The sequence below is a fragment of the Varroa jacobsoni genome, unplaced genomic scaffold, assembly GCF_002532875.2.
Source record: "Varroa jacobsoni isolate VJ856 unplaced genomic scaffold, vjacob_1.0 contig00534, whole genome shotgun sequence".
Lineage (NCBI taxonomy): Eukaryota > Metazoa > Arthropoda > Arachnida > Mesostigmata > Varroidae > Varroa > Varroa jacobsoni.
The window spans coordinates 1-142,844 of NW_019214481.1; the positions used below are offsets into that span (position 1 = coordinate 1).

At 40.0% G+C, this 142,844-nt stretch overlaps 10 protein-coding genes and 1 long non-coding RNA gene across 24 annotated transcripts in view; 7 read left to right on the forward strand and 4 right to left on the reverse strand.

Annotated features, from left to right (window-relative positions):
- Positions 1-333: 333 nt before the first annotated feature.
- On the forward strand, positions 334-6,283 carry unc-119 (unc-119 lipid binding chaperone). Of its 7 annotated transcripts, XR_015315279.1 has the most exons (6): positions 334-729; positions 1,449-1,699; positions 3,050-3,163; positions 3,798-3,939; positions 4,376-4,719; positions 4,976-6,283. XR_015315279.1 is itself a non-coding variant. In XM_086972866.1 (5 exons), the coding sequence occupies exons 2-5, from the start codon at positions 1,519-1,521 to the stop codon at positions 4,662-4,664; spliced, it is 726 nt and encodes a 241-aa protein (XP_086828992.1). In that variant the 5' UTR covers positions 334-518; positions 1,449-1,518; the 3' UTR covers positions 4,665-6,283. The 7 variants fall into 7 exon arrangements, 6 of the variants coding, with proteins under 6 accessions (XP_086828992.1, XP_022707788.1, XP_086828991.1 ...); XM_086972866.1 differs by having other exon boundaries at positions 334-518; positions 4,376-6,283; XM_022852053.2 differs by having other exon boundaries at positions 335-729; positions 4,376-6,283.
- Positions 6,284-6,897: 614 nt separating this feature from the next.
- LOC111271323 (uncharacterized) lies at positions 6,898-12,875 on the reverse strand. Of its 2 annotated transcripts, XM_022852051.2 has the most exons (7): positions 12,770-12,875; positions 10,943-11,003; positions 10,396-10,533; positions 10,043-10,263; positions 9,131-9,437; positions 8,534-8,877; positions 6,898-8,286 (listed from the first exon to the last, which is right to left on the reverse strand). In XM_022852051.2, the coding sequence occupies exons 3-7, from the start codon at positions 10,511-10,513 to the stop codon at positions 8,011-8,013; spliced, it is 1,266 nt and encodes a 421-aa protein (XP_022707786.1). In that variant the 5' UTR covers positions 10,514-10,533; positions 10,943-11,003; positions 12,770-12,875; the 3' UTR covers positions 6,898-8,010. The 2 variants fall into 2 exon arrangements, with proteins under 2 accessions (XP_022707786.1, XP_022707787.1); XM_022852052.2 differs by lacking the exons at positions 10,943-11,003; positions 12,770-12,875 and adding an exon at positions 10,728-10,848.
- A 122-nt stretch (positions 12,876-12,997) lies between these two features.
- bisc (TM2 domain-containing protein 1 biscotti) lies at positions 12,998-17,847 on the forward strand. The gene is made up of 4 exons (XM_022852050.2): positions 12,998-14,288; positions 14,761-14,868; positions 15,303-15,485; positions 16,388-17,847. The coding sequence occupies exons 1-4, from the start codon at positions 13,344-13,346 to the stop codon at positions 16,496-16,498; spliced, it is 1,347 nt and encodes a 448-aa protein (XP_022707785.1). The 5' UTR covers positions 12,998-13,343; the 3' UTR covers positions 16,499-17,847.
- Positions 17,848-20,592: 2,745 nt separating this feature from the next.
- On the forward strand, positions 20,593-33,115 carry LOC111271320 (uncharacterized). The gene is made up of 9 exons (XM_022852048.2): positions 20,593-20,985; positions 21,805-22,001; positions 23,422-23,631; positions 26,214-26,278; positions 26,753-26,863; positions 27,515-27,717; positions 28,240-28,690; positions 28,916-29,043; positions 31,893-33,115. Exons 1-9 carry the CDS (start codon positions 20,756-20,758, stop codon positions 32,116-32,118), a joined length of 1,821 nt encoding a protein of 606 aa, XP_022707783.1. The 5' UTR covers positions 20,593-20,755; the 3' UTR covers positions 32,119-33,115.
- Positions 33,116-34,654: 1,539 nt separating this feature from the next.
- Positions 34,655-59,499, reverse strand: LOC111271319 (uncharacterized). Its single transcript, XM_022852046.2, has 19 exons — positions 58,548-59,499; positions 51,638-52,775; positions 51,359-51,464; positions 50,738-50,984; positions 50,222-50,610; positions 49,699-49,990; positions 49,374-49,482; positions 48,054-48,801; positions 46,404-47,546; positions 45,944-46,157; positions 45,365-45,656; positions 44,430-44,668; positions 43,065-43,973; positions 42,649-42,778; positions 42,146-42,451; positions 41,482-41,882; positions 40,742-41,330; positions 40,310-40,486; positions 34,655-39,500 (listed from the first exon to the last, which is right to left on the reverse strand). The coding sequence occupies exons 2-19, from the start codon at positions 51,683-51,685 to the stop codon at positions 39,123-39,125; spliced, it is 6,717 nt and encodes a 2,238-aa protein (XP_022707781.1). The 5' UTR covers positions 51,686-52,775; positions 58,548-59,499; the 3' UTR covers positions 34,655-39,122.
- A 9,924-nt stretch (positions 59,500-69,423) lies between these two features.
- Positions 69,424-71,722, forward strand: LOC111271325 (uncharacterized). 2 transcript variants are annotated; one of them, XR_015315280.1, is made up of 2 exons: positions 69,424-70,741; positions 71,470-71,722. It is a non-coding gene; the product is annotated as an uncharacterized LOC111271325 (long non-coding RNA). The 2 variants fall into 2 exon arrangements; XR_002686803.2 differs by lacking the exon at positions 69,424-70,741 and adding an exon at positions 70,778-71,015.
- A 5,255-nt stretch (positions 71,723-76,977) lies between these two features.
- LOC111271317 (cysteine-rich hydrophobic domain-containing protein 2) lies at positions 76,978-85,936 on the reverse strand. 2 transcript variants are annotated; one of them, XM_022852044.2, is made up of 8 exons: positions 84,957-85,936; positions 84,294-84,758; positions 80,087-80,141; positions 79,759-79,824; positions 79,204-79,410; positions 78,617-78,699; positions 77,920-78,131; positions 76,978-77,728 (listed from the first exon to the last, which is right to left on the reverse strand). In XM_022852044.2, exons 2-6 carry the CDS (start codon positions 84,692-84,694, stop codon positions 78,649-78,651), a joined length of 780 nt encoding a protein of 259 aa, XP_022707779.1. In that variant the 5' UTR covers positions 84,695-84,758; positions 84,957-85,936; the 3' UTR covers positions 76,978-77,728; positions 77,920-78,131; positions 78,617-78,648. The 2 variants fall into 2 exon arrangements, with proteins under 2 accessions (XP_022707779.1, XP_022707778.1); XM_022852043.2 differs by having other exon boundaries at positions 84,294-85,936.
- A 1,421-nt stretch (positions 85,937-87,357) lies between these two features.
- LOC111271318 (protein LSM12) lies at positions 87,358-93,920 on the forward strand. Its single transcript, XM_022852045.2, has 7 exons — positions 87,358-87,650; positions 90,768-90,976; positions 91,357-91,459; positions 92,141-92,286; positions 92,725-92,834; positions 93,292-93,454; positions 93,579-93,920. Exons 2-7 carry the CDS (start codon positions 90,770-90,772, stop codon positions 93,636-93,638), a joined length of 789 nt encoding a protein of 262 aa, XP_022707780.1. The 5' UTR covers positions 87,358-87,650; positions 90,768-90,769; the 3' UTR covers positions 93,639-93,920.
- Positions 93,921-95,354: 1,434 nt separating this feature from the next.
- Positions 95,355-115,298, forward strand: nmo (serine/threonine-protein kinase nemo). The gene is given in 11 exon segments (XM_022852041.2): positions 95,355-97,094; positions 107,663-107,848; positions 108,045-108,126; positions 108,477-108,650; positions 109,693-109,818; positions 110,169-110,342; positions 110,634-110,901; positions 111,138-111,234; positions 111,521-111,549; positions 111,552-111,755; positions 111,917-115,298. Coding segments are annotated over 10 exon segments (1,608 nt in total). The 5' UTR covers positions 95,355-96,699; the 3' UTR covers positions 111,629-111,755; positions 111,917-115,298.
- Positions 115,299-116,762: 1,464 nt separating this feature from the next.
- LOC111271313 (uncharacterized) lies at positions 116,763-127,114 on the reverse strand. Of its 2 annotated transcripts, none has more exons than XM_022852037.2 (14): positions 127,009-127,114; positions 125,892-126,099; positions 125,210-125,334; positions 124,280-124,485; positions 123,547-123,735; positions 122,777-123,404; positions 122,365-122,584; positions 121,758-122,098; positions 120,800-121,383; positions 119,983-120,466; positions 119,097-119,630; positions 118,778-118,864; positions 117,565-118,508; positions 116,763-117,268 (listed from the first exon to the last, which is right to left on the reverse strand). In XM_022852037.2, exons 2-14 carry the CDS (start codon positions 126,093-126,095, stop codon positions 117,012-117,014), a joined length of 4,803 nt encoding a protein of 1,600 aa, XP_022707772.1. In that variant the 5' UTR covers positions 126,096-126,099; positions 127,009-127,114; the 3' UTR covers positions 116,763-117,011. The 2 variants fall into 2 exon arrangements, with proteins under 2 accessions (XP_022707772.1, XP_022707771.1); XM_022852036.2 differs by having other exon boundaries at positions 122,365-122,587.
- Positions 127,115-127,262: 148 nt separating this feature from the next.
- LOC111271315 (tyrosine-protein phosphatase non-receptor type 9) overlaps positions 127,263-142,844 on the forward strand; it is a 17,413-nt gene continuing 1,831 nt past the window's right edge. The window contains exons 1-6 of one of the 4 annotated variants that reach the window (XM_086972870.1): positions 127,263-127,339; positions 136,709-136,933; positions 140,996-141,156; positions 141,358-141,520; positions 141,712-141,858; positions 142,081-142,844. The exon at positions 142,081-142,844 is cut by the window's right edge and continues 580 nt beyond it. In XM_086972870.1, coding sequence (XP_086828996.1) covers positions 141,011-141,156; positions 141,358-141,520; positions 141,712-141,858; positions 142,081-142,844 — 1,220 coding nt within the window. In that variant the 5' untranslated portion in view covers positions 127,263-127,339; positions 136,709-136,933; positions 140,996-141,010. Of the gene's footprint in view, positions 127,340-130,559; positions 134,764-136,708; positions 136,934-140,640; positions 140,777-140,995; positions 141,157-141,357; positions 141,521-141,711; positions 141,859-142,080 lie in introns of those variants that run through there. The other 3 variants (XM_022852038.2, XM_022852039.2, XM_022852040.2) reach the window with 3 other exon arrangements.

Below are 142,844 nucleotides of genomic sequence, written 5' to 3' on the forward strand. Positions count from 1 at the left end.
CATGTATAGACGGGCTTTGTACACATCGTTGCATCTGTCTAAGTTACTGCTGCGCAGTAAACTAGCGCCCTCTATCGGCTAAACTCTTAGTTAGCACTATCGTATGACTAAATTTGTAATGCTAGTTAAGTTGAACGTGACTTAGTCATAAAGATAGACGTAATTAAGAAATGGGTTGAACTTGAAAACTGTGAGAATGATTTCTGTTCTTCTCTGATGCATTGCCGTCGTATCCAGGCACGAGCAAAAAAGAGCAGTGCGTAAAGTGGAGAGTTCTAACGGAAAGGAGGAAGAGGCAACATTGAGTGAGAGCGAGAGAGAGGCCGATAGTTTATTGTCAGGTCGCTTAGTGGTCGGAAAACAGTGTTGTTGTTCAGAGGGGTGACAGTGATGGTGATGATATTAACGGTGAGAGAGGTTCGCAGCTTTCGGCTCGGTCAGCCGCGGCAGCATCAGCAGCAGTAGCAGCAGCTTAGCTCTATACATCTATTTGTCTCGCTCCGTTAGCCTACCAAAAGGTTTGGGTCCAACTCCGTCTGGGTGCTGACCGTGCAACGACATAGCGCTAAGTGTCCAACTCACGGCGTCAGGTGTGGATGTCCAGCCATTCAGTCAAGCAGGCGAATGATCGTGTGAAAACTCTTTACGATTACTGCTGCTGAAATTAAAGCGAATCAAGAGACCCCCGATCGTTTGCTACTAATACAAAAGAAGCAAATTTTTAGAAAGGTCATGTGATTCATGAGTCTAAATAATGTTCCTGTAGTTCCATATCAACTAGTTATCAGTTACGGCACTGGCGCTGGAACGCTTTAGTGAAGCTATAGGTGACTGATAATAAATTTATCGTGACTTCGATAACGTCGACCAGGCCCAGTTGCCAAATCAACTCAGTGTCCCTATTGCTATAAAGTTATGAAGTCTCTGTGAAGCATTGGAGTTATTGTTCTATTCGTTTTATTTTTAGCGCGAATATCACGAAATAATATAAAGTAGAACACCAACTAGTAAAAAACGATTTGTATTTATATTGACCGGTTACAACCACTAAATCATTGTAAAACGTTTTTCCGACGGACGTTGAAAATCTTGGTCATTTAAAATTATGCTATACAAATGAACGGTTCTTTTCACTTCTGGTGGACAACGGAACAAACCAATATGCAGTGAACCTTCAATGTAACGACAGTCAGGTTAGGGAGAACAATTGCTACAACATTTAGTAATGTTGAACAGTGTTAAATCCCAGCAGCTGACGAAGGGTACAACAAATCGCCATCAACAGAAAAACCTTAACTTCTGTGATAATTTTAATAACTTCGGTTAATTTGGTACGGAGCGGTCCTATTGAATCTTGACTTGATAGAACCAAGCTTGATTTTAAGCTATCGTTACAATCTATAGGACAAACTATAATCACAAGTATTTTTTATCTGTACGAAACGCAGAATACGAACAGAAGCAGAATATTAGGCCAATTTCACGCTCCACGCGAGCGCTTGTTCGAACAACACGATAATGTCAAGCAGCAGTGTGTCAAGTACCGCTGGAGACGTCACTTCAACTTCAGGCGGATCACCAATCGTTGCTGTAAATACTGGTATTTCGTCCGCGTTGCGCCCTCTCACAGAAGAGGAACTGCTCGCAAAAGATACCATAACGCCCGATGACGTTTTAAGGCTCAACCGGTTTACTAGAGGTATACAACATATTTGAATTATCCTCACTAATAAATAGACTCGAATAAGCGTTCAGAGTCAAATTGGCTCTGAACTAGAGTTACGATGTTTAGGTTAGGTTAAATTTTCGTGATAGTTTAATGAGTAGCGTATTTTCCTGCTGATCTCAGGGATGCGTTGTAGTCTGGCCTCAAACCTGCCTAGAACACATTTCGTTCTGTGCTGGAAGCCAGCCGTCTAACGAAATGCCTACCGGACGTAGAATTTGAAACAGGGTCATAGGCCTTAGCGTAGGTTGCGACCAAGCATCTTGGTCGCTACTAACAGTATCGTCATAGATCTGAATACAGGACGACCTGTCTACATGTATGCACTTATTTATAGATAGATCTATGTAACATTACAATTTGGCCACTCATACCCAAGCAACGACCTAGCTTTTACCGCTTAGCGACTTAACGTAGTGCTGTCCAGATTTCCTCGAAATCCCTTCCGGCTCGTGTTGTGCGGAATTCTTATGTTCCCAAAGTCGACTAGAGGCTTGCACAGTTGACCCGTTAGGAGAGTCTTTCACGAGCCCGTGGCAACAGGCTTACACAACAAGTGCTTCCGTCGTCTTGAAGCACATCCCACTATCGTGACAGTATTTCTTAATAGCGCTCTGTGCGCTACGCCCAGTGAGGTCGAATTTTACCAGTGGACCCTTAGTTACAGACTACAAACAACTACGACGTGTTATTGCGATATCTGCCGGCCTTCGACAAAAAGTCGATACATATTGCAGTCGCGTAGCGTCTAATATTCCTATTCCATAATTCCCGCTCCCGGATTAACACGCTATCAACCAGCATACAGTTTTACTCAGCTCTCTAGAATTGCTGCTGGCATGTTTGTAACGGAGACCTGGGCCTATCCTCGTAGGTCCCTTCCGAACTGGTCCGACATGAATTGGTCGTGATCCCTTTCAGACTGGTCATATATGGACTAGTTCTCATCTCTTCCGTTCTCCTGTTTTCGTTGAAACATCCATCAGTCTACTATTTATTTTGCAAATTCCTATCCTATAAATATCGATGCGTCCGCCATACGTAATCCGATGGCCAATTCCATTACTCCGGTAACAGTTGATGCTTTTCAATCTCTTTGTCATTGTGAAGGATCACTTCTAATTCGTTTGAACTGCAATTCCTACCATGTCGACAGCCATGACACCAAAATAAGCATACTAGCTAAGCTTTGCCATTAGCTGGCAGTAACGGATACTTCACAATCACTCGTCCTGATCTTTTATAACTGCACACGTGAATTGTATCCCAGATTAGTATTATAATATTTGAGAATTGCCTTAATTTTAGTTCTATTCATTTCAGAGTATCTGTGCGAACCTGAGGCGAACCTGTTCAACATTGATTTCACCCGTTTCACAATTCGGGACATGGAGAGTGGGGTTGTACTTTTTGAGATCGCCAAACCGCAACTGCCAGGTTAGTTTACATGCAGGATCCGAACGTCTCCTTCTAAGCTGTGAGTTTTTTTTTAAGATAACGACCGTAACACACGTGTTATAACTCCTGAGCCACTGTGTGGCTGATTCACGCTCATTTAAAGAGATTTGACAGGAGGACTTTTCAATGCATGCACTTTGCAAAGTACAAAAATAAATGCACGTCGCTTTTGTTCTCCTATCACTGAGCCATATTAAACGATTTGGCAAACGTTCTGTCTCGTTAAAGCTATTGTTTTGTAGTCGTTATGGTGTATAATATCAATAATAATGACAACCGTGGAACCAATCAGGCGCACTGTTGTGTAATACTGAAGAAAAGCTAGGGTTTTAAGTCTTCTATACAAATATTAGTAGTTATTTTTGTAACACCACTTCCTTAGTTTAAAAAAAAAATAGATCTAGACAAGTGAGGCAGTCAACTAATGCGACTATGCATCAGTACGCAAATGAAACGTAGGCTAGTGTAGCTCTTCAGTAGATACTCAGTCGTATCGTGCCGATAATCGAGGTACAGCGCTCTATTACGACACCTGAAGTTTATGAGTTTATTTTAGAGATTACTGGTTAAAATCTAATTAGTTGATCGTTGCGTTTTGCATTTCGTGCTATAGAACGCGAAGATCTCGTGACCAATGTTGAACAGGAAGGCCAGGACCAAGATGGTCCTGCTGAGATTACAGACACGAACGCGGGGCGTTTTGTGCGCTATCAATTCACTCCACAGTTTTTGAGACTCAAAACCATCGGTGCTACGTAAGTATAGGTCCGTTCCGCATGGTGGGGCCTGCGACCGCTCTAATTGCGAATTGTCTGTCTCTCTGATATATGTAGAAGTTTCTAATTTTTCTTACAAAACTACGCGTCGTTAGCAGACGAATTTTAACTGCTAACTACTACAATCTTCTATAAACTTTTAAAAACCAATCGAGTATATTCCAGGAGCACTTTTGTATTCAGTGGTAATCACCGGCGGATTTCGCGTACTTGAAACTGTTCGAATTTCCATTCATGCTCGTACGCAACATGTCAGTAACACAGGATAGCGAAACATGCAGTCAAAGGTTATTCTTTGTGATTTATCGAAGAGTCTATTAAGATGGCAAGTTTAGTTGCACACAAGTTAGCTCTCATCCGTAGCAATTAGTATATAATAAATATAAGTGAATGTGTCGATTTGATCTGTTTTCAGAGTCGAATTTACTGTGGGCGACAGACCTGTCTCACGGTTCCGAATGATCGAGCGTCACTTCTTTCGCGATCAACTGCTGAAGACATTTGATTTTGAGTTTGGATTCTGCATCCCTAATTCGCGTAACACCTGCGAGCACATTTATGAGCTTCCGCTACTTAGCGCTCAGTTGCGACAACAAATGACAGCTTGTCCCTATGAAACAAGATCAGACTCGTTTTACTTTGTCGAAGATAAACTGGTGATGCATAACAAAGCTGATTATGCTTACACCGGCGGAAGACATTAGAAACTCAAGCGTCTATATCTTACCAGCTGCCTACAGAACAGAAAGAGAAGACTAGGTAGGAAACTGCTTTACCGTACCAGCCGCTTTCCGAGCATCACCAGTTTTTAGCATAGTCATAATATCTTATAACTACGCTTCTGGTTTCCAGATGCCGTAAGCATCGCATTTCAAAGAAAATCCTACACATGCCCATAAAATATTTACGGCCTAACAAAGTTATTTGCAGTGGCAGCAATTTAGACCGCTACTAGCCAGTATCAAACAATAAGACGTTAATTTTTTTCTTTGGTTTATACTCTCGAACGTCAAAGGCAATACATGATTCATCATTAGGCTGCAACAAAACAGCACTGATTGATTTAATAGGAGGGTGTCCAGGTAGTTGCTGAAGCAGACCTAAACCAAGTGATAAGGACTTCTATTAACGATTACTGTCATTGGACAATAATCGTGTGAGAACGACGGTGACTGACTTCCAGCAAGCTCTATTTCGAGAAAATCGCCCTCGTCCGATGGTGAATGACGCGGAGCGGGTTAATACCATTATACTACTACGAGAAGAAGCACGATAATCGGTTGTGATTAGGACTTTCGCAGACACTGAACAAATACAGTTATTGACAGCTAATAATCAGTTGTGCCCTGGCACGAGTAAAGTACATGTAATAATGGAAACGCTGTGCACTATGTTATTTATTGTCGAGGTATCCAGGAAATATAAGCAGACGCACTTAATTAGAAAAATTTTAATTCTACTTGACTTTACTCAGACCTGTTGTCCAGTCTAAGTAGCCTAGTAAGTCTAAGTGAAGTTTAAAAAGCAGAAAAACTCTCGTATAGCCGTGTAAACAAATATAGTCGATAATCTACGCTTCCTCCTTCATTTGCGTTGAACAGTTTTCCTGAACCCTAAAGGGATGTTTCTACTCTTTTCACTAGATTCTCAATTCACTGAGTCATACACACCTAGAACACGCTGTATCACTAAAAAAAATAACATTCAACTCGAAGATTATTTTTGGGTTGTATGCTTCGAGTCGAAGTAGTTGAATGGTGATAAATATTGATACACTGCTCGTAGTTGTGATCATAAAAATGCCTATAGAGTAACCCAAACGATGTTTCAGCTAGAAGCAATAAACAATCGTACAAATCACAGGAATAAGGTAATAATTGTAATAAGTCTTCGGAATCATTATGATCATTCTTCAACTGAAGACCTAACGGCAAATTAATGTGGTCGTAGAGATAAGAGTTTGCAAACGGTATTTCAATATTTCGCTCCAGGCCAAGTAAACAAGAACTGAACAACGTTTTCATTAGGAGCGATTTTAGGAGGGAGACTTCAACAGCTCAAACCGCAGTCACCTCAGTACGAAAGATGCGCTTCAGGACAACTGGAGTAATGAGCAAGAAGTATTTCATACTATGGCACGAATGTCGAAGTGGCATTTATTTGTAGAAAATGCGTTACTCTCAATAGTGGATAATGAATGAATGAAGGCCGACAAAATCTACATCGTGAACTGTCAGAGAAGCAAAAGTGACACACAATAAAATAGCACTAAGTTAATAAACGTTAATATGATAAAGTGTTCCTTAAAGATTTACATAATAAATCATTTCGTGTTTTGCTTACATTTTCTGTGAGAGTCTCGTGCCGATAATGAGGTAAAAAAATAGTAAAAATATGGGCGCTCTTTCTATCTCTATAGATAACAAGTTTTTTCTTACGTGAACGACAAAATCTCTAATCCAATAAAAAACCTTGTCCAAATAAATTACCTTGTCCGCTTACAGTACAGCACGGCGACTTCAAAATCGTATTTAGTAGGTTATGGCAGTATTTCGTCACTATCACAAAATGTAAAGAATCTAGCTGTTTAGAGAGCAGAAGGATAACCCGTAATCTACTGGACATGTAGTCTCAAAAAGTGCCCTAAATAACATTCATGACGTGTCTGTGGGGTGTTGATTTTCCAGCACCCTTCATTACTACGCGATGTACCCTGAAACGCGGGCCTTGAAAAAAGGCTTTGAATGTTGTGCCTGACATTGTCGTATTTGCAGCCCTTCATTAGTAAGCTTTGGTTTATTTTAGTCTAAGTCGACTATGGACATCACCAGCAAATTCAGTGCGTTAAAAAGTCCAGCTGCTACGGCGATGAATGTCTAACACTAGTAATGCGATCTACGACATTTTCTGACTGGAAAAGAAAGCGTCCATGGCATGTACAGTTGACAATTTCAATTATTTATTTATCTATATACAATTGTGTTATGTCTGCTTACTACGACGGAGATTTGCTGCCATAGAACATCTCATCTTGCAGAACTGAAACTCTCGTCCAACACTTTCGTATAGGCATTATACCAAAACATTCTCCATGACAAATATTTATAACAAGACTAAAGGCAACACAACGAAGCAGAAATAAATAGCCCCTGAATCATGCAAGTTCGCGATACAGAAAGCGACAATTTTTAGGGAGATCAAGAAGCGATCATGCTTATTGTTTTCAAAAGGGCTCAAAATTTATTAAAGCTCGGAAAAGTACTAATTGGAATATTGTAACGTCATCAAAAATTAGTTGGCAGGTTTCCCATGTACGGTGTTTTCTAGTTTTCATCTCTTTAGTTAGCAAATAACATATTCGAGTCTATTTACTGCGACAAGTTGACCGATACATAGGGACATTCGACCGATTTTGTTGAAATTTTATTATGGTTACGAACCAAATACTAATAAACTGAAGTTAAGAGAAAAATCGGTCCCAATGGCCATCTAAATTAATGGGTACTAGCTAAGTGAACAGTCTTACAGTAATAACGACTATTTGGCTGTACGAGACCTCCGAATCGATATTCTAAACCACTTCCAATCGGTCGATATTTTCTCCTTATCTCTTTAGTTTCTCTTTAGGAAATTGTTTTCGATCTACAAAAGTACAATCAATGGGATTTCACGTACAGAGTAAAGCAAGGCCAATATATTTGGCCATATCTATCCTATTTATTATTTTTTCAACTATAAATGTTTCCGTGGTCCTTCGTTCATCGCTCTTGATCCAAACAATATTGACCACTCGTGCAGTTTATCTTTTCTTACAAATTTGTCATAAGTGCGACATATTATAGCCAAGTAAGTCATATCGCAGTTAAGTGGGCAACCTGTAAATAATATGAGTCGGCACAATGCGACCTGAGGCATTTAACTAACCCGTAGATTCCAGTGTACAACATCGTCGCACACTCTGTCCGTTGTTAAGAGTAGACAGAGTTTAGTGGACCTTGTAGTTTTTCAATATAATGCTCGTCTTTGATATCCTTTATAAAAATGAATACTTCATACCCTAAAATCGGAATAGCTCACGAAGCGATCCACATATTTTTGATCCATATCAAGACAGTAGACGGCCGACGCATATCGCGTACAAATCTTGTACAGTGTGTTATGTATACGATCGTGAAGAGCTAGCGGACCTCCAACTTGCGTAACGGTTGCTTCGAGCGCAAACAGCGTATCCATGATCTCTCGAAAGTGCACCTGAGTGACACCGTTCTTATTTTCAGTGTAAGCGTAGTACACAAGCGTCCCAACAGTATCCAAGCTCCACGACACCTGGAGCATTAACATTCGCAAGCAGTAACATTCAAACAATACGTAAGAATATCCATTGAATAAACGCGGCAGACACCTTAAATTCACGCGCGCACTAATGAATGATTGCAACCTAATTTTACACAATCAATCTTGTCTCAAGAGATAAGAGTAATTCTAATATACATCCTGTACACAAAATATAATATTTACCCAAATAGAAAAAAATAAATCGGTTATGAGGTCGACTTGCGAAATCTCAGATCACCTGCTCGAGATCCCCAAGTTGTACGGTCTGCGGTTTTCGCCAGCTGCTTAGTCTAAACTGAGTATTGTTGTCACCGCCTCCAAACTGGCCGGAACCCATAGCATGTTGTCCATGGCTTCTGCTTGTGGCTCCAGTCTGTCTGTGTGTTCCCGAAGCAGAATCGCCTTGTTCAAGCTGGTGAGTTGTAGCACGCAGACAGTTCAAAGCAGGATCGACCATAGCACGCCAGTTAAGCACTCGTCCACCAATCGGACTGATCGCCCAGACCCATTCACGGCTTGCTCGTCCCGAATTGACGAACAAAGTACTTTCCCACCACGCTATCCGTTGCCCTGATGCTAGACCTGAAAGGTATCAGCATCAGCAAAAACCAGATAAATGCAATATGATTCTACACCGCCTATGGAGGATATCTTGACCCTAATTAGAGACCGTCTTTCGCTGAACCTATCTCAATAAAATATAGCTTTATTATAATAACTATAGCCAGCTAAGGTTCGAACCTGGTCAAAGAACATTAAGGTATCGTTTTCTGAATCTCCTCATACTGCGGTCCATTTTACTGGATTTTGATTCCTACTATTTTTCTTGCCATACCTTGGCAGATGTTCTTCCCATTAAGTCGAAGTGGGGGCAGTGTGCTGAACAGCCTTGTTGTAGCTAGGCATGTATCATAGAAAACGCTCATAAGTATGGCGACACTGGACAAGTCTTTGGCAAGGCCCAATACGCTCAACGAAGACATATTCGTTGACAGGGGCAGGGTAAGGATAGCCGAGGCAAAAAGTAACATCAATAGCGAGGAAGCTCTTGCCACCAAAACTGATGGAGACAGTAACACAAGAAGTTGGGAAGACACCGTATGGGCCACACGTCGACGCGTGGACACGCACACCGCTGGTACCTAGAGTTGATAGCAGATGTTGTAAAGTCATCATTCATGTCCTCTCGTGTGACTTGAAGGGCTTTTCCTTAAAATTCAACTTGTGGATTTCATTTAGATGAACTTGCTAGGTAAAAAATAGAAATAGTCTTTAAGCATCCAACACTCCAAAAGCTTGTATAAGAAACAAAAGTGAAGAAAAATATTACTTAAGTACATAAAAATGAATAATGGGATACTGTTTCAAATTCCAGCTAAAATTATATTAAGTTTTTAAGTCGCACCAATTAGCTCGACAAAGTTCTAAATTATTTTAGCATTGACGTCAACTAACGAAGCAAAATAAACTATTTCATTGACGGTTCGAGTACCAAAAAAACTGAGAAAGCATGAGATCTCGTTCAGTAATTGCAGCATACACAAAATAAATTTCCGTAAATTGTTTTTTGTAGACTCATGTTTTTATGGACCCACTAGGCGCGGTGACAGGTGTAAGGTCTACCTAAATTCATACCTAATCTTCCATTTATTTGTGCAATGAGGAGGTCAGGCATACTATTCTATTACTGTGTTTCTAGCAATCATTGTTTCAGCATAAAAGCATAACATAGTTGCTATTGCAGTACCTTAAGCGGTGCACTTGAGACTGATAAGACACTACGAACTCCAAGAAGTGTCGAAAAAATGATGACGAATAGAAAAGGGAAGTTCCAACCGAAGGACTCTTCATTCGTGGGGCATAGAATATACGCCAGGGGAATACAGAGCGGGACTAATAGGCTATATCGTGCTATACGAGAAATGCCTTTTCCTTTCAGCGAGACACTCATGAAGGCACAGCATGGCACTGGAATAATATCAAATTTGAAAGATCTATTATTGTTATTATTTAATTGTAATCAACAACTCATTGAATCATTTTCCAACTGTTTAAGATTACAAATTCGCAAGTCTTACAAAGAAAAAAAATTTAACTTACAAGTGAACAGACATGCAAATACGCTGACTATAAAGCTGTAGGATCCTCCGAACACATACGCATAGGGAAATATCACGGGGGCAGCAGCTAATGAAGCTAAAAACACAGTTTCGTCCATTGTACGGAAAGCACGTTTGTCTGAAACATTTGGATCACCATTGTTAAAAGACCAAATTTAATATAATTACACAAATATTATTGACGCAATGTACAATAAATAGCTGCTATGTCATGAGTCGGTTATAGTGCTGAGAGCAGAATGCTTCGTGATGACCTCCCAGAATACAAGGAGCTGTTTTCGTACGCATTTTTTAGCTAATAAACTGATCTACTTTTTATATACTGCAGACTTTCTTCCAATTTTCAAACCCTATGCCTTTGCGAAAGCGATAGCATAGAATTTAATCCACGCGTACAATATCGTTGTTGTTACATTATCATCACTATACAGGTCAACAATTTAGTGATAATAAGATCGCTCTGCATAGACACAACGAAGCGGCTGTCTATTTATGAAACTACAAAGTAATAAAATACGCGTACTTACAAAGTTTGCAGCTATTCCTTCAATGCTTTGAGAATGGTGGTAGTTTTTTTTTGACGCCCTTCTGCTTGAATAGTCCGAAATAAAAAAAAAAACCGCCTTACATATATTTCACTAGTTTTAGAAACAAACTTGTGCAGGTGTTCTTCGCGGCGCCGCGCCTCACACCGGGATCGCCAGTAGTTACGACACTGTTTTGGACACTAGACAGACGAATTTGACCGCTAATCCGTGATTTTGAATAGAAGCTTCATTGACACAAATCAAAAAAATATGATACCGATTTCATAAAGACTACGATGGCTAAGCCCCGAATGAGTGTAGTGTACACGGGCTGGAATAGATTGACAGGAACGCTAGTTGATTTCTGCTTCATAACGGTATTGAATTACAATTTTCTTTTTGAAGTACGGTAAGGTAGCCTCCAATGTTGCGAACTGCGTAAAAATTATATCAGGAGGCTTGCCCCTGCGGACAGAAACTAACGGGTTTATTGCCGGGTTCACACATATTACATACATTCCGTACTCCGGTCAGCTTTAAACTTTGTATTGCACAACAGCGTTTGTGTACTGGGTGCAAAACGTGCCAGGAATAAACAGTTTTGTCCTCAAAATTTTCAAAAGTAGTACAACATTCGCTTAGGTTATAGCAACCTGTTAACGTGAGTCTATGCTGCTGCGAAGCGTACTGTGTGATAATAAAAAAAAAAAAAGCTTTTGCTAATTGTTGTACCCTTTACCTGTTTGTTTAAAAATGTTAAACTCGTATTTTATACTCTCTTACGTGCTGCAAGAATTGACATGTCTCAGCATTATTAGAATCACTAAAGGTCTTGCTAGCAATGTAGTAAGAACCATTTAAAATGCATAATAAGTACAACTTGTAACTGAACACTGTACATGTCTCCATATTTAGAGTTTAGTAAAATAATTACTAATGTTTTCGAATACAATTCATTTTGTGTTGCTCAGGTATCATAATTGACACAAATTCATATACATAAATTCCCTAAATTTTAAGCAAAGATGGAACGAACATGGTCCCTGAATGAAGAAGTGGTATAAATACACCTTTTGTGAAACCGAAAAGAAGCAAAGGGTGCTATTTATTATGTAACCGGTGTTCGAGTCTCTCCGTTTCGGGATCTACAAATTCACATTACTGAGAACACAGTGGTTTTTATAGCTACGTCCTCATTTTCAGTGCTGGACCTTGAATGAGGTAATTGACGTTGTATACTCCTGATGAAATGAAACCAAGGTCTAGTATGCGCCCTTCGGAGGCATACTTGAATCGAGAAACCAACTTGCTATTTTACCACATACACCTGCTGTAACCGAGGGACACATTACAAACGGCTATAAGTTATGAACGTATAACATACCACTGTTCGAATAAATGACGTTTTCTCTCAAGACCAAAACTATCATCGTCACAAATATTCGCATACTTATGGAACTGATTAATATGATTCTTCAGTCACTAACACTAAATTGTCATCGTAATAATAATGATAATACAACAGTAATTCGAATGTAAAATGTTTTATGCAATGTATTAAGCTCTATTTTTATGATTATAAAAGCAACTTTAACACTGCAGTTGCGTGACTGAACCAAAAAGATGTTATATAGGGCCGTAAAGATGTTCATTAGCACTCTATGAGACGAAGGCCTATCGCTATTCGTTCCGTAAGAGAATATACTTTGTGAATCAGAACAGTTCGAAACTGCCCTGAAACTCCTGGAATAACTAGAGATACCACTGCAGATTGCATAAACATGAAGGAATCATGAAATTAAACTATACGATGAATTTTCAGCGTACGATTGTAAGCTCACGATTCATTAAGCACGAAATCAGCATCAGAAAAGCTTGATCCTGTTTTAGGATCGGAGACCGCACTTGGGAATCATCACCAAAGTGATTCCATGGAACAATTGTAAATAATTTAATCATCGCGCCGCTTTTTTTTAAAGCAGACGCATGTGTAAGTTATGTTTGTAGTTGGAACTTTTTGTTTGATTACAAACTACACAGCAGACGACGTCATGCAGCAAGTCCTTTAGCCAGTAAACTAGTTAGTCTCATAGCAGTGTGTGCGGGTGTTTGCGATAGATGATATATTGGGTAGGTGCTGGGCGGCTGTCAATGAACAAAGCGTGAAGTGGAGTAGTAAAATCGTGCCGCGGTGGTGCTATTGTCAGCGTATTGAAGACACAAAGGCAGCTAGAAGTACTTTTGACTAACGGTAGGCCGCTGACGTCGGCTCAGGTTCAGCGGCCATCGTTGTGCTCAACCAGTTTTTCTGTTGCATTTGGTGAAGTGTAAGAGGAAAGCTGGGGGTAACGAAGTTGGGTAATCAACGGCACTAGGCTATGTGATCAAAGCGGAGGTGCCCATGTTGTGGCGAACGCGCGGGCCCCACAGGCTGCCGGAGCCTCATAAGGACATCCTACCACCGCTACAAGTATCACCTTTCTTCGGCAGAAGCAGATACAGGCTTAAAGGCGACGAATGGATGGGACGAGAAGCTGGTGCCAGTGATACTGTTACTAATAGGTCCAGTTATAACTGCAGCAGCAGTTACTCAACGTGGTGTTGTCCAACAGCAGATCGCATTGTACTAGTCAACAACAACAACAATAATAATAATCATAGCCTCGACGTGGTGCCAACATCACATGGCATTCGCGATGCTGATGCTACGAAAGAGGATGTACAGGGCTTCCAACGGTTCACCGATCATTCCTCACACTCAGGTATAAGTGACTTTAGGCAAAAATCAATAGTCTCTTCAGGCCACACGCAAGCGGTTAAAGATCGTCTTTTGCCTACCATAACGGAAGTGTCGTCCTTAGTCGGCGTTTTGCCAAAGAAGACCGACTGGATCTCGACGCGGTCATTAGCTGTAATTAAGAAGACGATCTCAAGAATAACTGGAGGAGGCTTTAGTGAACACCGGTACTGTCACAAGAGGTTTCAAACTAACGAGAATAAGAATCTTGTTCATATCGATCGTGTTAACGATTACAAAGGCGAACTGAATACATATACTACTTTGTCAGCTGTCTTGACAATTGTCCGACCATCGCCGGATCAAGCGTCGCTGGTCTCTACCTGCAGTTCATCAGCATCAAAGCATCCTTGCCAACACGCATCCAGAAGTCGGCAACACGGATCCATTTGTCGCTTCACGTCACTTAACGTCGTTGTAATCAGTGTATTGTTTCTATTGGTGTTTCTGGCAGGTCCCGCTCATTGCGGCCATTATGTCCATTGCGGGAAATTGCTCATTGGTCAATATAGATGCCCGGAACCCGAAATCGATGTGATTACACAACAGGTACAGACAGACAAGCTGACCTCTAACGTCTTATACAACACCCAACAATACGCTAAAGGCAGATCAAAAGAGTTTAGCGATAATAATGATAAGTCGCCTATTATAACTGATACAAGAGTGTGCGGGCTTTATGGCTGTTCCGTTTTTATAGCAGCCAACATGTTCGAATATGCCGGCCTACGTTTGTATAATTGAAAAAGAAGCTTTCAAGAAGCTTTTACAGTTCAGTTAATAGTTTCGCGGTTGTTGTTGTTATGGCCGTATGTAATAATGGCAGATTATAATACATGTTAGTACAGTAGAATGGCATACAGATAAGCATCTTCTATTTGGATAGCATGCCTTCATTGGGTGCTGTACCTTATTACATGTATACGATACACCTTTTGTTTACAAATTAAAAAATTACAATATATATATAAATATATATATATGTATGTATTATGTTATTTTGCCTTTGGCTGGTGATCAGGTTTCGGGTTGTTATTCGAACAATTCTGCTCCAGTCGTCTGTACATTAGCACCAGAAATCTTCTGCCTGGGTGGAACGGGAATTAACGATACACATTTCATCAGTGAGGTATGGACTGAATCATTTCGCTGCTTAAGACTGCTTTATATACACAAATCATTCGTCTAATTTAGCTTATGTCAAGAAAGTGTGCATCTTCAAAGTGATGTGCAAACATACAATCGACGTTCTTTTACGATCTTTTTGCCGCCGGACAAGGCACCTTGGAAGTGACAAAATTAATAGTTTTACACATTTTTTTTGTATGCTCTTCGATTTTTATTCTTAGTTAATTGTCCTCAAAAAATGGGTTCTTTTTATATACTACTCGGATGTGCTATTCTTCGATTTAGCGAATTTTCTCCATAATTAAAGTGTTATCTTAGTTCATTGCAAATTTTCCCTTCCTTGAAATGCAGTTTATCTCGTATACTCAGTGAACATTGTAGCTGATCTCTGTTGATTTTTGGTGCCTGGTCGGCTTGATATCTTGGCCATTTCAGGTGCCGTGTGAATGGACAAATGGGTATTCTTTCGAATTCTCTCTACTTCTCTCGGTGTTTTTAGGCTGGCTCGGATTAGACCGCCTTTACCTCGGCTACCCCGGCCTCGCCTTGGCAAAGTTTTGCACACTTGGTGGTATATTCCTTTGGCAACTCATCGACATCGTCCTTATTGCTATGCAGGTGAGAAGATTTGTTAGTAAAACCACATAGATTTGCTTATATGTAAAAACACATATATACAATATACAAACTTTTCAAAATATACAATTATTTGTGTTATATTATATGTGTCAGAGGATAAAGTAATGTAACGGCAGTACTAGACTCAAAACTCGAAACACTGGAAAGACTCAGTAATTCCTCAAAATCTTGATTATCCTTAATTTTTTTGTCTTATATGTGAAATAATTTTGTATATTTTGGCTTGTGGACGCAGTCCTCATAGGTGATGTCATATGTTTGTAACACGTATTCAAACAGTCTTTGTGTGCTTTATTTTGACCATGGTCTTGGAAGAATAACATCTTAGCAGAAAATGCCTATAATAATAGTAATGATTAGAATAAAAATAGGCAGATTAGGCGTACCTGTGGTAGGCTTCCGAAAGGTGCTTATGACGCTGGAACCAATGCTAAGCCCCAGTGTGTTTAATAAGATATCTAAGCCTAGACCAGGCCTCGGACGGGAGACCTCTCGTTTTGCAAGTTGCCAAATATGTTTGAATGAAATGTCTTATGGATAGATCAGTTTACACAAATAGAGATTTAGAGTATTTAGACAATGCCTAACTATTGCCCAATCAGCGACATCGCCCGGATGCCATTTAATTTGGACTGGTGAAGTAATAGTTCTCATCATGCTACGGACAATATTCCTTCAGCGAATGCATCAGTCTTGAGAGGTTTTAATTTTCTGCGTAAATATGCTGTGCCATTCGTTTAAGCTTTGCCGGGACAAGAAGCGTACTTTGAGAGCTACTACTCCAGCGTGTTTTGATTTTCAACAGGTAAAGGGTTGTTTTTTTATATGGTTAAATAAAGTATAAAACTAACACGCATGTTTTAATGACATGTCCTTTTCAGGTTGTTCGTCCAGCCGACGGCTCACAATACGTGGTATCGTATTTTGGACCAAGGCTGACTCGACTCTCACTTAACAATGAAACACAAATTCTACCTCAGGACGATTGGTAACTTCAAGCGTAACGTCAGGAGAATTAGTCATACTTGACTGACATGGACTACCCTATAGACTACAAAAGCCGGCTTTGTTACGACCTAATAGAAATGGCCTCAAATAAATTTATCTCGCGTGGATCCCGAAACATTCGAGATGGTTAAACATACTAACAGCAGCGAATTAATAATAAGAATTGGTAGGTGCTTCTGGTCGTAAGAACCAGTAACCGTTGTTGTCTTGCGCGATACTTGGTATCCTAGGTGCGTATCGTAAACATGGTTGCAGTAGTTCACTATTGAAATAAAATTATACAACCGTATAAAGAGAATTTGCCAATATTTTATAGTACCATGGGTACGAACAGCCGGTTCTTCACTAGCGTCGGCGCTTAACCACTAAATACAGCCGTACCTGTTCAGTCGAGCATTAATTTGTGTCGTTCCCTTGGCAGTAGATCTTTATATCTATTAATGACTAATAGTTACCTGCTTGTTGGAACGGATGATAAGGCGAGCTATTATCAATCAATCTCTTGTTGTAATGAGTTTAGATATGGCTTGTCAACCAAAATATACAGCAAAGAATATCACTCTAATAGCCGTTGGTATTTGTTATACCTGAAGATTTATCTACGAGCACTGACAGTAGCCAGGCCACCATACAACATGTGATGCATGAAGTCGCAACAAAACGTTCAGCGATTGTTAATATACGAATGTTCATTAGTTCTGATCTAATTTTTAGCCAAAGATAGGATTCTGTAAGTTTAATTCAACCAGCACATCATATCAGTGTAGGTAGTAAAAACAGTTTTGCTCTTATAAAATCAGTTGCCTTCAACTATGATGCGAAAAGAATAATAAATGCACCATTTAATAATAATGGATGTGAATAAATCTAACCGTTTAAAACGTCATTATTCTATCTTTGTCCGGAACCCACCATGAATAAGCAAAGTTGGCTCCGAATTCATGAGTAACGATGAAGTTATTTTTTGGGCAAATTTGACCTCATATAGAAATTTCATTTTTCATATACTCTTTTGTATTAAATTGACCACTGCAGTAGCTGCTTGTTGTCTTAGTAATATCAATTACACTTTAGGCAATTGGATTGGTATAGTTTGAACTGATATGATAGGCTGATAATACTCTTAGTTAAGGGAGCGACTAAACTTTCAGAGTATAGAGAAGGGGCAGGCGTGCAACGTCAGCGACAGAGGCAGATGGTTGTTTTGTATACATATGTATATAACAAAGGATACAAATTCAGCGATTGTACATATAGTTTGTGGCAACAACATTAAGCGATTAAAAGAGGCATTTTAATAATAATAATAATAATAATAAAAAAGGAATCAGAATGCTTGGCTGTGTTTAGTATTACGGTAGGTACAAGAAACTCGATTTAGTTTTTTAACATGTTCTGTAATCGGTAAATTAAAAACAACACAAAACAAGTTATGGTAGGGTTTGCTACGATTCAAAACGCGCAGCGCCGCTTTTTTGACAAAAAGGTGAAACCCATCGTTAGTGCTGATGGCAAATAATTCAGCGTGTACAAATGAAAAACCTTGTAAATGGTAAAAAGTTTTGGCGAAAAAAGCGTTGAAGTTTAAAGCTCAGATTTTATAAATATATATACAATCTACCCACTGCTCAAACTCACCATTTTGTCTCAGTACTGGGTTACACACACATAGTGCTATTTTATTTTCTATTCAAAAGTCAACGTAAAATTTGGACATGTTTTAATTCGTAGATTATGCAATTCATCTAGTTTATATTATAATAATAGAAAAGTACGGGTAATCACTGATACCGTTAATGACCAGAAAGTGCCAAGTTGTTGCCCATCGTAGAACGATGCAGGCAATGTTGCATTCGTCCACATACATGTAAGCAAATGTTCAAAGAAGAGAAGAATTTTCAATGGTCAGTCTTAGATATAAAAAATGACTTTTATTACTGTAGCGTATTTTAACAATTTGTGCTAATTAAAAGTGGCATAAATATATTTAAATTCAATTATGACACGAGTTGCATATGACTTGATGAGAGATGCGTATGCGTATCCTTCACATGACTAAAGAGAAATTATTTTTTCTAGAAAAGACGTCTATCTTTTTCCTCTAATCTATCCAAAACAGGTCACTAACCCTATTCAAGATAGTAAAGGTATTTATCGTTTCCGCTTTGTAAGTGAACTTTTCTTTGTGCTCTCTGATCGGATTAAGCTTTTTTATTAGTGAGTTTTTACGTCCTTTTTTTGATCGTAGTTTAACTGCTCTTTCTTTGTCCCTACTGATCCTTTAATTTTATCTGCTCACAATGAGAAAAAAATTGAAACCAACAAGCGGCAAAACGATATGTTCAGCTAACAACCGGTAGTCTTATCGATTGTGCTATCGATTGATCTATCGATTTGGTTCACGTTCTGCTGCAACCCAAAGAAATGCGTACTTATAGGTACGTATTAAACTAGATCGTTCAGTATGAAATGCGAAATGATAGACTGTAATTCTTCCAGGTTTCTTCACAAGCAAAGTTAATTTGTTTTCGGTCAATGTATTATTATCTATGATTTCCTGCCATTTGTATTGTAGCTTATTTACTCTACTGTTGCAAATGTCTGAGGTACCCGAACCTGAAAAATGTTGAAAGACAATTTCAACTTTATACATAACGCTAAATTGTCTTTAAACAATTTATGAATGAAATGAATTGGATTTAAACAATTTGAGAGACTGCCGAGATTACCATAAAGAATATCTGAGGGGCAAATGATTGGTATGGTGGAAACCAGAAAAGCTCCAATCGTAGCTCCTGGGTATTCGCAGAGCCGTAATTGTTAATGGTCGAGCGTTTTTGAGCAACGGGAGTCGTTTAATGCATGGTTCGTTTACCATTGCGAATATGCTTCACCCGTAATTAATAAACCTGACTTAGTTGCCCTAGTGAACAGCACTTAGACCAATTAATAAACGCCATACGTTATTGCGGGCGATGGTGATGTCTCGCTGGTTCAGTTATATCCATTTACTGATGAGACTGCCTTCTATTATCGCAGAAAATCCATTTTCATCGAAAGTCAAAATTTAGTGCAAGAATGAGAATAAAGAAAAAATCAAGAAGCAAGCGTCTCCATTCATTTATTTTTAAGGTTCGATCAAATTGTGCGGTAACCATTTGTTATGTTTGTTAACCTCATTATTTTGACGTAGGTGAGCAAGTATAGTAAATTTACATGCACGACATCTGAGTGCTAACGCCCGTAGACTCTGAAACGCTTTCGGTCGGCTTTCGCTATAGTTTTGAACACTTTGCTAATCGTATTCGTGTTAGGGCTTCTATGGGACTCATGATCAAGTTCAAAGTTTATTTCCTGTTAGCTCTTATAATGCCAATGGCTCACGGTGCTTCTAGAAGCAACCCTTTACCTAACAAAAGGTTTATACGGTGAGTTGTCTCTGCTGTTATAACCATAAGATTGAACTCACATTTGGAAGCCACTGAACATTTAGGATTTTGCGTCCACTACTGCAGTACTCTTGCTAAAAGCCCGAACGACTACGGATATGAGTGAACGATTTCAGATTGCAAAACCAAATTCAAGTTCAAATGTAAGTGAAAGGCAAAAAGCAATGTCATCAAAGGTCGCATTGTTATAAAAGATCGCCATTTTTAAATATGAGATTAAAATTTCTCGCATTTCCTACTGTTTACATTTATAGATGTCGATTCCGCAGCTGAAATACTCGTAATCCTTACGTGATGTTAATACAACTTTCGTTTCAATTTCGATTCAAAAAAGTAAATACAAGTATGAGATGCAACATGTTCATCCTTTCTTCTTCGGGACAGACAATCTTGAAGAGGACGGATATGAATACCACATGTATTTTCAATAAAGTCCGCAAGTGCTTCAGTTTGACCGCCTCCGTATGGTAAGTCCGTTAGGACGTTGCATCGTAATGTGACGAAACTTTGCGGTACTTAGAAAAATTAGGCTGACAATTGGACAAAGAGGATGTGTATGATTTTGACGTAGAGGCGCATGTGTGATTGCAACGCTAGTGACCCTCGCACTTGTTGAGCTACGCTTCCTCCATAAACAAATAGGCAGAAAGATTTAAGGTGTTAACATTGCCACCGTCGGGTGTGCTGGGTTGGTCGCCTAATTGCCTTACAATATTATTGTGGCATTGTGGCGACCTGCATTATTTGCCAAACTGCGATCAAGTGTAAAGGGTGATTTGTATTTGAAAAAAAATGGCAACGCCAAGGTCTATGTACGCTTTGTCACCGGGACTTTGCTCAGTTCTTCAGAGCGCTGTTGAACGTGCTAATGAGTTATCTGCTAATCCCACTAAACGGCGTGAATTTATGTGCCGCTTTGATAGTGAATTCGCAAGTGCAACGACCGAAGCACGTTATCAGAATTTATTTAGAAAAATTGTTACCTGGTTACAAAATATTCCTAATCTGGACATGCCACAACGGTAAGCATTATTGTAATGTCGCTTTAGCAGATATGTAGAGTCTAAGTGACACTCCAATTTGCAGAATTACAGGACTGTCGTTATTCAGGCTGGAATATATGAAAAAAATGGTAATTGCTTTTCACACAAGAGCTCTGCCGCCTGTTATAAAGCCGACAGCTTCCTAGAATAATCCACACAAAAATGCTTGGCCGTAATTCAATCATCTCTAACAGTAGATATTCAATATTCTCTATCATTTTTCATAAAATTCATCATGAAGAATGCCTACATAAACGTGGTCCGTGCCCGGGCAAACCTCAATTGAGATTATGGCTGATATGACTTTTTAAGGAAACTAGAGTAAAAATCACACTGCTACGTTCGTGCAAAATACATTTTAAAATGTCACTAACTCGTATGCAGGAGAAAGATGTTTCTGCAAGATTATATTTTAGTACACCCTAGAATTACTACATATTGAACAAAAAATTATAAAAACAACAGTAAAAAGGACATTGTAGGCGCTGCAACGACAAATGCACATGGTGTAGCAAATCGATGACTGATCCTATCATATAGCGTCTATACACGTGCACATGTTCGCAGAGTTGTTAGCCCACAAACTTTGCAAAGGGTTAACATGGTTGCATATAAATAATAACGATAATAATAATAATAATAATATTATTACTAATTGTAGTTTGCTGATAAAACTCAGCAATTGTATTTTATTTACGTGTAGAACTACGGATGTGCGTCTCGGCCTAGTACTAATAATAGCAATTTTCATTCAGTAAGCACTAATAACATACTTCGAACCTTCGTATCTACTAACAGCGTTGAGGAGTTACGAATGGCGGAACTAGCTGGTGCTGGCATTCTGGTGATAATTAAGCTGCATTGTGCCGAGGTACAGCCATCGTTTGAAGACTTACTTGATCAAATCGAGGATGCGTTTAGTGCGCGCCTTATGGCAGCTCAAACTAAAGCATCAAAACCGCCATCAGAAGACATCCCATCCCACATCCTAAAAGGTTAGATTTAGGTTGTCGAGTATGAAAGCATACTTATTTAATGTACCTCCCAATAGCTACGTTGCTCAATAGAGTATCCTTTCAGTGTGAAATAATCGACCCCTGCGACAGTTTTCATCTTTTCGCGCTGAAAAGCCAAACTAGTAACTGTACTGTAACATTTTGCGTGATTTTCCATGAAGTGAATTAGTTTAGATACGCAGCAGATAGGTAATATAAGCTTATATTAATAAGTCAATGTAATTCCAGCAAACGAGTTACTGAGTATCAGTTGAAAATTGAATTTTGCATATAAAATTTTACGCACGATATACTGCGTCTTGTCTTTTCTTCGATGGGGCTTCGTCAAGGCTTCGACGGTCTACTTTGTGACGGAGAGTTTCAATGAAAAATAGTTCCCTTTACAACATTTCTTGATTCATTTACGAGCCAGCAGTTATAGAAAAAAGGAGCCGAGAGCACATTGATATTTATTGTGGTCAAGTCTAACGATATCTACTAGATTAAAAAGAAAGTATATATATAGTACGGGACATTCCAATTCGAACAAACTAAGACGGGCTGTTTGTCGTAGCGGGCGTACATTCGCTATTCTTGGGACCAGAAAAAACTTGTTTCCTTCCGGAAAAAACAGCAAACTTATTATGGCGAAAAACAGTTTGTAATCTGAAGCGAAGATCAGTTATTATCCAATGGGTTTACAAGGAACAAACCCCCAACATGATAATAAATTGATGGCCTACGTTACAGCAAATTTTTGTGCGGCTTTTTGCAATTTGAAGATTTTTAAGAGCCAATCGTAGGATGTTCGACAGCGTTTACATCTACAAGGTTCAGCAATTTATCGAAATAACCTAAAAAGCCATTTTTTGCACACATGGATTTTCTTCTATAGAAATATCGGCCGTTTTGAAAGGCGGATTTTCTGCTCTAGCGGGTCATCCAGATAGGCTCCAACAGCTGGACCTTTTGGGACTTTCTGCGTTTTTTTTACTTATTGGCTGCTTTGAGTTGTTGCATTTTCAGGACTTTTGGGCGTGTTATCTGTTCAGAATATAATTCTGCTGAAATTTTTTGTACCATATTCGAATGACAGTTTAACTAATATCCTTTGATACCCGGCAACTTTAAAAAAGTTGTTTTCGAATTAAAGAGGGTATATTTTAAAAATGACTAGTAAGTGATTAAGCGCCTAAATTGAAGATGTAATTGAGGTGCAAGGTGCTCATAAATGGTTGAGTAAATACGACGGTTAGGCATGGCATTTAGGCAACAAAAAAGTCGTCAAAATGTCTATCGTTGCTTCGATATAGTTTTAAGGTCTCTTTCTAATAAAAAGTTCCGATTTATGTCCCAGCTTATATATATATGCGATTTGTAGTATTTTCGATAACATTGCATTGATGTTCAACTAAAACAGAGCGTCCCGGTTCTCTGGCCAGTATACTTAAGGAAGCAGGAAAGAAAGCAGCTGCAATTTCTGCCCAAATAGAAGAATCACTGGTGGATGCAGAAAGACGCGACGCTGAATCTCAACTTGATGTAACAAGTGCGAATGTTGTCCCTGCAGAACAGGTAACGCTACCTGAAGATTATGCGATCGATCTGGACGACAACGAATTTTTCACCGGTTGGTAACTAGTGAACTTTGAGTTGTAATATATAGCTCGAGTACTAGTATGCTTAGCACAGACATTTCTGAAGGCGTTCTGCCTCAATATATTAGGTCGTTCAGCATAAAATCCGAGAAATATTAATCTTGTATTTTAAAATCACCCTTTTATATAAGAGTACGGCACTCTTTCGTATTTTTCGGATGCGCTTATACATTTTAGGACCCTCACCCCGATATGATTACTAAAGATTTTAGCACGCGGGTCGCAGTGAGCCATAGAAAACCCTCTACAAAAGTGAATGATAAACCGTTGAGAGCTATGATTAAAAACGCACAAATGATATTACTTATATTTAGCATATGTAGAAAGACCGTATGTGTATTTCAGGGTCAGATAAATAAGGTACACAAATTGGATCAAAGGGTGTAGCAAAATTTAAGCCAGGAACAAAAACGAAGACGTAGAGAGCCTTGCTTGTTTTTGCTTTGTTAACCATTTACTCAAAATTCGTCATTTCCCTTTATTTTATAGACTGTCGTGCTCCAAACTTTTTCAGTAGCGAAATATGTATTATGCTAAGTAGAGGGTTCTTGTTATTCTTAGCTATATTAATTTATTTTAACTTCTGAAGTAGCGAACATCTCTTACCCAAAATATTGTCGTTCACTTGCTATGACCTTTGCCCAGTTTTCTGGTAGCCACTATATCCCACGAAGGTAGAAAAGAAGCTCCGTCTTTGGAAGCGATCCATTTGCGAAGCTCAGCCTATGCTTGGAAGTGTTTATTTTCTTCACCATGCCGTAGTGACAGAAACAAGTGATGTTTAGATGAGGCGATGTCTGGACAGTAGGAGGCGTAGCATTGTCATGTATAGCAATACCATTCTGCGTTGTCTATTGCTTGTCCAAGGGCCTTTTTCAGTCAAGTTCGTGGCTCAGACGTATGTGTTGGTTTATGTAACTCGTTCTTATAACCCTCTCTTTTAAGTAGTCTATAGTGAGCACTTTTTTCTTATAGCATCATATGCAGAGGCACAGTTTTCGACTATGATCATTATTTCGTAGTGTTAAATTGGAGGGCTCTCCGGAGTTTAGTCGTCTGGTTTTCGTTTAAGATTATCGTCAAAAATCGGTTTTCCGTCGTTAGTGACGATTCTGTCAGAATTGACTTTCTACTAAAGCCATATTATCAACCGGCTAGCGCTGTCAGCGACTTCGAGCAATCTATTTGCCCCTACTTTTTTTTCAGCATGAGTATAGTGAAGCGACAATGTCCGATACATGTTCTTTTCGAATTCCGCTTTCTGTTTTTCCGCTTTTCGAGTTACAACTCTGACGACAGCAGCCCAGTAAAGACAACAATCACAACCATCCCCGTGGGAGATTCCAGCTACATCGGTCAGCCCACATTAATGCCGTCTATCAGCTCCAACGGGAATTGACTAGCCAACCTAATAAATTACCCTTCAAATGGCAGCAGATCACCTACATTAAAAGTTAGATTGAAAATAGAAGAACTCTGGTTCTGAAAGAAGTTTCGAGAATTAGAGTTTACTGATTAATATATGATCCTCAACGACCTTAGATTATATATTGGGTTACGCTGGGATGTGCCAGCTGTTGTATAAACAAAACTATAAATTAAGTGCCTAAATGTCTTATAATAATTATCGAGTGAAGAATTTTATAGCATCTGAGCTAATGCTCTATCAAGGACGGGTGATCTGATCCATGTAGAGATGAAGTGATATCTAATAAAAAAAGGGAAAAATTGTCCAAGTAGCTCAAAACGCAGCGCGTGGCGAAAAGGCGAAAGCCACTGACCAAAACCATTATAGTTCGTGTTGTCAATAGTTGTAGTGAACAACCAGTTGCTCTAAATGATTACGGGTCTTCTTTTGACAAATCTATAAAAGTTCCTCTTAACTAGATGATTTTACCTTTTCTAAAAACTCAATGAATGTATTACCTGTTCAGCTCACAATGGTTTTAAAGCCTATACATGTTATTACACATTTACACTATTTGATTCAAGTGCAGCAAACTTTTTACGATGGGCTAAGTTAAACTTTTAAACAACAACTATCCTTTTCGTTAGGGTGCTAATTTGAATCCTGTGTCACCATGTCAATGGTTACGAATGTTTAAACTAGTACATTTTTTTACGGGAGTACAACGAAATCGGTATAATGATGCAATTCTCGCTGAGCTGTAAGGATCAGATAAAGGCTGGAGCTCTCGAGACAATTTTCGTTATGCAAGAGTACTAGAAAGAAGGTATCTAGGGGCACTTTCAGAGCATCCTTTAGGCGCCGTTGTCTTCAAAATATCTCCTGCATGCTTTATAATCCAGTTATGAACGTGGTTACATGCAACAAAAGCTTTGGCCACGTAGTGTCCTGCCTTCGAAGGTCTTCTGAAAAGCCTCTTCCGGCAGCTTTTTTTTCCGTTGCCATAACTCCTTTTTGAAACGTAAGATCCACCAGAAGCTTCTAGAGAAAGGTGCATACATCCCCTGCTGGTGGCATAATTATAGTTAAATATTCCTTTCATATATATATAAACATTGCACGATGCTTTGTGTTATTATTTTCCAGATATCAACGATCTTTTGGAAGACGATGGGTTCGGAGCACCACTTAGTATTCCGCAAGTGGTTGTGGTGTGTATGAATTATTAGTTTAAATAGTAATTTTAGTTACTACCATTATCAACTAAACAAACAGAATATAGACAGTAGGTGTATCACATTTTCAATTCAGGCTAAGCCTTTCTTAACCTATCGTATATTTTGCATTTCTGAAAAAAATTTAATATGAAGCTCGAGAATATACCAAGCCCATCTAGGATATGTAAGCCACTAGAACCCCTTAACATAGCTTTCTCCCAGGGTGTGTAATAATGAAAATTCTGAGATCCCCATTTTTCGAAACGCTGATCTGTAGTCTTACATGCGTACCGCGATATTGCATCATAAACAGTAAGAAGGATTAAGCTGGTATAAATGAAAAAAATGATTCGCCAATTGAGCTTTTGTTATTAAATTTCGTTGTGGCAGATGCTACTGCTAATAACAAGTAGCTCTAAGAGAAGTAATTGTCTCTAATAATAGCATACATAATTAATACTTTACAAGACTTCGCCGCCTGAAAAATCAACAGTGTTTGAAACGTCTTCCGGCTTTGACATCTACGCCAATGAGGCGACACTGCATGTTGACGTAACGCAGCTACTAGAAACAAAGGTGGTATGTAATGTTTAGTGTTTATATACTAATTATACCGTCGTTCCCCTTTTACACATTACAAGTATAGCCTGGTAGGAATTTCTAAATATTGTTTCGAGTTTAGCACGAGCTCATCAGTATACTCGATCTCTCTAGGTAAATAGACGAATTTATTTCCCCAGTAGCGGCATAGCAATAGTGTTCCTTGGGAAAATCATCTAGTTCCTTTTTTCGTGATTGCTAGCGGGTCGAAGGATTATACTTATAAAAGCTTCCAGCTTGGATGAAGCGCTTATCTAATCAAAAAAGAACGCAACAGGTATCGTTCAGATTTTCTTGTAATTATCATTTTCAATGTCCTAGGTTCTTGCTGTCCTCATTTTAAAGACGAAAAGGAAGCCTATCGCTGAGGACTTCTTAGCCAGATATTGATACGGTTGCTGATATTAGTGGGTTCTACTTTGTCGATGTTTCTGTAATAAGGAAGATATGGTTTTCGAAGAAGCAGCACTAAATATTGCAAAATAGTGCGGTTTTACAGGATGATCCTTTTGTGGCCTCAGACTGCATTCCAGCTATCAACTGAGCTTTTTTACAAAATGCGCTTCATGTTTTCCATCGCCTTGTGCAATTATATTAATTTATTTTAATGTCTTGTTGGAATGCACGAAGGTTGTTGGGGAACAACATCCACCCGCAGACTCTTTCGTGCTGGAGCCGCTGGACACGAGACCAGTTCCTCCAAGCAGGCAACCTCGTAAACGCATCGTTTCTGACGCAACGACAAAATTAACTACCCTGGACCTGCAAAGACAAATTCAAGACACTTCAGATATTGTGAGAAGCCTGCCCGATGATCGAGCAGCGGTTATTAGGTGAGAATTTGTCTGAGCTTAATTTAATGATGGAATTCGTAGGAATTAATAAGTTTTTTGCACTGATAACCATTTACGATTCTAAAATGGCTCCGACATTGACCGTCAGGAGTCGGTAGATATTTTCTTTATCTAGATTTTTCGGCGCCTTGCTTATAGTGATGAGTATCGAGTTATGATAACTTGAGCACGTGCCGCGCACCTTATAATACCAGTGGACTCACTCTAGTAAGACAGCTTCAAAATGAGTACAATTAAGACTGCTCTTTAATAAACGCATATTGCTGAACAATTTGCTTACGTAGAAAAAGAGTTAGCTTCAAACAGAGAAAAGGCTGATGGTTATATTTAAGCAATTATCAACACGGTAGATGTAGTTCTGTTTCGTAAAAAGGTGATCATGGTCTAATTTAAGAAATTCTAAAATTTACAAACCAATGTATTCGATAAGTTGCTTTTCGATTCCTCATTACTTTTGCATGATTTTTGTGGTATAGATACGTTCGAATATTTTATTGCTAGAAACATACGAGGATGGAAAACGGCGGCCGAACTTCTGCATCATGGCTCCAATGTGCCGCGGAAAGGGAGTACCCTACAAAATGAAGTGTTGGAGGCGATGAATTTACCAAAGCGGGTTCAACCAACGCCTGCTAAACAGGCTCCGATGGGTGACGAAGGAACAATGCAAACCGATCACGAGGACGACTTAGGACAGTCGTCGTTGGTTGTTCCTGGGGAGTCAATGCGGCAGGATGAAACGAATATTCCGCCGACTGATGCTCCGAGAGAAACGTTGGAGTCTTCTTCCCTCCCACAAGCTTCACGTATTGATACTCCTTCTTTTGAGCCCTTATCGGCCACTCGAGAAGGTTCTGTTCCCACTATTTTTGAAGGTTTCCAGGAGAAAACCGCATCAGATGCGGCGCTTGCGGGTACACCGCCAGACGCTACAATGCAAATTTTCGTCACGGTAAGTGAGCAACGTTAGGTTGAATATCGTCAGGTTTGGCTATTTTTCCTGATTTACAAACCTCTCGAAGCTATAAGAAATTCGGCCAATCTCATTAGAACAATGGTTATAACTCTCGTATTAATATTTAGCGAAATGTCTTTGAATATAAATATAGGGCACTTTGTAGAAGCTCGTCAATTTTAGCGTTTTTATCATTTTTTGCGCGTTTCGCCCATTCTGTAGGACATACCTCCAACTGAAAGGTCGAGCGATGAAGAAACAGTTATCATAAGATCCGAAGAAACCGAGAGGTCAATTGACGAAGCAATGCGGATTAGAAATAGCCAAGATCTTATAACCCGCGCGATCAGGTAAAATTGCACTGCTGAAAATAACAACCTGTTACTTCGAGATTAGTAAGAAGATCTAAATACCCTTAACAGCGGTTTAGAAGACTCAGAAATGATACTTACGATTTTTTCAAATCAATATGTGAATGATTTTTCTTTCGAAGAATTTGCTTGAATTAACCGCGAAAAGACGTTGCTATATAATTACCGCCATAAAGTTCTATATGGCAAGCTAGGCAAGGTGATTCGGCGGCACTATAGAACAGAAAAGATTAAGCCAAACAATATACTAATGTGCGTGCAGATGTGCCTGAAAATAATCACATTAACCAGTATACCAAACTGCGAAGAGGTTTTTTGGAAGTCACTTATATGCTGGATAACTGGAAACAGATTTCCAGTTTTTATTATATTGAAACCAAGTGAAGTTAAAATCGACTAAAATTTCAAGTTAAACTTTACATGAGAGTGAGCTACGGAGGGCAGACTCGACAGCAGAAAATTCCAGATTACGCCTTCGTATCAAAGTGCTCATGGCGGGAAACGTTGGAAATGTTTCAAATGTATGTTTACATTAGTTTCAAAACAAATTTCAGTTTTTTATCTAAAAAAAAACTTTAATGACCTCTAGCAAAGTTATCGAGTTTGACCGGTTGAAGGTATTTGAAGTCTTTCGATAAGGCATTTTGCTTGACCTCTCTCTCTTGTATTGTGAGTATAAACCAGCTATACAAAGCCCACGTAACGCGAAAAAATCTAATGCTCTTGTAAGGCTCAATTTTCTGCGACTATATTAAAATGCTCATTAATAACACTGTCAACACAAGCAAGCTATTTGGTAAGTTTTTTTTTGTAACTACTGCATCGTTCTACTGATTGATTCGAAAATGAAGCAGCACTAGCCAACCTGAGTCGAATAGGAGCTTGAAGTAGCACTAAAAGCGTATCTGGTAACGTTTCAGTATGATGCCGTTGCTCATAATTTCACTTTTTTAATACATAAACCGGAGAAAAACTCGCTTGTACGTCTTATGTAGAGCCTCATGTACGACGAAGGTTTTAAGTATGGAGGATACTAAAGAAAAAGTTGGATGCTAATGACCATTACCGTATAGTATACAGAATAAAAACTCAGGAGGATAAAATCAGCAAACAATGCAGCATACGCCTTGGTGTGTATCTGCCAAAAAATTATTCTAACAGAAACGTAAGTCTTTCCCTAACGAACACGTAACTCAGCACAAACATGTCGCTATATTTCACACATTTTCTCAATAATCCACGGCAGATTTGAAAATGAGATCTTTGACTGATAGCTTTGCGGTGCATTCTGCAAGGATTTCCAGTGACACTATCTGCAGAGCGTAAAAACGGGCTAATCATCGAGTGTCATTGGGGAGGGCAACGTTTTTAAAAATTTGTTAGAACTGGGCAGAGTTACTGAAGCTAAAAGTGGTGTTTGGGCCGAGCCGTGGACCAGGAATAGAATTTCGAGAAGCTCATATTTGGCCACTTGCCAGTGATTATTGCAGACAACCTAAACCAACCATTACGGTACTAGAATGACCCTAATTTGGAAGACCAAAGAAAATAATTGTAGGTTTATAATGTAACCGATAATCTACCTCAACTTATAGGTATAACTACTCAACCGCATGTAGTACTAATATCTTTTTAGGTAAGTATTGCCGATTAAATTGGTTGATCTTATATGCCCACTTATGTGTTTTTAAAGAATCTATACAGTTTGTTGATTTAATGATACAGTGATTTTCAATGTCCCAGTGTCTTCCTACATTGTTATGTAGGAGAAATACACCAACAGGGGCAAGGTTCTTCAATGGATTGCTACAGGAGTACAGAATGGTATTTTAATAAGCAAGGTAGCAAACTAGCCCAAGTATTTTGAGCAGTACTCGATTTAGGAGCGATAGATTGATATTTTTGATGTCGTCAAAAGCATATTTTAATATACTAATTAGCGTTTTCGAATCCCCCTATTGGATGGGAAAGTACCGCAGCTGATTAACACAAATACGACCTGCGACAGAAGCACTGATACAGTTAGTGTACTTATGTAACACTCTGAAAGAGTTTCAAGGTCCAACTGTTGATCCTACGGAGTCACAAGACGCGGTCGTTGTCAATGTCATGAAGTTCTCTCGAGAAACCGTCTTTAAGAGGCTGTGAAAGACGAACACAATATACAGTGTTACTATATCCAAAAAGCAAACCGGCGTTGGTGCAAATCCGACAGTTATCTATGCAAAATTTTAAGGGAGACGATTAAAGAACCACGCAAGAAAGAACCTCTAAGTGTTCCTGCGAACTACAGGCCAGTAGCATGGGATTCTATTTCTTGTGACTTCATGGCAGGAATCTATCGGTTCATCAATGTGGGTCTGCAAAGGGCCCTTCTCATTTACAACGAACTACAACCGTGGCACGGGGCAACGATTTTTTACGCTGTGTGTGTTTCAGTATTCTGTGTTTTTTAGCAAAAATGTCTAAATTTACCAGCATATGAAGGTCATGAAGTATCTCACAGGTAACGACTGGTACAGGGAATCATTGACTATGCGTCCAAATAAGTTACGTATTACCGGCCCAAACTGCAACAGCTCATGTTCATCTTTGCCTGGCACTGAATTGCTTGCTGAAGGCATCAAATGTGTTATGAAGCCATTTTGAAATAAAGAAGGAAGTCAATCGGATCAATCCACGCTATCTATTAGATGTGGTCAGATCTGGAAAAACCATAAAACACTGTTGCTTACTTATAATCATACATACGTAAAACTAACCATCAGAATGTCTAGCGATGCTTCTTATGAGATAATTCATCTAACCCTTTTTGGTTTTGCTTATAGGTGCAACGGCGAAAGATACACAAACCCGAGAAATGGAAAAGTTGTTCCCTATATAGCTTTCTCAGACATCCCTAAAACTGGCTTGTGCAACGAAGATCATTTACCAACACTTATGAGTGATCTTATGGTCCTGATTAAGTTAGGAATCTTCATATGCATCCAACAGGAGACTGCAAACGAATCCAATGACCTATATATTTTTCTAAGAAAAAAACAACTGGAGTAATCAGCCGTATGGCTGGTTTAGAGCTGTATTGTCGTACATTTAACAATATGTGTTAAACGGTCTTTGTTTATATGTGGCACGTGTATACGTATGATATTGTGGTTATAAATGCGTTTGTGTATAATCGTAACTCAGTCGTGAAGATGTTGCAAATAGTGTAGCAATCATGATCGATTTTGTAGAAGCAAATCTTCACGATAAATTGTCTATTATAATTGCGACACAAGGACAAAACTGTGCACATCAGGTTTATAAGATTGACATAGGTTCTCCAGGCTAGTCGAATAGATTTAGTCGGTGTTTTTTTAGAATACATAAAAACTCATTGGCTGTTTTATGGCACCAGTATAACACAGGTCCTTTCTCATTGTAATTAATACAACTGCAGTAGTTTAAATATAAACTAGGCTTGATGATAGGCATTTGTGGTTCCAAGACTTCATGTGAGAATTTCTGTGATTGAAGATGTCCCCTGCAAAACTTGTTAATCCGCCTGAATCTAATATCATTTATACTGTTTCTCCTAACGTTATGTGTCATAATCTTAACTAACACTGTAGATTTCTAGAATACAAACTCGAAGGTTTGAACAGGACCCATTTCATCAAATTCACTATTTTTACGTTCCTATTTTTTTTTTTTAAATCTCGTGTTATGACAATTCGTTTTGGAACTCAGCATGTTCATTAATCAAATTCAGAAGATTTGTAGCCTAGAACTAACCTTCCCATATATGTAACCAGTACCTGGGCTGAGTTCCAGGTCTGAATAGTTTCCCTAAAATTTCATTAAAAGATCTTTATTGCTATGGTGTAGTGCATTGTTGACATCCTTACAGTTACCAAACATGGTAGAACCTCATGGTAGAAATCGGGTCAAATAAAGGCATAGAGTCAACCACAAGTAAGAATAACTTTAAACAAAGTTATTCTTATTTGTCCTTTTTTCTACTAAATACGACTAAATAAAATTCTTACGATTGTCAGATATAATTTGATACGTCGAAATATTTTTATTCAACATATAACGTTAATGTTAATGATTTTTCGTCTTTAAATAGATATAGCTTTTTAGATCAACATTTTTTCATACATATCCACGAATATAGCTGATATTAAATGGGATAATTAGACGTTTTGCCACGACCGTTACTCTTTGCATTTGCCTAAATCCAAAAATATATATATTTGTGGCACTCAGATGTTCCCAAGCATTCAAAATAAAATCGCGAAAAAATAATACACTACTTATGAGACATTAATTACGTACTGATTTAATGTAAGTTAAAGCTTAAGTTCTAAAACTGGGCATTATGAAACTTGTCTACGAAATGTATGTACACATGTTACATACAATGTAAGAACAATTCTATAATTATCATTCACGGTCATGTAATTTTAGTACTTGACTGTGAATCTGATTTTACTATTTCTTCTAATTCATAGAAAATGCGTTGGGCAAAATTCAGATAACAAGTCAATAAAACGTACCTTTCAGTAACGAGGTTGCTGATGCAATACCAGAAAAGTAATTTAAAGAACTTGCAGGGAACAATCGGAAAGTAAACTTCCTTCGTTTGGTTTAACATTTGTGTCGCGCCTAATTTTAATCAACGCGGTAGTTAAATAAGCCTATATGTCTCGAGTTTTCACGTTCAGCGTTATAGCCGATGGGCATTCGATCACTTTATCAGATGGTGGCTGCCGGCCCAAAACGGAACTGTGCCTATACCCAGGCTCGAACCTAGTCCCCACCCTAGATCCTAGAACATGTGTTCTAGGATTGAATTGCTTCTTCTGTAACTAGGTAAATAACTCTCAGCAAATCGACGAACAAGCGGTGTCGTGCAAAAGAGCGTTTTCCCCCTAGGATCGTCGCGGGGAATTAAACGCCGTCATCACAGGCAAGGCAACTTAGTTTCGGGGTCGGCACGTCAAACAGTATTGGTTTGCTATAGGAGGACCGCTATAGCGCACTTGCAAGCGAACGAGCTGGCGGAGCCGACCACCTGCAGAGTTACGGAGCGGTTGCCTGCATGATCGTAAGACACGCTCGGCTCCTCCGTTCCCACGATGCTTCCGGCAATCGCTTTCACGACAAACACGACGGTAAACGAAGCCTTACGAGCAACTTTAAGTTGATCGATGGGTTCAAAACCGCATTTCTACATCTTAACTACAATATTTGATTTATTACATAATTTTCTCGCTGTGTGTTGAGGTTATCACAATTCAATACATAGGTGATGTACTGATAAAAAGTTACCAACTACTGTTAGTCGCAACAATATAACTAGATCAAAGATCTAGGGTCCATTTGGTTACTTAGGTAGAATTCTATTAAAAAGTTGTGGCCCTTGAGTAAAAGTTCTAGATATCCCGGGGAACTTTATCTCTTCCAAAAAAGTTCCAATCGTTTTCATTTTGGATCGAAATTTAGAGCGGAACATTAGACCCATTCGATCGAATTGAAAATGTTCGCCTAAAGGTTTGAGAAAGGGAAAATTTTCTGAAATATAATATAAAAGCATTACGCGTTATGTATAATCAAATACTGTAGTTGGTGTAACTTTATTATTTATTTAAATGTGACGTAGTACCAATATGAATGGCTATAATAAATATGTGTTAGGTTCAAAAGAAAATTACGTATTGTCTACGATTTCATATTCACGATTAAGCCTGTGTCCTTGTCCTTTGCGTTATGAAATCGAAGATATAATTTCACGTGAACATCATTGTGACTTCAAGCATGCTGACCTCTACAGTTGAAATTTGGATAGCCATTAGGCAATTTTTTCTCCCGTAGTATAATCCCGTATCAGTGAGAGACTGAAGGAAAGCACTGTTTTGAGGAACAGGGCTGGATCCTTCGAAGTGATACCTCACATTCACCAGAACTCTGGCTTTGTGGTAGCTATCGAAAGGTAAGTTACACTGTGAGCTTAAAAACGGGTGGATTGGGTCAAGGTAACAGTGAATCTGTGCAATGGCTTTTTTTCTGGTAAGGACGCTCGTCCTAGTCTAATTAAATCGTCTTAAGAATCCCCCTACAAAGATGATTATTTACATAGCATTACCACTCATTCCTAAATAAGTTTTAATTAATAAACATGCTGATTTGGGCATTACACATAGTATACAGCGAAATAAAATGTTTCTGAACTTTGCTATTTACATGACATAACGTCAAACCAAACGATACAAACAAACACTGTCTTGTATATAACAATATTGTGTTACGCTCGTTGCCCTTAAGTTATTTGCCGGAGCGAGAGACTCAACTACCACTTTCGCCAGTTTCAAAACAACAGTACGTAATATCGAACGACAAATTCTTCATTAGTTACGGTTTGTTTTTAATAAACGTGTTGTTACTACTCCAGTGCAGTGTATTTACATGACCGAAATTTGCATTCTCGTGCAGACATCCACATCTGGATGGCTGCTGTTAGCCCCTCTAAAGTGAGGGTATGACATCAAACATCTGAACTGATATATTCTTGCGGTCTGTTAACGGAGAAGCTCATTCGAAGTTTGTCATGGAGAAATGATACAGATGTACACAGGTTTACGGATTTGTCCTCTACATTAGCAAGAAGCATCATTGAAGAAGCCGACTTGACAATTACGATGGTCATTTGTATCATAGTAATAATATGAACATAGAAATAATGATGATAATCCTCATTACATTTGATAGTTTTTATTTTTTTTGCTATCGGTTAGGTTAGTCGTCAGTTATGATAGGTTATACATTTAATTGTATATATAGCAACAACTTGCTTTATTGAGGCATATTAACAATTGTAATTAGATGCCTATTATAATTTTAGCCTTTTTTTTTGTTTTCCAATGGATTAAAGGCAATAAACCAGTTGCTCATTCGAGCGCTCGGTTGTCTTCGACAACAACTAACATCTACGACCGCTTCGCAGGGTAGTGCATTCTTCTTTTCTTCAGTGTGGTTTATAAATGATGCTTGCAAATTGCCACTTTCCTAACTTATTAAGTAACTTGAAATACTTTACAGTGTGATTGACTACTGGAATGGAATGATCGGCTAGAACTGAGGCATGCGACGAAAACATCCAATCCGTTAGGTAGACCCGGGATTTAGTGGATCCTGTAGTAAGTTCATTCAAGCTAAAACTACTGCTCGGGGTTTCCACAAGAACTGTTTCATACTGACAATAGAGAAACTTTTCGGCCACGCGCCTCTTTCGCCGAGTTGTACTATGAACCACAAACGGGAAAGTTTTAAAGCTACCGTGCAATACGGACTAGTTTGCAGTGGGCTAGTAGCAACTAGTGCTTCTTTTTGGTATTATAGTGCTAGTAGTAGTGGTAACAATAGCTATCGATCTATACGCTTGATACTACGTAACGACTTTATATCGCAGTAATATCTCGTTCTGTTAACACGAACGTTTCTATCATTCCCATAGTGTTCAATAGCCGTTCTGCTGTATAGCTTCTCCTGTGGGGCGGGCATGGGAAGGTAACCTGGTGCGCCTATGACTTCAGATGAATAGTACGCAATTTGTTATGTGTGATATTTTTAGGAACGTTCAACTACTTCGCTGTGTTTGTTTTGATAGTCAGCTTAACAAGTAACAACCTTGATGAAACCTACAATGTGCCTATTGCAGTGCATGCACGGCGCATTGATGATAGATCGTGCATTTCAGCACGCACTAACTATGGAGTCTCGTGTCGCCCATTCGAACACAATGCCGGATATAGGAATTTAGACTAGAGTGTACTTTTCAACTCGTTCAGCTCCTAAATTCAAGTCATACTGAACGTTTAGCAAGGACAGGTTAGCTACGTGCAATTAAATCGTACGTTTCCTCGTAGCGTCTCCGAGGCTCATATATATATATATGTATAGGCTTTATTTTCCGTGTGACTGAGACTACCACGACGCTTAGGGTTTGGTTCTAAAATAAAGCTGGAAGAAATTCTTTCTAAAAATATTGATCCAAAGGTAATTTTCCATCCTCGAGCCGACGAAATTTGTTAAGTACATTTACTCGCACTAGCCATTCTTTCTTCTCTACTTTATCACCGAGCAGTTGGTCACACAACACGTACATAAACACGCATATTTACACACGTATCGATATTTATAAAATATTTGAGTAAAAAAAGTCCATTTTAAAAAGTATGCTATACAAACGAGTATTTGCGTTCTAATAAATAATTTCAGTAAAATATCGATGGACTAGGGTGGACTACCAATTTTCGACAATAAGAAAAATATTCATCAATTAAACTGATAGTTAGGTCTCAATCAAAAGGCTTTTCAGCGTTAAAATGTGTAGCAATAAGAATTGGCCCGAAGCTGCACACGATGGCCTATCGGAGCGATTCACTAGGCCTACTTCGTGAGCGGTGACTCGCACAACGTACATGTATATAGAATGTGTTCGTCTTTCTGTCTATCCTTAGTATTTGCGCCGCTGTTAGTTGCTTCAGAACTTCACCGAGACTCCAAATGATGAGGCAATAGACATCGAAGAAATCGTTACACATGAATGGCATATGGATATACAATCTTAATATGTACACGTATGATAATGATCACCGAATTATTATATTTAGTATATAATGTTTGTCTACTGTAAACACGGTCCTTCTTTAATATTCACTCTTTCTCAAAAAACATGAATTGAAGACTATACGGTATAATGACAGAAGTCGTACACAATCTTGCGTCAGTTTGGCTAATAGAGATGCCTGATCAACTGTTTATCTACGAAGGTACCAATGTAAACATGCTCTGCCAGAGTTTGACTTCGTAATATATAACGACTATTCCGTAGCAGTGTGCACCCAATATCTTCAGTGGGCATACGCAGTACTTTACACTATACACATAGTACGTAACTAAGGAGAGTTGTAACTTAACAGAGAAAAGCGACAACAAAAAAGTAAGGCCAAAAATTAAATTGTGATTGGTTTACTTTTAATTTCAACACGTAAGGCAGCTGCTTGGTACTGCTGCCCTAGTAAATCCCACATCCGTTTTCACCTAACAAACAGGTGATAATTTTAAGCAGACGAAAAACAAGGAAACATGATTCATTTGTGGTCGCTTCTTATACACAACGTTTCGATTCATAGGTATTAAGTATATTATTTATATATTTTATATGTTATGTTGGGTAAAACCGGTCACGTTGTCTGCAACAGCTTTTAACAACATTACTTGTAGGTGCAGATAGGTTCTGCGACTTTCGTCGTCTTTCAATTGGTCTCTATGGGTTATCGTTATATGTCTTTATTATTATCATCATTCATACGTTGTTGATAGAGGGAGCTCTTGTTTACGGTAACAGTACATTTATTTAGCTAAGGATTAATTGTCTAGTTATGTTATTAGGCTATAGTTTATTAGCGCTCGTCTCATTATACCCCGCGAAGGATGCTAGGTACCCGTTCACAAGCTTAAGATGTCTCGAGAAACACAAGAATCGCCTTTTGGTGTGGGAATTCATGTTTACCCGACCGAAATCACTCTTAAAAGCCTAGAAATTCATTAACAGCTACGTATCACTCTCGAATGATGCGCAATGCCCCCACTGGAGAGTGCACTTGACTGTTGCTTTGTGCCTCGGTTCGTCTCTCAGGGGAACTCTGCTATAATGGTGGATGGCTATAACAATTGAAAAGTTAAGTGAGTAACACTTTTCTTGCCCAACATAGTTGAACGCAGACTAACGATGGTGTATATTATACTTGCGTGTAAATATAGGCCACCATCAACTAGTTCCGATACGTGGCAGGACGGGGTAACGTTAACAGCGATCCAAATGTGTAACATGGCAGCTGCTGAGTCTCTTGTTATGAAGGGAAATCGTTTTCTATCATATAAATGGTAATTCAGCGGTAGGTCCGGCCTACGGAATGAGCAAGAGGACCGTTTTCACAGGTCACTGAACGAAGTTTGTTTTAACGACATTTAGATTTTACTGGTCAAACACACTTACACAATGGATACTATTTTTTACGACTCCTTAGACTCGGCCCTGAGCTACGGGGGCGCTCTGTCTGGCGCAACGATCCGGTGGTACGCGATTTATTATATCGTTGTTGTTGTTGTTTTTGTTGTTTGAGCTGATCTGTCTTCGTGCCAGGCTTTGAGTTCTTCCATGTGCCGTCATTAGTCGATGAGACTTTTTCATTCTCTTCTTTGAGTCGAGTTTTTGCTCGTCGCGTGCCAACACCGCTTTCTGGTTGACTATTATTATTAGCTGATGATCTGGAGAAGCTGGGCACGGTCGTAGGTGTAGCTAGCGGATTAGTGGGGGGATTATTTGAGCAGGACAAATTTCGTCTTACGCTGGTTTGAATTCGGTGCTTGACTAGGACGTGCACCTAAAGCAGCAATAAAATAAATATTAATGCTATGTTCTCGTGTCTTACACAAACTACAAACAGTCCTTAGGTGACTTTGATCTATTAATTGGTGAAATCTAAATTTTTTAGTAACGTACTCTGAACGTTTGGCTAGTTCAGCGATAGCCCGAGACGTTTTTGCTGTTTATAGGGAATTATTGCAGGCTAGACATATATTCGTCGCTGAAAGCAGTGCGAGCTGCGCATCAAATATATGGCTATTTTCGTCCCTGTAACAACGCCCTCTAGCCTTAGGGAGACGTGGTGACCTAGGCACAAAATGGCGCATAAACACGTTTCGCTTTGTGCTGGAAGAGGCTAGCCGTGGGAAGTAATGCCTAGCGCCTTTGATACCGAATGTAAAACACAGAACAAAAACTCATAATTTTAAGAATCCTGCTCCGATTGCATTAATAACTCTGAAGTTCAGACTCGATCTAAGCTTGGTGGTGCCCCTGGCAATGCAGGCCTAATAACGCTCCATTCTCGAATCACCCACAGTTGACTTTGGTGTTATATTAAATGACAGCGTCTTTAGATAAAGTAATAATGTAAGAGTTAAACAGCAGAAAAAAAAAAGTATGAATTAGGAAAAATCCATTTTGGAAACGTGGCCTAATTCTTTGGTATAGAAAAATATTTCAACGCATTTCATATTAATCATTATATACCCTGATCTTTGCTGATGTACAACCTCCAATACGTTTATATTGAATTCTTGGATAGTTGCCGTATGCGATATATAACTACTGCACAAGCCTATTACGCAAATACATATGAACAATCACCTTTTTTGCACCGGGCGTTCGTAAAGAGATGTTTGGGTTCGGGCAGCGTGGACAGCGAAGGGTTTTTCTTCTTAGACTGAGCAATGGCAGCCAGTGGCCCTGAGAGCCACCGCGTCTCAAGTTTTTATTTCGGTCACTTCTATATGTTTCCATCGACGCCGTTTCCATCAACTGGGTCTAATTGAGAACAAATTCAAATGACACAAAGTATTTAAATAGTCAGATGTAAAATATTTCCATTAATGAATGGTAGACACAGCGTTCTGTCTTAGATATATATACACCATTTAGTCAGCTATGTTTGGTTGGATAGTGCGAACATCTATTATCTGCGGCGGCGGGCATAAACATTGGATTATCTTAACAAATCAAGAGTTGAAACTGTATCAAAGTGTTCCGCAAGTTGAGATAAAGTTCAACTTTTAAAATTACCTTATGCTTTTTCCTGTCATCAGCCGTGCTGACCAATTTGAGTCGAGCCTCGACGGTGCTCAGTTTATTACTCCAAAGTTTGTTTGTCTGCGCTGCGAAAGGAACTACGGGAGATATTATAGCGGGTCTCATTCGAGATACGGAGCCGTAGGTGAGACCCTTCGCTAGCGATTTAGCTCTGATGACGTTTCTTGGTTCACTGCGGCGTGTGGCTCTTTTTCGCGATCGGATTGCTATTTCATTCGATTGTGCTAGTAGTGCGTCCTTTGAATCACTGACGATATCAATCTCAGTATTGGTATCTCCATGGTATGTATCCATGTTACCGTTACATGCTTCCTGTGACGGGCTTGACCCCTTACGATTACAGTTTGATACTCTGTGAGAAATACTGATTGAGCCGTTATTATCATTGCAACTATTTTTCTTACTATTATGATCGTTCAGCTTATGAATAGTATTGAGTATGATCGACGCCGTGGTCGCATCAAGTGATCTGTGTTCAGCGAGTTGACGATAGACCGACGTCAGAAGGCGAGATAAGAAGCCACGGGGGTTGCCGTCATGATCGTTGTTACTTCGGCCTTCACTGTTAAGTCAGTTGCCAATAAAATATCTAATTAGTCTATAGGTTGATTTTATATATATGCAAGTAAGCAAGGTAAGCTTCACGTTTGTAGTCAACGCACAGATATGAATTCAATTATCAACGGGCGAGTCAAAATAAAGAAAAATCATACCTCCCAATACTTTTATCACTTCGCTCTGTCACTTCAAAGCGTTCAGTGTCGCGGCTTTTCGCCTCACTTTCGTTGTCTTCATTGTCATCTTCCAGGTCATCTTCACCATTATTGTAACGATGCTCGTCGTTGCCTGATCGATTAGATGTGTTTCTAGCGTCGCTCGTATATATATCATTGTCTTCTGGCTGAAGATCGAGATCCGAAGATCGTTTGCGACAACTATAATTATCAGTATTACTTTGCCGTGTTTTTTTATTCAGTTTTTTTGGTGGTTGATGACGTTCCGCTGAGGAATGACAAAGGAGTAGATGTGGCGGGATATGGGTGTATTGGTCGGCTGTGGGGGCCGTAGATGGGCAAATGCGACCGTAAAATTCCGGGAAAAACTCTAAGAATGCCTGAAAAGGCGAGTAAAATAGCATTAAACGACGGCGTTTATTGAAGTCTATTACGGAATGGCAGATAGCCCCGGGCTTTCAAGGCTTCTTTAACCCAATCCTGCTTGCAAATCTTCTGTTCCGTTTCATAAAAGATTATTTAATTTAAGAACTATATACTTTTACTGCTTGCCTGTTCGGTGAACGTCCATCACCATTATATAGCTATCAGAGTGCAGCTGTTATGCATTACCTAACTGTCATGGACATGTCAAGGAACCAACCTTTCGACAAAGTGTGCACTCGAGTGGGGCAATATGATGCTCTTTTTTGACGTGTCGCATCAGTTCTTCGCTTCGATTAACTGCGAGGCCACAGTGGGCGCAGCGTGCCCGTGCCAGACACGAGCCCGTCATAGATTCTAAGCCAGCAACGCCGTCAGCCCCCAGAGATGCGCAACCGGAACCGTACACCCCTCCGAGCCCCCCTAAATGCAAGTTAACCACGTGTCGAGTTAACTCCGAATCAAATGGGGAAACAAAGCCGCACCTTAACGACCTCTTTGATGTAGAGCTACCAAGATCACTGATCTGAAACGACAGTTGTGTGTTCGTTACGGATTTTAATTAATTACTCTTATATCCTCTCAGCGTGATCTTTCGTGCCAATATATCTCTGTTTAGAAATTCCATGACTATATTGTTACTATTACCATTACTATTATGCGACCATGTTTTATTATGGGGAGCACGATGTTACGGAACCTAATCCGAAAGTCTGATTTTACCTTTTTTTTCGAATCCGAAGTCGCGTGTCCACTAGGAGAGTGTTCACAGCTCTCCGTTTCTGCTCGACATCTGGCCAATTGACCTGAATGTATTCGCATATGTTCCATTATTGTGCCCTGAGTAAAACACCTGCGAATATAGCAGTATGTGTCAATGGCTCTAACGTTCTCATCTACCCTTTCGTTGTATGGACCTTTGGAACGGACAGAACGGTATTTTCGGACGATTCATTGAAAAAATGAGCCGTAACGTATTCTACAAGGGTTGACATAGTGTATAGGGCTCTGTTGCTAATGATACCTTTATCGGGTCTTTGTTCGCATACAGTCAGCAAAATGTTAGGTTAAATTAGGAAATTGCTGTAAGCTGGAGACTATGACCCTCAGTATTTTCAAACGAAGGAATAATGACGTACTTGAATCCGCATATAGTGCACTGATACGGGAAGGCAGGTACGTGATGATGATGTTGCTTAGCGCGTGACGTCTCAATTAATTCGCCGGTCATGTTTTCAGCAGAGTTCGAGATAAATGTATTGGTTCCAATAGGTGCGCCCGGATGCCTGGTCTCCAAATGGTATGCCAAAGATAGCTTATCAGCGAAACTGAGAATACACCAGGGGCAAAAGAACGTATCTACGCCTTCATCGACATCACGATCGTCAACCAGCTGAAGAACATCCGCCGGACTTGACATGTCCTCCTCGTCCTCCTTTTTCTCCTTCAGCTTCTTCTCCTCGCTTTGATTGTGAGAGACTTGTTCCAAATGCCCTCTATTTTTTATATAGTCAAACCCAAGCTGCTGAGACTTTAACGAAGGATCTCTTTTGGTATTCGAAAAATCAGATATGAATTCAGATTCACTTTCGCCTTCATTGGGGTCACTGAGCTGTTCTAAATTGGTTTTCCAGCAACTAGCAAGGTTTATGCCCTCGCTGGGAGTGTTGTCAAGCGTTTTTTTGAAAAGCAGTGTTGCATCGTGGTCCGCTACGGCGCCCGAGTTAGGGTCGACTTCATTTTTACTAGGCTTCAAGGTTATATCAGAAACATCGATTTCTCTCATTTGGCTGGAATCTCGGTAATTGCTGTCGTCTTCATAACGATCATCGACTAGAAGTTCACCTTCGCCACTCTCGTCGTCGATGTCCACTTCGGGATTTGTGTCGGCAGCTTCTGGGGGACTTTTCTTACTTTCAATTGGTCTACCGTTGCTGTTCTCGACCGAAGTTATGCCATCAAATGCTGAACCTCCACCACTGGCATTTCTGGCCAAATCGGACGAATTTCCATTTGGCAGAGGACGTGTATACTGATTCGTCGAACGGCTATAAAGCAACATTGAATCCCGTTACAATAAGAAACATACTCAGACATACAACTTTCAAGGAGAAGACCGAATCTCGGGCACTGGTCTCTGGCTGTTACACACACGTTTATAGATCTAGCTATCCTCTATCAATCATCTCCATAGTGTAGTATGAAAAAGTAAATACCATTGAATGATTAATGTCATTAACGTAGTGTTTTGCTGGGCTAACTATTGCGTCTCTCACGTCTTCGTTCCACAGTATATGTACAACCGCTTCAGAGTCAATTTGTGCTTTCTGGATTGAGCTAAATATTTGAAGTAAACAAGGTAAAGAAACCAGCACAATGAGTGCAATCGTTCAACGAATAAGCTAAGGGAGAAATGTCTTCATTTATTAGTTCTATTCATATATTTCATTACGTTTCTTCTAAGGGAATTCGCTCAATTCCTCGCGAACTCATTTTGCACTTACTGAGCGGTGCGCACATGATGGTCAAGAGCTGCTGCGTCCGGAAACGACAGATTTTCGCACTTGGCGCAAAGATGTTTACCGTGAACGCGAAGGACGTGAGCTCCCAACCGTTCGGAGCGCGCAGCTTTGTAGTCGCAGAGTTGACAACGAAACGGTTTTAGGTGGGTGTTCATATGGCGACGCAGACCCCATCCATCAACACCTCGCCATGGGCATTGATCACATGTATACTCTTTTACCTGATAGTGAAAAGGCAGCGACGTTAGCTTGTGTGTGAATAGTATAGAATTATTTGCCTGGACCACCATTCAATTTATCTTAATGTATAATCTCCATTTCTACACAACTGATTCAGGCGGGGTGTACGCCACAGTAAAACAAATGCAAGTGTGTTCTTCAGCAAAAAAAATGTCCCTTACCTCTGTTTCATGCTTTTTGATTTTTTCTGCATGGCACAATTATTGCGCCTAGCAGAAAAGTGGTGGCTTTTTCATTTTTCGAAATACTTCCAGCAACGAGCAGATATTTATATTACTATAGGTATCCTCATGCTAAAGGTTATGTGGCTATTGCAGATCATCATTGAACATTCCTGAATATTCCAATGTAAAAATATTCCCTAGTTTGTCGAGACTTATACAACTGGCCCAAAACAGATATACTTAGTGGATGATTCTATTCCGCCAAAACTGTGCAATTATCGTTGGTGCACGGTAGGGGAATAATTATAAAATCCTGGGACATTCTTCCTTAGCTGCTGTGAGACACACATTTGAGTTGTTTCTATATATGCGATGGACACCTACGCCATATCTAAAACAACAGGATGAAAGTTAAATAAACAGATTTACTAACACTTTAATCTACTGGCGCGTGTTGATTTTTGAACTAAAAGTTTGGTACATTTGTACATATCTGTTGCTTGACATTTGTACCTGACTTGGCTCCAAAACCGCCGTTTCGCGCTTCTTTGAAGGGCCTGCAATTGCTCCGGAAGCAGTCAGAGTGCTTGTGCTAGTGATGCTGCTTCCTGTTCCGACTGGATCACATGTTAGAGAGCTGTCGGGCAGCTGACGCTCATTAGCTCGAAGGTGAGGGGTTCTTTTTTGGTTAGAGGGCTGATTATCGATGCCACTTGCTAGACACTCATCTGCCTCGTCGATTGGTTTCGGAGTAAGCTTCGGAGGAGGCGGAAGAATGACCGTCACTTCTACACCCGACGAAATCCTGCGTCATGTAACGGGACCGCAAACGAACGGAACAAATTGTTTCACAATTGTCAAACCTAGGTTTGATTTATTTCACTGGCCACCAAGTCAACGTTTTACTTTTTGATACACTTGTGGATGAATTAAGCTTAACTGGATTTATGAATGGTTCATAACCTAATACAATGGTGTCTCTTTGGTCTAGTTGAATCATGTCGCAATGAAGCGCACCAATTTGGAAACAACCGCCTCTTCGTAGTAACGTATATCATGGGCAAGCACATAATTTAAAAGAGATATCCTTACCTCGATATATTTTCAGTGTTTTTTGATAGTGTCGTAGAACTGTGGCTAGTCTTCGACGGAGCGCAGCGGCCTGCTGCTGTTACGGTAAAATTGGCGTCCTCGAGGGTGCATTTGTTCTCATCGGGTTGAAGGTGGTCCGTTTGTGAGCGTTGTTGGGCTGATCTTTGGCGCGTTCGTATCGATGATAATTGTATTGATAATGCGTTTTGCTTATCTACGAACACAGATCAAGAAAAGCGACAAATCTATTAGACTAGAGAAAAGCTTTGCATCTGGACGGACAAGCAAGGGCAGATCTTGTAAGGTCAACTCGCAAGTTAAAACGAACAGGTAGATAGTACTATGTAAGTCTCTATTCGATAATAACTTAGAAAACTGCGAAGCGGGATCGATCATCGGTTAGAAGCACCCATTGCTATATATAATATAATACACGCAATAGTTGAATATGTGTGCGTACGGTTCGCTAACTGTTGTGGAACGCTGTAAGTTACTGATGACACCGGCGTCGTTATTGCGGCAGCTGATGCAGTTGTTGAGGACGTTCGTGTGGAGCGACGCGGATTATGCCGGCGACTGTTGGGTACAGTCGATGTCAGAAGAGGGAATACAGACTGGTCCCCTGCGGCCATATTTGTCCCAGGTTTTGAAGTAATTACCATTGTAGAATCCGTATAACCATTATCACCACTGCTACTAGTGCTGACTAGTCGTTGAGAAAAAGACTCATTAAAGTTTGCTTCAAGCTGTGTTTTTTCCTTCCTTTTGCTACCTTGACTTTTATCCTTATCTCCAATAATGTCGTCATGCTCTTCCTTAAGCTCTGGCGAACTGCCGTCCGTTTTATGATTTGTGTCACTTTTCAACTTATCGGCTATATTGCTGTTAGCCAATATTCCTTTTTGCAAGTGAATCACATCGCCTGTATAATTATGTAGACTCTGCTGAGCTTTATCGGCGCTTGGCTCCAAAGGACGCCCATGGTTGTAAGTTTCCCGTGTTTTCATTGAATAACCTTTCGATTTGTTGCTGTTATCACGGCCGCGGACTACGGGAGACGTGGCTTTCTGCGAGTTTACGAGGTCCAAAGCTGTGGTCGCACGCTTGGTGATGCTACCATGCGCTGCTGCTGGGCTAAGAAGACCTGAAGACGCTGCCGATGTCTCAACAAGCACTTTACTTTTCGCTGTTGAAGGGGAGGTCGAGAACGAAGAATCTGCTTTGCGTTTCAGAGTTCGGCTCTGTTGCTGATGTCCAATTGAGGACACAATGGCCTCTAGTACGGGCGGCGGTGGTGACGACCGTATAGATCCAGTGACATCAACACCAGCACCTCTGTCCTCACTCATCCGACCATTGTAATCTTTTATGAGCTTTTGGTCCCTTCCGAGTTCCTTTAGCTCCGCTTTCGAATCAGTTTCAATGTCAGAAGCCGACTGGTTAACATCGTCTTCTTGTTTTAAGCAGTTGTCATTTATTGTACGCTGTGACGCTTTTGCTGACTGGCATACGAGACTTGAAGTATCGTGAACTGTTCCCGCCGCCGGCGTTATCGGGCCTATCGGCACAACAAGTGGAATCGATGCCGATGAACCAGAGCTTACTGCAAACATCATGCAGGCAAAAATAGTATGTGTTTATTTTTTTTCGTTCTTCGCAATTTTAGATATAACACAAATAAGGCTGTTTGCATTTACACAATTTGCCTATGCTTTCATCAAGCTAAACCTAAAATATTTCCTAGAGACAAGATCGCTGGGAGACCGGCGCAGCTCGCGACGGCTTCCAAACGAACCATCCAGAATATTTCCTAGAGACAAGATCGCTGGGAGACCGGCGCAGCTCGCGACGGCTTCCAAACGAACCATCCAGAATGTTTGTTACGATTATTATTATTATTTAAAAAAAAAGATATATCTGTAGTGGGTTAAAAGCGTTTGAAAATGAGAAGGCGTGATCCGACCCTTATTGGAGAACCAATAAAACTGCAGTCAGTTTACTTCTAGGTAACTTATCCTGTGCGTCATATTGTCTTACAGTAGCAATTGAAACCTATGGCAACCCCGCGTCAAACTCGCTCTATCACTCATATGTGTTACTATATTTTTACCATTGCCGTCTGGCTGGAGCAGCTGTGCGATGCTGGCCTGAGCCACTTGGGCGGCCTGCGCCGCGCCTGCAGCTGCGGCCCCCACGCGGCCAAGTGCCGTGAGGGTAGTCAACGTAGCTGTAAGACTTGAGTTTGCCGCGGACGATGTCGCAGAACTGAGGATCGTGGTAGCCGCTTGAGCAGTTGCTGCAGTTGCTCGTTGATGGGCTAAAGCCAGCGCTGCCAAGGGCGTTAAAGTAGACGCGCTTCCCAGCACCCCTAGGGTATCATTTGCTAAGCTAACAGCAAGGGGTGGCGTAGCAGCTTTTCTGCTAGCCGCTGCCAGAATGGCGGCCGCTGCTGCGCCATTAGCGTTCCCATTAGCTGCTAGACTGGTGGCGAGAGACGTGACCAGAGGCGTGATCAGAGCGTTCGCGGTCGACCTCGCGGTCCCGTCCGTTGTTAAGTAGCCACTGTTGCTATTGTTACTGCTATTGCCGATACTTGTTGCGTTGGTTGAGCTCGTAGCAACGACTGCCGATGGCAAAAAGCTATGATGAGTATTTGCTTGGCTTAATGTGGAGGCCATTTGAGCCGGAAGCGACGAGGCGGCAGTGCTAACCGGTGCGGGACTAGGTATTACCAATTGATTGTTATTGTTGTTACCGACAGACGTAATTCCCCGGCGACGAATAAGGGCCACGTTGTACGGCCTCCCCTTGTGGATGCGCAGAAAGTGCTTCTTGACGTGATCCGCGCGGTTGAACAGCTGAAATGTACGACAACAGCAACAACACGTCAAAAATGCAGTCCTTGCAGTCGACATAGGTTTATTACGTCCACTATATTAAGATCAATATCGATCGAAGAATGTAACTTCAACGGAGTACGCATAGTTTACGCTCGTATCGATGAAGATACGTCTATTCATTCAATAAAACACAGTGTAGGCGCGTCATCGGAAAAAGAAGTTCATATCCTAGTTGAGACAACGACGCGGTGATGACATGCGAATGCCAAAACAGCTATGGATAGTTGTACACCGTTCCCAAAAATTCTGCCGACGAATGCTAGCTGGAGTGCAGATAAGCTCATTGATAAATCAAGCAACGGAATAGTCATGTGGGCTCATTCACCATGACGCAAATGGTTTCATCATTTTTCGATTCGACACGGCGATTGACTGGATGACAGCGAAACCTGTCGTCGGCACGATCCTGTTCGTTAGTGACCTGATATTGTTTTAATGCAATGCCGATGAGACTCTTTGAAAACTTTTTGGACGACGCTAGGGTTTCGCAGAACCGCGAGCTATTAGGATGTGCCTGAAGGAGCGAGTACCTTGTGGCAGACGTAGCAGTGGAACGGCTTGTCTTCTTTGTGGATATTCTCGTGTCGGTTATAGAGATCACGCCGATCCGTTGAATACGCGCATTGCTCGCATGTATATCTGTATAACGAGAGACAAAAAAAATGAGAGTTAAAAAAACACGATGCGGCTTAGTGGAGAAGTCGAAGTTGCATGTAACAAACAAACAATAGAAGAACAAACATCAAAACCATCATTTGCCGAGATGCAGTGTTATATAAACGATTAGCCTCATATAGATAGGTATGCAATATAGATATTACGACGTATAGCCATTAAATTTTGTTTCGTAAGTACCTCTTTTTAACAAGGGTTGTCGAAGGGTTTACTCCAGACACAATTGCTGTTACGCTGCTATTGTTTCCGCTATTCGGTGTAGAAATAAGGTTTGGCGAAACCAAAATCGACGAGCTCGATGTGAGCAATGTTTTACTGTTACAGTTCGTAGACGTCGCCTTCTCAAGTACCGTTTTCACCGTAACGGTGGTGTTATTGAATTTTATCGAATCCTGTGTTGACGATGCCTGTAAGCTGCTGCTGTCGCTGCTAGTAGAAGTGTTGCATACAGCATAAGAAGCAGCCGGACGAGCTGCCATCGGATGCCCGAACACCAAGATAGACTCGTCAATTCTGAGGGTTAATTAAACATACTCTAACAAACTCTTCTCAGATACGTTCCATTGTAACTGGTGAATGAAATGAAAATATAGTTCCCTGTCGAAATAGCTAGTACCATTACCGAACGTTGTCAATGAATGTATAACCAGACTGCGGAGTCTTCCCGTGAAACAATCTCATAAAATATGCTCTTTATATTTACCAGTACTGCTGGTTAGAGATGTTGATGGAGTATCAATGGTTCGAAGTGTCGGCATAGAGACGTTAGTTCCGTGGTTAGGGACAGTAGCCGGGTCCTTCTTGCTTAGATGACTATGTAAGTTCGCCAGATTTCCAAGGTTGGCAACGACATTGGTGCTCAATTTAGCTAAGTTATGACAGGCAAATCGGGTGGAGGAATCGGTTAACGAAGTGCTGGGTGGCGAGTGTGTGCTTGAATTTCTATTGGCGACTGCTATATATGAAGTAACGAGACTTTTGAGTTCCTCGAGCAGTTTGATAGTCTCTCCCAGTAAAGGATGGGTCTCGGCCCATAGGGACGACGGGATATCAGCCAGTCCGTGCTGTTTGTTAAGGTGCATTCGTACACACCTACATCCCGCAAACGAAAAACGCTTTGTTGTTGACGTGTTTAATGTAACGTATTTCCAATTGATTTAAACTGAAGATGTACATTCAAAGGCAGTATTGGTACTATATCTATAGGAAATCGATGTACCTAGGCCAGTCAGAAGTGTAGGTGCACTTTGGACACCGGAAAAGCTGTCCCGCTGTTGATGTAGACGAGTCTGTGATATTTGGCGCAGCTGCAGCAGCTCGACTTGCAAGATCGACGTGTTCTGTTAGATAATGTTCTGCCGTTCGGGTGACGCCTCCAGTCACACCGCAGTAGACGCATTTAAACTGGTCAAATGTGGGGTTGTATCGGGCTACAGAAGAGCCGTCAATTGACAAACGTCCTGAACCTGTCAGGTACACACGACACATTAACCAACAAACGCTTAGAAATAAATATCGTCTCACGTTATGGTATATAGTTTACTAAAACTCGTACTGCGTAATGCTTCGTCGGGTACATACGTCAGTGCTAGCACCGATGTCCTCGGTCTTTTCGTGCATTCGAACCGTTATGAAATAACTATATGAAGAACATGTTTGTCAACGACCACAATTATTTCATGTGGTAGATAGTTTGGTTTAGCTGGATGTGTTGCGGGGATGTGATAGGCCAGCCCCAAAAGGGTGTTGCTTCTTCGAAGCAGTACGGCGCGCTTGATTTGCTACAGAAGCCAGCACAGCGGATGGACGATGCTCGTCTGAAGTGTATTTTATTATTTACCTTCAAAGTATCCTGGATCATTTTCGGCCTCTCTTGGATGCTCTTTGGTAAGAAGTCGCGAGCTTTCAAATAGTTGACGTAGCCGTTCCGGGCTATAACCCATATTCTAAACACATCACAAACGAATTATTTAAACATAGTTTTTATCAATTTTCATCTTCAGTTGCATATGTTATGTCTGTTATTATATCTGATATTTTGGCATTTTAATCTATCACAGATGTCTAGTATAGTTACGACTTAGTAATCATTACATTAATTATTCGGATACTACTTTACCTGTAAAGCAGCCGTTGCGACGACCAAATTGAGCTTGGATGGATCCATACCGACACGAAACAACAACTGGGTTCCTATTTAACAATGAATTTCACCTCCGAATTGATTTTTATAGTTCAGTTCAATGATCATATGGTTTTTGTGACTAAGTGAAGCTTCTCCGTCAATATTTTTCTAGTTACGTTTGACCAATGCACCTTTATCTCGGTGTGTCTAACGTTAATAGATGACACCAATTCTGTATCTTCAGCGGCCGCTGATGAACCCGCTTCTCGCTTTCCGTTGTTACCATATTCGATTATATGGAGATACGTGTCGGGCAATAGATTTTAACAATGCTTTCAAATGGTTAAAAATGTATTTGAAATACCCATCAACGATGAGAGGAGTATTCAGTCACTTAATGAACTCATTCATTTTATTCTCAGTTTTACGCTGTCCCACAATAAGGTGTTGTCTAAGGTAAAGCCGTGATGCCGGCTAGTGCACTCATTACTTCAGTGACTGATGGACTTCGTCCCGCTCGATAATAACTTGATGATATTAATTATCACATTAAGAATCCAATTTCTAGATTGCCTAACTTGGAGAGAAAGAACAGTTGTTCATTTGTCGCTAATATTGAACTATCCGTTCATTTGACTTTACGTAGTGTTCCTGTTGCTATTTAAGAACCTTCAGTCTTGCCAAAGGGCCCTTCGAATAGTGACCAATAACTCTTTCTACATTTCATTGTTAATATGTTTGTCACGGTAATCGACTGTCTAGCGGGACCCTAGAATAGCCAATGGTCTCGTAAAGGAGTGCGCGCAATCATCACAATACAGCAAAAAAAAAAAAAGTAACAGTGATAGCTGGTGCTTTCTCTACGTGATGATAAAGACGACACGTTTTTTGTTTTTCTGTAGATCAATCTACAGAAATAGCCTTCTAGCGGTACGTTTACTTTTGCTTGATAAGGATTCTGCTGCGAACACGGCACTTGGAATGATATCAATCTGACGTGTCCACGTCCTCATCAAAGCAGTACTCCAATTAGACTAAATACAATTTGACTAGATAATTTATAGTATTAACAACTTGGCTTAATGCGCCTCTAAAGCGAAGACCGTGGTCAGGTCATCTCGGTAACGAACACCTGAAAGAACAAGCAATCCAGGACGAAACGATTCTACGTATAAGAATCTTAATCGTATATATAAATTGCTCCCATATTTGGTATTTAAGCTTTGTCATCTGCCTACAGTATACAGGCTATTATAATTTCTCCTATGGAGAATAGAGTAATTGCTTTAGATAAATAAGTAAATCTCAAAAGGTGACTCGATTTAAAAAACCTCAAGGGAGTCAACTGCTGTACACACAGAACACAGCCAGGAACCATACGAACTCCAACATCCTTAATTAACTGTCCCTATGATGCTATATATATATATATATATATTATTAGAAACGTGTTTATTATCGAAGAGTATTACCTAATGACAACACTTGGAACACACAGTGGTGTAGTGGACTGTTCGATGCTAACGCAACTTTTTCCGATTCGTACCAGCTGACAACATGTCGAGAACAGACCAGACATTGTTCTGTCTCGTCTACGCTCATCAAGATTTGATACTTTCCAATATTCGCGCGTGGCGCTTAAGGCTTCGTCCTTAACTTACATATCCAACTTACTTACACCCAGCTAAGCTTCTTGAATACTCTCTCGTATCTACATAGATATAGGTAGGTAAATTTTCAGTGTGGCCCTATTTGCTTCCGCCTATTCAGCCTACCTTATGCCGTCACGTCTCTTTCCTCGTCCTCATCCGCACACACCCGAATAGCTACCCACCCAAAGGAATTTCGTCTTCTTCCCTTACTCCTTTCGTTTCCTAATGTTTCTTTCTACCTTTAGTCACCCCTTCCCCATCGTCCTCCGTACTTCCTTCCCTTCCCCTTTGTTGCTGCTGCCGCTCCCCCTTCCACCTACAGTTTGGCCCATCCTCATCCCACTACGGCACACCGCCAACAGCAGCAGCACCACCGCCACCACTACTACCACTATTTACTACTGCTGGCAACTCTACTACCACCCATCGACACACCCATGAGACAGGGTATTCTACATGCCGCCCACCTTTTTTCCCTTTCCCCGTCCTCGGTCTCTTTTGAGGTATGTCCACGTCGCCCACTGGTTCCACCTCGCTAGACTGAGCTCCCGCCCGCTGGCCTAACTCGCTTCTGTCTTCTCCCTGTCTTCCCCATTCCCCCGATTCTTGTCCGTCATCCCTTCTCCCCACCCGTTCTGGTATTGCCCTCCAGGCCACCATCACACAACGCTATGGATGGGTATGTGTGACTCTATACGAGGACTGAGCGGAGTAGAGTTTTCCTGGGGGAACATTGAATCCAGGGCCCAACCTCCTCTCAGGCTTGCCTGTCCTGCATGAGAATCGAGTGTTGGGTTTTGGCAATAGTGGGGGAGGGGGATATAAAGCCTGTGTGTATGTATGTTTCGCATCTCATCAGGCCCTCAAAGGGGTAAATCGCCACGTGGCCATCAGCCGAATAAGTGAGTTGGTTTGTGGCTTGCTGGGCGAATAGCTGCCAGCCAAAGACTAAGCTTGGGTAAAGGAGACGCCTAGCAAACGGCTTTTCGCGCCTTTCCCTCTTCCACCTTTCTTGTCTTGCAGCTTACACGACCTAGTAGTCCTTGCAAAGGCCAACCCTCTCCACCTGTTTCCCTCTTCCTATCCGGCCCGTCGTTGCCTCAACATGCTGCCCCTAGGTGTCCCAATTTACCCCAGACACACGACCGCGGCTTAGTATCGTCGCGAAAGTCGGCCACTGCTCCCAAATTTCTCCTAAAGCAGGCCAAAGCCCCTTGCCCACAGCTACGACCCCCACCCGATGTTGGTGGCGACGTCCTTCTGCGACACCCACAGCGACAGAGCCTTCAGCCTGACCACAATTTAGAAGTCTGCCGAGCTCACGACTTCCAGCTAACCGACATCCACGCAATAAACCTTCATATTAATGGCGGCATGGTTAAGCATTTTCGGCGTCAGCACAACCCTCTTGATACCTCTTTAATTAATAAACTTAAACTCCGCCCTATTACAACATCCCTAGAAACCGAATGAAGCTAATTACTTTATAAATTTGATTTAAGTGAGTCGTCTGCCTATTTTATTTGAGTTTTGAACACATTGTATATTTTAAACTTCAAACAATAAGCTTCGAAAATTTTTAGCTCGCTTGAAAATATCAGCTCCCTAAGTCGAAATGCTTTTAGTAGTAATTTTCTCTAGCTTTCTGACCGATTTCTTGCCGATTTTTCTCCCCATTTACTTGTATAAGCCTTTTAACACATGGGCTAGGTTATTACCTTATATTTGTATTTAGTACAAATTCGCAGACGTTTAACTCAATATGATGCCATAAAGACACTGGAATGCAGGCAAAGGAGCTAAGTATATTCTATTTTATTATGTTTCGTTATTATATATTAAAAAATAAATACTTTTGACCTTTTATGTCATAAGTGATGCGACATCAGACGTCATAAGTTGGGCTTTTAAATATCATTGTTATCTGTATTTTTACAAGCGACAAATTTTCTGGCATTCGTTTTGCGGTATTGTAAGTAGAAAGGTTAGACATTAACTTTATTTACCCAAAAAACGTTTGTAGTCAGATCCTGTGTCCAACAAAGAAAAAGGTTAACCCAGTAAGAACTAATTAAGCGCATGCCAAGGAGCGCGGAATTTATAAATTAATTTAAAATGTCTACGCTGCTGTCCATTCGGTAGGAGGGTACTTCAATCCGTTTTGGTTGTCAATCTTCAACCTCGATTAGTGTCGTCTGCGCATCCTAGAGTACACAAAGAATCTATTCTATATCTATGAATTACCCATGAAATGAGTAAACTTTACTCTTGTTTGAGAAGTTAAGCATGACATGGTAGCTTGTAGTAGGACAACTTGAAGAGGTTTTTGCTGTATTTGTAACGGGACTTAGAAGGGAACTATTTAATGCATTCATGTCCGTCAAGTTCACAACGAGCAAGTCGCCTGGGCTGTTTATATATCAACCTTTACTTTGTTTAAACAAGGAACTGTTTATTGGTTTTGGCAGTACCTTTTGGTTGTGTTTTTCAGTTCTGACGAAGCTGACGAACAAAAATCTTTTCGTGCCAACATTTCATTTGTAGGGTTATTAATCTTAACTTGGTAAAACCCAATATAAATATACTACGGCTATGATGTATAGAGGCAGGCGGCGCTACGGGCAGTGTACATATTACTGACTACGCAGACAGTCTTTTTCAATAAAAAACATATCGACTCTTAGCTTAAGGATCAAATTGGAAAGGCCATGCTTGTAAATTAGCTTTCCTGGCTACCGCTACGGTGAGCAGCGACATTTATTGTCGAATAACGACTGGATAAAAAGCAACCAACTCATGTAAATATAAGACGGTAGGTGCAAAAACTTTTAAGAAATTTTTAGAGCCCTGTAGAGTTTCAGCTATGCCAGCGTTACGGAAATAGCGCCATAGCGAAGATGGGTGTAGTTGTTTTATTATTCTGCGGAGCTGTCTGATTTCCTCTGTAGTGAGCCAGTTCTGTATTACCTCGGCAACTTCATGTGAGGAACAAGCATTATCGTAATGGTTCGAACGGATGCATTTGCAGGCCACGAGCGTGAAGACCTATCGGAGTTCCTTGAAAAAATCGGGTCAATTCACCACGAAAATCAATTCGCTTGTGGGTCGAAGTTTCCTTGCTGAATCTAATTGTCCCACATACCGTCGCCGACTCTTTAAGGAAAGGATTAACTAAAGTTGCCAAATTTGCATAGCCTCGAACTTCTCTAAGCCACCTATTTGATGTTTAAAATTGAAGTTGGAGAAACTGCATTGGTCCGTAGGGCAATGAGTCTTCACTAGAAAAACCATGTCCTAAAATGTTGCTTCCTGCAACTCGCGTGTGGCCGAGAGTTTAACTGTGAATACAGATTTTTTGAATCCTTGGAAGAGATTATCACTTGTTCCAGCTTCTAAAAATAATCAGAGGAACATACGTCGCACCTATCCGTGTGTACCTACGCGCTTGAATAATCTTTCACTAAAACATGCACCCCAATGGTCGTCAAAGGTCGTTCGCCGCGATATCGGACACATAAGCGCCTTTTATCCTTTGCCAAAGATGTCCATCTCTTTCCCACTTCAAAGCTGCCTTTGAGAGTGGCACTCCAGAATATTAAAGCCGCATTTTAAAGACATCATTTTATCCTCATGATATAATGTAATCAATTCAAGCTTACGTCAGATTTCGAAATAGAATAGCTTTGCCGGCACCGTTAGTGTTACGCACCAGGCGATTGTCAGCTACTGCCTACACTCTATGCTTATCTATTTTGTGACAATCAAAAAGTTAGAAAAAACAAGTTGCATCACTCTCTATTACTTTCTCGATTCTGAATTGGGGGAATTTAACTAAAGTTCTTTCTCAATGCTCATGCTCCATTGTGCCGATATTCTATAGCATCATTTTTCATGATTTCATAATATCCATTTGGGAATTTCTGGCTTTTCTAAAACAAGAATATTAATTATTTAAAACTAAAGTTGGGACTCTCCTAATTAAACATACAATAGCATGTGTGCTAACAGTGTCCTGTCTAGGTATTGAACAACTGTTGTAGGAGAACCGGCATGTTCTGTACGACTGCTATAAACAGGTATAGCTCATAACGCTGTTATAAATCAACTTTACCTTATAGAGTGATCAATATCTAGAGCTTTAGAGACAGGAAATCCTTTACACATGCGATATATAAGAATCATATTCATGGCACGCAGACGGGCGTTCGTAGAGTACGTTTCGTACTCTACGAATGCACCATGAATGAGCTGGAACTACTGGATCACCCGCTAGAGATTTACTCGTGCAACAGCAATCTCTATCTTTTAAAGATACACATTTTCGAAAAGGGCTCAGCCACAGAGAAATGAAGGAAAAGCATCAAAAATGAATTTTTCCCGTCGTTTATGCTCCCTCTCTCTCTCTCTCTCTCTCTCTCTCTCTCTCTCTCTCTATATATATATATATATATATATATATATATATATATATATATATATATGTAATCATAGTTATGTAACACGGCGTTCGATTTTAAGGCGTAAGGGTCCGAACATCCACCATTTTACCATCGATGTTCGGACCCTTACGATTGCTTTCAAAGACCAGTGATTCCGGGTTCCAGTAATGCCCCACTATCTGACCGCGTATTGTTCCTAACAGTTGTGTAAGTTATGTACCGTAGTTACGTACCCACGATAACAACGGGCCAGTCAATGTAACTATATAACTGCAAGCAGGTAGTAGCGTGTCAACATCTTGTGTTGAACAAATTCCCAGATGCAATATCCGTCAGATATCGAACTGTCGTTCACTCGTTATAGCCACAGTTCAATCGTGAGTGTGAGCCAACGAGTTGATGGAGTCTTTCCGCATGCCAAATTATTATATTGAATTCTATTTTAAAAGTGCCTACAAACACTGAAAAAGTAAGCCCACGCTCAAAAACTGGCTATCGGCCGCATCAAAGCTATTATAGATTCAATTACTGACGGAGCGGCCACAGCGCCTCCGGCCTGGGGCATACGATGAACAAATGATAACCAACGACAAGCTGATCATTTGCTGCACATGGCAAACCTCACGCTAAATGTAAACAACTGAATGAGCAGGTCGCTGATGGTCTGAATAAATATATCAGGCCTGAGTGTCGAGTGCGATGGGTTGGTTGGTTAGTGATGATTGGAATCGTGCATAAATGCGTGAAAATAACAATATACTTCGCCTTTCATACAGATTATGTCTGTTATTGAATTAACACTAGGGCACTTACAGTGAAACTACGAATAGTCTGTTCGACGATACGCAGACAGCCGCAGCCTGTAACGCGCGCTTTCCTCACTTACGCATCTAGATATTTTGCCGAGATGAATGTTATCCTCAAGATAGTAGGACGCGCGTAAATTTTTCTTATTTTTTAGAAAACTGTACGCTGATTTTTCTGCACGTTACGTCCACCGTATCCATAATAACAATTGCAATAAAATGGATAACAGTATTTCGCTTGTTGGCTTCGGCTTCTTTAATGTTTACCCATTTGTGAACTGATGACCGCGGAGTTGTTAGAAATGCACAAATATACTCACATAGGCACGTAACTTTTTACTTGTTTTCAGCGGGCTAACTTTCGACAGACGGCACCTTTGTTCTGCTGGACAGAATATGTAGGATCGTAATGGGTCCGAGGAATAGACAATTCGAAGAGAAACGCAATACTACACCGTAATATCATTTTATAGGAATAGTAGAAACCTGCGTAGTTTCATATTCCATTTTTCGTTGTAACTATCGACTGCGGTCACTTGAGCTTCTCTACTATGCACAACAGCTAGAAAAAAAAGATCACTGAAACAAAGAAGAACGGCGACGTGCGTCCATAATGCACTGGTTTATAGCCACACAACTGCCCCTCCGCCCCGCTATCATCGTCGTTGTCGTTGTCGCCGTGCGAGCAACGTCGTCCTCTTCTTTGAACTAACTCTCACATGTACCAGCCAGCTTCAGCTTCAGTTACGGGGTACCGCGTGCGAGTCGGGCTCCGATTTTCAGCACTACACGCAGTGATAAAGTAGCTAGCAACACGGCCATGGGATGAGCACTGCAGCGAGCGCAGTAGTAATAGTACCACCATTCGACAACAGCGGTCGTACGGATGGTGGTGTTTGTGATGACTTGATGGAATCTCTACCACAGCGGCCGTCGTCATCATTACCGTTCACCAACAGCAGACAGAGGAGAACGACTGAATGGACACCCACCCACCCACCCATCGACCTAAACAACCAGCGGCCATCTAGGCAAATAACCACCTCATTACTCTATCGTCATCGTCGTCATAATCATCATCTCAGCAGCAGTAACACTCGAACACTGAGTGTCACTCGAAAGGACTGCCGTTCGTCTGTCGGTCCACCCGTTTTCTCATGTTACTGTTACAGTCGTCATTTCGATCGTTGATACGGTGCTAGATTCATAGTTGGCTCTCGTCACAGAGGCTGTGAGAGACTTGACGAGTGCGCCACCGCATTCGCCGTTGGATAGTACCAGTGACGGTTTGTTTAATCGTCGTGTCCCAACTGCCGCTATCACCTCTTAACGTACTCCATGCGGATGGCAGAGGGGTCCGCCGTAGAATACGTTCCCAGCCGTTCTTGAGGGGCAGCCGAGGCAACAATGACGTAACAACTATAGATGTAGCCATAGAGATAACACGATGACGACTACATAAGGCTTCCGCGGCCGATGCTACTGCGTCTACAGCGCCTCAGTGGCGCCGATACTGCGATCTCACATATTGCTGACGCTGCCACCGCCGCCATCGTTGCTAAACCACTGGCAGCCTCTTTGGCGAGCAGCCACAGCTACTGCTCCGACCGTCGCAGCCGAGGTGTTGCTGCCGCCGCCAGCCGTCTGTTGACAACAGCGGTAGAACTGTCGTCAGCGACTGCGGAATTACTACTGCTTCGATGAACTCTTTTACGCCTCAACAGCTCTACCCCAATTCCTCTCCCACTTCTCCAATAGTCATTGCCGTCGGGGTAGCTCACATAGATACTCTTCCACTTTTGCAGCAGTAGTACACAGGGGTTGTTGATCTAGTTTACGGCTGCCACTGCGCCAGCCAACGCTACTGGTGATGCTGCCGCTGCCGTCGTCGTCTTCTCTTACCGTCATTTGCCAATTGAGTGTTCCGAGATCCGCGCGAACATGTGCGCACGCGCGCGAGCGCGCTCGCCTGCGCGGCTAAGTCTTTGTTGTGGTGACTGACACACAGATAGATGTTGACAACAGCGTTACGTAGGACGAGCAATACACCAGAGCGCAGTTTCGTTCCACGTTCGAGCTCCACTGCGCTGTTCCGTTAACTTGAAGCTCGACAGGTCTTCCTGTGCTTTTGCTTTGCCGAGACTACTGATACTACTTTTACCCGCCGCCGTCATTTACCAGTCGCTTTTTTCTATCACTGCCATTGTGGGGTTGTCGTTACGTTCTTTTCAACAGCCAAGTGGAGTAGCGGCTGGATATTAGGCTATACAAACACACAATATGTTTGCGTGGTATGACCATCCACCACCGTCTCCGCTTCGCTCCATCCAGCAAAAACAGTCAGTAGCCGATACAACGACCTTTGATTGAATGCGGGCTTCTTTGTTTGCCTATCGAACCCAACAGACCGTGAGCGACCGACCGACAGACAGACAATGAGAGCCAGTGCTTCTGTCTACAGTCTCTCGTTCGTGTAAACCGCGCATCGAGGGAAGGGCTACAATAGTGTACAGTACGCGGTCTGGATACCTATAGCAGCTTTAGTCAATTCTTGTGCCAACGGCTTGCCAGTAACATTATTTACTGGTATCTTCGCCGCCATCACTACTACGAAGAAAGAAATATCAACGCGGTGGTCTTTTTTATTCGTGCTCTAGTTGAACGTGAAGCTTCAAGCTACGCTTTAAATACTTAGACTATTTATTGTCTCTGATAGTCCGTTTCAATGCTACTGGGTGGGATCCCACGACCATCGTTTGCACGTCTTGCGCGTTGGTAGAACTGCACCATTGTCTCAGCTTAGGCGCAATTCGTTTGACCACTCGTCCTGGTTGGTACCTTTGCATAAATCGGATGAACGGTTCGAGCAGTTGCGGACGACGCCGTTCACCAGAAAAACTACACTGGACTTATCGGCGATACCTTTCTTAAACAGGCTCCCGCACTTTTTTCTATGTTTATTTACGAAGCTTGTGCCCTATAGAATTCAGCTTGGCCTTCGTTCGAAGCAGCCTATTCTCGTTGTTGTCGGAAGCGTTCCTGAATTCGAAACAGAATTTTCGTCTTCATATAATATCGTGCCTTCGATTTGCATCTAGTTTGGGAGGCGTGCAGATGAGCTCTGCCAAATATTTGAGGATGCCTCCAGAAGCTTGGCCTAACAGACAAGTCCTGTGCTCTTAGTGGCAAAGCGTAACCTTCACGGTCATAACTCGGTCACGTTTTTACTCCTCCTTATGTACACTTACTATTAGCGACCGCCAAAAACTCGCTATTTAATGTACTGTTATCGCAGCGGCGAAAGCGGCGTTTCAACAAAGATCTGTGGTTGACGCAGTCACACCTATCAGTCCAACGGTGGCGATACTACGTCGGGCTGGAATCCTGGTTGGTATTAACGTGTCAGCCGAAAATCATCTCTGAGGGCACTAAGCTTTGAGATGTCGGTACTTCGTTTCCTATATTCGCCCCATTTTTTTTTATCGGGTCGACAGTCAAGGCTCTTTGTGGTGTAGGCTCTTTTCGAGTAAACAAATTAATTCCGCACAGTCACCCGGGCGGCTATGAGGAAGTTAGCGAAAGCGATGGCCTTCATCGTCCGTCGTACTTTGGCTATATATAGCTGAAAGTTGAACTTTATCCTACTTTATCAGATAATGCTCGCTTTATTTTCGCGGGCCTTAATGAGATCAAAAAACTCTTCTGGAAACCTGAGTTCTTCTTTTAGAAAGTGAGCTACAAGCTTTTCTTTGAATTCTTGCTAGGTATCGGTCCCCACCATTTGGCGATCATTCCATATTTGCGCGGCTCCCCTTAAATACTTTCTCGCTCTCCGCACTTCTTGGTTCTCGGACCATTGTTCTTGTGCTATCTCACGCTTTATCTCCTCGATCTGCTTTCTTGGTTTGTTACCGTCAAACCCGTGCCTCTCTGTTCCATTATGCTGTACGGCTTTCATAAAGTCGTGTCCGATTTCCTCCATCCCACAACACTGCTAAGAAGTTCGAATGCGCCGCTTGAAGATTCGTCGTTGGTTGGGGAAGACTGGTTCTGTCGAGCTTTATGTTATGCCCTAAATACTCGCAGACCACTTATTGTAGTATCAAATATCTATATTAGTATCCAGGAAAAAGGGGAACGATATGGAACACAGACCAGACGTGCCTCTCGGTTGTCCCTAGCAAATTTTAAAACTCTCAGACTTCTATATTTTTTATATGCACACTGGTCAGAAACTTAGTGCAACTCGCGTTACTGTGTGGTGCATATTTTGAAAGGTGAGGCTATATGGGACCACTAAGTATTTTTTTTTTGATACTTCATTTTGTTCAATAAAATTTCATAAAATTTATGTGGAACGATAAAATAACAACATAATTAACTCGTTGTCTAAAAGTGTATTTGTAATAGCAAACAAATAACATTTTATCAAGGTCATTAAGTGAAGTTACAAATACTACGTGGCCACCCTAAGAGCTACATGCCCCAAGCTCAGCTGGGCTATATAGGGTGTTTTATTTAGAGCACATATTGTATCGGCTACTAATTCTAGACAGAAATTGAATGAACTAAATAACCTCAAAATACAACTCAGCTCTGTAGAAATAAGTGCATGTCTATATATACGTTAAGTATATTTATAAGTTATACCACACGTCGTTATTGCTAACAACATGGCGCATGTGTTTATTTTCTAAGAACATTTTGACGACTTTATATGCACAATGCACCGTTCGGATGAAACAATCATAATCATCATCATAAATCAGAATTTACCATAGATAATTATTCAAATAAAAATCACGATTGTTGTACGAGCTTCGGCGCGGTCGTCATTGGATAATATTTCGCATTTTATCAGTACGTTTCTGCTTACTTCTTGTGGATGTACCAACGCTTAGCCTATTCAGAACAGGGCTCCATACAGTAGAACTTCATGTGGACAAATCGTAGTCGTTGTTTGCTTAACTTGGCAGAGAAAAAAGACAGTGCATCATTTTTTTTTTATCCATAATTATAGCTTTCTCTAAAAAGGAAAAGATTTTCTTTGAGGAAGGGAAAGTATAGCTTTGTTGAAGAACTGATTTTTACACGTCAAATAACTAATGGCCTATATAGCTTTCTTATATCAAATATGTCCCGGTTTACCCCGAGCGCCCTATATATAAAGGGCGTTTAGGATAAATTCGAGTACATTCTGACGTACTATTTTTCATAGCGTATGCGCGCTAATTCGTTACTTTTGAAGGCGGAAAAAGAAAAGAGATCTCGCTAGTTCGAAGAAAGAGCTCAACATCATCGTGGACGGAGCAGAAGGTTCTTGTAATAAAAATAAAAATCAGTTATCTTCCGATCAGTTTCTGATGCACGAACCTTCACAAAGGTTTTAAGCGTTCTTGCTTGCCCACAATCAGCGGTCAACGCTGCTGCTAGCCTCTATATGGCTTGGAGGGAATTCGAGGGAATTTTCCATGAGGCAAAATGTACGACCAACAACAATCAGACTGAAAAAATTCCAGAATTCATCACGATAGCCGAAAAATAATTTTCCATGATGCTGAAACTTTAACACAGAGATCAACAGCTCTTTTGAAGAAGAGTATCTTTTGCTAGTTTACTGTTACTCATTTTATTACCATATATAAAGCCAAGGACTAATTTTTAATATTTTTTTAATTTTTTTGGAATTTCTGTAGTTTTTTGTAGTGTTAGATTTTTCACCTTCGAACAATGCAAAATCTTAACTCGCTAGATTATTTTTTTTCTACTGCAACGTATTTCACTGAGAGTTTAGCATGTACCGTAATCGTTTTATTTTTGATACAAACAAAAAATACAATTTTTGAATGTTTAGGTCTCGGATTAAAGGTGAATAAGCAAATCCTCAAGGAACGTCCTTGTCAATGAAAAAAATGTCATTCAAAGATCTGTTTATCTGTATGCATCGATGCAACTTTGGCCTGATTGTGTTGCATTGATAAAACTGATACTGTATATATGATTTCACAAATATGTTTATCCAAAGCTGCTGCTGCTGCTACTACATAGAAGAATATTCCAAGGAAGATCTAAACAAACTTCGAGGTGAAACAATGCTTTATGGTTAGAGTTCGAGCAACGATCGGCCATTATTCAAACCGATTTTAATGTTGAAGTTAGTAGATGTCTTGGAGAATAGAGTAGTTAGTGCCTATTGAGCCGTTCGAATGAGCTTCAGTAGGAACTCGCTTTGAACTTTTCAGCCATTTTTGGGATTATTAGCCTTAAAATTCCTAGACTTCGCTAGATTATTTTTTGTTGAGCGTATCTGACGACATTTCGATGAGTCTTCACTTATCAATAACATTTGCTGCATAGTTAAAAAATTATTTTCGCCCTAAGAAGATTGATTTGAAGATAATTAATGAGTGGCTTTGACTCGGTATTGGAGCTGTAATCAAGCTGAACAGAGGCTACTTTGAAAAATAATGAACATCGAAAACGACACACACTTAAAAATGGTTAAAATATCTACTTCTAATTAAATACAGTATTAAAAACAACTCGTAAATCCGGACTTAGACTGTGCCATGTGTATATGAATATATATATATATATATATATAGATAAGAGGTAGCTGATGGTATTCGTTTTCTCTTTTTCTATGTTCGTTGGATAGCCAGAGGCCGAGAAGTAGTGAACAAGTGTTTCTATTAGCGTTAAATCGTCTCCCCCTTTTTATTCCAGTCATCGGCATCAACCGCGGCATAAAAACAACATTCACTAACTGATCCCGACCACAGCATTGTGGCAACATATTTATAAATTGATCATATATTAAATTGAAACCACCATCTATCCGAAGGGCAAATTGGTACTTAGCTCATTCATGTTTTCCTCGATTAGCGCCTCGTTTATGTAAACAGCAAAGTAAATATAAACATATAAACCTAGATTTTAGGAACAATCTAGATATTTTTCATGCGTTGTACGCCACTACTTATAATGTTGTAATTTGTCATGTATCTAACGGCTTAAAAGGTAATTATGCACTTTTGTAGACAACAACACGCGTTTTTATTCATGTAAAACGGTAACTTGTCTCCTAAAACGTATTCACGTATCCCAAGTACTCGTTTTTACCTGCCGATTGGTTTCCTCGAGATAAAATGTATTTCCTATTAGAAGAAAATTGATGAAGCCAATCAAACAATCTATTACGGCAAATGGTACTTCGACGCGACAAACAAGAATAAGGCTCTATGTGTGGCAAAAATTATTATGGAAAACCACAGAAAATACAGCTAGGTCCATTTTTCAGCCATATTCTTCAAGTTATGTGAAGGAAGTTAGCTTTCCTTGGCATCTGCCGGGCTCACTTACCATTATTACCTCGCTATGAGCCATCTAGTGGCAATACACTCTGCTGTTTTTGCAGCAGAATGCTGAGCCCGGCCCAGATGACGGACGGTTCCATTGCCATTACGCTTCAATGTCTCGAAAATTGCCAAATATGCCAAGTAAATAGCCAAACGGACGCCATCATCATGAAAACCCGTCTAATTAGCTTAAAGACAACGGATCTATGCAAAATCAATTGAAATTATGTCTTCATCCCCATCATACATTATATATGTGTTAAAAATTTTTCCAAGTAGGTAGTAGCCGAGCGCATTTCGTTATGCACAGTTAATTAGACGTCAAGTTGGATCCCTCTAACACATCGATTTATTGTCTTATCTAGGACAGCACTAAATGCTAGAGCGGTCAAAAGATCTGTGCTGTTGTAAAAAATATCTTACGGCACCTCTAGGCAGAAAGACTTCTTGTAGAACCTTTCTTTTTGATATTATCGTATGTACACTATTCCGAAAGGTGACAACCAACATAGAAGTTGACGATCAAGATCGTCGACGACAAAACAAGATACAGACCCGTTTCCACAAGAAAAACGTAACATTAATATAACATATTATAATAGATTAGTGCAATGTTTTGATATAATATACGAATTAACTTGTTTAGGAAAAACAAATTTCACGTTACTAACCGTTTGCCTGGGTCGTCTCGATCTTATTAGCCGTATATGCTCAATGTTGAGCACCTCCATCTTCAAATATTGCCTCCTCATGACAGAAGCATTTTTCGATGCCAGAGTTTACTTGTCTGTGATGTTTACACCTAATCAAATCTCTGTGCCTTACTCTTTATACTTGCTAACGGCATATTGATATAACGTTGCATATTGCTGGGGACATTCCTGTTGGAGGTATATCCGAAGTGACGCCTGCTAAGAACTACCATATTTCGACACGCATTCCTCCGAGTGTAGCCACAGCTAAAATCATCTAGTCCAACTGGTTCAGACCAGATGGAGCAGAAAACAGTGGAGCAGGTAATGAAACGATCTGGCTGATTGAAGCCGGCCGTACGCTTTCAACAAAGTCGAATCCAGATAAACCAGAAGCCATGGAGTTCTTGCATACGGCTCCAACGCTACCGTTCGTACACCATCAGATGAATTTGGTTTATTATTGTTGGGTAGAACATAGACAAAGAACACACGCTGAACTTAAAGCGATCACGTACGTTAAGCAGCGGGTAAAACGAGAAACGACAAACCTGATTGCAACTTTCAGGTTCGGTTAGTCTACGCAGTACGCGGGGCGGTATTTGTATTAGTATCGTTTGTAAGTGATGTGATCCGTAGTCGCCTGCCGGGCTTAGGCTTGCGCTTGGCTCGCCTTGCCTTGGGTGGTGTTATCCACGCAGCGGGGCCCCGATAGGCCCTCCCAATTCCTTTGTCCCTTTTTCGGGGCCCCTGAGAGAAGGGGAGAGCGGCCGGCCACTGCGGCGGCAAGAGCAAGCAGCAGTAACGGCCACAGCGTCAGGCGAGTTGTCGAGGGGGGTGGCAGAAGGAAAGGGCGCTCGATTAAGGGCATCAACCCTCGAGCGGGAGGGCAAAATCAGATGTATAAATACGTAAGGCCGCATCGGCGAACTTCACATAGAAAACCCCAAAAACAAACCGAAAAGTCCTTTCTGTGTCTTGTAAAAGTAGATCTGATACTCCCACGGGAAAAGTCACAGGGTAGGATATGAGAGTGGTAGGAATGTAAAATCTAGCCTACCGTGGTGGGTTATTTAGCCTTAAGGAACAGGGGGAGAAAGAGAACGTATCCGTAACGGGAGGGGAAAGGGCAGCTCTCCGGGCCCTCGTCATACACACGCACACCCCAACTACCCCCTTTCCCTACCGGGAAATGGCCCTCTCCAACTACATCCCAACTTTCGTACATCCCTGCCTCAAACACTCCTATATCTGCTAAAGTCCACAGTCCTCTTTTTACGCTGCATATCCTATGAACTTCGTTGAAGGTAGCGAAGCAACTTTGTACTGAGTGCATCCAGAAATTTCATGTTCTTGCAGAAACTATAAACGCTCGTTTAGGTTTATAAGCCGGGAAATAATCTCAACAATGCAACCCTCGTTTTTGATTTCAACATGCATGCTTTGTATGAGAAACGTTTATTTGCAACTCGAGCTTAGTCTTTATCAATTAAATTATTAGAACTCTTAAAAATCTTCTCACGAGTCACATTCAGGCCTTTTTTATATTTTTAAAGGATCATAACGCAGTGTTTGTCTTCTTATTTGGAAATCTTCTTCTTCATCTATATCTATCGTATTCAACATTTACTAGTTAGCCACGATAAATCTGGGAGATGCTTGCACCCATGTAAGATGTGTGGCCCTAGCTATCCTTTTCAGCTATCTAATATTCCTGTTGAATTCAATGCTAACATTGTTCACCTACATTCTGTTGCATTTATCATTACCCACCCTTTATAACGGTTGTACGCGTCAAAGCCGCTAATCTTGTAACTTATCTATAACTGAGATTCAAAAAAAAAATCAGTTGGATTAGCGTAAAACAGCAATGCGCATAATGCGCACCCCTCAGACAAGCCTTAAGATAGAAGCATTAACCCGATCAGTTCCGTTAGAGTAACACTGAAAAAGACGAAATAATAATAGTAATACAACCAAGTTGAATAAGGGTGTCTTCTAAGAAATGGACTGAAATTACTTAACTTTCATATAAACTATATATGCCTAACCCCGTCCAGCGTCGCCCTGCTTTATGTACCATTGATTCGATCCTTACTAGCTACAGTAACAGAATATGCTGGACACACTATGCTTAACATCTGTCCTGGAAAAGGACATCATCCACCGATTTTTTATTTTAAAACTGTGATGGTTCCAAGTTTCCAGTAATCTTCCTGCTCTTTTTTCTGAACTGTGCACTGTAAAAAGCCAATCTGTTGCAGTGTATTTTTAATTAAAAACAACTTAACTAGCGAATGAATTCGCAGAACTTGCAAAACGTTTCTTCGTAAAAAATCATCATCGGGTGTGATTTAAAGAACTATCATCCTGGGTTCTCTTGTTAGAACTATATGGGTTAGAATCGATTAGATATCTGTCTAGATATATGCTATCTCGTTACGCTGTAAATTCGTGAGTAAATCAAAACCACAGGACACTATTCAAGCGTTAAGTATTGGGTGTGTTATACATACGAAAAGTAGGCCTTATATCGATGTAAAAAGTATTATGTTATTAAAACCCGGTCCACTTCCTTAATAAAAGGCACAGCAAAGCATTTAATTATCAGTCACCTACTTGCTTACGACTCGAAAAGGGTGACTTCTGTACGGTTTTGTGATTAAATTACACACATTTTCATATATGTGTTTATGTCGGTTGAGACTATACGTCTTTATGTGTAACTTTATAAGTGCACGCGAACTTAAAAACTTACCTGCGTTTCTCTGGCTTTTGCATACAGTCCATTACACGTCTCGTCCATATTGAAAAAGCGGGCTAACCTGTTTAAGTATCATTTATTTTCGTGAGGTTTAGGCGCCTCTTTATGCCCAATAACACTTGTTATTTTGCCCACAAAAGTAAAAGCTGTCATGTAACGTGGAAGATCTTTCTCATGATGTTTATACGGAAGCTGGCAGTATACAATGTGATCTTCGGCCCTGGAGCATTCCAAGTTCTTCAACCAATTTTTACTAAAAAGCTTGATTCTCTACAGTCCAGCATCATTCATAGCATTTTTTTACTTTGGGCTATCGCCCTAGGGGTTAAAATTTTTAGTTCAGCCGAACAAGCGAAAGATGTATCATTTAGTAGTTGTGCTGCTTTTCAGAAAACTTGTTCTGTTTCATGCCAACACTAACAATATTTCTTGAATATATGTCCGCGATTTTATGCAGTCCTCTGAAAGATGCGCACAAGAAAACCGTTTTAGTGTGGCTGTCAGTGAACGAGGTCAACGTTCGGCACACCTTCTGCTGTAGTTAAGCTCAAAGGTACGAGGAAACGGGGATTACGAGAGGCATAAAATGCTGTGCTTAGCTATTCAACCATGAAGTAATTGACGTAGTGGGACACTCCCGGATGCTCTGAGAGAAGGGTGAGTGAAAGAGGAATGAGGCTGGCTGAAGTAGATGGCGACGGCAAAGCATCATGATACTAGTGATCGCCGCTGGTCACTTTGGTCAGTAGCTGCGGCAGTGGTTGCCTTAGTGTGATCCCTACGTCAGTGAGCTTCCGTGCTGCTTGTTTCGAATGGGTAAAAAGAATGGGCCTAGGTTCCAGGTTTTGCAGAAGCGGCTGTGATAGGGCCCGTTCAGCATTACCTGCAGCAGCGGCAGCATTGCTTAGTGTTATCCAGTGCGTGTACGAGGCAGACCACTCTGGCTTACCTTCTATGCTAATATTGTTAACAAGCAATTACCTGAACCCTTTTACATATACGTGTGTAGCTAAGCGCAATTAACAAACGTGGTATGCGAGCAGTCTAGCGGTTAGACTAACGTAGATAATCATGTTAGATATAGCAGTCTATATAGCCGTCTGGGAGCTGCCCGGGTGGGAGATCTTCTAGGGAAGTTGTTGTATAATGGGAAAGTGTCTGACTGGCTGGCTGGCGAGAGGGCGTCGATGCAAACCAACCGACAAAGCGACGTGTGGGAAAGAGACCCCCCATACCTTCATTACCCCATCCCCTATTCTCCGGAGAGCCCGTTTGTTCCCCAACGGGAGGGCTCTAGAAAGGCCCGTCGAAGGATCCTTAATAAAGGCTTCTATTTGATGGGAAAAGGTTACTATAAGCCATTCCAGGCCGCCCAGCAGCTGCGCAGGTGAGGAGATATTACAAGAAGTCTTTTTATGGCGCTAAAGGCGTTTTACGGTCACATGTTGGTAACAGCTTAAACTTGATGCTGATTTTCGTTGTGCATATGACCACATTAATTGAAACTTTATAATTTTTGAATAATATTTTGACTACTTAGTAATCGTAAAGATACTGAATCGTTGAATTTGCATCACATGTATACCTAGTGAAGAATTACCACAACCATAAGCAGGATGATTATAGAATGTCAATGAGAGATTCAATGAACTTCCAAAACGGTGAGACTTGGAGAAAAACTTTAAAAACATTAACTGCGATTTCTTATCTGTTCTATTGTCAACATTGATGTCTTCGACATTCAGGTCGATGTTCTTGTGTGACGGGCTTAAAAGCCATCTCATTCGACAAGTATTTTTCAAGCTGAGCATGATCTCATACCTTTTTTTTGAATTAAATATCTTTTGCTTATTTGCGAGAAGCTTTTTCATTCTTAACCAGTATACAATAGCAATGCATATCTAATTTTGCATACTAATTTTATTTTTTTGGTGCTCCTTTTTGGTATAAAAAACGTTACATCATATCATATGCCAGCCAGTTCGGTCTCCAAAATCATAACACCTATGATTATTTCCATATATCTTTTGAAAATTATTGAAAGTCATACCTGTTATACTTATAGAAGTTATACTTGTTTCAAGATATCAATTTTTTAACGCTTTGTATTTGCAGCGCATCGCGTGCACTACCACTTTTACACGGTCCGTAGCAATAGGACGCTTGGTACTAACATAAAGTGTCGTGGGTGAAGCTTGGATCCTGTAAAAATCTACGTGAATACCTGATGTAGTCGATTTTCGGTGTCACAAATGATTTCAATGAAATGTCTATTTTTTACTGGTTGAATCGATATTGAAGATCTTCAGTAAAGAGTTAAGCTCTAATGACGTAGCGTAAGCAAATAAACTGATGATTACCATATGAAGTCCCAACACATTCTAAATATGTATAAGTAGTTGATTTAAAGCTAAAGATTCCAGCTTTTCGAGATTCCAGGCAACTAATTGAGATATAATAGCTATTTAAACATGGAAAAGGAGATGGCGCCGGGCTGGAAATAGTTAAATAATTTTGATCTTTTCGGAAGGGTTGTACAGGCTGTAATGCCTGAACGAAGGAAATATCCTCTGGAGTGCTAGAAAATTATCTCCAATTAAAACTAGAGCAAATGAATATTCTTCGAACGACCGCTAGCATTATTCATGAGGATGCGTCGTTTTGGCTTCTGGATGAAACTCGCAAGATGTTGGGAACAATTACATTTACGAGGCTTTGAACAAATATTTTTCGAACAAATATTATCATAGTGCGCATATACATTTATCACGGTAGTATCCAAAAATCGGATGAACTTAAGGCTTAATTGGATGCTTCTACCGGCATGGGAGTGGATATTAAGACACGCGCTTTTTCGTATCCCTTGTGTCAGAGCGTTAAATCTAGGTTCGGGCCAGAGAAGCAAAGGGCAATATATAGATGAAAAGAGCACAGAAGACGGAACGTGAGTGAACCTCTAAAAATATTTTCTCTTTCTTCGTGTTTCATCATCTATGGGTAAACTGGTCTGGCTATAAAGCGAACGGAACTTTTGTGATACACGGAAAAGATTGAAAAACGGTGTCTCGATCAAACTCTACGAAGTTAATTAAACCTAATAATTAAACCTTTAATTTAAGTTAATTAAACCTAATAAGCAACTAATTAAACCTTTGTCTTGGTTTTGCTTCATTATTCCCAAGATCGCAATTTTTAATTTTTTAAGTTTTCGACAAAGTAATCCTAGTTAATTCCTATGTCACAGCGGTGCTAAGTACAATCGATATCAACTCAGTTATCAAAGCAAGCACCAACTTTTACGAACCAGATATATTTCATCAACCTCAAAATTCAACTTTGAGGTTTATAAAGTTTAAAAACCTACATTTTTAAAACTTTAAAAAACGTTTTGTAAGGACAATTGTATAGGGAAGTATAACAGTCTACAGAGTTTGGCGTTTACATTTTGTACGCTGATTCTCTACGTATTAAAGTGATCGTCAACAAAGACTAAGCAGTATCTAAATCATAGAAGAGCGGTAGAGAAGCAAAATCAGTGGTGACAAAAATTTTTTAGGACATCATACTAGAGAACTGCTCTCTATTTAAATCGTCGATGACCTTCTGAATTCGAGACGTACACCTCCGAAGATTTGAAACTTTGAATCAAATAACTTGCCTGAAAAACAGGTAACAAAGACAAACAATGTTGCCGAGACTTAAAGCTACATTCTGTAATCATTTAGTTCAAAAATATTGCTTCTAATCTATGGGAGGTATGATGTCGAGGAGAACTATTACGTGTATTTCGTCGTCAATCTTCCCAGCCGTGTAAGTTGCGTTGCAGATCTTCAATCAGTTACTTTTTCTCCCCACAGCCGTCTTAGGTCGCTTTTGGAACGACCTATGGAGCATTTAGAATGGCAATATTCATGATAACCATCCAAACTTTTGCGCTCGCTTTTATATACAAACTTAATGAAGGAAACAAAGCTACAGGTATTAAGCAAAGTTCAAGAATGTTCAACAACAACATTTTGGAATATTAATAATTGTAAGGTTTTTCTCCTTTCGCTTAACAAGAGGTAATATTTTCCCGTGTGTGACCGTCTCAATCGGAGCCCGCTTGTAACATTTTCCAAAGGGCATTTTTAAAGCAATATACAGGATAATTACTTTCTATTTTTTCTTAATTTATATCTAAAACAATGAGGTCGAGAAAAAAGAACGAAGCCCAAAGATTTCCGGCAAGGTTGCAGCACATCCAGTTTCAGATTTATTTCAGCTGTTACCGTTTTCGAGATCTCAACGATAATCATGATTTTAATTATAGAAAAAGGGTCTAAAATCTATTTAATGCGATATATCTTTATTCACGACACTTTCTCAGGTTAAACGGTTGTTTTTGATATATTTTTATTTGTGCTTATTCTTAGTAAAACGATAATTCCACCGCAGGGTTTTTACTAAAATTGAATTTGGTAGATTTCTCTTTGCATAACTAAAGAATAAAAAACTCAAAAGGTATGAACTTTATGAGAAAAATCCATAGTTCTGAATTCGTAGTTTTCAAATGTATAGTTTTGAATCAGGAAGGTTATCCAATAAATGGGTTCGAGTCAGGTTTTCCATAGAGACATCGAAGTTGACTAGGAATCGGCAGATGTTAACAGCTCGAACAAATTTGACCCTCTCACTAGAGTTTCTCGGTAAATCATGTTTTTGACGTTTTTTCTAAACGCCGCCTTTTCGAATTGAATTAAACTACGATTTAATAATCACCCGTTACAAAGACGAATCTTCCCGTAATCTTTTTCCTTACACGGAGATCTCGGTAGCTAAATTAACAATAAACATAGCAAAAAAAAATTCAGCAACAACACAGGTTTAACAGCAATGCAAAAAAAAATTCTCTTTATTCGACTGTACTGCAATTATGAGAAACTTACTGCATCAAATATCATAGGATGTTTTCTGTACCCTATGTTGCTAGGCTATTGAAAGATAGAAATGGCAATTTTCTCACACGGATCAGACGACAGCAACGCAGAACCAATTGCTGCAGACGCGCTAAGCAAAAACTCTGAGTGAGTACTGCAACACTGGCGAGCTACAATGTACCATCTCGGAATCTCTGAAGCCGAGTTATGCTGCAAAGGATACTGCAGGATACTGCAACAGGTACTGGAGACGAGAGATCGCAGTATAACCCTTTATAATGGCCATTTTTCCAGCATTTAACTGGTGCACAGTCATTTAAGCCAAATAAGCCATAAACTTCCCGTAAGATTTCTAAGCATTAGTATTGTTCTATGATTCACAACGTTAGTAAATGACGTGCTATAGATTTAAATCAATTTTGCAACATCCTAGATCATAACATTGGTGTTTCGTCTCTTGGTGGCTATGCTGTACATGGGCGCATTAAATAACGACATCATCAAAGTATTGAAAAAGTGAAAATACTAAAATAGAGGCTTTCAAGTAACGTGCGCCATTAATTAGAGGATTGCAGAAATACCACAGATGTATTTTAGAATGAAATTGCATCCTTTCTCTAAACTTCTTGCTGTCACAACTTTACACCCCTTCGGGCGCTCGTTTCTATGATGATGTTTCTTTCTTTAAAAAAGAATTTCATTTATATCATAATCTAACACAACCACACAAGTGTGGTTATTTTGAAACTATTTCACACAATGTTTTTAGACTTTTGTCGGATTCATATTAAACACAGCTAGTAAATTAAATATTAACCCGTTGTTTATAGAATATTTGAATATATATAGAATTTTGTAGAATATTAAAGACAACAAAGAAAGCCCGTTACGACATGCTAGTCATTTTTCTTTCGACTGAAAGGGTTATTGTTTCTTGATGATTTTTAGTGTCTATCAGAATATAATTAATAGTTTACATACCCTGACGGTGATATTTGTTTTCCTGCACCTTCGTATTTTATTGGCAACTAATATGTAAGGTTGTGAAATATTCTATGTTCAATTGTGCAAGTAATCTTATCTAGTAATATCAAGAGTTTTATATTGTTTATATGAAGTGGGGCCGCTAATCTTAAAAAAGTGCGTGGACGCTTTGGAGAAGTGCAACCTAGGTTTGTACGCGGACTTTGCAAGCGATCCAGTGCTAGTTTCGAGGTACCGCAACGTCCTGCGTTGCAGATATTGCATAAGTGCGTCGGAATGTACAAACGTTCAGACGGCGCTAGCATAGGTAGTAATTTCTTTAGCAGCAGAGCAAAAGGACTTGGTGAGGTAGTCACACTATCATATCATGTGTGCTCACACCTAGAAAACGACTAAGCGTTTTTTTCTTTCGAAAAGTTTTATAACTGCTGAGCTTACAATCTATCAAGAGATCCATAAAAGTTGTGCAGCAATATCATTTCACTGCATGCTATTTGTTACTCCATTGAACTATTGTAAATGATTCGGATCAAAGGTGGAAATCACTGCTTGCAAGCTGACACGATAATTTTTTTCTGGAGTAGGGCATTTTCAAATCTGTCACAGAGATGAAAGTGGTCAACCAAGATGAAAGTTGAGCGGAGTTTTTCTATGCGTCTCCTTTATCTCTAGCAACTATTCGCTATCAGAGGAAATACAATGCAGCGTTGAGGATTATCTAGCTTCAAGTACTTTTCATTTTATACGAACTTTCGAATAAGAAAGGCAGAAGACAGCTTAGGGCCGTACAATATTTCATTTTAATCCACAAATTGATTCATTTTTCAGTTTAGTAATTTTAACTTATTAAATATGAATTGTTTTTTTTGAAAGATTCGTATTGGTCTATGTAATTAAAGAAACTGACTTACTTGAGAGCTGTAACCGGCTATTGCGGTCAAATGGAAAAAGTTAGCGGAACGCCAACCACCGAGACATAGCAAAGAATTCTTATGCTGATTTGTTACCGGGTCCAAAAACTGGTGTTCTGAGCATTACTCTGAGGTGATTAATAACACAATGTTTTACCACGAAAGCGGCGCTCAGTTCAAGTTCTTTGATGATTAAATTAAAGGAATTGGAGTTTTAAGTGATTAAAGGCTCATTCTATCCACCATTTCTGTGGTTTAGAAACTCTATCTTTAAACTCTATTAGATCTCAAGCAATATGACCTTATGGAAGCAATTTAACAATTGCACACAATTAAGTCACTTATTAACCCTTCTTCCAAATGCTAGCTTACAAAAGGATTCCTAATTAACTAAATATAAATTTTGGATTATCCACATCCCTATTATTCAAAATTAAAACAGCGGACTTGGAAACATTAGCATGAAGCATTTCATGCGCTTAATTAGTAACATAACACTTCATTTCGTTCCTATGTAATGTCCTTTCAGCCTAGGACGTTACAGGGTTAGTCGCAGTTGTTTACGCCCTACTTTTAAATGAGATACCTCAAACTTTCAGCATATTTCGAGAAGCAGGCGCAGAACAGTAAATTGAAGTCACTAGTATCAACGGTAGACTAAACTATCTCAATATCATGTTACTCTTATATCTGCTGCCTTTTCATTTTTATGCTGCAGTGATAAGAAGTTTACAAGAATGTGGCAATAGTTGTATAGATAAAAATAACTCCATATAATATTCAACATTTAGCAATATAAAGGAGGTGCCTTTGTCAACCTGAAAATTGCTTTATTATCACCGTACACATAAATAATGAATAATAATTAATCATATAGTTGCATTTAGCATCTTTTCTCATTTACCGATCTGTCGAAAGGCGCTCAGTCCAAACGACTTATGCCATTAATTAGCAGGACAGTTTTTGGCCTACAAAATACTATGTACAATTATGCTGCTACAGCATGGTTTCGTTTCTTCCAACAATTCAATTACTTGCTTTAACATATACATGCAGCTCGTTGTCAATCCTCTCGAACCCATAATACCTACAATATACGATCCCCCATTTTTTTGCGTTCATCGACGTTACACAATGATTATCTCCCACTGCCGCTTTGTTCTGCTGAGCATTTCTTCTATTACCGTTGCGAATTAAACGTACCATCACGTTCGATTTTCTGTAACTATTTGTCACTGGTTTATATAATTTTCTTTTTGTATGCTAGAGTCGAGTTGCCCCTGCATTTATCTGTTCGTTTTTGTAAATTTTTATTACAAGCTTATGGTCTCATCACTGTTATTCAAATACTACTATAATTACAACTAGTTTGCTAAACGCAAAAGCAACCAATTATCATTCATAAAACTCGACTCCACTAATTCGTATTGTCCTTCACGAAAAATTGTCCAACAGCGGAGCAAATTCGCACGATTGGGGAGCACCATCGGGTTAACTGGCTGTCTCCTCTAGCTTTTATTATCATTCCCAGTTATCATACAGCAAATTCGCGACTCGACCCTGTAAAGAAAAGTGACTTAGTTAACTTTCGCCAAACCCCGCCACTTCACAAACCATGCAAATAGAATAATGTTGTATTGAAGGAAATATGGAAACGTAAACGTATCAGTAGATGATAGATTATTGATTTAGTGTCGTGTAGCCATAAAGACGAATTTAAGCTATGTGAGAAAAAGGCTGTTTACTAGCACCTTGTGTTTCATTCGACTTGTACGGGGGTGGACTTTCTGCGACTGAAGACGAAGTTGAAGTGATTGACACTGAGTATATGTAGATACTTCACAATTTCAAATACATCATCCTCCACCCCAATGAATGAGATGAAGAAAAGACAGATACTCCATGATCTATCATCATTCACTTATTCGCCGCCGTAATTCGGCGCTCCGAGTCTCCTATAATACTACACAAAAACGAAGCGCTTAAAATGAACGCAAACATTTGGCATTACATTATATGTTTATATATATATATATATATATTTAAAACTGTATGACACTGAATCTTCCGGAATAAAACAATATTTTCTATTTTTTACTACCTATGAAATTCTATAAAATAGTGTTGTCAGAGAGGGTGAGTTCGCATATTTCTTCTTAAACAAATAACAATCAATATATAATATATACTCTGCACGAAAATGCCAAAACATGGTATGTTGATTCATCGTTGTGTTCTTCTTCATAATCGTTACCAAGACCAGACTCCTGTCCATGCGCAACTCACTCTCGACTGTTTGTGCTTCCGCAAGACCTACAGGGCCAAACGACTAGCAGCAACGTAGCCACTACGGCATACCCAAAAATAATATATCTCTTCAAATACTAAATGAAGTAAACAAAGACACGTCATCTATTCTGTATGAGAAGCGATCAAAAGAGAACTTACTGCAATCAGTGTATCAGCCCCGTGAGACTTATTCAGTCCGGTTTATGTATCATCAGCTTGGGAATAAATTCTATTAAAAGAACCTGTCAAAGCAAAAATAATACATACTATCATTAGAAGTTTAGTGAAGACTAAGGCTAAAGGATATACCCTGGTGTTTAATTCTAATTATGAAATTTACAGAAACACAATACCAACACATTTATTTAGGTAGCCTTCGATGCGGAATTTCAAAAGACGGGCAAATGATCACAAAGAAGAGTGGATATACACGCCCCCTATTGGTTTTATAATAAATAATGAACCCTACACTATAAGATGAGTACTTTGTCCTTTAGGCTGCCGATTGCGCACATACTGGTGGTGACGTCTCAGTTATTCGAAACAAGGAAATGGCAATCTTGCAAGGCCACTTGCTAACGTGTTCCACGACAAACGGATTCAGTCCCTACCACAACAGGTTATTGTTGTATTTTAGGATACAGCATAGATATGTTCGGCTGATTTGGGCGCTGAAAAAGGTAAAAGTGTCAACCTAATAATGCTGCCTACCTATGAAATATTAGATAGCCTACACAGACACGTACATATTCTAGCATGGAGGAACTATCACAGCGTTGTTTGGCGAGCCTCCATCGCAGGCCGAGTTTGTTGTAGAGATGGGAGTTTTCCCAGTCGAGCAATTTTTCTATGCAGTGCCGTGTTCTCTTCGATAGGCATACCACTGGCCACAATGAACAGCCCAACGTACAACAACAACAGAGACAACCACAGAATAACCATTTCACACTCACCTGTGAAGTGCAGCGCAGAAAAAACACTATGAGCAGATGAGTCATTCTGTCGTGTGTGCTGTATTTGACATTAGCCACAGATCTGTTCGAGCTATAAACTCAGATAATACGAAACATATGGCAAAGACGAATCTATGGAAAAGTTCATATACTAGTCTACTTTGGAAAAGGAAGAAATACATTTTTCATTAGGAGTTATATGATTAAAATATTCAGCTTTAGCCATGAACAATATCGCTTACTAACCTACGCCTTGCGTTTTATATGATTCGACTTTTTCTATGCATTCAATAGAGTATCGAAGCACAGCAGCTCATTTGTGTTTTATTTGGCGGTAGCCGAACTTACCGGAAGAGTTTTACGAAGAATCGAATTCACCCTCGATAAAGTCGCCTTGAACTCTTCTGGGGCAACCTGGAATGTAGAACAGTGTATATCGCAAAAATGTTAATATTGAACAATAGGACGCCAGTAAATTTAGTCCCGGTTCGTAATCATACCATTTAAATGGTAGAGGGCAGTAAATCTAACTACCTGATGGCAAAATTGATTTTCTGATATAAGCACTCTAATACTTAGTGTCAGTTATTTATGTAATTTGTGTAGTGGGCATGCAGAACTCTGATTTCCCGTGGGAACGTTAGAACTAAGCAAATAATAAAAAAATGAGACCCACTTTGGCTGATAGCTGGGATGGAAACTCCGTGTCAAATTTGTTACTCAAACCGAACCTGCAAATGAAAGTAAACATTCCGAATTTAGCTTATTTAATGCAATTAGTTTTCGTGCAAAATAACTAAAACCAGTTCTTTGACTATTGTTATATATTTTTCTGAACCTTTTAATTACTGTCGCCACGTCGAAGTACGTATACATAATTGCAGCCTCTAACTTAGTTTTCTCCGGAGGATCATTTTCAACTAAAAAATAATTTATCACATATTTATCGCTTTTAATTTCAATACCAATTCCGTAAACGTTTCGATAAATAAAACCCTACACAATGACCTGTCTAAGTTAGCGCAGCTCCTTTCCAATAAAATAAAGCAATATTTTCAATCCTGTTGCAGGTTATTTTAAGGTTAATTTATACCTAACGGCCAGTCTCATCAACATGCAGTCCGAGCCAGAATGCTACTTTATTGCATTGAGACAAACGTCCCCATTTAAGGTTCATACTCCACCGTTGTATTTTATGGAGCGCTCAAAGACCTAATATTGCACACAGACGGGTGAACGGATGACTTACTAACGTTCGAAGACAGGCATTCACTTGAAATAATTTGTATACAACTATGCACAAACAATCAGTGAATAGTAATAGGATATAGATCGATAAGTATGATTCTCTTTCAACTTTCCAACAACATTTTGTTTCTAAAATTGATAAACAGAACATTGCGACGTATTATTGGTTCACAGAACCGAATAGAGTAACGTCATACTGGCTGACGTACCTATCTACGACTAATGCAAGCCCTGCTACATCTGCACGCTACATAGCACAGTAGTTCCGTTAATTTCGAAGCTATTTAAATTCATATGGTACTCTTAAGTCCTTTGTTAATATATATTACGTAGGGCGATGTGAAATGCAAGTAGGTATACTATAACAACCATAATTATTTTATTTTTTATCAAAGAAAGCACTCTTATTACCTACGACGTTCTGCCATTTGGATGGAAACTTATGTATTTCGGTGTTTTAGAAGTTTATCGCACAAGGGTCTAAAAAAGCTCAAAATGAGTCCGACATCATATTGGGACTAGAACGATTTTCTTATTCAGAAGTTACCGAGACTGTAATAAAAAGTGTAATCTTTCAGAGCAATTCCTAATGAAAATGACAGTGGGACTTCCAGGTATTGAATTTTTGCTCTGTAATTCTTCCGATGTAAAATGAGGCTTGTTGTGTTTGGTTTAACACTCCTGAAAATATTAGCGCTTGGACACATAGTTTGTTGATAATCTCCTGTAATTTTTAAAAATACACCCGAGCCCTGATTAACAAAACAGGATCCAAGGAGCTGTAGTGTCTACCTGCAGTAGGCCACCGAATATGTACTAAAAATTATTGAAGCTGTATAGTTGTTTTAAAGTAATTTCTCGCTGGTTCAGCTTTATCCATCCACTGATCTGATTATCTGCAATTATCTTAGATATACTTTCCCTATAAATTACAATTTAATGCAAAAATGGGTCTTTGTGCGAACATAACTTTAAAGAGACACAAAAAAGAGTCCTCAATTTTTTCTCGCTTAAATCCATTGATTCCATTTTTTTGCCTTATAAATTTGATTAAAATAAACAAATATAGTATGCTTATGTACAGCTTAAGTGGGGCTAACACACGTAAAATTTAAAATGGATCGACTTTAATTATCGTTATTTCTCTTCGAGTAGACTCTTACGAGACCTATGTGCAAACTCAAAATTGTCTTCTTAGAATTTCTTGAAATCACCATTTTCATATTTACGGAGTACAATAAATATACGGCGAGCTTTCTATGCTGAGTACATATATGGTTCCTAGATGAATTATAATTTGAACTACTCAATTTTTTTTATTTCCCGTCGATCATTGCCACTCACATTGTTCAAGGCTTGAATGACCATATCCAAGTCAACGGCTTCTGACTGCAAGAAGTACAAGTGTATCGTTTAAAACTAGAAAAAATGTCACAAAATGTCGCACCGCTATATAGATTAACTTTTCTCACCTTTTATATATATTATAGATCGGGTAGACACCGTAAAGCATGAAATCTACCTTTCACATCACCTTGCCGTTGATTTGAAAATCATTTACTGGTTCCTATCCAAAATACTATGATTTCTTGATTAACCCGGCAAATTACAAGTACAGCCCAATCCCTCCACCATTCGAGTCAAACTAATAATAGCAAGTTAACAATGGTTCTCTATTCATTGTCAAGGGTGTTCCCTATCATAACAATACGGCGAAGTAAAATTTTTTTTCGAATATATTTGTTCAGGAGCATCTCTTCTGGGCACCTATTTTCTTGTCTAAAGGCCATTTAGGTTTCTTCGCGAAAAAATCGCAATACCAACAGTTTCAAACTCGTGTGGGACAAGACACCACACAGGGCCTTAGTGACTGAGTGTTTTTTCCAATGCAATGTGTTGCTCTTTAAATCTCCGTTAAAAATAATGTTTGTTTTTTTTTTATCAGGAATGTATTTTCAATAATTTCCCATTATTACCAACGCCTCCTTATATTGTAGTTTGTTACAACAATTGTGACACGCGATTTTTGGTTTTGTTCTCTGTCGAATCTCTTCGAATTTGATTTCCGAAGCGAGAAGCGAAATATTCGAACCATTTTTACACTACCAAAGAAATGAAAGAAGTAAGTAAAAGCTGTTGGATCGGACGAATTCGTTTCTTGAAGCCTATTTTTAGAGCTAGGTATCCCTGAATATATCAAGTCAGGCTTATAAAAAATATGCAATTGGGCTCTAGTCTGGAAATAGCTCCTCCAAGCATGTACCTAGTCTGACTCCACTAAAAACAAAAAACAGGCCCGGGCTAAATACCCCAAGCAACTATAATTAATGTTCCACCCAATTATTACTCCCTAAAGAACAGCAAAATTTCACCTGAACTAAAACTATTCAGTATATTCTACAGAGACCATAATTTTTCTACTAGAGTTGTACTTCTATACTTAAAACATCTCAGAATTGACCAAACGCAACGCATTATCCTATACACGCCAAAAATAGTTACACTTACATTAAGGTGAAAGAAATCGTCAGGCTTGATTTACTTTTAATAGTAAAGTTGTACTTGAATAACTACTTCATTACCTCAGTCCTAAGGGCCTGTTAGGTGCCCAACAAATCAAATCTTGACAAAGAATACGCCCTTTATTGAAGCTTCATTTTGCCTCTTCACTATGTGTTTTCAACTACAGCAACAGTGAATTAAAAAGCTGTTTAATTTATAAATAGTAGAGTAAAAACCAATGAAGAAGCTCGAGGGAGAACGCTAGCTTCTGTTAAACAAGTTGTTGCGCTCTATGGTTACACCAAATCGCTGTAGCCTATGCTTAGAGGTACAAAAGATCTTTAAAATCCAGACCACTTGCTGTCGTGGTTTACCTCACAAAGCACTACAAAAGTATCAGACCTGGAAATATATAAGCCAGGCACATCTTGTTAGGCTATTGGTAAGGAAAAGGCAAACAGTCAAAATGCCAGCGCAAAGAATACTTACCCAAATCGATGCTGTTACAATTAATATTTGTATAATCAATATTTAGCTTTACACAACTTTAGATTTTTCAATAAAACAGAGAGCACATACAAGAGCATGGACTATGAAAACAAATTAAAAACGATCGTACATATTTAGAATTAAACTAAAGCCTCTATAATCTTATCAGCTCCTGCTTTTGTTAAATCGTTAATAGGCTATAATCCTCGTGGCTCCACAAATACGTATTGAATAACTCAACCTAGATTTTATTAGTTTAAGGTTTACTGCATCAAACAACTAACAAGCAATTAGAACGATTCTGAGAGAAACTACTTTATCAGCACTAAGAAACAAATATTATGGTTGATTTATATATCATCGAGCTTCAAGAACCAATTGGTGAGGGCTCCAAAAACGAATATGCACCCAAAAACATTCTTTTTTCTTGGGCACCTTCAGTTTGCCCAAAAAACACAGTTTATCTCAGTCAGAACCCGATATATAACGAAGATGGGCTTATTCTGTCAAGTCCTATTTATCACTGTTAAGGAGCAAATTTTCATCATGTTCAATTATCGTCAAATGCTTAGTAGTCGTAACGCTTACTTTAGGCTATATCTTTATGCCGTTCATTATATTTAGCAGTAAATACATGAACTTACACAGTCATGTTTCCAGCTCCACGAATGACGACGGGTTCCGGCACGATGCAGGACGTTTCGTCAGGCACCTGCTGTTGCAGAAGTTCTTCTTCGTCTATCTCAAGCACCATAATTGCATCTAGCTCTGCCATGTTTCGGAGTGAAATTGCCCCTGCACTGCCGCCGTTGCCTGCCCCGGAGCCAGCACTTGAACCCGCCGAACCCAGTGTTACTGCTGATGACTCAGGTGCTACAGCTGTTTCCTCATAAATGACTGTAGTATCTGTGGTGGCGATGTTTTTTGCACTTGCTTCCGTGGAGATCGCATTTGATGTCGACGAGCAAATAGCACCATGACGATTCTGCTGCTGTAACGATACGGCTGAGCTTCTATCACAGCCACTACCACTCGTCAACGACATCGCAACGCCAGCGACGCTCCCGGAAACACGTTTCCACCCAACAACACGACGTTCTCAGTTTGATCTACCTTAAATCGTTTTCACTGACGGAGTACTCGAAAAAACTGTTCCTTTTTCCCTGATAATACTACTACAGACTAGTTACTAGTTAGATTACTAGTAAATAAACCTACATGAACTTTTTAGCTTATTGTTTTCAGTTGTCATAGGTGCTGTCACAGCCAATAACGATAATATAACTGCCCCAAGAACATCAACATACCACATCGCAGCAAAGCAGGCCAATCACAGCGCACTTGAGGGAGGGGGGAGAGAAAGCTCACTCACAGGAAGCAGTCAGTAACTCGGTCAATTACGTCGTATTGTATGATCGACCCCGAGTTTTCCGACGGCTTGCTGTCTTGGCACACTCTTCAACAACAATACCGGCAGCGAACACCTTCTTCTAGGGGTGGGTGAAGAGGGCGTTCAGGAGTTGGAGAGTCGTTTTCGCGTCGTCGTTATTCCGCCAACCCTTACAGTTACTGCAGCGCATTAGAATTATCGATACCTGAACACTGGCGAGCAGTAGATGGTTTCCATTTGCAGGATTATTTCTCTCTCTGTTAAATGCCTGTGCTTCCACTAGAACTACTCGACCGTTACTACCATTGAAGAAAACATCTTGACCAATGTGTAGCGATGGAATGCCAAACCATACTGTCTCTAAGTTCCATCTTTGGTCTAGGGACGTAATTGCATTTATTTGCCGTTTCAATGATGACGATAGCCCTTAATATGTTTATAGGTAGGAGTCGTTTAAACATCATTCTATCATTTCTTTGGTGGTCATTGAAAGCACGGTAGTATTAAGTGCATGTAGGTAATAATGTTGAATCGATGTTGGTCGCAGGATTTCTTGGCAATCGAGTTCCACGGCAACTTAACGACATTTCCAACGCTTGTCTCTCGTGCATAAATATGGCCTGGCTCGTTTCCGGAATACACTTATGAAATTTATATTTCACATTATGAATACAGTTCCGGGGAGGAACGCGACATTTGCAATCGACTAACAAACACAACAACGATACTGCTGCCTCTTTACTTCTCGACGGCGACCATTCTTCTTCACATCGCGAGTTACTGTGTTTGTGATAGTACTGCTGCTGTTTCCTTCAGCCACTGCTGCGCTGCTAAAGGCGCTACACACCAGAACCACAGCACAGACACACTAAACATAAGACACAGACGCGCGGATGGAAATGCTGAAAGGCGAACTAAAACCAATAGCAGACTCCGTCAGATGCTCTCACCCATCAGTAGCAGACAACAAACGTGAGAAAGAGGAAGAAATACATCGTGATACGACGATAAGCAGCACACGCTCATAGATCGCACGAAACAAAAACAACGACAACGTCAAGCGTTTAAACGGCAAAACACTAATTTCACGAAAGACTGCGAGTGGATGGAGGATAAGCGCGGGCGATCGCATGAACCGTCGCCTTTGTGGTAGTTATGTGTGCCGTTTAAGGTGCAACTCTAGGTTCTTACTTGAATTCAATACGGCTCGATTAGAAAGTAAGGCCCTTCTAGAGCACCGTGCACGTGATGTGCAATACTTTTTTGTTTCTGATTTCTGCATCTAGATTGAGGCTTGAAGACTCTCACTGTAGTTCCATTCATATTGCAGTAATATCATACCTCCAGAGGCCTTTTTCAAATAAGCAGCAGAAATCACTTCCGATCTTTTCTTGGATTATTTTTCGACTTTTTATTTAATTTTATTATCTTTGGCTAAGATGAATTCAACGTATTCAGAATCAGAGCCCACTGTCGCAGACCTGTCTCGTGGCTCTGATAATGTATTGTTTCGTAAAATATCGTTTTGCTGCCTTTTGAATTTTTTTTTAAATATGATAGAAACGCAGAGTCATAGTTGACTGTCCCGATAAAATGGATTCATCACGAACGGCTTGACTCTCTAAAAAAATATGGGCAAATTCATAAACAGATTAATAAACACGGGCATTTGGAGAGTTATGCCTTACAGTAATGATTGGTCAATATCTCTTATTTTTTATCAATTGTTATTTTTTTTATATGTGATATTGCACACGAAGCCGTTGTAGCCACTCGTCCGTAAAATCTGAAATAACTAATTTCGAATTTTGTTAATTTCTTAGCGTTGGCAAAGACTATTACTAAAAAATTAATAACCAGGTAGGTAAATAATTAAATAAAAATAAATAATAATGAGAAAATAATAATATATTAGCAAGGTTAATAATCATTTATATGGTTGTCAGGCCGTTTCGTAGGTACTCCCGAGAAATCCCCAGATAAGTCAGAAAAAATCATTTCAGATAGACTATACCTAAATAAGGGTGATCACAAGGATTGTACCGAAATAATTACTAAGGGTGCCAATTAGAAAAAAATAGAAAAAGAAAGGAAGAAACAATTTTGCATATGAACATTTGGCTATTAGTCAAGGCATACAGGTATCACTAAGCATGAAACCAAACCGTCTCTCCTGGCTTGGTCGAGTCGCCTGTCATTAATACTGAGGGAATGTTGTGACACAATGCTTCGACAATACGTTCATCCTATTGCTATCCTGTTGTATTTTGGTCTGCTGTGTTGTTGATAGTGGAGTGACGGCGGCGCTGACGATGTTGTTGAGTCCCTTTTGTTGACTCGAAACGGCTGCTCCTGGATCAGGCTGACTGATTGAAGTCAGTAGTAGCAGGCGAGACGGACACCATTTAGCAGTATCCGCCAACACAAAAAAGAAGCCAGGGTAACGGCCGTAGAACAAACGGCTACCGGAACGGTTGACGTCGGCCACTGGCAGTGTCCCATTGTGTTGTTGTGTATCTTGAATTTCCGCTGAAATAAGCATCAAACAGAGCAGGATTAGACTCGGTAAGATCAAGCCGGGTCGGCGCCTTCACGTCGAGCGGACCAGTGGGTAAGTGGTAGCAGTGCTTGGAGTAATTTTTTCTGTCTTTTGCCTGTCTTGTGGAGACAGATGATAATGATGATGATGATGTAATGGGGCAAAAGTGGCAGCTGCGAGAGAAGAGGGCAGACAGGAAGCATGCGTGCATGATGACCAGCGTGTTCAGTTCGTTCAACATTCAGCCGGTTTCATTTCGACTTCATCCAGCTGTCTGTTTTTGCAGTTTGGGTAGATTTTACTAATTAGATATAAATCTCTGACCAATAAGTTTTCCCTGTTTGCAGTTATTTTCTTGTTCTGTCATCCGACACAAATACCAGAATGTCTGATCTCCGACACAAATACCAGAATGGTAGAAGCCTGAATCCAGTTTTGTGCTTCTCGCATTTGCCTCTCAAACCAAAATGCCGTTATATATCTCTATCATCCAACTCCGCATTTCTTTTCTGTTTTCTATTTGAGGCTGCACCTTTCTCTTATAGTAAATTTGTAAGTCACTCAAGTACCTCCCCTCCCCCCATTCTTTGCTCTGTTAGTTTGTAGGTTGACATCGATTTTACGACTCATTCGCAGCGGCCATTAAAATATGAATGGTTCGTTTTATAATTTGCAGGCCTATGTACAACATGTATTCGATCGATATACTATGCCATTTGCAGCTCTTCGTGCACAGGACCTAAACCTTTCTAGTAGGTTCACGAATAATTTACGAAGTGACACAGCTGAACAAATAATGCAAGGCCTGAATAATGAAAAGTGTATTAGTTAAATAGCCAGTATTGAAGGTATTTATGCTGTTGTTGCACGCTCTACCTTCAGAGCCCAGAAACAAAGCCGTTTTGGGTCGTCTTTCAGAAGCGAGGCCGCCAAGATCAGGATTTTATTCAATACTGAAACAACGCTGACCAGCTCTCTCGGTTTTGTTAGTCATTCCTTATTTATGTAGACTCGTCAAATAAGTTTGCGTAGACAAGTCTTTTCTCTTTTTTGTCTTCATCAGTTATAGTGGTACAGTAGCTTTATATTCTCAGATTATATTAGTTATTATATTTCCTAATAATCATGTTTGCTTATCAGTAAGTCTACGAAATGATTGTCTATCATTATTAACAAAGGTAGAAAAGCTTTCAGTCAAGCTCTGCCAATCTCTGTGTATCGTGCAAGCTTCTTGTGTTGTATACTAAGATTGTCAGTATTTTTTTAGAGTCGACCTGATTTACAAAACATTTTACCGCACTGATTTCGCCACTCCTTTTCGAGAAGAAAGCACCGCTTTCAGGTCAGAGAATCGCATGAAATGATGCATCCGCTTCGCTCGGCTTCGAGCGTAGTGATGTCAGAATGTTTTGCAGCAATGAAATTATCGGGAAGTTCATCTTCACATCAGGAACTGCCATCTAGAAAGCTTTAATGCACACAGATGAAAGCTATTTTTTATGATTTTTACGAAAATATTAATAATCGTCTTCAGTAGAAGCAGCATGGATAAAAAAAAAGTCATCCTAAAATCTACGGCGGATGTAACTAGAAACAGCTACGATGTGTATAATTACAAGTAAAATAGAAAATCTGAGGGTGACCGTAGCGAGTAAATATACTAGGTTTTAACTGTAAAACGTTAAATAGCAAATCCAGTTTTTTTTTAGAGCCACAAGCAATAAGAGCGAGTTAGTTCTGTTTAATAATATTAGGTGTTTAGCGAATGATTTATTTATAATCTTCTTACACTGTTGAAAGCATATTTTAGTCGTAATAGACAAAGCAGGATTTATCGAGCTGTAGTGGGCAGCGGCTACACATACCCCTTAGACGTCATAAGTTGACGCAGCGATACATTTGCTTTGGGGTGATCTTTCGCCGTTTCAATTGCGCCCTCCTACTGATGTCACTGTCTGCGATTACCGCAGAAGACCACTTTACCACAAATCATACAAATTCAATGCAAGGATGGATCATTATTAAAAAAAAATCAAATATCTTTACGTTGCTTTTTGATCCCACACAAATCATATAACGTGGATCAGTTCAGTTTATTACTTTATTAATTTGACAGAGGCAAACAAGTAAGTTATTTTATATGCACACTAAATTTGAACATCAATATGGTCCGTCTTCAACGCAGTCTATTCTAGTGGTCCTTTATTCGTCCTCCCGTTGAATCTTCCATGAGACTCATTCTCGTGGTTAGAAATGATCTTTTCGGGATTTTTTTAAATCAGCGGCTCGTGCTTTTAGTAATAGACCTTTCACGGAATACAAGGTACAGCGAACTATTTCTACCGCTGCAGTTTTAAGATGGAATTCTTAAACAAGTCATCTTTTCCGGTTACCAACAAGTTTCATAGATTATTATTCCTCGTTTGTCTAGCAGCTTAATGAATATATAACACAAAATGCCCTGCAGTTACTTTATTTTATTGTATCCAAAAGGAAAGTAATGCTGATTACCAACTCCCCGCATTGCAATCTTTTGACGAATTCTCTATAGAACTCTTCAGTTCTCTTGGTAATATTAGCTAAACTCTAAGTGCTGTAACGTTCCTATAATCTCATTTATTCGATCAGTGGATTTTCTCATATAGAACTTGTCTTCGGTAGCTCGTAACAAACACTGGAGAAACAGGGCCATCAACACTCGTGTATAGATGCGAATTGAAATTTTACGTTTTCTGGTTGGCAAGGTAGCATCTGCTGGACGTTCCTTTATATTGGATTTACGATACAATGTGCGAAAGACTTTACATATAAGTGGCCAGCATAATAATTGACGATGAGTGACATATATGTAAAATTAAAAATAAAAACGGCTTTCTTGAATAATCTTATATTAATTCCATATATCTTTACATTAGTTTTATCCCTTTAAAGAAAAGATACGCTTTCGTTAATGTGTGATTACCAATATTCGTTTTCGGAACTCCAAAGCATCAGTGAGTTCCCATATCCAGTCCATGTCATAGAGAAATTTGACAACATTAGGTACCGTTATAGACAAAGGTATGTAATTGTGCATCAGTGCACTGAATATTGAGACATGAAATTCGATTACGTGGTTTCTAACGTATCTGAGTCCATGGTCTAAGTTTCTGATTGTATTGATGCTTTGGTCTGGGGTTCCATTACCAGCGATGTCCGGTGCTTCCTGTGGTTCATGCGGTGATAACAACAACAGGGCCACAACAGCAACGGGGGCAGCGGCGGCGACGGCAATACCAGCAGCGGCAGCGGCGGCAGTTTCAAGTGTAGACGTAGGAGGCAGCACCAGCAGCAGTAGTAGCAGCAGCAACAACAGCAGCAGTAATAGCGCAATGGGTCTTCCTGAGGTTGTGCCCGAGGTTAGCAAATAAATTTTTCTGTTCGGTTTACCTCGTTTTAGGTTAGTAACAACTCTTTGTTTGGATAGCTCGGATCGGCCTTTAGCAATTTCCCTGCTTGTCACTTCACTGAGCATTAAGTCGCAATGCGTAACGTTCCATTTGGGCTAACAAGTATACCTCCAGATCTGCATTAACGACTTGTTGTATTTGTCTGCAATATGATGTGTCGTCTAAAGCCTCCAATAGGTTTTAAGCTACGTGCTCGGAGCGTTCGAGCGAGTTGAGTCAAGAGTGAGCTGAGGCGCAGCGCTTGGAAATGTTTTGCTTGGCGAAACATTTTTGAGTGGTAATTTATTTGCAAAGTTGTATTGAAAATAACAACTATTAGAATATTAAAGGTGTTTCAGCTAGGATGCGTTGTGTCTATCGAAAGCCCCTTCAACGAACGATTTAACGGTGAAGTAATCGCATTTGATGACAAACACAAGGCACTGTTACTGAGTAAGTTGATTTTTTGCATACCGGATTATTGTTACGTAACCACACGGTATATACAATTTACAATAATAATCTAACTTAAATGCAACGTTTATGAGAGACTCATTTTTATCCGTCTTCTTGTAGGCAAAAAAATGTAGGAAACACTAAAGGTTAGGTATGTCTAAGTTCTTGCTGAGACATTACTCTGATCCTTCATGGTTTGTTTACTTCCGTGCAGCACCTAAAAGCATGTCTCTTTCTTGTGCGATTCTTTTAACAGGTTGGAATTTTATTTTTAGGCTTCCAGCAGGATGTTTCACGAAGCAAATAAACATTTTCCATATTTTATTTTCGCCTATGGGTGGGATATTTAGACCGTGTGCGGTAATAATTCTATAGGTGAGGGGAATGCTCAATATTGATGCGAGCGATGATCCTCAAAGATGGCATCTTGAAAAATTGCCAAAGGCAATGAAACACATGAAAAAAAAGAAAGATAACGAACATGATTTCTATCTCGTACTTACTGTAACTTTTTACCTCGGATGATTACTCGGAGCGATTAAAAAGACAAGAACTTATTTACAATCCCAACTAACAGATTATCTTTTACTAAAATATTCTTTACCCACTCGCAACTCCGCTGCTATTGAGCTTCATTTTGGTCTTAATTTAAGTCAATTTGTTTGCACTGTACTGCAGAAAGTAGCTCAGGAGGCGATAATCAGCGAAAAACAACGGACGTGCGTTTGGTAAACATGCTTTATGTGAGTAAGATGAACATCGAAAGGGAAGCTCCTGCACACAATAGCGCTCCCCTTCCTCCAGCACAGGTTAACATCGAAAAGGTAAATTTAAGTTAACGTATCTAATTAAGCCAGCGATAGCCATTACTGGACGGCCTGCATCTAGCCAAGCAGTTTGTTTTTTCTTATTTTTCCTCTAACTAAATCCATCATATATTTGTTGAATTAGGTTACCATTACGCCTACTCGCTGCATCTACACAAAGGACAGACCTAGCCATGGTCTTGTTTTTTACTTTTTCTTAAGTATTAATAAATTCAAATGTCATCGTTGCTTAGGAACGGAGCAAAATATATCTAAAGGTTGCTAAAAAATTGAAATAAGCTGGTGCGGGTTATGCTTGCCGATTAGACTGAATATATTTAACAGCGTTGTGGTGTTTAAGTGATATGTATCGATATAAGGACTACTGCCCAATCGTGCTTTTGTTTATATGCCAATTTACTGTGTAATCTTCCTATTGTGTCATGTGAATTTTAGGTAAAATCACGTATGATGAAGCATGTGGATGAACGCCGAAAGATGGCGTTGGCAATCGCAAAGGGTGTCTCCTACGACGGCTTAAGTCTTTTCCTTGCCATTCGAAAAACGTAAGAATAACTTGATACTTACGCAAACAAACGGAGCGATTTTGGTGTTGTAGTTACCGACGGTGGCTCAGATGGTAACAAGGCAAATTGTCGAGCAGAGTCTAACTTACGTTATTTGCGTGCCCGAATCCGCACATCCGCTCGATTCGATGTATAGATCCAGTTACCGCTGACATGGTGTCCAGAGGTGCTTGTTGCGGCAATGTGTGGCAGGTCTGTTTAAGCTTTTGATAAATGAATTAAAGGCCACCATTGAAAATAACAAGTGCCTACGCTAACGAATTACTTCTTCTGTTCTGATCTAAGAAACTGCAAAATGGATAACGCATAGTCTAATTATTTTTGGTGAGGGGGTGAAAGATCTAGCAATTGATGTTGCTTATTCGAGTTTTTACTGAAAACGTTCCGGTGAAAACCATTATAATATGATTTGTTATGTTTATTTAATTTTCGATAGAATCGAAGAAGTAACGTGGCATGAGAAAGACATACTCGTGATGAACTCGGTGCGCATCCAACCGCCATATCGGCCGGAAAACTGTGTTCCCTCCAACGAAGCGCATTCAGCGGAGCACCAATCAGTTGCGCACATACGAAACATTGTCGAGAAACACCTTAAGGTAGTAGCTATTAGTTATTACTTCTTGTGGTACTAATTTACTAGGCCATGGGGCGTGATCAAAGTTTAAGTTTTGACCTCGCAGGCAAAAACTTAATGAACAAACACGTCATAATCTATTGCAGGATATTCGAAAGGAACAAGATAGCCGGGGGAATAAAGATGGACCAACAGGAGGCCTGTAAACGATGCAAATACAAACAGGGTTGCGAATGCTACGGAAGCGGATAGGCAACAAACTTATGCAAAATAAATTAATTTCTTCAAATGCTGTTCAGTGTTTATCAAAAAGTTCTAAGTATGTACTAAAAAGACCGCTGGCACGCAGAATGGATCGTTAATCGGTTGACAATGCACTGACTGCGTTGGTAGTAGAAGACAATAATTCGTTGGTTGAACCTGCTTCTGTGGAATGAGCGACCAGTCCATGAAAAATTCCGGAATATAAGAACATCTTATTTTAGTTATTGCAAACGTGTTTTTATTGTAAAGTAAAAGCAGGTAGGTAGCTAAGTTAAATAAAGCCAGCTTTATGATAGCTTTTAGTGCACTAAAATTGACTAGCCGCTTAGCTTTCTACATCATTATCTCTCTCTATAATGTTCCTACTACACATGAAGCATTCACATTTAATATTTTGCGGCCCCAGTCTTAAAAACGCGTGAAAGCACAATTTATTCTCAAGCCTAACAAGATAAACTAATGTGTCGTTTTATCATTTTCATGATTTCTCCTGCCTGTAGCTAGAAAATATGGTAGATATCCTTACTAAGATAAAATATGAAACGCATTTGTTTTGTAATATAATTTGGAATGTTTTCCACTACAAATCGATTTTCATTATCAGCTGATAGTAGCATTTTATTACCGACAGTTCTCCATTGTTATCTCTTCTTCACTGTTATGATTACCGCCATATATGCCCTCTTTTGTTGAAAACACCTATATTTTAATCTTCATGTACTGCAGTATCTATTTGTCATTTTGTCAATAATTCTGTTGTTGCATTTTGAAAGCTACCGCTAGATACAGGCTTTAGTACAAATATACCTCTTGAACTTGCTTCATGAGAAACTTTTAGCTTATTGAAGTGTTACCTAGTCCTTATTAATGGTAGAAATTAAACTTTCATCTATAACCTTTGCAGCTTTGCAGTGATCTCAATTGAACTATACTCGCGAACTATACTTGCAGAACTGCGAAACAAACCGTATCTTATTGTTGTACTACTTCTACGTTTCGATCTTTACGTCTAGTACTGCCATTAGGCATTCCATTGTACTGGTTACAATTACTTTCCAGTCGTTCTCGCAGTGACTCATTTTTTGTGAAATCCAAAATCACTCCCTATTTTTAGCAGCCTATTTATTCAAACCCAGTTTGCGACAGTGGTCCTAGGTCCCGTTTTCACTGCGTCGTCCCCAATGCCAAACAAAAAACCTCCAACTTTTATATTCATACAAACCGTGCAACTTCCTTTGTCTTAATACTGTCATTTGCTTCACTGCGACCTATGGGAGCAATTTTTTTTCCATAGGCAGCGAAATGGGTGCTAGTATTTTAAGATTATTATTTTGTTAGAGAAATCAGCTTTCAGGAGATAAACCCTTATTCAACTGTTAGGATTTACTATAGTCATTCAGCCTGCAACAACGAAATGGGAATTTAGTTCATTTATCAAATTTTAATGGTGGTGAAATGAAAAAGAAGAAATAAAAAGATAGCTTCAGTCAAGTAGTCTCCGACCCTTGTTTTCAATTATCATATTAGCTCTCCATCTACAGAGAAATTATTGACGGAATATATACAAATGTTGCCTTTCTTGATATGAATCAAGAAACGAAATCGTTATCATCGGGAGATCACCACACCCCCTAGCAATCATAAGTTGATTGAATTTACCGCGCGGTGGAAGCTTTCAAACGCCACAGCCAGATGGCGCTTTCGTGCAAAACACAGCGGAATGGGGGCGCTCGCATTGCCGAGTGCTGGGTGAGTGTCCCGCTACTGGCGCCACGGGCGCCGCTGCTGTCGTCCCTTGTACTATTCGTGATGTCGGCCGACAACAGTAGAAGTCTAAGCATGTATCACAAGGAGTAGTTATAGCAGCGTTCAGTAGTGATTGTGTTGTACGTATTGGCCTGATGTTAGTTACTGCTCGTGGTGCTAACCAGCGGAAGGACGAGGCGCGTGCACGACCACAACTGAGGACCGCTTTTGAGCGAGTCCGCCACAGTCATTCGTAGCGAAGTGATAGTACTGCTGTTACTTCTACTAGAGTGCATGAAGAAATGGTGGAAAGCAGCCGAACGAGCAGCAGTCGGCTATAGGATCCGCAGTGTCTTCTTGTTCCACCACAGTTCGTCGCTGCGTCTCTGTGTGCAGCGTATCTGCTGGTCGCCGGCGTGAGAGTCGAGAGCTGATCTTCTTTGCTGTTGCTGCTGCTGCTATACTTCTGCAAAAGAGCGAAGAATACTCATACAACAGCAGCAACAGTACCGTTCTCCACAGATTAGGCCGACTGCCCCCAGTTTCCTCGCCGAATTTGATCGCTAGCCGTTTGAGCGCCTGCCTGCCGTAAACTGTGGGGTTACCTTACTGCCTTGAATAGGTTGTGGATAGTCATTAGTTTGACTGGCATTAGTTGTGCCGTTTGTCTAACGTCGTCGAGTGGTTGTTTCTGTTAGTGCGAATAATGGTGTACAAGGACGGATTTCTACTTTGTGTAATGAGCCTTCTATAATAAAGTTTGTTTGCTGACTGACTGAGGTACTACTTATAGACGCGCACGGGCCACGGTAAAAGGGCAATTCGATGCCACCAACTAAAGAGCCTCCTTACATATTTCAACGACTTCTACTAATACTAATATAACGGTGACTCTTTCCCATATAATCATCGTCATTATTCGTCTACATGCATACCTATATGAATATATCTTGGCCTTACGATTACTTCAGACTGTGAAAGTCAATATCACCATCTCGACAGTGTAGCTTTTTTTCTATTAAAGGAAGTGCTAGCCCCGCATCATCGCAGCTGGCGTTCGAGGGAATCATGACCGTGTTAACTTCAGTGGGCCAAATGTTCCTATCATTCTAACTTAAACCGCGCCCGAACAGTTTTTAATAGGTTCGAATTTGGTGTAGATCTCTAAATTGCATATTGTCATCATCACAAAATAGTGGTGCTGCCGTTGTTAACCTCAAAATTGCACGGCAAGTCTCTCGTGCGTTTACAGCAAACATGTTTGCTGTGGGTAGCTCGCAAGCGGCTTTAAACGCCGCTACCGCGGCGATTCTGACGGCGTCTCAGCATCAGCAATTCTACCAGCAACAGCCAGTTTTATCACAACAGTCGGCGCAACAGTCCGACCATCAGAAACATCTTCAGCAACAGTATCACCATCCATCCGTGGGGGAAACGTCATGTGTTTCAAATGGCAACCTTTTACCACCTTCAGAAAATATTGTTACGTCTGCAGTTCCTGCCCACACAGGACAGCCCACAGGGGTTTCGAATTCTACCAGTGGAAGCAACACGAACTCAAGCAACTCCAGCAGTACCAGTTCTACTCAACAGCAACAATTATCTCAGCAACCTGAGCGTCCCATAGGATATGGCGCGTTTGGAGTAGTATGGTAAGGAGATATGGCGGTGTAGATTTGTTGCATATACTTTCCTCTTGAAGTTCAGCTAAAATGTAGTTGAAATGTTTGTTATAAGAGTTAACAATTGGTGACAAAAGGGCAGTTTGTTTTCTATGATCATTCAAGTAGTCTTGTCTTCTACATACATGATCAGAGTTGATTGTAGACGACAATTATTGTTCCTTCTTACTTCGTTAAAGATATAATTTGCATACGGTCCCAGCTTTATTGCACGTATCAGGGGTACGGCATAGAATTTTTAACTTTTGTAGATTCAAGCTAAGTTAGTACTTATAGTTAGAAGACGTTTTTATTTTCAATATATGCGCAGTTGATATGTTCGTGAATTTCAATGCTGCCGCTTCACTCTCATTAAAAACCGAACAAGAATTGATCAAGACATTTTCATGCGGCCAGCGCTGAAGTATTATGAAAAAAAAAAAGCTTTCATCAAATCTGTATGTTCTGCAAGAGCGCAATAGTCCCGGTATTGCTATTCATCATCATGTTGCTGTACCTCCAAATCCTACTCAGGTACGCCATAGATGCCTATTTTGAGAAAAGGTCATTAGACCTCGAAGATCTGCTTAATTGAAAGATTAGTTATGAACAGTCCACTAGAGTTCCCCGATTATTTTCAATGTGACCGTGTGATTCTATAGTAAATGCCATAGGACCAATGCAAATTGATCCTGTAAACGGGTATATGTGTGGTACATGTAATGTACTGCATTTTGTCTATCATTTCGTCGCGTATCTTTCATAAGAATTTTATGCCTCGATCTTCTTTAAAATCCGTTCAATAACGGGCGCGATTTTAATTAAGCGTATATTAATGAGGTCCCGAAGTTTCTAGTTTTTAGGTGTTGCTATTATATTTAGTGCGGTTGTTGTAAAGTCAAACATCGACTACCAACTAATTTTTTTTTAAAGCACAGTTGGTCAACAGACTAGTTAGTAATGGTATTTGCAAAGCCTTTTTTTTGTCAAAAAAAAAGTGTACGAATTGAAACAGCAGGCATAAGTTAGTTATTAGATTGAAGTTACTTTCAAGTTTATTAAGACGAGAAGGGAGATATAATGATTCGCATTCTATATTTCGCGTTTTAAGTATCAACACTCATGGCAGCCCATCATATACTGGTGCTTACACGTAGTTTGAATCGCAGTTACTGAACCCAACTACCCTCCCAACACTGAAATCAGTTTTTGAACATGATCTACAAAAGATTCTAACTTGCGGGTAATCAATAATATTCGAACAGAGCACTATATTTCAATCATCACTTGTTTAACAGTATAATGTATAGTTCAACATAAGTAGTTTCCACGAAGGCTTCAATTATTTTGACAAAACTGAAAAAAATGAACAAGGACATTCACGTGCTGGAATGCAATTGCGCAACTGGTTTTTTTTTACAGACTCTGCTGCAAATGGTTATAACATAGCTTAGTAGTCGTGATCCATCTATACAAGTTGATCAAAGCTGTGCAAAAATAGCGTAGGCAGTCACGGTCAAGAACGGAATGACTTGGCAGATGTAAGAAACACCTGGCTGGCCCTGACGGCCCTCGCGTCTTGCAAACATTGTGAATCGATTGGGCGCTGTCAATGTCATCCACCACGGCCAAGGCGCAGCCAAAAAAAGCCTCCAGCAATTCAGGAAATGAAGATGAAGGAGGAACAGATTCGGACCGAGAAGGAGAGAGAGAGTGAAAAAGGGCACACGAATCAGCCTAACTTTCTTACCTACTCACAGCTAACCTAAAGAATTCTATAGAGCTCACGCGAAGTATCTGACACATCCTTCACGAACTTGGCAATTACTAGCAGCAGCACTAAGAGCACGTGCAGACTGAAGGAGCCCTCAGTTCTTTTCATGTTTCTGCTTATTTAGTTGTACAATCTAATGTCGCTTGTGACGGTCTACTAATGTATGAAAAAACAGTGAGCTTTAAACAAACAGGGCGACAGAGGAGTCTTTGGCTAAACCAGCCCCGGAGTGATTGGTGGTAGACCTTGCAGAGCTTCTACATCTACTGTAGGCGTTGGCAGCGGACTTATAGTATTTACCTCCGAGAGATAGACCATAATTTTTTGCAAGTCCGTGTTTACCAATAACCGATCGGCACCAAGGAGACTAAGAAGTAATTAATTTTGCGCACGGGAACTGAGTTTTGATTAATAGGAGTTGGAATTATCTGGTATTGTATTTAGTTGACCTCTTTAAGGGCAGGATGATCGATACGATATGCTTACCGCCACTGCAATCCGATAGGTAATTTCTTTGGGTTGTATCAGTAATATTAAATTTTTGTAGCATTTGATGGAAATTGGTCAGAACCATCGGCGCCATTTTATCCCGACCTTACGGCCCATATTTTAAAAGCACAAATGGGACCTTTTGCTGTGTTGCGCCGCAGCATATTGTTCAGATATATTTCGATATGGAGTGAACCTGAGAGTTATGAAAAAGGAATAATAACAATAATAATATATATTCTGTCCGAAATTAGTGGATAAAGAGTGCTGTCTTTTAACGGCTACCTTGGCTTTCGTGGATAGTAAAAGAAGAAAACAATTAATTTTGTCTTTCAATACTCAAATTGGAATGATTTATAGTAAAATATCGCCTACGCACCCGGAGGGCTTCTTTGATATAATATGTATGTATACATTATAAACATGTAAAAATAGTTTTCGGAAAACGGAAAAAAGGGGTACCACAATTCAGACGAGAATGGTTAACAAGAGCAAAGAAGTAGGCCGACAAAACAGTTGTTGATGAATTCTATGCTGCCTAGTGAATGCATACTAAATGTAACCAATGATACTAATATGCGTAACAACAGTGTTTTCATTCAAGAATAACGACTTGCCATATTTGGGAAGAAAATCTGTAAGCTTTCGGTTAGAAAGTGATATTTATGGAGCAAAAGAAAAATTATTGAATTTGTATAATTTAGGCCAGATATCTTTCCTAAAGCGTGGAGCAACCTACCAAAAACAGCAGCATGAAAACTCGAGAACTTAAGTTGCCATTTTTGATTTATAGTATTTTCATTGGCAAAGTTTTCAGAAGGTTTTAATATAATTTTTGCACTGTTTATTTGCTACAAAGAAATATGCCTGTTTGAATGTATAGTCAAACGAGTGTTCTTTTTTCGAAAAACTAGCGAAGCTAAGGCCTTTTCTTGTGCGCACCCATTCCTTGCGTGAATGTATACGTTTATTCTATTCAGTTTTGAAGTTGAAGTCCCAATATACGATAAGTGTGGATTGGCTATTTCTCTCGTGAACCAAAGTAAAGGGTTTCTGAATCTTTGCATTATTTGTGCATAAAGCCCCTACGAAGGAATCCATCTTTAACTTCCCACATGTGCTGGCTTTATCGGCTTCGATTGGGCATCGCCCAGCCTAGATTCTCTCTGAAGAGATGGGAGTATATTTGAGGAATCCAATGGGGTGAACGTAGCGTCAGCAATGACTGCCACAAGCGGCGAAAGCTACGAGCTCTCGAAAAATGAGATTCGTGAATTTTACTGTATCTTCGCTGGGTTTTAAGTTCTGCTAGTGATGAGAGAGCGAGTGTTACGACAGCTCAGCAAGAATCCCAGTCTAACATCCCAGCAATGAGCAACTCGATCTCCGATCGAGGTGAACGCGGGTTCAAGCGAAGCGAGTTGTCGTCAGTGAACAGTAGTGAGACCGACGCAACAAGAAGCCCGAGGAGAGGACCATCTAGCCAACTGCCGACCGTCCATCTATCCAGTGCCGCTTCTGGACCGTTTGGGCCTTTCTACAATTCGTATTTCACTTCTTCTTGCGGTGGTGTGCTGTCCTATGTGGCAGCTCCGAGGCAGCTTTAGCACAGGAAAGATCGGTAATTGCCAGCGCATAGCCCCCCTGCCTCCCATCCTTTGGCTGACAACGACAGTAGAGTTCTGATGAGGCCGACTGCCACTGAACTACTGCTGTGAAGCAGTAGATTCAGCTTTAGAAGCTCTGCTGCGCTGAACCGCTTCTGATTCTCTCTTTTCGTCGTCAGCACCATGGCTGTCGTGGTCCGAGAAATCATCAAAATGCTTTCAAAGAGAACGCTGATGTTAAGAACTATGCGATACGATGTGGACGGTGAAGGAGCCACCGTACAGGAAAAAGACGAGTAGTAGTATCCATATCGCCCTAGCCTGCGAAGCTCGTGCTACTGCCGTTTCCAACTACTCTTAATCTTATACATACAGCGTATACAAGCGCCATCTGGTAGCGCGCTAACGAACGCAGGGATAACTGAATTGATAATGATGATAGTAAGAGTAGTTGTAAAAATATCAAGCACGATTACAATGATAAGTTCTAACTTTTCTAAATAAATTAATGGGAGCTACAACACTGTGATATCAATATAAAAGTTAGTCTTACAGGCGGCCATGTTGGCCACCCACATCTGATTGTCGTTGTTATACTATCCTATTTTAAACATAGTGAGCAAAAGTAAATTACTTAGGGCTAGTGACAACTATATATGATTCTCTTAAATACACATGATGTGAGTGGGGTTAAAACTGATCTTGCTCGTTTATAGGTTGCGTCCAAATCGAAACAGATACATTGGCAAAACGGGCTTTGTGGACGCTTTTACTCAATGTAACTAACAAATACTTTTTTCATTGAGGGTCTAAACCGCTAACTCGTATTATTCTTCTTCAACTTCAAGAACAACTGTCCCTCTGGGACTAAAGCGATTTTGCTACATGTAGACTCTTCGAAGTATTGCACAAGCACGCTACCCTCAAAACAGTCTCTTCAATCTATATTTTTAGTATCTAGTAGGGCATAAGAGCCAGATGTCTAAAAAACACTATTCGTTGGACCTAATCTGAATGACCTAATTAGTGATAGATACTCTTTTCAAGAAAATCCGGTAATCTCTGTTTAAAAATTTCGAATTCTGTGTGCATTTTCGAGCTTTCCAATCTAAACCTTGTTGTGGGCCTTCCACTTTTCCTGGAAACCTTTGGTGAATTTTTTTCAAACTTGAAGCGTGACAACGACAGAGGCGTTCCAATTTTAGCGACCAAGGAAAATGCATGATTTTCGTTTACATATTGTGGTTTAGTTTAAAAAATATTTTTTAGAATAATACAATAAATAGCAGGTGGGCGCACTTTGTCATGTATATATTTCTAGAATTATCTCCCAACTAGTTTACCTATACCGTCTCGCCAGAGCCTATAGGCTTAATGATGAGGATTCGTTCAGCTAGTTTTAAGATACTTTACGTTGTCAAACGCACTGTTACAATTTTTTTTGCTAAAAGACAGAGAAGGTATTAATTGGTCGGTGGGGATTTTTATAAAATATAGAAGGTGCCAGAAACCCACTTAGACTGTTGCGGGCCATTTTTAACGGCTTTTGCAGTATGTAACCTTGCATTGACATGGAGAAACAGTTCTCTCTACCTATAGGGGCTTCCCTATTGATCCTCTCGCAAACCAAATGCGACTGCATTATATACAAATTCGTGTCTATTGTCTTGTTTTTTTCAAGTCTTTTTAAATGTATAAGACCCCGCAATTCTACCAAATACAAATCTTGATGTTTTGGGACGGACCACTGCATACTCCGGGCTCTAGCGTATCTTGCTGAGCTATCCGTTCCTTACTTTGCTTCATATTGACGGAGGCTATCGTTTTCGCTGCGTCTTGCTCCTTGTATTGAACCGCAGTAAAAAGGCGTGTTTTCGTCCCCCAACTCCTAATTTTGGGGGAGGGTGAATTCAATAGTGCATGGTGATGAGTGGTAGTCACATGACTGCGGTTGATTTTTTCGGGCGATTCACAAATTGTGGGCTGATCGTTTTCGTTCAAAGGCGCCTTCAAGAGGTCCCCATGGATCTAATCGGGCTGTCGTAGTAAGGTGAAACTCTTGAATTCAAAATGCTTCTCTGAAAAAATTCCTTAACCTTAGCAAAACAGCTTTGGAAAGCCCTGTTAAGCATGAAATGCACTGCACAGCGCAGAAATGTCCGGGCCGCTTCTGTAGATTTTCGACATCGGTAAAAGTGAAATACGATAAGTAACAAGTACGAAAGTGTCGAAAATGCACCGAAAACGTTCAGTCTTAAAGTCTGAACTCCGACTAAAATTCAGCTCTGCAAAAAAAGAAATGTTTAGCAAACTTGTAGCAGAGAATGCTTGCTTGCCAATAGTCAAGTAAACAAATGGTGGATAAGTGACAAGAAACGAGCGCATCCGATATAAACCAGCGTCTATCTTAAACCAACCTTAGTGAATAAGCAGGGTGCATATATATATATATATATATATATATATATATATATATTAGTTTTTTAAAAAGTTTAGTATTTGTATTGTATTAAGCGAGATGAAATTATTGCGTTATTAACTTGCATATGTAAATATTACTTTGGTGTCTTACATGAAGGATCATCTTTTATAAAATATAACATTTATGTCGATTGCAGAAAATAAAGAAAGTTTGTAACACTCACCTTTTTCCTCAAGAGATTGCTTCACAAGGGATTGCCGTCGTATTTGCTCTTGCTCGTTGCGATTTAACCTCGGTTTTCTACGTTGTGCACCTATTTGATTTTATCTTGCGGCTTAATAGATGTGTACGTAGACACATTAAATATTGAATAATCTGGTTCTTACCAGAAAATTCAGAAATCCATTTTGTTCCTAAAATATTGATGGAGCCGTATTTCTTTTAGCGGTATTTATTATAGTAATAGACATTCTTCCAACGCAGACTTGTCAAGATCCTGGTATACAGTAAGTAGTTAACTTTAAATTGTAATAATTATACTGCTGTAACACTAAAACAGTCACCGTTTGAATTTAGTATACAGAGTGTCTTGAAAAACATATACGCTAGAATATAGGTGCGCCATTTTTTAATAGTATAGTGATTGGTGCCAATTTCATAAATTAACTGCAGTAATTTGAATTTATCTGCTTTGTTACGCATTCCGAAAGACTTCAGTGGAAGCGGCGAATTTTACTTCCAACAAAACGAAACATCTGCGCACTATCATCGCGATGTAAGAGTACATCTTGATGAAGATCCAAACCCATGTATTAGAAGACTTCATAGGATTCCATGCCCGCTCACCGTGACTAAAGATTTAAAAGCCGCAACTGACTTTGTGAATCAATAGCTTACCGCTATCACCAGTGTATTAACTACAACGGTAACAATTTAAACATCTGCAGTATGCTGAGTTTATTCTTACAGTTTAAATACTAATTATATGTAAATAAAAATTGAATTCATAATCATTCAAACTATGTGTACATTTTCTGTACACACCCTGCATTGGTACACACAAGTATTGGTTAACTTTTTCAGTCTATGTTTGTTTATGATATAATTGCTATCTATTCTAATGTAGCGTTAGCGCTGAAAACACTCTCTCGTGCTACGCTTTAGCACTAATAATAATAACAATAATAAGATGCATCGCCAATTTGTATCGGGGTACTGTACATATCTTTATAATGCTTACGTATATGATCTATGTACGGCACGTGGCTGGCGCTGATGACTATCGGTGGTTCTACAATACTCTCTGTTCCCTACGGGAACAGTAGATTAAACATTTAAGATGAAAGAACAATGGTCAGGCAGGCCAAGTTTGGTCAAGGCATTTGCTAGACAACTGAGACAAACCTGTTGAATGTAAAGCATTTCCTTACTAAAAGATGGATGATCTAAAAGAATTAGTGCCCTTATGAAGTCAGTTCACGTTAGTGCTTTTTTTTACACCTTGAATCAGTGTATCAGCTCGGACATTTTGTAGGATGATGTTGCGAGTGTATCGGAAGGATGGCCTCCAACTGAGTGGTAAAATGCGGTTCGGTCATAGCTCTTGAGTACTGCTGTGTCTACTCGTGGCTGCACCAAAGATATTAATACTCAGCATTGAGATTTTATCGGGAAGGTGACAAAAACTTTCCCATGTTGCTTATAAGTTATCTTTACACTAGGTATGATTGCTTTATTGTTGTGTAGAAAATTGAAAAAAGTGAATAATATATTATTATAACTGTAAAACCAAACAGAAAATACTATCATCAATCGTAACTTCCAAATATTTAGATTAATTATATTTCGTACGTATTTCAATAAACTTTATTATGTTGTATCGTTGTAATCTAATCATGAAATTTATAAAAGCCAAATTTTGTTCTTTAGGCCACATGAAAGCAATCGATAACCCGTTGTCATCATTGAAGCCTTGCAAAGGTTCATTAGCACAACGGAGTTAAACATCATAGGGAGATGGCTTATCAACTTATCAATATGGTTTAAATACAATATTTAAAGTACCGAGATTCACCCAGGATTAATTTGAAAAGGTCCAAAGTTCCAGAGATGTGCACATTTGCAATCGTGGTATTACTACAATAGTGTCATAGTGTGAGAAAAGCACTAAACTATTTTATGGACTTATCACTATTATGCTTACACTATAGGAGGATAGGCCACAAAATAACAGTTGGCGTATTGTTTTATCAATTCGTACGGAGCTTACTTTACCTACCAATAGCAGAAATGAAAACCAGCGGTATGCTGTTTTGTTTTTCGATTTAGGTCATATCACCGTTACAAAAAGATCCCGAAAAACAAAAATAATAACCCAATGTCATTATTAAGAAGAAAGATTGTTATTGCACAAAAAGGATGCTATCATATGTGATTAGACCTGTTAGGCGGTATTATATTAGAATAAGTCTCGTGCGATGCTAAAGCCTGTTCGACTTGGTCACAACCACTGCTGTAATTATCATGCTGAGATGATCTACTCAGTCACGTTACAGACGTCGTCCAGTTACCTAATTCTGGTAAACACATGTGTGCTGTAACCAGACCGTTTTCAAACTGCGTCGCGAGAAGCTCGGCAATGGTGTTATAGTATCGTAAATTGCAGCATCCTTTTGACTCCCAATATCGAAGACCCATGTGCTTCATGATATAAAGTTGTGCACAGAAGAAGTCTGGTTAAGCAAGGTTAGTTGAAATCGATTTTCGCTGAGCTTGCTATACATGCGGGGCTGTAGGCTATGAAAGCAAACGCGTCCAGCTGAGGGTTTTGCTCTAGTACACTGTAGACGGTGAATGTGTGCTGGCTTTAGTTAGCGATTCGGGCTATTCTGATCTGAGGGATGCTCTCGATGAAGCGAACGAGTCAGAAGAAGCAATGCACTCAGTCGATTCACTCCCGAGGGAAAAAGGTGCGCTGCCCTGTAGAGCAGCAACCTTCATCAACCTCCACAGGCTACGGCGACCGGCTTGTGACATTATAGCACCGGCAGTAGCTGGCTTCCTAGACTGTCTAGGCTGTCTGAGTAAGTTCGGAATGATTAGCAGGGTCCTCTAGCGGCGAGCAGGAACAGCATAAGGAGAAGAATCTATAACTAACGCAAGCTTTGAATACTGTATTTCGCGTCTGGACTGAGATAGACGCAACAGATAAAAGAAGCAAAAACGTTGTACCTTGCTTTAAGGCTGAGTGACGTCAGAACACTGCCTAACAGCGATGCTTGTGTGTCGCAATTTTGGCTTCACGCAACTGCGATGGCTGTGTTGATGATTTGCAGATAGATGTTGCGATATTTTTCGCCTTCTAGTCTATTTTTGAGTCGGCAGCAATCGGTTGCCTTTTTCGGAAACATCACAGCGCAGGTTAATAGGAACGAGAAAAACGATGGTGCTAGGAAACCTACCTGGGCGAAAATAGAGAATATTTCATATACAATAAAGTAAAAACAGCCTTGACGTAATAAACTAATATTTAATTTCACTTGGTGTATCGCAGCGTATATAGTGGATAAGAGTTTTGACATTTACGGTTTATAACTGCAAGTGGAGATAATGCTTAACATTCAAAATATAATTTTTCATCAAGTAAAACGCAAATCATAACAATGCCTAGTCATACTTTACGTGCTTAGTTTCCCTTCAAACGATGCATACTCCCGACTTCGAAATGTACTTATTGGTATTTCTTATCGCTGCGTCTAACGTGATAGTCTGTTGTATTTATTTGGGGATTTCCTCAACAGACCATCCAAACAGCTGCTTTATAATATTGGTAACGCTTTAGTCCTCAGTGCCCTATTTTGTTAAGTATTAATAATCTGGTAATCCTTTTTGCCAACACCGAGGTCGGAACCAGTTTCCAAAATTCCTGGCCACGCTGCCCCAGATTCCTGTTACGCAATTGCTGAATTTACGAGTGAACCAAAAAAGCAACACCTACACAAACTTGTATTCATAAAATCTTGAATATAATAAAATACACAAAAATAAAGGTGCATGAGACAGAGAGAGGTACGATAGAAATTAGCAAGCTTTGGATGAAGACCAATCACTACTATTTTTGTTTAATAGGAACTGTGTTAAAGTAACCAATTCAAACTCTATAGGGCTATATTAATCTTGAAGTGGCGCGGGTTAGAGGATCGGTCAAAGTGAAGCATGTCGATCTAGTTTTGATGAAGAGAGCATATTCTGTGTATTCATTTTGCAGGTCAGTAACAGATCCTCGAGATGGCGCGCGAGTGGCACTCAAGAAAATGCCAAATGTCTTCCAAAATATGGTTTCGTGCCGTCGGGTGTTCCGTGAAGTGCGAATGCTGTGCTCACTTCAACATGACAACATTCTCCAGGCGCTCGACACCCTTCAACCTCCCCACATTGACTTTTTCCAGGAAATGTAAGCACCAGCTTATGCTATATGGCACACAGCTTCGAAATCGGACTAGAAATCATATCAAGCCAACACATGACAAACGATGTTAACTACTCCTGAAATAAAAAAATTGCCAATGTGTCTTTTTACGTTCGCCATTACCTCTTCTTACCAGTTTCTAGTTTATTATCTGACCTAATTTTTAAAAAAATGTTTTCAGTTACGTAACGACGGAACTAATGCAAAGCGATCTACACAAGATAATTGTTTCCGGCCAGGTCCTGACAACTGATCACGTTAAAGTATGTAGAAGAAGCAACAGAAGGAGGACGGGGGTGGGATGGATGTAGCTCGAAATAAAGTTTTAAGTCTAATTTTTTTAGATTGGCATTATGCTATCCAACATTCATAGAAGTCTGTGGTTGTGTTAGTGAAAAAGCATTGCACACAATAAACGGTCAAAGCTAGAAGGGTCGATGAAATTGAGCAGACCGCAACAGATGCCTAGTTACGCTGTCGACGGCCTATAGAGAATTCTTCGAAATCTTTTGACCTGAAACAGGAAGGGCAGGTAGAAGGCAAATGAAGGTAGTTCGTTCGTAATGAAAAGCTTCTTTCACGATTTCATATTATTGGCCTGATGTACCCCTAGGTTTTCCTATATCAAATTTTGCGTGGTCTAAAGTACCTACACAGCGCTGGAATCCTGCATCGCGATGTGAAGCCAGGAAATCTGCTCGTCAACTCAAATTGCGTGCTCAAAATCTGTGACTTTGGCCTGGCAAGATGCGTGGAGCCTGACCAGCGAAGGAATATGACGCAGGAGGTATAAACAAACCATGCAGTTTTAGTACATAATTTAATTACATAGTGTGATACGAATGCTTTACTATTGAACACTTGTATTGTCTGAAACGTTACACAGTTTTCAGGACGAGAACAATAAGCACAAAGTGCGCTAGTTGCAACCTGAGTAGTTGTAATAGCTTCAGCCCCCTTGAAAAGAGGTTAACAAAGTCAGGTCAGACATTACGAAACTCAACATGTAACGATCTGTTTCGCTGATGCAAACTGCTTACGAAATCTTTGATGTGGTTGTGCATAGGCGTATAATTATTATTTTGTTTGGTATTCATTGAACCTTCTGTATCTATCGCGAAAGAGAAACACAAAACAAAATAGTGCGACTACTCTATGCCAAGTAGCCTTGTGGCATACCATAATCCGGCTATGTGAAGTAGCGACAGTAACAAAATGATTGTCTCTGTCCCTCTGTCGAGCGTGGTGCATCCATATCCCCATAATCCTCATAGCAGAAACAGACTGCATTGCACATTGAAGGAAAACTACGCAATCTCTGATGATCATGGTGCAAAGATGCACGCATGTTTACCACATCACGAACATATAATGAGATTTGTTTTCTTTATGTGCGTGCGTGCGTTCATATAATTTGCGTGAGGTTCTTCGTTTAAGAGGAAGATAGATCTTTGGGGAAAAGCGTCCATGTCCGTCGTTTTGCTACTAACAGAAAGACTCGCACGTTAGATCTCTCTAATTCGCAATCAGCGGTATCGAATATATTATTGATATGTAAATTAACGAAAGAGCTCCACTAAGTAACTCAAAACTATAATATTAATAAAAGTAGTTTTATTTAATTTAATGGTGTGAAATATAAACTAGATCAATTGATTTGACGCCATTTGGTTTATACAGATGTTAGCATTCATTAAGGTCGAATAATCAAATTCAATTTGCGCCTGTGTCGAAAATACTGTTTTTCGTCAAGGAATACCTGACTTAAAACTCCCATTAAAAATATGTGTGGAGCGGTGCGTGACTCGTCGCTTTTCTTTTCTTTCTAGGTGGTAACGCAGTACTATCGCGCACCAGAACTTTTAATGGGAGCGCGTCACTATGGCTACGCAGTTGATATGTGGTCAGTAGGATGTATTTTCGCTGAACTGCTTGGAAGACGCATCTTATTTCAGGTATTGATCTCTCGTATTTGCCAAACTATTCATCAGAAGACAGTTGGTAGTGTTAACGACCTTATTTACGAAAAAAACATTAGTTATACCTAGTTAAACATGATGATAGTGACATGCGCGTCGTTTCACTCTGAGATCCGGTTACGTCATGTTGCGGACTTATTGCAATCGTTTTGTTGTGGGCCGATCCCTTAATTATAATTTCGTTCGAGTAATTCAACTCAGAGATTTTTATTTGTTACAATTTACAATGTAACTTAACCTAATAGATATTTTTATTAAAATATGAGATCTACTAATAGAGTTACAATAGGGCTAAGAGTGACTAAAATCAACAACGACTGTCTTAGGCGCCCACTCCCATCGCCCAGTTAGAGATGATCACCGATTTGTTGGGTACTCCATCCAGTAGTCAAGAACTAGCAGAGTTAGCTTCATACGCCTGCGAAGGGGCTCGAGCGCATATGTTACGTCGGCCTGCTAAACCGCCTTCGCTATCCGCCTTGTATACACTTGGAGCTCAGGTAATATCCAGATAAGCAGCGACTCGATTGTATTATTTGGAACGAACGATAAAAACATTTTTGCAATAAATAAGATGCAAGATCTTAAGATGCGTCTACTTTATGCATGAATGTTTAGTATGTACCGTTATTGACATTTTTAACCATAGTTCATCTATTAAACGACCATAAATAGAGGCGGTGATACTGCACAGACAAAGCTAAATTCGAACTTGGGGATGTTCTGATACGACTTCGTGTCATCTCTGCATTGAAATACGTACTAAGTCAAACACATTACAAATTACACAGGCAACACCAGATGCAGTCCATTTACTCTGTCAGATGTTGGTTTTTAATCCGGCGCGACGTATAAGTGCCACTGACGCATTGGCCCACCCGTATCTTGATGAAGGACGGCTACGATATCATTCCTGTATGTGTCGATGCTGCGTGTCATCATCACCCTCAGCTGCGCATTGTGGCTTGCGACATTACGCACGCGAATTCGAGCCCGTTGCTAGTACAAAATTTGACGATACGCTCGAAAACGAGCTGAAAACCGTCATGCAGGTTAAAGGTTAGTCTAGCCTCACCTCTCTGAATGACAAGTGATAATACATACTTTCCTAATTTTTTTACATATTATATGTATTACTTTCTAACGCTGTATAATCTAAACATCAAACATATAATCTCTCCTCTGTTTATTGTTACGTACGATAAGTTAAAAATAATTCTGAAGTGGATCAAAAGTCAGTTGCTAGTATGTAATAAAAATTACCGGTTACTTCATTATTTGATTATCTTTTTCAGAAAAACTTCATAAATACATCTCAGAGCGATGTGCATCGTCAAATCGTGTCCCCTTGTGTATAAACCCGCAATCTACAGCTTTTAAGTCATTTGCGAGGTAACACAGTTTCTTTGTGTATGCTGCTTTACATTTACAGCTCTTATCTATGATCTTAAACAGATACAAGTCTGTTAAGCAGATCATAGATATCGCAAAGAGCAGCTTATTAGCCTAAGTAGTTAGCTACAACGAAAGAGCACTTTTACCCTTTCCTTTTTAGGCTTGACGCTCGGCTAGCCTTACTAAGAATCTGATTAGAGCATATATAAGCAACTGTAAAGCGTAATTGTCTCAATTTTTGCCATCCCAAGTTACTTCGATTTGTTTGTATTCACTGTTGCAGTTCGACGGTAGCGCACCCTTCAGAGTTACCGCCATCGCCGCACCAGTGGGAATAGCGGCACGAGACTCGAGATCTCCTGGCATCTTTGTGTATGTGCTCCCAGCATGACCATAATAATGGCGATTGTAGTGAGGACTATGCGTGCTGCGCTCTATCACAACGCCAAGATGAAAAACAACTTTTGTACGAGGTAACAACGGGAATAAGCGAGACTAGAAAACATGAGCAACAGCTGGTATGAATTTTTTGTTCTAAAAACTCGTTCGTACTCCAGTTGATCAATTTCTTAAACTGTGAATATCTCCAAAAGCTAGTTTAGGGTTTACCTAACTGTATGCGCAAGAAAAAACGTCTTCGTTTTTTTAAAATCTTCACCTATCTTGGATTTCCTTTCAGACGGAAACAAACGAGGAGCCATTTGATCTCGATTGCGCTGTCAGGCGACAACTAGCAGCAGAGAAAGCACCACTAATAGATGCCCAAATTGGTCAAACAACAAAAGAATTGGGGGCACCTCAAGCTCAAACTCAGGCCGTCCGATGACTTGGGGAATTCAGTTGCCTTCCACATAGGATGACGTTGAACCATAAATAGCCAGTAAAATATAGCATTAACGCCGTTGTCTTAGAAGAAGAGAAGTGATTCGGGTCAAATGGCGGCAATTTGTGTATGAAGTAAATACGAAAGCGCTCAATCAACTTGGTCAACAATTAGCAACCTGCCGAGATGTTTTGTAAATAGAAGTTCTGAGCGTTTAACAAGCCATCGGAATACTTAGCATATGCACTCTGGAGAGTTAACTATGCCACTTTGCAAAGTTTATTCGTTCAATTCGTTCAGCAATTTAAGATACTGAGCTAAGGCAGACTTCGCGGAACATGGAAGCTTCCTGAGAAATCGTGGGATCAATACGCAATGAATACAAGAATTAGCCTTATCGCTAGACGCGTTAAATGAAAAAAACTCAATCATACCCAGTTGCTTAACCAAGCCGTTTTGCAGAACTTCCAGCGTCAACGCTAACTATTGAATCTGTCGGCAAGGAGAAGATCAAACTTCCTATTTTGTTCTAAGTACAGCTATTCATTCAAGGGAAAATAGCTAAATATTCCCCAGTTAAGTTCATTAGATTCAACACCTGTTGAAATTCAATTCGTACTTAGGACAGATGTTATATCAAGAAATCGTGGGATGAAGAGGGCGAACGCAGAGTTAATAGCTCGCCGAAGGTAGTAGCAGAGAGAGAGGGGGGGAGGAGGTAATAATAGCGGTCACGGGTGGATTGGTGCTGGCAGCGCCCCATTTGTACATTTAATTGATTAAAAAATTATCAATTTTTCAAACGTATGTTAGTAGGTATGCTTGTGAGTGTTTCCTACAGATACTGGTTCAAGTGGACACATATTTAACCTGTACAATATCGTCCACATCGTATATTCATTATAACAATGCTATTCTATTTTAGCAAATAAATATGCATCATCAGCAGCAGCAGCAGTAGCAGCAGCAGCAACATGAGATTTAAGTGGCACGCACGCTTTGTTATTGGGTTTCGAAGAGTCAACTGAACAGTCAACCGTCTGGATGCCTCGCTGCTTGTTTCGTCAGCGTCATTGTGCGCAATTTAGTCGTTTTTAATTTAGCTGAAGTCATGGTAGTAGCGTCAGCGTAGCAGAGAATGTTGAACTAGGGCGTTAAGCGGGATTTTTTCCTACAACGAATGAACATATTAAGAATACGGCCTACAAAAATATCGGCCTACTACAACTTTGCCTAATCTTGTAGTACAGTAAAAACGAGGCCTTTCGATAAAACCTTTCCAGGCTTCGTTCATTTGCTGCTATCCCATGATAGTCATTTTGCACAAAGAGTTACAAAACATAAAGAAAGCTACTGCAGTTTTCAACTCCGTGTTTGTCAACGTGCCGTTCTCGTTCATTAGTAATAATACTATTTTTATGATATGAATGTCCATTTAAGCAAGGAATATGATTATACGAAAAGCTGTACATGTCTGTATTTTAAATTTCGTAGTTTCGAAGTCAACAAAATACAGGATACAAGAAGGTATAGCTAGTTGTATACGTACTGGCTTTATTAAAAAGTGAAAACGTTTTCTTCGCCAAGAGCGCCTTCCCAGAACAGAAATATTAGTAAACTCAAGTCTGGAACGATGATACTTTATAGAATTAAAAATTATGCCGGATGCTTTTACATGGCCAATGACAATTCTGCCAATGTAAAAAGGAAGTCGTGATCCAGAAATCCGATGTAGTTTTAGAAAAAGTGAAACTTCCGTTAGAGTATTATAATCTGCGGGGGCATAATTTTGCACAACATACATTGTAAAACCAAATTTACGTTTTTATGGCGAATTCCACGATCGACACACGCAGATGTGGCAAATCTTATGAATGTTAATTGTCACAAGAAAATACTCGAATATGGCTCGATCGTGCGTCGTAACTGAGAACTTCGATAGCTTGCTCTAGTGAATAGGTTTTCAAGTAGATCTCCTCCTCGTTTTGAGTACGTAGCTCAAAATGATCAACTAATTGATCAATGATTTTGACAATCGCATACTGTGTGTTTTTATTCAGTTACCATTGTTCAGTTATAGTGCCAAGTGGAAATCTTTCTTGCGAAACTTCTTGACGAACAAAATTGAAGTTGTGTTTGTCAGTTTTTGTTACTTAGTTTCCCTTACCCTTTGATTCAAATTAACTGCGACTAATTATTGTATCGAGTTAACTATCTATTTAATGTAATTTTGTTTTTTACCATTTTAGAACATAAATTGAGACCAGAGCGGTAATATCAAATCGTTTTTCTAATATTCTTCGATAATCCTGTTAGTTTCCGATACGTTTATCCGATTCGTTGAGTTGACGACAACTAAGCTGACCTCCCTGCAGTTAATACTGCTTATATAATCTATATTCATGGACTAACAGACCACTGGAAGTCAAGACCAGTGTAGTTACGTCAAAATATGGTTCATCATATAATGTCGCCCACTAATGGGTAAGTCCTGTCAATGCTACGTTATACCAGTAGATTCTGGAGACACAATGAACAATGTTGTGATTGTGATCGGTACTTCCACCCACACAACGATTTTAAATGATACAATGAAAAATAAGGATACGTATTAAACTTGTCTCACACTTGTTTATGTTGTCAGTACTGTGAATCTATGATAATGGTATTCTTAAAAAAAATGTAAATTTAACAAAGGCAGAGGGTAGTCGATGAAAATCGAAGCTCGTGTGTGACGGCTGTCTGGTTGGAAAAAGGAATCGTGTTTGAGTGTGTGTGTGTGTGCATCCTAGAAAAATCTATTTCCATAGTAAATGTTTGTATGTAATAAATAATAAGTATAAGAACAACAAAGATGACGGCGGTGTTGAAAATGAAAACTATGTCTAGATAGGGGATTGATTCAAACCTGGTCATGAAACCAATAATACAAGTTAATTTAGCCTTTACATAATTAAGTCTTTATTTAGAGACGAGTACACAGAAGGAGAACGCCACTTACTGTAAAAGAGCAACAGGGGAGAGGAATAAAAGGGATAGCGTATTTAGTACGAAGTTTAAATGAAAAGACGAGATAACAGAGGCTTTGTTAAAATTACCTTCTTCAAAGAGCCTCCACCGAATAATCACAAAGGAAGAAGCGTAGCTGATGGCAAATGGCACATATTTATACTCAAGTGTTTCTATATTCTGGTTAGAGTACTGCTGTTGCTAAAAAATAAACATTGCAAGAAAACTATGGTCTAAGCATTTATTTCTATTCAACTAGAAAACATAAGTTGCAAAAAATAGTTTTCGTTTAGGGTAATCCTGCTTAAGATAACAAGAATCTTGAAGTAGGATTACTTTTACTGATACTTTCCGATAAACGCAAAGTTCGCATATTTTTTAACATAATTTTTTGCTAGAAACAAGGGTTCTACACTCCTAATATTTCGCTTTACGAGTTTATTTTTTACTGTTAATTAAATCGTCATCGAGGTATACTTACTCGCAATCATGTAAAAATACCTTCTGACCATTGTATTCGTATTTCCATAGTTTCTATAGCGCCCACAATACCACCTGAACTTTAAGGATTTGTCTGAGCACGGCAACGCACAGGAGAGTCCAAATGCGCAGCAACCTTACCAAATTCAGAAGAATCTATTTTATACCAACGACGTTGTTTGAACGACTGAGTAATAATTGGATCCATTGAAATGCTCATTGCTTGAATTATGCATGCTGATGCGTGCCGAGGGATCCCAATGCATAAGCACTGGCGCGGCCAGAGACCTCGCCCTGCCAATTCTAGTTTTCGCGGAAAGCCCAAACAGTGCTCAAAAACAGAAGTGTGTACACGGAGTTCTAGGAGAGAATCAGCTAACCTTCAAAATAATCGTCGACCAAGCAAAGAGAATGCGTGTTTACGCAAATCTTGTGCCGAACTGTAATTACATTGTAGTTGCTCCTCGGTCGAAGGCCATATTAACCCGTATGGTCAGAGGATCGCTTCCGAGCTGGGACCTGCCTGGGGCCACTTTTCTCGTCAAAAACATTTGTCTTGACACTAATTGTCAGGTAAAACGCCGTAAACTTGACATGCCGCACTTTATGAAGTTAGGTGAAGTTTTCAGAAAGGAAGCTTTTCAATTATATCGAGTAGCCAAGAGCGATTACTTTAATACACCCAGAAAGTTCGCAAATCATTCGAAATATGACTGTGCCTGGCATGTATGCTGTTGGGTACTATACTTTAACATCACCCAGCGTCTGTATGTGTTGAGCCTTAATGCAAAGTCCTTAGCGATAATTGTACGGACACTTATGTAAGATCATATATTAGGATAAAGTTAGATTTTACGGCGAAAACGTGATGAAACCGCCAAAAAAACTAGTACTACCATCGTAGCTGATGCTTACCTATCCTTTTTCGTCATAGTAGTTTCTTCGGTAGTTTGCCGATCCGTGGTAACTTACCCCGGGTAACTTCGTTTAGTGCTGATAGAACGTTAGCCGTGTGATAGAACGCCTAATGGCGACAGTGGACGTAAAAATCCAAACAGATTTTTGGTAATATGATGGATAGCATGCATCACTACTATATAATACAGAAAAAGAATGAACAAAGGGTTCAAAATAATAAATTACAGCGGATTATCGGAGACCTCTAAGCAAAGTAAAGATACGATTTTTAGTAATTAATCAATAGATCTTATCGTATGTTTTCCTTACACTTTATACGTTACTTTGTATATACAATTATTCTATATTTTATTTGTGTTAAACAAACGAATTTTCAAAATATTTTAAATGCGTGAAATGTGGTGTACAGGAGTCATTTGAGGGGAACTAATAACCGCGCAAAGATGGTCGCCTATGAACACGATGGAAAGGCGTAACACAATTGCTTATGCATGTTCTGTTGTCTGTTCGATAATCCAATTATGGATGGAAACACAAGAAATCATCATCGCTTCTTCCGGTAAAACATTGCTGCCACATCGCCATCGTCGATGTATTTCGGATTAATTTTCCTCTGGCGACCACGGGACGACACTGGTGGATCAGGAGTTGCTTCTAGAAGAGGTGTATCCTCAGCGGGTGTTGTCTTACTGTCCTTCTGCAGGCCTCCCAGCTGGTTCAATTGTCCACCTGAAGCCGCCGAAGATCTCCGGCGTCCTCTTTTAGCCGGACCGCCAGGGACTTGAACGGGACTGCACTCACCTACAACAACAAATAAACCAATATAAAATAACATTTGACCGAAAGTCTTTTTTAGACATTATAATAATTTACGTTATGAATTAGATAACTAGGTAAAATGGTAGAAAAGACCCTGGATATCTATATAGGTAAGGATATGACTAGTTATCTATATAGGCAAGGATATGACTAGTCGTTTATTCGATGTGAATATCGACCACATAACGCGCCATCATGAGCACACATTAAAGTGTGCTCATGATGGCGCGTTCCCGCTCCATATGCTCAAAAGTCAATTCACAAGCTCTGTTACGGACCTTTTGAAGCGCCGTTGTTATTGTCCTGAAGTTGTGGACGTCCTTTATCCGGAGAGGTAGTGGATGCTTTTCGACCTCGTTTAGATCGACCTGCACCGGTTCCTGTTGTGTCAAGTGAAGTTTTTCTTCGTCGCTTTCTTGACGGTGCAGGTGCTTCAAGATCAATCTCCAAATCTCGAGACTCGTCATCGTCATCAGGCTGATCTTCAGTTTCATTGATCACAAGTTGATCCTCCCTGTTATCCGAACTATCGGTAGCGTTTGCTGCTTCATCGAAATGAACCACTTCTTGAGGGATTCTTTGCTTCTTTGGCGATATTTCGTCATGTTCTAAAGGCTCACTAACTCTTTTCTGTGCAACTTTGTTATCCATCGTACTTATACTTACATGATCGTGCTGCTGTGTCTCTGTTATTATCTGTTCCCTTTCAGACGTTGTTTCTAAGAAAAGTTTTGATGTTTTGGTTACTTCGTCGTTTTCACTTTTGCCTTCATTTTCCTCAGTATCATCTTCATTTTCGAGAACTTCTATATCCAATATCGAAGTGTCGTTGTTAATTTTTAGCTGGAATCTCTTATCTTCTTGGTCTTTTAATAGCTCTTTTTTCGTCGACATCTCCTCGTTACCCTGCTTTTCTGTGAGTACGGATGACTCAACGTCTGCTGTACGCGGGAACGCTTTCAGTTTATCGTTGTTAGACGGTAAACTCTGGACATCTACAGCATGAATCGCTTCGTCATCACTAGACTTCATGGTTTTGTCGCAAACGTTTTTTTCCTTTGTTGTCAGAATAGTGCTAGCAGTCACTACGGTTCTCTCGGATTCAATGCTCACATCGGTAGTTTTAGTATCCTTGTCCTGTAATTTCGACTCCTGCGTTTCCTTGTTTGTAGGGGAGTGTTTCCCTTCAGAAACGGAGGTCTTGGATACCTTCGAGTGATCACTGAAATATCAGTATAGCAGCAAGGCCCAAATAGAACGAAAAAAATAGTTCAATGTGAAGGAAGTTTAGAATACCAAGAACTCTTACTCCTCTGGCCCCGCGCACAACCTATGCCAATTGAAGGTTGTTAAATTCATATACTTTTAGTGCACCAAACGTATCCAATGTCAAGTGAATTAGTCGACAATATAAACAAACTAGTTTATTTTTTATTAACACAATGTTCAAAACTCAGAAGAAATGAGTATATTTTATCAGCTGTTTCTAACCTTCGATTTTTGCTATCCTCCACTTCTGAACGCTCCCTACGACTCGATCCTTCGTGCTTATATTTCTCAAATTCCGAGCTTCTTTTTCTGAAAAAGTATTGGCCATGTTACTGTTATTATGCGGCATAACACAAGCACAAGGTAGACTAAACTTGCAGCTAACACTCTAATGCTAATAGCCATTTCTCAATACACACATATTATTTAAAACCTAACCAACAGAGCAGGTAAATTATCTTTTCTCAAATACATTTCTTCATTGAAGACATGTATTCGAGAAAAAATAATTGGTTCTTAGCGAATTAGCACATTAATCTACCTGTCCCTTTCATCATCATGATGTCGTCGACCACGGTTTCGGTCGCTTTCTCGCCGTGAGTCGTGATGATGATGGTGAGGTCTTGACGAAAATGAAGACGACGTGTTATGCCGTTGCTTTTTTCCCTCTTTGTGATCTCGTCGAAGCTCTTTAGACTCGCGATTGTCTTTCTCTTTGTCTGACCGATCTTTATCTCTGACCCTACTATTTGTTTCGCGCTCTTTGTCCTTTTCGCTATTGTTACTGTCTCGTTTACTGTCCTTGTCTCTATCAGACCTGTGCGAACGATGACCCCCATCTCTGTCTTTTTCCTTCTCCCTTTCCTTGTGGTCCGCACTACCGGCGCCTGCGCTGCCGCCGCTGCTGCTGCTGCTGCTGCTGCTGCTGCTACTCAGCCTTTTACTCCTATCATCATTTTTTTCACTTCTATCCCTACTTTCTTTATCTTTGATATCACTGTGGTGCCCGCTATTTCTACGAGGTGGCAGTGACACCGAACATGACGCGTGACCCGGTTGTCGTACGCTACGATCGCTTTTAAATAGAACCAAAAATACAAAGCACTGCTTAATACTAAAAGCACTTCCCTTTGGTTAATCATCACCACAATCATCATAACAGTATTTAACATCTGTTTGCTCCCACTCAACTCCATAACAAAACTTCTTTGGTTTCACTAAATTAATTCATAAAATAATTCATTTAAATACACACGTCGCAACGTTGTTCTTTCACATATAGCTAACGGAGAGATTTGGAAATGTTTAAGACCAAGCCCCTATTCACTTAATAACGTGGACATTCAGCTATTTGTGACAGACGTAAGATAGAAATTGTTCAGAACATTTGCCATACAAACGTCCATTAACATTATAGGGTTACTCACCTGGAATGACGACTACTGTTGCTAGCAGTTTTATGGTGGCCTAAATAGTTCGAGTTCTCTACCTTTTTCTGCGAGTCACTATCTTCTTTTTGACTTGCCTTCTCGTCCGCGTTGTCAATGTCCTGCGCAGGGACTTCGCTTTCATCCTTGTCTTCTGAGGGACTCATTGGTTGAGCTACAAAAGACTCTGCCTCGAAAACGCTAGCACGCTTCTGCAAATTTTCTTCCACGTCGCTTTCAATCTTTGGCGACTGTACAGAAAAGACAGGGCTCTCATTACTAGGATCAGGACAGTCAAGGGGCACTATGTTAGCATTTACTGCTAACTCACCCAGCGGATCGCATTCCATGGATTCCACTACATGTTCAGATGGGTGTCCAGTAGCCTCGGTGGTCCTTTCTGTCGTAATCTCTGTTGCTTCTAACAAAGGTTCGTCTTCAACGGGCGTTTCACCTCGTTCTTCACCAGATAATCGAACAAATTCTAAAATATAGATAGCACAACAAGTAATGTCGCCAACAGTTAGATGTACTACATATGTTTTACGCATCAAAGAAATGAAAGTGGCCAGGTCTAATATAACATCTCTATAATGGTTTAGTGGTAACGTGTTTGCCTTTTAAATGTTAAGATGCGTGCGATGATCTAAGTTCGGAACCGAGTATAGACATACTTCGTTTTATTCTGAGGACCAATTGTCTGAAGCAATATAGTAATGCAAGGCAGTACCGGATGTAAAAAGTCGAACCATCTTTTTCATACCTAACATAGGTATTTGAAAATATATGAGATAACTTGTTACTATATCGTAATCACCGTTGGAATCGAGATCAGATGTTCCAGGGGGACGAGTATCTTCGTCTGCTGGCTGCGTAGTAGGGACTGCCTCAATTCGGGTACTACAATCATCCTCAGTAGCTGTGCCTATGCTACCCTCGGATGAGACAACTTCCTCGCCAAAACCCAGTCTAACTGTACTATAACAACCATCGTGCGTCCCCTCAATAGTAGGCGAAGGGGGTCCGGAGGGTGCACCGCCCTCAGCTTTCTGTTTAGGGGGAGCTACTGATGGTGGTCGAGGCGGTGTCGTTGGCATCAGATCTACATCAACCGGCCTTGAGCTTGAAGACTGTTCCGGTGATGACAAAGCAGGGTCTGTCCTACTTTGCATTAGAGAAAGCAGTTGTTTGGGTCTCATATTATCGTCCTCCTCTTGCGATTTTTGAGGCGAACGTGGGAACTGCGGCGTGGTCTCTCTAGCCTCGATATGTTTCACCGAGCCGTCACTCATATGCGAGGGAGACTGCGTAGATCGAGTCGGGCTAAACGAATTCGGCGCGTCCGCACAGAACAGGCTGGTTTTAGGGACTGTCTTAGATTCAGCCATTGCCACAGGTCTCCTGAAACCGACAAAGCACGGAGGAAATATACCTTAATATAATTAATTTATTTAGCAATAACAGTAGTATTGTTATTCTACCCACAATTACGTCGCTACGTCATCTCACTAACTGCAGTAACTGCACCAACATTCACTCTCAGATATATTGTAGCGAGAATAAACTCACTCATAAGGTGAACGTAAAGAAAATCTCCTCGTGAAGTCTACTTGTATACATAAGAAATCCGGCCATTACAGTGGAACTCACAAAGTTAGTTTATTAAAATGAATGGCTTCATTTTGATGTATCTTTAGGTAGCAGTTTCATACAGGCTGGCTGAGAATTTATGTTTGCTGTATGTATGTACAGTATCCTTGCAACATCTAACTCACGGCGCTTCTGTTCCTTCTAGTGCAGTCTCCGTGCGGCAGACATCGCTTCGAGCATCTGTGGTATCTGATATACAGCCTGGCGGACCTAGATCCGCTTTTGCGGATTGATCCCTTGTTCTTGCTGCTACCGTCGCTACTGTCATATGATAAGGATTTTCTGCGCTTTCCGCCGTATTCGGCTGCTGCAGTTCCTGCTCTTCCTGTTCATCGATTGTAGGAGTAACACTCCCGACGGTGTCACCTTCTCCTTCAACGTCGTTAAGCTCCTCATCTGATACTAACTCCATGTTATCCTCTTGCATAAGCTTATTCTGGACCATCAACGAAGATGCAACAGTCCCCTAGAAACAATAAATTGTTAAAATCCATCTGTTACTCACTTATCCTCCTCTTTATCTTTTAATTACTGATGAACTATTTCATTTTATAGAAACCCGTCTACAAAGAAAATTATGCTAGGTATTAACTCAATTCGGACGGACCTCGAACAAGTGCGTGTCTGGTTGGCTCATTCTTTAGATAAACATTCACTTTAGTCTGAAGTAATTAATATTGATAGTATTTTGATTGATTATAACACTTTATTTTACAGTCTTAAATGCATTACCTCGTCAATAACCATTCGGCTATTATCATCTGCTGTATTGTTGCCGTCAGTGTATGGGCTGGGAGGCATCACGCCGTGGGAATAATCCACCCCAGGAGGAACTGGTTCGTGTTTAGGAGCAATCATGTTTCCAACAGGAAAGAGACCCCGAAAGTCGGTCCGTGCCTCGCCACAACTCTCGTCGCCATTTCGTGAAAACGGCCTTTGATTGAGGCTTCGTCTGCTGCAAAACGACACAAGCCCAACAAACGTGCTTAATGAAACGTTCAGCTAACATTTCACTACTGAGGGCAAATAGAATCAATGTGAACTATATGTTCGACCTCCGTAAAGCACTACTTGAGTAAAATGTCAAACACAACTGTTCAACTTCATCAACCCGTGCTTCTTTGCAGAATGTCCAGCAACTCACTTCGAGGGTGGAGATGAGGGTATTACTTCATTATCGGGTTCATCCTCAACCGGCGTAGCTTCACCTTCCTCCTCACCTGCCGTCAAAACGCTTTCGCCGCCGTCCGATAGCTCTTCGAATGTCGAATCAGGTCGTTTACCATTTCCTAATTCTTCATCTTCGTTCGTCGACGCCGATGATGCCACAGGTGGATCCCTGTGAACTGGAGTTGATTCTACCGTTTCCTGATTTGTCGCAGCTACAAATAGCTGCTCGTCTTGATTAATCATCACCATAGTGGTTGATAGACTGTTGGATTCAACTTCACTCGGGTTGATAGCACCCCTTTTAATATCTGGAGGTTGTTGTGTTGGATCTCCAGTTGAATCCGTTTGGTCATCATCCTCAAGGAAGTCATTGGAAAGCGGACTGTTAGAAATATCTTCCCCTTCGATTAACAGTACCATTGATTCTTGGACAACTTCTGTCTCATCTTCACCCACCCCTGTGAGGGAAGAGTCCCTGGAGTAGTGATTGCTGCCTGCATTGGTCGAGGCCGTTCCGGGAACAGGCGCACGTGATGAGTTGACAAAATCTCCTATATCACCGACCACCTCGTCTCGTCCAACCATACTACAATCCGACATATCTGAAATGACCCAAATGTAAACGACGGAAGAGTTCCATATATAACTGTAGGTGTTTGCGGGAAATTAGAAAACTCCATATTGTTGCTGATCTTTATTAGTTGCAATCGGTACAGTCAAATAAGTGATCAGTTAAATACTTACCAACCGAATAATCGCTCCCATGGGGTGAAGGTGGCTCCGGCGGACGTGGGTCGCCAACTGCCCCTTCGTGTTCTAGCCTGGTCCTATTATTATCTCCCATTAGCCCGCCTTGGCTCATCATCATGAGACCAGCCACGTCGGGCGGCGGTGGCACTGGCGGAAAAGGAGGTAACCCTGGCGGCGGACAAACTGGGCAAACAAAATATATTTTTTCTACGTCAGTTTTTCCTCACATTAGTCTATAGCATCATAATACTGACAAGCACTAATTTAAATATCGTATGTATAGAAATATCTAATTACGGTTATATTAATCTAATTACGTAAAACTTTTAGATTTTTATTTCCTCAATATGTCCGTAGAATATTTTGTTTGTGGAGCACACAATCCTTACAAAGTATTCACCCGGTCGTAAAATATGATATTTGAGTCAACTAACAATTATCCATAGAATTCTTGATGAAAACTCGTTCCGCTTGTTGCCCCCCAATGCGAGTTTCAAAATGCCGACAAATTTTTCGAGGCTTAAGAAATATCATACCAAAATCATTAGCTAAGCCATCATTTCTCTTAGCAATAAATGGCAGGCACGCGTAATTGTCTTATGCGTGCTGTTATTAGGTAAATTTCATACTTTCATTTCTCTTTACTCATGCGGAGCGCCTCAATTAAATTTTCCTTTTAGGAAATATGGATTATTCTTTAGTACATTGTATGCAAAAGGAACGCTACCATAATTTGGTGGAGGCATCGAAAAGTTAGGCGGAGGTACAGCAACTGGCACTCCGTGGCTTGCTGCAATGGGCTGAGGTGGTGTTTCGCTGATGCCAAGGAAGTCAGCGATTTCTGTTTGCACTTTTGGCCGTATAAAACGCTCCACTCTGGAAAATACTAGCTGATCCACTAAATGGTCAAGACCAGTCTTTAGAAGACCTGATCTGCAAATAAATTAGAAGATAAAGATTTATGAAATTCAGATAAATTAGGACCAATAATAGTTATACAAAAATAGTCATATACGGTAAGCTAGATAAAAATTAAGCCTTATAAAAATATATAGTATATAACACATACATACGCAGATTATTCAAGTTTTAGGAATTATGAAGTTAACTAATTGTAAGTGATATATATGATAAAAATAATATTGGCAGTGGACTTTATAATCTATATTTAGTTATTCGAAAGCGTTTGTTAGGTGAATGCGTTATAACGGAGAATTGAAACTTTGTAAGAAATCAAACGCCTTTCTCCTCCTAACAGAAAAGGAAACAATTAGAGGGGACCATAACTTCAGCAATCATTCCATTAAATCAAGTAGTGGCCGACGTATCTATTGGTGCTTCATGAAGCTATCGCGTTGATACCATGTTTGGGCGCCTTGACCTTTCACGATTATTCATGAATAAGATTTCGGTAGTTTCAATTTAAACAAATTGTCAGACACCTTTTCAAGTCTCACGGCTTAGACATATTAATTTAACTCATCCTAAAGTTTTAAGATATAAAGGCCGGCTTAATCACTGATAAAAAAAAAAAACAGTGTTCTGTAATTATGATTATGACTACACATTTGGGTTTCAGAAAGACCCTCCAAATTACACTTAAAGCACTAATAAAACGTTTGTATGCATTGCCGTCATCTAGCTATATATGACATACTCATTGATATCTTTGCGAAGTGTTTCTCGAAGTTGATTCTTTTGTAGGACACTGCTCCATTGTTGACGCTTAAGAAATGCACTAACATAGCCTTCGACGCGTTGCTTTAGGTTTAAATATGAAGGCTGCAACGAAAGCGACAACACAGCGAGAAATGCGAACAAATACATATCAACACGCATCCGTAATAGCGATCCTTCTCAGTTCATGCATTTACAAAACATTGTTCAAGAAACAGAATAGACTCTAACGCAGATTACACTATCACCAAGTTACCATTTGATGATGCTGCCAAAGATATTGCACTAGTTAGCCATAGGAAACGAATGCTTAGTGTTTTCTGAAACACGCAACAAAATATCTTACTACTATTATATATCATCAGTGCAAATAAATGGTTCCTAGACAGATGGTGTTATAGACATAATGACTGCAAGGTTACACTAGAAGATATCGTAAAATGATCAAGATACCCTTGATTTAGTAATTGTTCGGAACAATATAGCTTGATCTTTACTTTTAACATAGGATGCATAAAATTCAAAGACACAGCCGGTGATAGTTTAAAGTGAAAGGTTAACCTTCCTTGGAATATTCCTTTAGGTAGCTATCGAGCTTTGGTTTGTCGGGCAAGGAGAAGCATGCATAGCATGCATCTATGCCGCATCGAACAATAGCTCACTTTGGTATCAATATCGGCGAGGCACGTCTTGCGAAATTCGTCAAAAAGGCCCTGACTTTTGATCTGCGTTACAATAGCTTCAACTAAATGAGGGTGGCAAGGTGGCAAATTTTTCAGGTATTCCACCTCGAACGGTCCTTCCTCACCACGGCTACCAAAGCCACCGCTGACACCCACTCCGCCGCCACCGATTGAACCTGACATCGCACTGTAGACATCGCAAGCATATTATACAGTTTTTAGTTAAGTTTCTCAGTTTTCGGTAGAATGCCTAGATATATAAGTGTCTTTAACCTGTTTTTTATTTTTACTATGAAAATTTCGAATGCGAACTATATAGTGCAGCTAGTCATCCATGCCAAGTATTGGCCGTGTGATGATGCTACTTAGGAAATAGAGCAGATCACATCTAAGCTAAGCATAAGAAAATGAACAACAGTATGAACAACACAACAAAGTGGAAAATGTTCTTCGCTTAAGTTGTAATTTGTGGGCCACTTTCAAGAGTCTAGTGAAAATGTAAATGCCCCAACAGTTTCCAGTCATTTTGGCGGAATAGGAAACTAGGAAACGTTGCTCAAATGCAATCGGTATTTTCATCATAGAATTATTATACATCCGTTTAATAACCGTTTTTATTCCACACAGTTCACTGTGAAAAGAATGTTTGGATTAGGAATGAACATGAGATAAGATTTTGATGGATCTTAATGGATCCTTGTTAAGTATTAGAAAAATAGAGTTTCAAACTACGCTCTGGTTTTCGCAGGCAAATACATTTGTCGAGTGCGACTCGCTCAAGATGTCAAATGCAAGACTAATCAGCTGATTATTATGTATACACTTGATGATGGTTTATAGCATGAGATAAATAAGCATCACGTAAACATATAAACTATAGCAAATGCACGCGGTGCTCCACACGTACGACTTCCATAGAACGTAATGTAATGGAAGGAGGTAGAATATAGATCTGTATAATTTATTTAAAATTTATTTCGGCGCTTCCTCGGCAATTCACATTTTGATTACTCGTGGCTTATATCCACCCTGATATTCTGAACGAAATATGGGTGATCACACCTATGTAAAGCGTCATGTAAAAGTAAATTTATACCTTTGTGTTGTCGCGCTATCTTGAAGGGACAAATATGAAGATTTAATGCATCATTCACTACTGCATAATACTTGTTACAATCGAATGCACCGCCATCTAAAGCAAGAAAAATAGCCGAATTACGCGAATTCGAAACAACTGAACAACTCATATAAAACGTGTTTGTAAACAAACCTGAGAAAGAGGCGTCTCTCTCCACATCATGGCCACCACTCACTATGACTCATTACCCATTAAGAGGACTCATCAGGAAAATTCTACGGATCGTTACTCGGTCTGGTCGGGTTGGCTGTTTGCTCAGACAAAAACAGCTACAGGAAACAATGTATCGGTGTGTGTAGCTTTAAACCGTTTCACACAATTCTATCGAAAAGTACAATATCTATGGAATCACTTGTGTTCAATGCGACAGGATCTTACTTTCCCAAAAAGTGACTTGTTTGAGACCATCTCCTTAGTTAGATAATTTAAATAAAACTTTCAACTATATATTACGCTACTTGTAAGAGCTTCACCAAATAGAATCAAAGTAGTATTCTATAAATTTAATCCTCTATCTATCACACAGTGAGCGTTAAGTTCAATAACCGAATAGAAAAAAGTTCGTTCTATATGAAACGAACGCCAAATATACGCTGTGTAGTATCAACGATCTTTACAGCGAATATGACTTTTGATTTACTGCGGTGGTAAAGTCACGTAAATGGGTTAAAACATAAATGGGTTATGTTGTCCCTTTTTTGCAAGACTAGAACTTTAAAACGCCTGTATGTTCGTTAATGGACAACTGCCCGTTTGCGACTCTATTTAGCTTACGGTGCTACGCGGATTTTAAAAGCTTGTGAACAATAAGCTGTAGGAAGGAGAAGAAAGTTCTCATTATTTTTTTTACTAGAACTTGGCAGCACACCTAAACAAAATTATTTGTAAAACTTATATAATTTACATGACCCTGCTTTTTCATATATGAGGTAACACTCTAAGGATCATCTCGATTTCAAAGTTGTCTTGTCCATAATGGAGAGAATCCTTAATTTGTTACCCTAAACAAAACAGATCATTTCTATAATTTTACTGCATGAAAACCTGGGCAAAAATTAGTATTTCATTTGTGCATAGTTACCTCCGGCAGCCAAAACCGCTAAATAATGCGGTTTTCGAGAAATTTGCTCCCACATGCAATCACCTAACTGCAAACGTTGGGACAAAATTACTTCACGCACGTAGAAAAAGTATGAGTTAATCAGTCCAATCTAAATACCTTTAAACATTCATTAGCACGTAACGATTTGATTCTTATCTCCGCCACAGTTGGGTTAATGTTAATGAAAAAGCATTATATTTATTTGGAAATAATATCCTCACTATGAACCATATCTAACCGCGCCTTTGGAGATAAATAGGCTGAAGCATCAATACATATTAATAATAATTTAATTCAATGTGATAACAATGATGTGTGTGTCCTTTTGATGTAGATCGCCCGTTGCCTGCTAATTAGATTACGTAATCGAGGCATGCACCGAGAGAACTGTATATGCTAAACAAATCTCTAAATAGAGCTAAGCCTTAACAAGCATCTGGCATATAAATAGTATTATTATGAAAGGCTATGATTTTGGTGCATCCAAAATAGTGGTGAACAAATAACAATTTCGTGTGTAGAAGAATGGGCTGTGTGTGAGAAAAGCGAAGTGGAATAAAAAAGTTAAAATAATGTAATAAGAAAATGGCAAGGAAAATTCTATAGTGTAATTATAATAATTGACCGTATAAAAAAAAGAAAAAGGAGAGAACCTCAGAAGATGATAGCATGTATGTGTATATTCAATCTCTATGCTTCATTACTAATTACATATGATGTTAGTAAAATATAGAGTGCGTTTCCATGTATTATGTGGAGTGATTACTTATGCGAAGATAAATATTTATCTTAAGAAAGTTTTTTGGTTACGGAAAAAAAGAGAATGAAATCATGTGAAGGCAATCTTAAAACGTGCCATTCAGTGTAATTTTTATACATTCTGAGTTGTTTTACACTTCGGCATGAATTATATTCTCTATCAATAGGTGATCCATGACTCTGTTAGCTCATAGCAACATATTTTCGAACAGAATTTCGTCACAAACGTGTTACTACTGTAGTCAACACTTGAGCATAACTATTCTTATATAGTTAATCAACTTTTATTATACATTCAGTTACTCTTCCCATGCACCACTTAAACGTCCTCGCCATTAAGATATTTATTAAGCCATAAAAACAGGCACTAGAATAAATCGACGTATAACACAAATTATAGTAGTGGGTTAGTGGTAACCATGAATGTTGATTTAAATCAAATCAAGAAATGCGGATGTGGAATATGGCATTCTTGAATAAACCTAAACGTGGGTAAAAATTGATCCTGGATGTTCCCCTCAATATCTCGCGATTGGCACCCGTGTGGTACGAACCGCACAACACCTCACGCATCTTTTGTGAGTAGCCTTCGAGGACGCTGCCGCACTTCGTTACCATTGATACAATTTATTATGTTATGATACTTTCAATGTATATTCTATAATATATAGAAAGAGTAAAGTTCATAAGTATTTGCGTGTCCAGATAATCTCAAGATCGATTTCAATTAAATGTAATGAAAAATCTTATTCGTTCTCGGGATCGAGTGGCAAAGCTATTAATGACCGCTGAGAAAGAGTACGTGTTGTACGAGCCTCACCACAAATGTGCCACATGTTTCAGAAACTAAAAATTGATAAAGAAGGAGCGGAAGAAAAAACACATCTGTGGAATTTCAAAGCTGGCAACAAAATGTTAATCCTTTTAGGTAGTATGGGCTTGAAGGCAAATTGCGCTTAATACGCTATGCCATATAGAGCTCATTGCCACTTTCAAAGGTAAAAAAACTATGCTAAGAACCTGTGGTACGAGCGTGGTACACACTGCATCACGCTATCGCTATCATTATCGAGTGATGACAACCGCTTGGTGTATACTTTGGTTAAAGATTTACCTTTAATTTACCATCTTTATCGTAGAAGTGTCACTTGCAGCTGACAGCAATCAACCATAGCTCCGATACTTTTTGGATATCCAATTTGTATGAATGTCTATATGTTTACTTTTCGTTAATGGAAGGAACAGCGTTGAGTCATGTATGCAAAACAAAGCAATGTCATCATTAGTGATAGTGTGGCACACCCGTGAAATCTTTTTTCTTTGATAGTTCGATTTTGGACTCCAAATTCGTTCCGCGCCTCTCTAATTGATCTGAACCGTTTTTATATCGTTCCCTCATGCTTTTGTGCCTGCTAATTCATCGTGAAATCTCTACGAAGATCGAAGAACCCGCGCCGCATTACAAAGAAACGATTCGAGATGGCAATCGCCCGCACGCTGTAAACACGAACCGTCTCTTCAATATATTTACCCGTTCGTTCCTTGCGAAAGTGAAAGGAGTGCCTACCTATTGTATTATCGATAGATGCTATGGCCAGTGCTGCCGCTGCTGCTCGAAGTAGACCGATTGGTCAATAACAAGGAGTCACACAAACGTAGTGGCGGCGGCGGCGGCAGTGGCGGAAGAGCGCCGACGAGGGGAAGAAGGAGAAGAGCAGCAGGACGCATTATCAACGGCAGCGAGTAGCAGCAGCCTCCGCGTCAACAATAGCAGTAACAATTGTAGCAGAATTCATATAGCGGCGTCTGTAATGGGTGGCTGGAGGCACTTTTAGCGGCGTGGTACGATAGAGGAAAGGGAGGACTCACAGAGTGAGTGAGCCAGGTGAGCAGGCAGCCGTGACGGCGACGGAGCGCCTGCTACGGCTTGCGAGTACGACGTTCTGGTTGTCAGTCTATCAGGCAGCGGAAGGCAGCCGGAAAACAGCGAGCAGCGAGCTTGCTTCGATCGACAGCCGTGTGTCTGTTTCGTTCTCCCTTCTAACCGCTTCTGCTGCTTCAGGAAGTAACGATAGCCCCACAAGGGTCGCAGCAGCATACAAAGCCGTCCCTAGTTTCGTTGGGACCACTTTGTTTGCCGCCGCCTGTGCCATCACTACCAATAATAACAGTCAAAGCGGCAATAGCGGTTAGAACAGCAGCGGCAGCACCAGAGGCAACTGTAGCAAACCTTCCTTAGTCAGTGGAAGGAGCTGGACTCGTCGTCGTAGTCGTCCTAGAACCAATACTGCAGCAGCTACGACTAGAAGAAACAGGAAGAAAAATAGTTTCGCCTATGGTGGAGGCAGCTGCATCTACAGTTGCAGCTAAGAGTGAACTGACGAGCGACGGTGCTGCAGGTCGTCGTGATGATGATGCTCATAGAACAAGTGCTGCCTGTGCAGTCGCAGAAACAATAATGAGAGAATACCACAATACATTCGATTCTTGCTAATGAGAAATCTCGTTATACTGCTGCTACTCGGTTACGTACAGTGCATCAGATGTGTTGCGACGTCTAAAGGTCATAAATGAATATAGGGACAGTCGCAAAAAAATGACTAAATTGAATAGTGCTTAGTGACGGTGACCGTGGTTATTTGTCCTGCACAAATGCGATTGGTGCCGGCCGCAATAACACCAGTTTTGGGCTACATTCGGTAGGGAGGTGTTGGGGTGATTTGTGTGGTTTAAATGGTAACCTCGGAACTGAGAGGGCCGAGGTAACACACAAGTTGCCGCCATCGAGAGGAACAGGCTACGTTGTTCAGTGGGGGACTCTGTGGGAGGGTCGCATGATTGTGGTGGTTAAACCGGCAGGGTGGTCGGACGCGCCATGGAGCGGCGCGCGAGCCCCCTGAGTCACAGCCATCGCGACTACAACGACAACAACAATCACGACGACGAAGGCCACGACAAACACAAGCATCAGCAGCAGCATAGGATCTCAACTATTATTACTATTATTAATACAACGACTTGGAACGAGTACACGCACAGCATCACAAATCTTGGTAGCTGTAAGAACGTTATTGTTGCTATTGCTGCTACTACAACTCCTGGCCACGGCTACTCTGACGAACCTAAATATAGCCACCAGTTCTGCAGCGACTGCCTATATAGCAACGGTAACAATTATCACGAACACGAGCAGCGGCAAAAGCCAACAAAGGCAGCAGCAACGCTGGTCGGAATAGCTAAGCCCGCCTCGGCCTTTTTGTTGCCACTAGCATTAACGTTGTTATCACCAAGTTCCACAATACCAACCGCTTCTACTTCTGCTGCTCCTGCCGCTGGTGGAACTAATAAACAACCGACAGAGCATAAACGACGACGACTCCAGCAGATGCCCACGCAGCAGCTGATCTTGCCGCTATTCAAGTCAACTGTGGTCTCTGTCACGCTCAGTTGCTATTGCTTGTCGTCGTTTCAATTGCCAATCAACGACAAATCCAGAATTTCTGCAGTTATTCTAGTAGAAATATTATTATTAATACTATTATCGTTACCTTCGCTCAAGCATCAGAAGCAAAACAACAACAACCCCCACCGCGTTCAGAAACAAAGAAGCTTGCAACGGCATCAGCGTCAGCCGTGATCTCGAGAGGAAGCTGTAGCAGCAGCAGCGGCGGCGCCAGCAGTGCAGACGCAACAACTTCAACTCGACGATTGAGACAAGCATCAGCTACGTCACTAGAAGTAGTCACGCAGCAGCAGCAGCAGCAGTAGCGACTCAGATTGTATTAGCATCAGTTTCAGTCGCATCAGCCGTAACCCGAACGTTGCTTAGGGCAGCAAAGCTGGATTAGTGCCGAGCGAAGTGAACCGACAGTGACCACGGCCGCTAGGCTTTCAACTGTGACGACACCGTGAGGTGCCGGACGTGTCGATCGTGCTGACAGCAGTGATGGTGATGTGTCTTTCAGAGACGGTTTAAACTCCTGAGGTGGGTGAGTCCATAAAGGTACAGTTGTTTACTACAGCAGTAGGAGCCGCCGCCGCAAAAGCAAAAAAGAACATCACCGTTATACTCGAATCTAATATTCTGTTAGAGGCAAATTGGTTGCTACTAGCTAATGAGTTGACGATTTCGTTGATCAGTCAGTCAGCGGTAAACTAAAGAACTGCTTGTGCGACAACTCTTCCGCTGCTTCAAGATGCTTTGTTGCAACGTCATTGTTTGAAATGACAAAACATAATTGATACAGTACAGCAGCATCTGTTGGTTGACGAAGAAACAGCCATAGCAGCAATAACAGGTTATAATTTATTGTGTATGAGGCAGTGTACAGAAAACAGGAGGATTGCGTCGGAAGCGACTTCCTCCTCTTCCCTCTCTCCGGCAAGTTAGTCATTTTCGATAACAACAATGGCTCTTGTCCACTGCATACAGATATAAACATTAGATGATTATCTGCGTCGGGACTGAGCGCGCTAAACCGTCGTGTTGACAACAACAAGAGTAGATTTGAAGGGATTGCTGTCGTTCGTCGTTCTCTGTTTACGGCTGCTGCTTTAACTAGACAACTAAGACATCTAGAAAGCCAGGCCGACAGGCATCCGTAGAACTATTGATTTGGAAACAATGCGTTAATCCAAAAGAAAATTCATCGGCCATTGGGCTACGACGGAAACGGCAGTTCTTTGAGGATAATGACCGCCCGTCACATAAGCAACCACTGAATGGTCAAAACATCAGAAGGTCTTTGTAGAGACTGGCTGATAACAAACGAACAGCGACGACAGATCTGTATTACAGACGCATTAATTCTGCATAACGTAAACGTCTAGTTTGTGGTAGGGCTTAGGAAACACAATAAATGCACCTATTTTCGCAGAGCTGTTTTGAAAGCAAATTTCCGTGTACCGCTTCGCCGCTGTCATCGCTGACAAATCAGCCAACAACTCAGAGTCGAATTAAGAAGATTCAAATGAATGCGAAGTCCAGCAAGTGAGCGTGTATCGTCTGTGTGCGTGTATAAATACAAATATACATACATAACGGTATGTTTGCTGTGGATACACTATAGTATAAACTCGAATCAGTGAAGACAAACAAAACATGTACTAAATATTCTATGAAGTGTTGTATCCATATTGCAGAATACAACATTTGCGGTTATAGAAGAAAAAAATCAATGAAGAATAATAGGAACTGAAAAAAAAAAGAAACATCGTACTTGCCATTCAAGGTGGCAGACCTGCAGCAATATAACCAATATTTATAATAATAATAATAATAATAACAACAACAATAATATATCCAAACGTTATCGAGGAAGGAAGCAGTAGCACGTACAGTTGGTCCTCTGTTCGTTGGGTAACTGCTGCACTGATGTATCGCACGAACTTCCTGTAGCATGTAAGATCGGAGATATCACGCTGTACTAAACTTAAACCGTGAACAAGGCCAGTAGAAGAAAACTTGCCCAAATAGTAACAACTGATTAACGCATCTACAATAACTACTACAATATTAATAAGAAACAATAGCAGCATTAACAACAAAGAACAATCAAGCTAACGGTACGATGAAGCCTAGCAGAGAAAGTAGCACCAAAAAAACTGGTGATTGTGATGACGACTATAATGAGCAGCAGCAACATCAGCAGCAACAACAACAACCAGAGCTCGAGAACCAGTCTCCACAGAGACAAACAGATCAACAACAGCAGCAAAAAGTTGTGCTGTTGCAGCAGCAACAACAACAATCGCCCACACAGCATCATCAACATCAACAACGTCATAGAAATGAGAATGACCAGTCGCCTCAGCAACGGGAGAACGAGAATCTCAACAGCCACGAAGAAGAGGTTAGACGTTTATATGAAACATGGGTTAAAGCAGCATAGAATGATAGAGCCGTAGAATAAAAATATCTCTATGAATGTTCATTTTGATGTATAGAATCTACCTTTTAGTGACTGATTCAGTACAACGTGTGGTTAATTGACTCACTTATTGCGAACTTCGTAAAAGTATCGGAGCACAATCAACGACCCTAAGAATACGTTGGAAGGAAACAGTATTTTGGAGGTACCTCTTCAGTGCAGAACCGCGCTGTGTGAACAAAAAAAACTTAGCAAGCAGATATATACAATTGACTCGCATTCAAGCTTGATTCGAGCAATTTTGTGTAGTTTACATATTTTAGCATACAGATAGCGTTCCATATGAGTGCAGCTCTTCACTAGCTATCTGTAAAAAACAAGCATGAACAATTGATCTATTAGTCTTATCGTAAATCTGTTACTTCAACACCGCTTTTCATCCGATAATTTCCGCTACTTCGTTTACATTTTGACATTTGTAGAACTTGGCCAACTTATTAAATGTTTATAGCTTATATGGTATACTTTCTTAATAAGTATAACATGTAGACAATGTTATAGCAAATGCAGTTTAACAGCTACCTCACGGTAAACCTAATTTACCAGATTTATCCAATTTGACTTCACTATCATGCTCACCGTTCGTTTACAGAGGCGAACCGACCCCATAGGCCTCAACATATATTTTATTTTCCCAAGAAATCGTAAAAAAGCGGGGTTAGTATGTTGCAATAAGTGACACGTATGTTGCAATATTCATTTCGATTATGTAATCGGCAGCCTCAATAATATTTTTACCTAGCACTATGTTTGTGATTTGTCTGTGAGCCTAAAACCACCGTTACTCAAAACATTAACAGGTTTTCACTAATATGGATTGTTAACATTAAAGTTGGTTTCACTCGACTAAAATGCGTTCGCCATGAGCTCGTAAACGTAAGCAGCACGTGCACTGTGCAGAATGATTCATGCCTATGAACACTTCCAAGTCTGTTACTAAATACAATCAAAATATGACAATATTCAAAAGGTCTGAGTCTCTTGAAATATCTACCCAGCTCTTTCGCTCGACTTGTCTACAACTCGCCTATTTTATTATTTGAAACTTTTCTAAGCAAAGGAGATATTTCGCCGGTTTCCTTTCAGAAAGCTGAGGTTAGTAGGATATTTTATATATAACCCACCATATATATAAACCACCCACTTTCGGTCTCCTTAAAGCCACTGTACAACATATCACAAGCCGATTGCTTAATAAGAAAGCGAGAAACCTAAAAACGTGTTTGAAGTTTGTTCTGGTTGACCCCCTAACTTCGACTTGGATATTGTTTATTATAGTGTCTTCTAATCTCAGAAGCTTCTTCTATACTTGGAACGTTGCTTTAAATAAATGCTCCGAATCTATGTCCGGAACCATCGTTAGGCGGCATTGTAGGAGCACTTTGGTTTGCTCTAAAATCGTTCAGTAGAGCTGACTTTTATCTTCCCATTTTTATCCCTGTAACTTCAATTTGTGAATACCAATTACGACGCGGTTCCTTGCCAAATTAGTTTCGCCGAGTGTACCCTTTTACAGTTATTCTAAGATTCTAGTTTTGCTTGACAAATGTCGACGATATACATATATAAAACGTCATATGATCGTATAAAATGTTTTCTCTTTTTGGTGTCTAACCGTTAAATCAAGAGGCCGGGTATTTCGCTTGAAGCAATCTTTATTAGAATGTGTGTTCAAAGTGGTTTAGTGTTTGAAGTTAATGATGGTGAATCATATGCATATTTACCGAGTTATGTACATTTTAATCGACTCGTATAATATAGTCTAGTATAATTATACTTTTTTTAGTTAAAGTTTATTTAAAGTAATTTTGTAGTTTCAATAGTGTGGCATTTTTAGCTCTAATATGATTCGCTTATTTTTCTTCAGGCTGTACTAGCTTTTCAGACACGCTGCCCATCTGTGTCTCGTTCAGCAGCCGTCAAATTTTTAGCAGCACGAAAGTTCTCCGTGGATCGCGCCGTCGAATTACTTCGACAGCATGAGGCTGTACGGCATCGTGAGGGTCTTACCGCGTTCCAACCAACTTCCAGCCCGCTCAGGGAGGAACTAGACACAGCGAAATTCACCGTTCTACCATGGAGAGACCAACAGGTGCTTATCTTTATTGTCTGTGACTATTTACCGAGAAGCGCAGGTAAACCGTTGATGCTCAACAATATTTGCCTCAACTTTCGAATGTGATTGAAGTAACCTTACACAAGGAAGCCCCTACTTTAATCGGTGCGGGGCATGTTGGCAGTCATGGTAAAAGTTTCTTTGCTTTAGTGTAAGGTATGAGATTTTAACCATGCAAGTTATGCATGCTTTGGTATCTGACGAGAGACTTTAAGAATTATCTTATTGTTAAACGAATTAAATGAGCGACTTTGGCGCCTTTAAATCTCCTAGTGGCGGTATATCTCTCTCTTTACCGCTAACATTCATATATAGGCCCTAGAGAATCGCTTGGTTTGTCAAATTTAGTTTTCTAGTACCCGCATCTATAGCTTTAATCGGAATGGGTTAAATATACGTTGTTTACCTTCGTCTAAACACACGAGGAGCGACAGTAGTGTTTAGAGCAGGATGATCTTGAGCAGCAAACGTCGTTGTTATAAGGGCAAATGTATGTGGCCATTATTGACCAATGCGTTCAGCAGGACGCTTCCATTGTGCAGATACGTTAAATGCTCATAAAAACATTCGCATCAATGAACGAATTGGAGCGGTATGAGAAGGAACTGATGAAAATATTTAATTTTCAAATTATAGCTACGGCAGAACCATAGTTACAATTCATATATATTATTAAAAGGCGACGGTGTTAATACTGTTTAATGTTGAAAAACATATTTAGAGTACTGTTTATTTATACTCTTTTGAACCTGAAAATATCGGGGGCATTGAGTATTCATTTATTGATAAAAGACCAAGTTGACCCCCTTGCATGTTGTGCAGTCTGTTGCACGCCATTTCTCAAAGAGGGTTTTGTCATTATTAAGAGATCAAGAAATTTAAAAAAAAATAAGCATTTCGCATGCCAATTTACGAATTGACTTGTTAATAATAAGACGTCCAAATATGACTACTTTCCAGTTTAGTCATGCGAAGTTCCAAACCAGGGACAGGAGTTATTGTAAAAGATAGGGCTCTTACTGGTATGGATAATTTTAAGTTACCCAGATAAGATTTCGTTTGCGCGACCCTCCGGTAAATCGTTTGTGAGGTTTAACAAAAACATATAAAAGTTAGGGATCCCTAGCAAAACTTTTTAAAAAAAAAACAAAATTTTCCGAATTTGAGCTAGCTGCGGGTTTGATATACACATTAAGAGTTAGCGTATAAATATTAAAGTGTGAAAACTGGAATAGCGGTGCTTACGTGGTTGAAAGCTTTTGAAAAAATAGAAGTCAAAAAGTATGTGGTAGTTTTGATAGAGTGTCTGCTCCGCTTTCTAACGTTTAGCTAGTTTAAGTTTGTTCCCCTATTAAAAAGTAGATAATTATACAAATATGAGACCCTCAAGAGGACTCTAAGCTACTGGTCGATAGTTGCTTACATTACTTTTCTCCATTTTTGATAAATTAATGTTTTTAAAACTAAAAGTTTTAAGTTGTTCAATACCTGACCTTCTTCACTTAGCTCTAGTGGCAGGTTATAATACTCAACACCAGATTTTCGTGGATAGTCAAAGGCAATTTACATCGTGTGCGAATTTATTTGAAGGAACGCTGTCTAATCTTTGGAAAAATGCCCTTACGGAATTTCTCGTCTATAGTAAGTGTAAGAAAAAACGGAGGTGGGTTATTTCGGGTACAACAACTGCTGTCTGCTATTATGGAATTTTATTGTTAAGTACACAGGTTCAAATATTCGGAAGCAAATAAGGTTGAATTAAGTACTAATGGCTATTTGGTCCAGCCGAAGGCCCTCGTTGTAATAAGCATAGTATATCTAAATCGTAATTTTTCAAACCGCAAGCTTATAGCCTGTGGCAAGTTGTTACCAATGCTGTTCGGAGTGTAACGGACTGCATCTATTTATCTATCTATGCACTAGTTCACCCAAAGAGCAGCTGGCTGAGTTAGGCTGACGCAGTTCGCTTCGATTGCCAGACGCTCATAAGAGGCAACATGGGAGTTTAAACGAATGCAGCAACGTGTATTTGAGCAGCGACTAGAGGAAATCTGCACCTTCAACGCTATATTTATTCGCAGTGTCTCGTGCGCTGCTTTTGTAAGCAGCTCATTAAAAGACAAATGCTCCTATTGAAGAATCTAATGGAGAGATTATTGGAAACCGTTAGAAGATGCTCTAGAGGGTAGATAAGAGGTGAACCAAGTACTCTAATTAAAGTCCCATAAGTACATTTTGGCTAAGTACATAATCATAGATAACAAGATAACAGCGCCACCCGCGGGTTCCGCCCGTGCTTACTTTTCCTCTGAACACATTTAATTTTCCTTGTGTAGAGGTAAAGGCTAACTGGATTTGTGATAGTGGTAACGCTGAACAGCGACCAAATATTTCGTAGTTTCGTTCGCTATAACCCAGTAACCTCTTCCACAACATGGATTAAGCACGGTTTTCCTGCAACAAATATTAACAAGATTTGTTTGTGCAACACACATTAAGCACAGTTGTTCGTTCAACACAATTCTAATAAAAATTAATTTCTATATTTGATGTTATGTCAGCGAGGTCAATGCTAGCAGCCGCTTTGGTGTTTCTAAGGGATGTTGCGGCGGTACTTTCAAACGTAGGAAATGAAAAACTGGTAGTGCCGGTTTACGACATACTAAGTTAATATTACGTTCCATGGGGAAAAAAACTTTGTTCTCTACAAGAAAAATATTTACCCAATCGAGTCGATCTTCAATGCTGACCTCCTTAAAAGGAAACTCTTACTATCCACAAAAATAAGTCCGTGATCTCCGAATGGTTTTTTGGGGTCGCATAGACTTGTGAACTTAGGTTTTCGGTAGTACAGATTGATAGAATAGAAAGACTCGGGGGTTTCGCCTCGCGCCTATTTTGCTGTACATTAATTCATTGGATCTGACATTTACCTAGAGTAACAAAAAGTGTATATCGATTACAAATGCTAGTTATTGTGTGGTAGTGATCATTACCTAGCTACGTAGTTCTATGCAGAAGAAAGTGCAGGCTTTGACTGTACGTAAAATTGATGTCGCTTTAGAGGACTTCCGGCGTCGTGAAAGCGTAATTCTCGGACATACAATGCGGTTTGGGAACCTACCGCTCCGATTATTGTTGAAATAAGTTTAGGGTACAACTGGTAAACAACCAGTCCGACTCCGCCACAGGGTTCAGGGGATTAAGGTTCGGCATGAACTGGATGTTCGGATGGAAGAAAGGGGTATGGAGAGCTTGAGACTGTTGAGGGAGTCCGTTGTAAAGTGTATTGTGTTGGGATCGGCGAACATTTTTTTGCACTTATTGAACTTAGTCTAAAGGTATTTGAGAGATGGACAAACCGGCAAACATTTACCTGCATACCTTTTGCCGTTGATTGATTCAAATAATTGATTCATTTATGTTACACCAAGCCTAGCTTAAGCTATGGTGTGCCTCAACAGTTACCTCGTTGTACTTATCATGCCTCACCTAACCTCTTGTCCTTTCGCAGTTATATTTTCGACTCGTTCTAATATGAATACACTTAATTTTGCGTTACACCTAGTTTGGTCGACGTCGTTGTCATCGGCGAACTGTAACCGTATGCAGTGATCGCAGTGAATTAACGTTACGTTATGGAAGAAGCCAACTTTTCTACTACGGGCGAAGCTAACTGTCCAATCAACTCCATGTTCGGCGGAAATCTTCTAATGAGGGACCTGAAACGAACCAAAAAAATCAGCCTAGTTTATGCATCTAAGGGGGCGTTTTGAATTAAACAAACCCGTTTTTCAAGACTTCTAGTAGTATAGAAGAGTAGGTATTAAAGTAGATAGAACACACAGATTAGAATCCTTGTATTTTTTTCATTAACCCAACTTAACTGCAAGTATTAAGGTTTTCGCTTTCAAGCAAAGCATCTGCTAGTCGGCTAGAATTAAATTTTTTTTGTTTCCTTATTTTAAATTATTGCCAATTGACGGATAATCGACTAACCGATAGGCGCCGCGTGGGCGGTTGTTGCTGTGAAATTAGGGGGCGGCAATCACCATGTTCACCGCAGGTCGGCACAGTCCGTCAAGCTCGACGCACCGAACCACGCTGGCGGGTGTGGTGTACCAGCTCGACGTGGCCCTCGAGAATCCGCTCACACAGCGAGATGGCATTGTTTTTGTCTACAACATGGCCGGATCAAGGTACATGGTGGACACATATAGGAATAACATGATGACATATCAACTAATACCTGTGATATCTTTATCTAAGAATCCACTTTCTATTGTTTATATGTAAAATGTAAAAATATACTTTACGAAATGCTGGGACAAAGATCACAAATAACACGACTATATAAATAAACAGGTGTTTCGTTTTACATTCATTTTGTGTGTTTACAGATATGAGCATTTCGACTATGAATTGTGCCAGAAGATTCTGCAGCTGCTCAAGGGGGCTTACCCGGCGCGGCTGAAGAAGGTGCTCATAGTGGGTGCGCCCCTCTGGTTCCGCGCTCCGTTTAAAATTCTCAGACTTTTCGTCCGTGAGAAGCTCAGGGATCGGGTAAGTGGCTTAAATAAGCTGCCAGCTGTGCCAATTTTAGGCACAAATCCAAACTGTGTGTTTGTTTATAAACTACTGTTTATGGTAAATTTTAATTAATTAAATTAAGTTGTCATAAAGTGCTCATCAAGACGTACTTTACGCACTTTAATAAACGTCCTCTGTTAATGATATCGTTAACTTTACTGTAGGTGATGATCGTGAGTCAAGCTCAGCTCGTGCAGCACATTCCATCGTCGTCACTTCCACTCGAATTGGGCGGTACCCAACCACCACATGATCATCATGCCTGGTTATTGCACTGCCTAAAGGTACAAGAGTACAACATGTTGTTGCCGGTACGCGATCGTGTGACGCTTTGCTCGAATATACATATGGTTGACGTTTTTTTTTATTAATTCATGTTTTCGAGCGCGATATTATATTTTACCTAATCACCATGGATTGAGCTCTTACCACACTGCTTCATAATCCTTATGGCAACGAAATCGAGCATAATTTATATCACCGACAATCACCCGAAGTCACTTATTACTTGTTACCCTCTTGTTGATGACCAGGTTCACAATCAGCAGTTATCAACTGTACGTTTGCGGCAACTCAGCAGTTCACTAATGCTATTGCAATTGGAAGATAAGCAAGATCTAATCGATCTCGATCATGCTGTTGAAGACGATACTGCGGATCAGAGAACAGGAGATAAGAACGATTCAACGTCGTTTATGGACGAAAACAACTGCTTAGCTAGTAAACGGGACAAACAAGGACAAGCTGGCAACAGTGATTCATGCGACGAACTCTTAGGAGCCGTCAACGCTGTCAGAAGTAACAGGTTAAGTACTATCGGAGATCTACACAATAGTAAAAACACAAGTAAACCGATCGCCGGTGGAGAAAACTGCTATCAGCAGCAGCCCACCATGCAGAATGGTCAAGCAGAATTGCGTAGATCCGTAGTAACTATTGAAAGTAATAGACAACAGAGTAACGGAAACGATGATTCGACTAAAGTTGGTACAGATCAGAAAACTGAGCCGCACAGCCAGAACTATACGGTGACACCGGAGCGGGAGGAAGCTCCGGAAGAGGAAGGCGATGACAGCTCACTCGTCAGTGCCAACTCGACTGTTACAGTAACAGGGTCTACCAGTGGATGCTGGCCCATGGGAGCACCTCCTGAAATACCCCTGCCGCCTGTACCGCCAGTAGGCACTGATGGTGTTAGCGTTGGCGGTGGAACCTGTGCAACATCGGTGGTGAGTGGCGTTCCGCACGTTCAACATGTGCCTGCAGGGATTGTTCCTCCGCCACCATCTGCTCAGGC

Bases quoted from the DNA above. Each gene is read 5' to 3' on its own strand.
- unc-119 (XM_086972866.1), top strand. From the start codon at position 1,519: ATGTCAAGCAGCAGTGTGTCAAGTACCGCTGGAGACGTCACTTCAACT. The intron at 3,164-3,797 runs GTTAGTTTACAT...TTCGTGCTATAG, and splicing joins CGCCAAACCGCAACTGCCAG to AACGCGAAGATCTCGTGACC. The intron at 3,940-4,375 runs GTAAGTATAGGT...ATCTGTTTTCAG, and splicing joins CTCAAAACCATCGGTGCTAC to AGTCGAATTTACTGTGGGCG.
- LOC111271323 (XM_022852051.2), bottom strand. From the start codon at position 10,513: ATGGACGAAACTGTGTTTTTAGCTTCATTAGCTGCTGCCCCCGTGATA. The intron at 10,264-10,395 runs GTAAGTTAAATT...ATATTATTCCAG, and splicing joins ATTTGCATGTCTGTTCACTT to TGCCATGCTGTGCCTTCATG. The intron at 8,878-9,130 runs GTATGGCAAGAA...GATACCTTTCAG, and splicing joins TGGGAAGAACATCTGCCAAG to GTCTAGCATCAGGGCAACGG.
- bisc (XM_022852050.2), top strand. From the start codon at position 13,344: ATGTTGTGGCGAACGCGCGGGCCCCACAGGCTGCCGGAGCCTCATAAG. The intron at 14,289-14,760 runs GTACAGACAGAC...GCTGGTGATCAG, and splicing joins TCGATGTGATTACACAACAG to GTTTCGGGTTGTTATTCGAA. The intron at 14,869-15,302 runs GTATGGACTGAA...TGGCCATTTCAG, and splicing joins ATACACATTTCATCAGTGAG to GTGCCGTGTGAATGGACAAA.
- LOC111271320 (XM_022852048.2), top strand. From the start codon at position 20,756: ATGGCAACGCCAAGGTCTATGTACGCTTTGTCACCGGGACTTTGCTCA. The intron at 26,279-26,752 runs GTGTGTATGAAT...ATACTTTACAAG, and splicing joins GTATTCCGCAAGTGGTTGTG to ACTTCGCCGCCTGAAAAATC. The intron at 29,044-31,892 runs GTAAAATTGCAC...TTTTGCTTATAG, and splicing joins CTTATAACCCGCGCGATCAG to GTGCAACGGCGAAAGATACA.
- LOC111271319 (XM_022852046.2), bottom strand. From the start codon at position 51,685: ATGGATCCATCCAAGCTCAATTTGGTCGTCGCAACGGCTGCTTTACAG. The intron at 50,985-51,358 runs GTAAATAATAAA...TGTACCTGACAG, and splicing joins TGATCCAGGATACTTTGAAG to GTTCAGGACGTTTGTCAATT. The intron at 50,611-50,737 runs GTACATCGATTT...TGCGGGATGTAG, and splicing joins TACACTTCTGACTGGCCTAG to GTGTGTACGAATGCACCTTA.
- LOC111271317 (XM_022852044.2), bottom strand. From the start codon at position 84,694: ATGTCGTTGACGAGTGGTAGTGGCTGTGATAGAAGCTCAGCCGTATCG. The intron at 79,825-80,086 runs GTGGGTCTCATT...TCTACATTCCAG, and splicing joins CATCCCAGCTATCAGCCAAA to GTTGCCCCAGAAGAGTTCAA. The intron at 79,411-79,758 runs GTAAGTTCGGCT...TGCACTTCACAG, and splicing joins TTCTTCGTAAAACTCTTCCG to GTGAGTGTGAAATGGTTATT.
- LOC111271318 (XM_022852045.2), top strand. From the start codon at position 90,770: ATGTCCGGTGCTTCCTGTGGTTCATGCGGTGATAACAACAACAGGGCC. The intron at 91,460-92,140 runs GTAAGTTGATTT...ACTGTACTGCAG, and splicing joins ACACAAGGCACTGTTACTGA to AAAGTAGCTCAGGAGGCGAT. The intron at 92,287-92,724 runs GTAAATTTAAGT...TGTGAATTTTAG, and splicing joins CACAGGTTAACATCGAAAAG to GTAAAATCACGTATGATGAA.
- LOC111271313 (XM_022852036.2), bottom strand. From the start codon at position 126,095: ATGTCAGGTTCAATCGGTGGCGGCGGAGTGGGTGTCAGCGGTGGCTTT. The intron at 123,405-123,546 runs GTAAGTATTTAA...GGGTCATTTCAG, and splicing joins TGGGAGCGATTATTCGGTTG to ATATGTCGGATTGTAGTATG. The intron at 119,631-119,982 runs GTGAGTAACCCT...TCTATTTAAAAG, and splicing joins AACAGTAGTCGTCATTCCAG to CGATCGTAGCGTACGACAAC.